General features: G+C 39.6%; 4 protein-coding genes across 8 annotated transcripts in view; 3 read left to right on the forward strand and 1 right to left on the reverse strand.

The window, feature by feature from the left end:
- Positions 1-1295: 1295 nt before the first annotated feature.
- On the forward strand, positions 1296-26152 carry WBP4 (WW domain binding protein 4). Of its 2 annotated transcripts, XM_086771804.1 has the most exons (10): positions 1296-1457; positions 8116-8188; positions 9690-9752; positions 9851-9974; positions 10746-10958; positions 11863-11918; positions 15068-15134; positions 17116-17249; positions 18250-18500; positions 20963-26152. In XM_086771804.1, coding segments are annotated over exons 1-10 (1191 nt in total). In that variant the 5' UTR covers positions 1296-1455; the 3' UTR covers positions 21171-26152. The 2 variants fall into 2 exon arrangements, with proteins under 2 accessions (XP_086627930.1, XP_086627932.1); XM_086771806.1 differs by lacking the exon at positions 9690-9752.
- A 3494-nt stretch (positions 26153-29646) lies between these two features.
- MTRF1 (mitochondrial translation release factor 1) lies at positions 29647-49427 on the reverse strand. 4 transcript variants are annotated; one of them, XM_086771803.1, is made up of 11 exons: positions 49288-49427; positions 42882-42978; positions 41290-41748; positions 37251-37342; positions 36327-36408; positions 35998-36105; positions 35734-35906; positions 34367-34484; positions 33030-33166; positions 31319-31417; positions 29647-29840 (listed from the first exon to the last, which is right to left on the reverse strand). In XM_086771803.1, exons 3-11 carry the CDS (start codon positions 41723-41725, stop codon positions 29721-29723), a joined length of 1365 nt encoding a protein of 454 aa, XP_086627929.1. In that variant the 5' UTR covers positions 41726-41748; positions 42882-42978; positions 49288-49427; the 3' UTR covers positions 29647-29720. The 4 variants fall into 4 exon arrangements, with proteins under 4 accessions (XP_086627929.1, XP_086627928.1, XP_086627927.1 ...); XM_086771802.1 differs by lacking the exon at positions 42882-42978 and having other exon boundaries at positions 49288-49412; XM_086771801.1 differs by lacking the exons at positions 42882-42978; positions 49288-49427 and adding an exon at positions 43985-44012.
- On the forward strand, positions 49128-114846 carry NAA16 (N-alpha-acetyltransferase 16, NatA auxiliary subunit). The gene is made up of 20 exons (XM_086771800.1): positions 49128-49342; positions 62683-62767; positions 65021-65125; positions 67795-67952; positions 69040-69174; positions 75158-75311; positions 76143-76262; positions 78336-78431; positions 82312-82418; positions 101555-101627; positions 101854-102023; positions 102393-102545; positions 104465-104593; positions 105169-105382; positions 107459-107652; positions 108351-108459; positions 108806-108904; positions 109947-110090; positions 112716-112813; positions 113082-114846. The coding sequence occupies exons 1-20, from the start codon at positions 49289-49291 to the stop codon at positions 113280-113282; spliced, it is 2598 nt and encodes an 865-aa protein (XP_086627926.1). The 5' UTR covers positions 49128-49288; the 3' UTR covers positions 113283-114846.
- Positions 114847-129424: 14578 nt separating this feature from the next.
- RGCC (regulator of cell cycle) overlaps positions 129425-141234 on the forward strand; it is a 14971-nt gene continuing 3161 nt past the window's right edge. The window contains exons 1-3 of the mRNA XM_086741729.1: positions 129425-129560; positions 129751-129927; positions 139915-140022. Coding sequence (XP_086597855.1) covers positions 129473-129560; positions 129751-129927; positions 139915-140022 — 373 coding nt within the window. The 5' untranslated portion in view covers positions 129425-129472. The remainder of the gene's footprint in view (positions 129561-129750; positions 129928-139914; positions 140023-141234) is intronic.

Here is a 141234-nt window from a genome sequence, read left to right on the forward strand (position 1 = left end):
ACATAAAAAACTACACTTACAATGGAAATGCTGACAAACGCATAACTGCTGCGGTTAGCTCTGACAGTCTGACCACAAGTCCTCCTTCAGGAAAACGCAACATTTACTTCCCCCCCCCCCCCCCTTCCCTTCCTTTTTAAGGCTGCTCGATGGCAAGCTGGGGCCGGGCTGGAGGGGGGGGAGTACCGCGATATGTGCCTTTGCCTTTTCTGATGAATTTAAGCAACTCCCACGCCACTTATTTCCCACGTGTTGAACGAGCCGCCCCGTTTTTGCCACGAACAACCGGCGGGCCTCGCACACGCGTGACTCACCCCACGGGCTTCTCCTCCACCCTCGTGCGCGACTACAGCAAAAAGGCTGCCAGCTGTAGCCGCTGAATTAACTTTCTTTTTCCTTTTTTTTTTTTTCTTTTTCCCGCGGCACCGTCGGGAAATAAGTCACACGGCGCTGGGCCGGGGCTGGGTGGAACAGAAACCCGGTATGAGTTTTATTGAGGGGGGGGAAGCAGCTGAGGAGGGGTTGGCTCCGGCTCCACCAGCCCCGGCCACCTGCGTGGGGGGGACGGGGACGACACGACACGACACGACACGACCCCCCCCCCCCCCCCCCTCTGGGACCGACGTGTCGGAGGCGCCCGTGTAGGACCGCGTCGTGTGCCATCCCCCTCCCGGTCCTTCGTCCCCCGCCCCGGGGCGGCGCCGGCCCTTGGCCCCGGCCCCCTCCCCCCCCCGCCCCGCCGCCACCGCGGCCGCCTCAGGGGTGCACGCAGGCGCCGCGGCCTCCGCGCCAGCCGTCCGCCAGCGCGGAGCCGCCGCTTGCCCCGCGGCGACAGGGAGGGCGAGGAGGAGGCGAAGTCGCCGGACAGCACCCCGCACCCCCCCCCGCCCCGCCCCGCCGCACACGCGCTGCATGAACTCCTCAGAAAGTTGGCCGGAGCGTCCGACGGGACAGCACCCGCCCGCACGGCACCCGCCACCTCCTCCTCCACAACCCCTTCGTACACACCTCATCCCCCCAAATCCCCAGTCACCTCCCGTCTCCCCGCGGCGGAGCAGGAACAGCCTGGCACGGGGTGTTCCCGGCGGCGGGGCTCGAACCCGCGGCTCCGGGGAGGCTCCCCCCTACCCGGTCCCCCCGAGCGCGCGCCTCGCCGCAACCTGTGGCACTCACCGAGCGGCGGCGGTGGCAGCTCCCTCCCTCCCTCCCTCCCTCTGCGAGCGGCTCCCCGCAGAGCGCTCGCCTCTCCCGGGGGCGGGGGAGGAGGAGCGGGCAAAGGCAGGAGGGTGGGGAAGGGCGGGGGAGGAGGAAAGCGCGGATTGAACCCTCCCGGTTGCCGTCGCCGCTCTCCTTTCCCGCCCGCCCCAGCGGCGCGGCGGCCAGCGGACGGGAGCGGGGTGGTGAGGCGGTGCTGCTGCTGCTGCTGCTGTTGCCGCCGCCGCCGGGGAAGCGGCCATGTGAGTGCGTGGGGGCCGGGGGTGGGGAGCGGGCAGCGCCGGTTGCGCAGCCCCCACGGCCGGCCGGGGCCGGGGCCGGGGTCGGGGTCGGGCAGGGCCGCCAACGCGGCAGGCCGTGGGGAGGCCGGCGACCCCCGCCTCGTCGATCGAGTTATTTCCCTCTCGCTCTCATCCCTCTGTTCCTCTCCCCCCACCCCGTTCTCGGTTGTTTGTTTCTGCTGCGTTTTCGGCCCCTTATCTCTCCCAGACACGCCGGGAACCTTCTCCTCCCGGGGACTTCGCGTCCTGCAGCGGGGGAAGGGGTCTGGCCCTCCGTACCCCCTGCCCCCTCCCCAAACCGCGGCTTCCTTTGGTGCTTCTGGTCCTGGGGGAAGCGTGTGGGAGAAAGGCTCTGTGCCTTGGTTTTGCTGGCCATCGCGACCTCTTTTAAGCGTTTAATACCAAAATTTGTGTTAATACCTGGCTACATTTGCAGGGAGTAAAAACCCAAGCTTTGGTCTTTATTAAATGAGAATGTCGTATGAATGGCATTTGCTTGTTTCTGTTACTTTTCAAAATACCCTAATTTCCCTGCTGGAAAAAAAAATCTTAATCTGATAAAAAGTTTCCCTTCTGTGGGGAAATATTTGATGGTTAGGTTCTGTGAGCCTGTCTTGCAGACTGATACTACATGCAGCAGTTTTCTTAATTTTAGTTCTAGCTAAAATTATACCTGAACAGTTTCTTGACCCAGTTTATGTTGCTGTTTTTTTCCTCTCTCTCTCTCCTAATTCTTATCATCTTCTCCCTGACGTAGCCCATATCCTCCTTCTGCATCTACAGCAGCAGACCTCTGCTCTCAGTAGATATCCCCAACTTCAGATATTTAATTTTTGAAGGCTGGCTCAGGCAGTTCTCTTTAGGTTCCCTGTATAAGGAAAAAACACGCACCTATGGAGTTCAATTTGCTTCTCAGATGTCTATTCAGGATGGAGAGAGTGGTGTCTTGGAGATGTCAGCCGCCATCTGTTGACGTGAAGAACTTAGACAACTTGATATCTCATTTTTTAGACAACTGAAGTTAGGGGAGATGAGGTCTGTTGAAGCTCCGTACATGCAGAAGGCTGCCTGCCCTGATATTCTTGTGCATCCTTGTATATTGTTAAAAATATTTGTGATGTTACCTTTCAAGTTACATAATTTACAATTTAGAAAAGAAATCTGGCAAAGCAATGATCAATGCAAGTGATCTTCAGCACCAGTACAGGTCTGACTGAGCAGCTTCTGCGGACTCTGCTCTCCGCTCAGATTGTCTCGGGGGATATTACGATGTGTGTGTGTGTGTGTGTTGTTCAGAGAGGGCTAGTACATTAATAGCAAGAAGCAGCCACTCAGGTCGTAAATTAAAATGTACAGAAGGACTGACAAAAATATAATGGAACTGAAGGCTGGAAGAACAAAACCCTTCACAGAACTACCCTGTTCAACACAGATGAAACTCCCATCCAGTACGACTCTATAAGAGCCGATTATAGATGTATCTTCTGGGATATATCAGAAGATCAACAAGCTGAGGTTGGGTAGAAGGACAGCCCCATATACTAGGTGTGTCAGGGATGCTTTTTTCTTGAGTCCTTATTTTTAAATACCTTTTTTTTTTTTTTAATGATAATTGAGGGTACGTATCTAAGAAGGGTTTTTTTAGGCTAGGATTAGTACACTATGAATGAATGGAGTTGCTGTGGATTATTATGTGGGTCTACAAGAAAGATGGGGAGAGACTGTTCAGTAGGGCCTGTTGTGATAGGATGAGGGGTAATGGTTTTAAAATAGAGGGAGGTAGATTTAGATTGGATATTAGGAAAAAACTTTTTACACTGAGAGTTGTAGAACACTGGAACAGTTTGCCCAGAGAGGTGGTGGATGCCCCATCCCTGGAAACATTTAAGGCCAGGTTGGATGAGGCTTTAAGCAACCTGATCCGGTTGGAGATGTCCCTGCTCCTTGCAGGGGTGTTGGACTAGATGATCTTTGAAGGTCCTTTCCAACCCTAACCATTCTATGACTTGGGAGCATGGGTCATTACGGCCGTGGCACTGGGACCTACTTCACGATACAAGAAAACCTTTTCCTTTTTGGCCTCCTTCCCCACTGATTTTAGCATTGCATTCTTGGGTCTTACCAGTACTGGGATATGTGAATTAGAATTAGCTGTTCTGGAATGGCTTCCCTGTGGAGGAGGGTCTGTTGTGAAATATATGTGATTTTTTTCTTTCATTCTTTTTACTTTTTTCCATTATGGAACTATTATTTTTCTTCAGAAGTACACAGTATTCCCAAATAGAATTTATTGTTATTTCTGAATACTGTCTGGTTGAGTGACTGTTGTAGAACAGCCACAATAGCTGATCTGAATTCATTTCCTTCTGCAGTCGGGAAGTTGAATCTCTGTATTTCTGACTTTGCACGCCTGTATTCAAGAAGATGATGCACACACAAACAATTCAGTGCTTAAACCTACAGAAAGCTGGAAGATCCTAACTTTGTGTGAAGTTTTCAGAGATTGTAGCTATTCAAACCAAAGAAGATTGCTGAGCCTGTGTAGGATGGTTTTTTTAGACTAAAGGCTTATAATTTGGACAGATAAATTCCTGATACAAAGCCCCCTGCATCCCTGCCAAATTTCAAGTCTGATGTTTTAGAACAGAACTATTCAAAGTAAATGCTTCCAGATTTTTTTTGCATGGACAAATTATTTTTTCCTGTGTTCAGAACCACCTATAACAGTTGTTTCTTTCTTTTTTTTTTTTTTTTTTTTCTCTCCCCTTCCTCTCCCCCTGCCCTGCTCCTGCCTTTTAATTTCAGACAGTATGTAGTATGGACCAAACCTCCCAGCTTAGTCTCAAAGTTAAGCTTGGCAAAGCTGTCTCAGCTGAAGATAGCTTCTTTATAAGGGTTTCTTAAGCTTTCCTATAGAAGGAAGGTTGACTTCTCCACCTGTTAAAACATTAGTAATACTGTAAGTCGTGAGGAGAAGCCGCTCGTTTGTCGACAACTCAGGGCCCTGGACCCCAGTACTGCTGGAGTTACTCTGCAGGTTGCTTTCTGAATGTTGTCAACATAACTTGTCCCCGTTGTGTGCTCCCGAACGTGTGGCTCGTGTGCTGGAGTGCATAACCCGGTTATTGCAGCGTAGGCTGTGTGATTCTCGTGGCTCAATAAGTGAATTATGCAAAGTAAAACTTGAGCTTCAGAGTTTTCTGAGTTTCAGCATTTTCATATCTTTTGAAATGGTGAATGTGGCAAGCACAGTTAATGCAGAGTTGCTCCTTTTTCTCCCTCGTCTTCTTGCTCCCTCTGAAGTTTTAAATTAATTTCAGAAATCTGAAAATGGTTTTAACATTGACATTATTTGCACTCCACCGCTGTTTGTAACAAGAGTTCATCGTTTCATTAAAGTTTCAAGAAAACAGTTTGATGCTCACTCCCTCTTTCTCCATCCTTCCCCTTTAATCCTCTGAACTGTTGTAAATTCTGCCCCAGGTGGTTTGACCAGTAAAGGTTGAAAGAAAATCACTATTCTTTAGGAGACACTAATTTCTTGCAAGTTAGTACAGGAATTCCAACTCTGGCTGAAAGTTTACAACGGTTTCTCCAGAAGTTGCCCAGTCCTCATCTGTCTTAGCACTGCTCTGTTCCCCATAGCAGGGTGCCAAGCTGACTTGCTCAGCCAGCTCTGGAAAATTGGGCTCTGAGCAGACTTTGTCAGAACCCTTCCCAGGAGGTAGGGCTTCGCAGTAAAACTCGCACACCTCTCGAGGTCGGTGTCACCAAGCTCCCCTTTGGATAGACACGCCTGGGTAAATGTGTCCAGTGCTGAAGCCTCAACTCTGCAAACCTGGACAAGGCAGACTTTGTGCACTCTGGACTGTGTCTTCGTTTTAGCGAAAGGAAGAAAGATGGTTGTGGTGGTGGTGGCTAGCCGGTCCTTAGCAGACTGGCCCAGCTGTAAAGCTGAAAACAAGAATCAACCTTATTGCTGATGCAAGTGCAAGCAGAAGATGGGGAGTCTTAAAAGCTGTACTGTTTTGACTGCAATGACTTTTAAAAAAAGATGCGTTTCCCTTGATTTGTACACAGTTATTCAAATATAAAAGACCTCTGTACCTCCTCTCAAGCCTGTATTTGGCAGATTAATAAAATAACCACATACTTAAACATTGTCATTGGTCTGGCTTAATTTTCAAGCTTGTGACCGGAGCCTGTGAAGCACGTGTAGCATCTCACTGAAGTGGAGTCTTGCTTCAGTTGCTGTTCCTTTTCAAACAGTCCTCTTTGGTTTGCTCCTGTTACAGCGCCGTTGGTGCTTTGCAAGCTCCATCGTTGTTACAATGGCAGATCTTTTTTCAGTGGATATTTCAGCTGAGCTTGCTGGTTTTTTGAGCAGTACGAACTCAAGTGGAAAAATCTTTAAGAGAATTACTCAGTGTATAACACTCCCCACGCTCCTAAGTCACAGAACCGGGACCATAATTTACCCAATTAACTCCGTTAATTGTGAAATGCAGGATTTAAGGTTCCCAGGATATCAGGTCTTCTGCACAGAGTATCATTTACATCTATTTTATATGTAACAACGGAGAACCAGCTCCAGTCTTTACGAAAACCAATAGGAGATAAAGGCAAAAGGCTTCTGTCCTCAAGAACTGCATTTATACTTGAGCCCCAGGTGTGCCCTCAGCTTCTCCAGCATGATTGCTCTCTGTGTAGCTACAGTAGTTTGCGACAGATGTGATGTCCAGTAGCGTTTAGGAAAGAAATCAGTGAAAAATATAGCTGTGAAAATACAGCTCGTGACACTCTCAGGTCTTGACTTTTGTTGGGTGCAGCTGTACAGTCTTAATTTTAGCACTTAGACTAGGCTAGCACTAGACTCGACTAGAGCCAGCCCAGGTAGGTAAAGCTTCGAAACAGACGAAGTTCTTGCACTTCCGAAATGTGCAGTAAGGCTCTTTTACAATTTGTGTGTTTTTCTGTCAGAATTCGTCCACTGGCTTTGGTAGGTGAACCCAGCTTTTAGCTGGAAATTTATCTTAGATGATGTTGGAGGATTTGGAGACCATTCAGGAGCTATAGTTCAAACAGGAAAAAGGGCTTTGAGGTATTTCTGAGTTCTGAATTTCTCCCTCCCACTCAGCTGGTTTTCCAGCCAGAGTGTTCGATTTCCTAGGCTTTCGCCCTAGTACATTTTGATACATAAATCTCAAAAGCCTTTTAATTAAATGTGTGACTAAGTAATCACCCAGTTTTAAAGTACACCATGTAGGGATGAGCGGATTTCTGTTTAAATCAAGGGAAGCCCAGCTGCTTCTTTCAAGTCTTCCAGAAAATTACTTGAAAAGCTGTGCATTGCTGACACAGTATTGCTTTATAGCCTGCTATATTTTTTTTGCATATCCTTCCTATTTACACTTTTAAATAATCGTAGCCTCTTAGAAATTTTATTTTTACAATAAGCACTGGGGGAAGAGTGTAATTTGATATCTGCTAAAATTTTGAGAGTTGAGTTGAAGAGTTGAGGTTTAAGGGTGCTATTGTCATGCATGGAAGAAGTTTTGTTTTTATTGAGTAAAAAATTCAGGGATTATTTTCCTTGAACCCTGTACGTTGATCTTCAGATGAAAGGCAAAGATTCATTTTTTGTACTGATCTTTTTTCATGTTCTCACTGTAACCTTGAATTGGTTTTGTTTTCTTTTGCCTCTCATTCTTTTTCATTTTAACTGAAAAACATAGCAGTCTGTTGCTGGAATGTGTTCTGTTGAATCAAAGCACTGCATCTGTTGCTGCAAGCCAACAAGAAATGGAATTATTTCTGCACAAGCCTCATCTGGCATTAGAAAGCAGTTTTTGATGAAGAAACAGCCATTGGAGGGGTTGTTTGTTTTACAGTTAAATATTTCTGTGCTAACTTTTGAGCTCTGCAGAGTTTTCCCTAAGTTTCCTCACACATATGCAACTTATCGAACTTGCGTGGTTCAGAAGTACTCACATTTTTTACACTGAAATGTCCACGCAATTCAATCCTCTGTCTGTGACCCCACAGGTCAGAATGTGTTGTAGGATTCCCCACGGTAGCTCACATTGTCCAGAACTGCACCTTTGTGTTGCAGAACTCACTGTGTGCGGTATCCAAAGTAGACTTTGACATTAAACCAAAGTTTTACACTTAGAAACATTAATAGTATGTATTTTTATGCAAAATAGTGCAAGTAGCACTTTTCTGACAGTTCCGTGTTTAATTGGGGTATCTAGAGCTGCTTGTTTATCTTTGGCTTGCTTTGTCTTGTATTTCTGGTTCTCACGGCATCACCTCCGTTATAAAAATTTTGCAGTCTCCCGGGGTCAGATGGGCACAATCCCAATACTGAACTGTGCTGTATGGGACACAGTAGTCAATATAGTTACTCTTGCTTGCTCCCCATGCTTTGTTTGGGGGGAAATAAAAAAAAAAAAAAAAAAAAGAAAACCTAACTGTTAGTACTTAATCACGCAAAGACAACTAAATTTAGTTTCTGAAATTATATAAATATATATATATATATATATATATATATATAAACCTGTGGCTTTGATTATTGTTTGAGATCACACATTTTTATTTTTTCTTCTCTCCCCAGGGCCGATTACTGGAAATCTCAGCCAAAAAAATTCTGCGATTACTGCAAGTGCTGGATAGCAGACAACAGACCTGTACGATGGTCTACCATACTATGTCAATGATTTTTAAATACTAGAAATTTGAATTACAGGCTATTAACATCACTTTTGATACTAATCTATTGATGCATGAAATTTGTTGTTTAAAAATGCCTTTGTAATACTTGTCATATTTAAAATATATTACGTGAGAGCCAGATACCTGCATACAAGATGCTGTGTGCTGTTATGGCAGTACAGATAAGAACTGAAATATCTGACCCTGCTTTTTCTTTAGGTTCTGTAACTTAACACTTGATCTGTCTTGAAACTCTGGCTGTGCCTGTTCCTGGCCTTCATATGCAAGCAGAAAGCAAAACCTGGCATACGTGCTGTTTATATATGGTAGGCCTGGTACAGCCAGCGCTCAAAGCATTTAAAGCAGGTTTCTTTCATTTCACAGAGTCCACAGAAACGTTACCGGGTTACAGAAAGGTGTTTCTTACTTGCAGATGCCTTTTGCAGGCTACTAGACTCATTGGATTCTCACTTAGAAATAAATTTTGCATTCCTGACTTGATGCCAGGGCTACTCCTGGAGCTGAGCTTCATCTGGCTTACAATTAGATACCTACAGTTCAGAATGACAAGCATGAGCTAACTGGGTTAGGTTTCTTCTTGTAGTCGGTGAAGAGAAATACATGTTAAAGGGGAGGATTTGAGTAACCTGTAAAGTCTGTCTTTAAATGAGATTAATCATCCCCTGGATGTGCATCCTCTGCACATTGGTTCATGCAAAGAAATTTTAGGGTTACTAGGTCAGGCTTAGGCCTAACATTTGAACACCTAAATGAGCTCAGATATTTTTTGTGAGAACCACATGAGGACTTCCACTGTTGTACCTGTAGAGCTTCCGAAATCCTTCTAGTTCCTACTGGCTTCAGTCTTTCTGGCAGCTTTTTGGCTTGCAGACTGTTCTGTTGTCCTCAGTTACCCAGCTCTCCCACCTTGGTTTTTCCTCTCCCTCTCCGATTTGTGGACCTGAAGACTAGTTTAAGTTCATGGGACATTTGTGGAGCATAGCATAATCTAATTAAGGACCTTAGCTAATATTCGGAACTATAAATGAGCCATATGGTTTTTAAAAGTTTGCATGAAAACAGAGAGGGTTTGAAAAAAAAAAATGGGGTGATACTTGTAAGGATAGCATGGAGAGGGAGCCCAGATTCCCTGTTACTTGTCTCTAATCTGTGTGCTGAACAGTAGTATTTGAAACATTTTAAATCTTATAAATACAGATTATGAAATTTTATTATACCATTTTGCAGTGTTACTGATTTTTCATAATTTCTTTGTTGAGTGTTTCTCAGTGTTCCTGAATTCTTCTCGCCATTTTATAGCTCTAGTGTTTGTTGTGTTTTCAGAACAGGACAGAACATTTACATTTAAGCTTGTTCAACTAAGTTTAGTCTAACTAAATTTTAACTAATTAAAATTAACTAAATTAAAATTGTATAATAAATATTATTTTTCTTGGCTTTTTTCTCACTTTTAAGAGCATTGAGTTTCATGAAAGAGGAAAGAATCATAAAGAAAATGTGGCAAAAAGAATTAGTGAGGTAACTCAAATATCTTATTTGGACAAATACTTATTTTTAATCTCTTTCATTATCAGACCTGTTTAATTTATTCTCTTGGGTTTTTTGTTTTGTTCTAGATTAAAAAGAAAAGCTTGGAAAAAGCAAAAGAAGAGGAAAACATGTCAAAAGAATTTGCAGCAATGGAGGAGGCTGCAATGAAAGCCTATCAAGAGGATTTGAAAAGGCTTGGAATTAAGCCAGGTAGTTCATATAGCTGCCAAAGGATTAAAAACAGAATTGAAAGAATATTGAATATATATTTTTTTTTTTCTTAAATTAGATTGTAGGAACATGAGAGGAAACCTCCAGGTTCCTCATTTTAAAAAAACAACAAACAAACAAAAAAACTCCAAGAAGCATCTTCAAATTGCCAGTAGTAGAAGTTGCGGTACAGAATGTTTTTAGCTCCTGTTTGGAGTAGAAAAATTAAACAATGTGATAACAAAAAATAGGCCGTAGTTGGTACTTTGAATCAGCAGCGCTGCCTCTTTTAGTTAATTTTATGTTTCACTTTTGCCAGTTGGAGACAAAAATTCCTCCCGAGTAGGAGAGGTTGAGTTCCCACTGATCTCTTACTCGGCTTGCAGTTCAGCAAGTACCTTTGTTCTGTCCATATGAAGACACATTATCCTTGAAAAAAGTTTGTAGTTTCAAGCTCCTTTACAAGCTATCTTTTTCATAACTCTTAGGTTTTTTGTTGTTGTTGTTTAGTTAGAGCTTATTGATCCTTACTTGTTTTTCTCTTTATGTTACTCATCTTTTGGTATTTATACTTTCTTATGACACTATAGTAATACCACAATCTAAGATTCTTTGAATATAATCTTTTAAGTTTACCTGCTATGAGTGTAATACTAATGAGTGAAAGTACTCATAAGAACAAAATTTCCTGTTTGCTGCTGCTCAAGAGTGACTAATATTTAAGCTGTGATTATTAATCTTTTTTTAAAAGACAGTATTCTTTTCTTTCAGATGATGTAGGTCCCAGTTCAACACAGAGTAAAACACAGAGTAACACAGTGGAAACTAAAGAAAAGAAAGAGAAGAAAGAAAAGAAGGAAAAGAAAGAAAAGAAAAAAAAGACATCTCAGGACACCTCAGTGCCAACAAAAACTGAAACAAAGGAGTGGGTGCAAGGATATTCTCCCGAAGGCTATACATATTACTACAACACAAGAACAGGAGGTAAAAACTAGTGAGGAGCCAATGCAGATATAGTTATTGGGTATAAATGAGAAAAGACGACCTGCATTTCTTTCTGCTCTCTCAGTAGTAAGCTGATTATTAAAATGTGAACAATTAGATGGAGCTTTGATATTTCATACTCAAGGCTTAGGCATCCAGAACTTCAGACTGGTTTTGCTGTTTGTTAATGATGGGAGAATGCAGTAATTCCACAGTTTCTGGAAGTGTTTAGGCTTTCAGAAGTTAAATATACAGAAGATACCTGTGTTCTTCCTAAAGAAGCTTTCTTACTAGGGATGTGAAATTGATTGTGCCCAAGTAAATGAGAGTGATTATGGGTTGCTGTCTGATTGTTTCTTTCCACATTTACAGGATGTATCTAACTTACTTCAGGGAAAAAAATTTTACAGTGAGGGAGGTGGAACACTGGCACAGGTTGCCCAGAGAGGTGGTGGATGCCCCGTCCCTGGAAACATTCAAGACCAGGCTGGATGAGGCTCTGAGCAACCTGATCTGGTTGGAGATGTCCCTGCTTCTTGCAGGGGGATTGGACTAGATGACCTTTGAAGGTCCCTTCCAACCCTAATTAAAAAAAAAAAACCAACCTTTTTTGTACCAACATTCCAGTATCTGTGTATCGGCCATAGTTTAATGAAGTCTAGAAGGTGGTTAGTCCGGGTAAAGCCAACTGTAATTAGGATACTTCGGTTTGTTGTTCATACCACGGGTTGATCAAGGATGATTTACATTCCAGTGAGGTGTGTCTATATTACTTGTTTGTATCTGTGCACACACCAGTGTCATACCCTCTAGATCTTGTTATTTCTAAATATGAAACATGAACAGGATTGAATGATGGATAAAATATATTGTGGTTTTTTTGTCTTTTTTTTTTTTTTTTAAGAATCACAGTGGGAGAAACCTAAAGGATTCAAAGGCAACTCTCAAAACTCAAAAACGGTAATCAAATACTGTTGCATATACTTTTCTTTGTCCTTCTAAACACTTATCAGAAATAAGCTAAGCAATTTGCAAGTCTTCGGATTGCAGAAGATAAATTGTTTGCCCTTGGTAAACTTAGGAAAACATAATTTGAATATATAGAATGTTTTATAGTATACTTGTTTACTGTATGCCAATTTGTTTGTCAAGGGAAGAGAAGTGATAGTGGTGGCTGTGTTTTTACAGAATATGCTTTTTTGATGCTTCAGCTGATAAAATTGAAACGTTTTGGGATATTCTGAATAAATTCTGTTCGACCTGTTGTGAATGAAATATAATTTAAAAAATTAATTTTCACAATTGAAATAGTTAAGACTCCTTTATCTTAGGAGATATTGAGATTGCATTGTCAAATAATCAAGAAAAAATAGACAAGAGTGCCTATTTTTTGTGTTTGCTTTAGGATACAGTTATGTGATAATTTGTCTTTTTCTGGGGTATCTTATGGACATGGCATCTATGTGCAAGGAACCTTTTAGCATATTACTTTATTTTCCTTATTTAAGGCACAGGAAAACTTGCAGAATAGTCCAGAGACAGAAAGATTTATTCTTATTATTAATGGGCTTTCCCCTGATACTTATCACTCCAGGATTTTTGTGCTTCACAACATTAAAAACAGGATTTTTACAAAACTCCTGTGAAGTGATGTTACATTTCCCCATTTTCAAGGTAGATGTCATAGGTACAGTATAATTTAAAGTCAGTGTTGTTTGCTAATGTTGATTTTTATGTTAGAGATGAAAAAAGCCTGGCTTTCTCGGAGTGCTTGATATTCTCTAGCTCTACATTGTCACATCTCAGAAGGCAGCCTGGGCTTGGTACTGGGTCCGAGGAGAAAATGGTTATATGAGTGTATATTTTTAGGCAATTTAATCGATTCACAAAATGTATGTGAAGTCTTCTCTGTATTCTGTCTCTTGTTAAGGCAGTGTTTTATCTCAGAAATGCAGGCTTTTTCCATCCAGTGTTCATTCCCAAGAGACTGCACACTTTGTGTCAGAGCTGCCCATCACATGCTACTCCAGCTTTCCAATTCCTTTATCCTGCAGTTTTGCACAACTTGTTAACCAGCACTTTAACTTTGTTAAGTTTTTCAGTCAGGGCATAACTTTGCAATATTTCTAAGTCAGTCTTACTGTAGCCTTCCACTGGAAGAGGTGGTCCTGTGACTAATTGTGCATGATCCTTGGTGTGTATTTGCCCTGACAGTGAACTAGCTCAGGGAGTGAAGATGTAAGAAGTTAAGGCAGTGCTTTGTAGGCTTATTTCCTTGCATCAGCTCTCTGGTAATCAGACAAACGCCAGTGTGGGGAGAGCAGATGGAGGCAAGAAGGAGCTCCCTTCTTGGCAACAATTTGGAGTTAGCTCATCAGCTATATCATAAACACACACCTTCAGCCTCGGATATCTCTCCAGTGCCACATGGCTGTATTTTGCCATTTCTCCCTCACCCTGCTTGGTGATTTTGTGGTGTCTGGAGTTATTTTTGCTGTTACTAAAAACAAGCATTTGATTGCTCCCTTATTTAGTCTGAGCTAAAGATACTGGGAACATTCCAGATCTCTAACAAGGACTCTCACTGCCCAGAAATTAAAGAGCATGCTTGCAATATGTAGTGCAAGCGAGATTCACAAGCGCTCCTTGTTTTACAGCATGTAAGCTTGCTGCGCTTTGTAAGAGGTAGAGAGAACAGGATAATGAAAATGCATGTTGAAGACTGCCTACAACTTCAGTTAGATTGACATCATGCATGTTAGCGTTTATGTGGTAGGATACTCGGTGTGCTTAATGTCAAATACCTGCTGAAAACCTCTAAGAACCAGGTCTAAAATGTTCAGGATCTGACTCTAACTGAAAGGATAGGTTGTACTTAAGACAAGTCTTTTGTCCTCTTTCTAGTTACCTAAAATAAATTTTCCTTTTGTTTCTTTTGTTGAAACTAGCACACTGAAACTTGTGAGAGCAAAACCTCAAGAAAGCTTGCTCACTGAAGGCTTTCTTGCTTTTTGCCTGCTCTGAACCTAGTGACACAATTTTTCTATTTCATACACAGCTTTCTACAGAGCAGGTGTGAGAACTTCAACTCCTAGTCTTGTTGTGGTTTGTTTTTTTTTTTAAAAAAAAAAAAACAAAGTTTTAATAGATAATTAGGCAAATGCATACGTATGTGTGTGCAGAAGCCTATCTAGAGGTGTCTGTGTATATGTGTACACATAGAGACATTTATTAACGAAAAAATCATGTATGGTGAAGCTGCATAGAAATTCTTCCCAGTACAGGGGAATGGGCAGTATTAGTACCCAGGGCGCAGTGAAGCAGTTTATGTGTAAGTGCTGATGAAAATCAGGTTCTTAGGGAAGATGTTAAGTCTCATGTAAAGCCTGGTTATCTAGCTGTGGCTGATTCTGCAAAACATCTTTAATTTAATTACATTTCCACAAAGACATACCAGCAACTTCTGCTACTTTTCATATATATTTATTAGCTAGTAAGGAAAAACAGTGCCTTGTTGAAATCAATGCTTTACTAAATAAGTAAATTCATGGCATGCTTTCTTGCAAAGTTTGCTTCTTCAGTATTTTTAGTGAAGATCTATTTTGGGATAAATTTTAGAAGTTTTAGTTTTGTTTGCTTATGTTTAACTTGTGATAGTATCTATTGGTACTGTTTTTCTGTAGTTCTCACAAAACCATGAGTCTTCCAGAGAAACTTTTTCTTGGTGTCTACTTAAGACAGTGACAAAATCAGGAAGTGTCAACTTTAGATGTGAATACTTTGGAAAATTAGAAAACATGTAAAATAATGGCCTTTATGGCTTTTATATTAATTTTAACTGTATGGTAACCTTCAGTATACTGCCTCGTACTAATTATCTATCCACTGTATGAAAAAATGGTCTGTGTATTTGCGATACTTTAAGTTAAGCAATTCAATCTCATTTGAGTCAAAGGGAGTACTTTCTAACAACTTCAGGGGTTCTAGCTTTAAAACAATAAAATTATCAGGAGCAAAAAATACTCAAGGGTTGAATAGTCATCACAAAGTGATGCTTTGTCTGTTCCTGAAAACTCTCTTTTTAATGAGCTTCTGTATCTTTTTCTTAGGCAGCAGAGTGGGTAGAAGGTGTCACTGAAGATGGTCATACTTATTACTATAACACACAAACAGGAGGTAAGAAGAGCTTATTTTCCAGTTAAGCTCCGTTTCAGAAGCGAGGGCTTTCAGAGCAGCATTTTATTTTGCAAATAACTGCAATTTAAGGCCATTATTAAGTTTTGTGGTTTTTAAACTGTTACCTTAGTTGAAATATAGTTGTTGCTGAAGTCAATGCTGGCTTTGTAGCTGTATTGTCAGTGTGGATGCATTTGTGCTGCATAGGTTTTTTTAGACATTCGACTTCTAACTCTAAAATATAGGTTCTTCTTTTCTACATATATATTGAAGTTATAGTTTGGAAATCAGAAAGGGGAAGGATTTTGTTTTGACAGGTATGTAGGACTGAATAAGAATCTCCTGAACTTTCCCTCTTGCTGACATAGCGTTGATAAGAGAGTCCAGAATCTTACCTCCTACTTCTTTCCCTCATTTTTTTCCCTACATGGGGAACTTTGTGCTAACTCCCCCAGAGCAGGCATCTGTTTTCTAAATCTGTTTGAATCATTTTAAGGTCAATTATGCCTCTGGAGAGCAAGTGATTTTATGTTGGCTATGAGTTTTCCTTCTGCTGTTGGGTATGAAGTGGCATCCCTGATGATGTCAAGAATAGAAAAAAAGAACTCAAAACCTTTCAGTTTTTCAGCATGCCACTCCCCTGTTCAAATGACTTGCAATTTTTTTTTTTTTTTGAAAGGTCAATGAGATGCTGGTTATTTTTAAACAGTGCCTTCTAAGTTAGATACATTTTATGCCTTTGGTTGTATTGGTTTTTTTAAAGTTCTTCATGAACACATGACACTTGTGAAGAATGTCTTTGTAATCATCGTATTTGGTAAAATTTTGGCTTGTGAGATTTTAAAGCAATCGCTTACCTTTATATAGCTGTAAGTATCTTGGAAATGCTTAAAAATTACTTGCCAGTTCTGTTAACACTAATCCTACCCTCTGAAGGCAAGACAAATTGTTAACCAAGGGAACTGATTGTAGTGTCTTATCTGAAGCATGTAACTTAAGAGGTCAGTATCTCTAGGCTTAGCTCCTGCTACGAGTCGTTCTTTGGGAGGGTGCACCTTACTCCACTGGCTATATGTGACACCTAGGAAAATTAACTTTCTCACTTATTGGTCTAAAGCTAAATGGCAGTAGTATCCTTAAGGGACTGTTTCGCTTGTTCAAAGCCACTAATTGCCTCTTTCTTACACCTTTACTTCTTCAAGATACATCTAGAAGCATACCTATTAAATGCTGCTTTTAGTTAGGGATTCCTTTGGAAATATATAATTGGAAAAACAGTAGTTTTATTACATTTGAAAGGTTAAATAAAATTATAGCTTGAAATTCGGTGTGCTTTTGTATTACTGTTACTAAAAGCAGTTTTAAGATCATTGAGTCAACTTTTATTTAAATATTTCCTGTCAATATATTTGCTGGAATACTACCTTTCTCATTGAAAATGAGGTCATATCCTGTAGATACTTTCAAGTCTTTTCAGAAAAATGTTTGCTTGACAGCTCCTTAATTAGAGACCTAATGTTACTGAGCCAAGTAGCATGGGGAAGGGGTTTATCTGCCCACAGAGCTGAGGCTCGCAGTTAGCGTTCTTTATCTCATCCTGTCTTTGCAATTAATGGACAACTCAAATCAAATAGACACCCCTGGAGGGCAATTTGTCTGTCGTATGTTAGGATGAGAGGGACCACAGTCTTGTGGACCGCAGTTTGCCGTACATGCTATTTTTCTTAAGCGCTGACTAAAACAAGCTTTATCTACAGTCAACTCTGCTGTCATGACTGTATCTCTGCTAGGAAGTGAAATGTTATCTTTCTGATTATGTTTATTAAAACAAACGCACTGAACAAAGGCAAAAGCCTTATCCTAAATTATTCACTGTGCTTTGGCATAAGGCAGCGCTGCTTCTGAAAGGTAATGTTGTCAAAGCAATAACGGATCAGAATTAGAAACGTAAATCATGTGGTTGTTCAAATATTTTGGGCAGTATCCACATGGGAGAAACCGGCTGGTTTCGTTTCATCTTCAAATGAGAAGAGTCAACGTGACAAGCGTTCTAAAGGGCTTGCAGAAACAGATTCCAAAGCGTCTGAATCAGACTCAGAAGATAGTGAAAATGAAGTAAGTTCTCTCTTCAGATTTATTTTATGTCCAGTATTAATTTTCTAGCATAAAATCATTTATCTTTTCTCTCTTGGTTGTACTCATTGTAATTAGTTTAAACCATATGACTGAAAGTAGAAGTTTACACTTGTTTGAATAGCGAAATTAATCTTTATTCAATTATTTGGCCCATTAGTGTCCCTGTTCCAGAATAGAAAGCACGCTCTTTCCTTCAGCCCACCAGAAGCAGATTGAATTCTGCAAGGAAATATGATATTCTCTGAGAAAGGTCACTGTCATCTCTGTGAAATAATCCACAAAATTATGTTGATTTCAGTGGGAGGGTATGACTTCTGTCCTTCATTGGTAAATGTGACTGCCAAGAGACCTTCAGGGAATGCCTTTGACTGAAAATGACATGGTTGTAGTTTCCTTATTAATTGAGAACTTAGGCAGCACATAGTGCAAAACCTCTATCAATTATATATGTTTGTCTTCAGATTTAAAACTTAAGATAAAGGGTGTGATTGTGGCTCTGGTTGGGTGAGATGGTTTTTCTGAACAGGTAGTTCAGAACAGGTAGAGACAGTTTAAATGTAAAATGTATTCATAGACAGGTGTTAATTCTAAAATACGTATTTTTGTGTCACTGTGCATCATTATAAACTACTACTAGGTATGAACTGTAAAATGTGTGTATCTGCATGCACAGAAAGCTGTATGTGAACTTCTGCCTTTTTTTTTATATGCTAAGCTTTGTTTTTAAGTAACTTCAGCCTTGATAGATGGAATTTTCCAACTTTAAGTTTTTGTAACATTTTATTTTTTCAACTCTGTATGTGATGAAAGCTCAAGGAGATAAATTTAAAGATTTGGTTACAGTATGAGTTTGTTGTTTCAAGTTACTTTTGGTTGAAAAGTATGAGTAGTAGATAATAGTAAATAAAAGATGTAAAATAAAGCTACATTGTGTTTTTATTTAGGCATTTTTGCTTAAGGTGGGTTTTTTCCTCTTTAGAGGAAAGGAGATAATGGTGAAGAATCGGAGGAAGGGAAAAAGCGTGCCAAAGCTAAAAAGCTAAGTCCTTATGGGAAATGGCGAGAAGTTAAGCTAGAAGAAACTGTTGATAGAGAGGGGAGTACGTCAGAAACCTCCAGTGATGCACCTAACAAGACCAAACCTTACGGAAAATGGAAAGCAATTACAGAAAAAAGAGACGAAGAAGAAGAACAAGAAGAAGAAGAACAAGAAGAAGAAAAACAACCATGGTAAGGATCTTTTTCCTGTAGTTATTTTTGTAATATTTGTTTACAGAATAATTGTTTTCAGAACTGAAGCTTTTTCTTCTGAATTCTGGCAGAATTAGCACAGTGGTGATTGGAAACGTAGCCCAAATGCAATTATTTCTGCTGTGATTATTTTAAGTAGTAGCTCTTCATTGCGGATAGTGGTGGTGTTTTGGTTTTAGTGTAGAAATTCACCGTGAGTAGAAAGTAAATGAAAGTGATTTAAAGGATCATTGTCATCCATCATTTTTCTCAGAAGCTGAAAATCAATTATTTAAATATAGTTACTTAAAGGAACTTACAATGTTCCTTAACATTGTCTCCTTCAGTAATCTGGTTCAGCTGCCTCAGGAGCTCTTCTGACTGATTTTTCAACTGCTTCCAGCCTTGGAACGACATAGGCAGCTTTCTCAGGGCCTCTAGCTTCCAAGCTAAATTTTCTTTTTTTCTGATGAGTAATTCAGTGAGCTAACTCTGCCTGGAGTTCAAGATCTATCTTGATCTTCTAGGGCCAGCAGCAACCTGATCTTGCTCATATTGGGTTAGCGTTGCTTTGAATTCCTTCCCTGTGGGATCAATAGTTGCTGACATAATGAGTATGCTTTTTTAGACTTCAAGCAGTTTCTACCTAAGCCTGGTTTGGCTGACTTACTTCCACAAGCAGTGAATTATTTCTCACTTTGTGGTGTTGTACTGACACTAACTGTTCACTTGAAGGACGCAGCCTAAAAGACATTTCAAATTTTTTGTCTTACTTTGACCCAGTATTGCAGTAAAAGACTTGTGGTTGAACTATTTTTCTTGTTCCCTAATTTCCCTCATTTCAAAACAAAGTTAAGCAAAACCAAAATCCACTACCACTTTTTCTGCTGTCACTATGGGTAAGTCCTGGAGGCTCTTACAATGTGGTGGGAGACACTTTCTGTAATGATTCAAATAAGGAGATGAAAGACAAAACGTGTAATCTAGTTATGCCAGTTCTAAATCTGGAAGCTGTCTCTCTCTCTCCCATGTCCAGTCGATGTATTGCAGATGTTTTCATGACATGCATCTGATCAGGAGGGCTTTTTTTGTTTTTGTTTTACTGCATAATGCCTGAGATGGCTCATTTTCTTTTGAAGCATGCTGTCTTTTATGGCCAGTTTCTTGTTACGGGGAGTCTGGAAAAATCAGGTTTGGGAGAATTAAATGTCTTTTCCCTTATACTCACCCCATTCTCCAGCATTTTCATTCTAAACTATTCAGCAGATGCAGTTTTGACACTGTTTGAACTAAATTAAGCACTCATACGCTTCCTTGGAGATTACAATGTCACTTGATCATTTCACCTAACACCTCCTGTATTGGACCAGCTAACCGCTCCTTGACTCCAGAGCTGATAAATTCTTTCAGGTTTTTGGAAGGCACTGCCTAATAAAAAGTGCTTCAGCTACTGAGCCTTATGTATCAGTCTCTACATTAACACACAGGCTTGATATGTACACACATGTAAACGAGACAAATGCAGTTGTTCATTACTTTCTTTAAATTGAGACTAGGCACAGTGCCAACCACTTTCAGGAAGTTTACGTTTTGGGGATACTGCAATAGTCACATTTTCTTGACTTGCAGCCACTGGTGGCTCTTTTTTGGGTGCTTGAGCTGATCCGTGTCTCTCCCTTGAAGCGTAGGACCTGAAACTAGGTCAGTACATGAGCTGACATCAGACTAACGCTCAGTAGTACTGAAAGATTTCTTGTATATCTTGGGAAGGAACACAATGTGTATCTTTTTGCAGTAGTGTTTTGCTGGTGTGATTCCTGATGGATCGTTGTGATTTAGATTATTTTCTGCGAATTGCTCGCTTGTTCTCCATTGTATTTTTGTGCCACAGGTTATTCTTGTAGAAGACAATGTTTTGCTGTTGACCTCCTAAAACTGATGGTCATCTTTAGACAATGTCTTTGATTTGTTCAGATCAGTATTAGCTGTGATCCTGTCCTCCAGGCTGCTCCTCCCAACTTGGGGTCACTGGCTGATTTTGTAAGCCTGTTCTCTGTTCTGTCATGCAGGCCCTCAAGGATGGACACCTGCGGAAAACTACTCAATAGCATTTTGGCAGTGAACCGTTGCTAATTACTTGTTGACTACTATCTTTCAACATTCTTAGTTTTACACACATGCAGCCCTGCTGTCTTTTACAGGACTATTTAAATGATGAGTGTTTGGGCCATTGTATAAGCTCTGTAGAGACTGAGGTCTTAGTTTTTTACTTTTCATACCAGGCCACACAGAAGAAACAACGTTTTCTTTCTTGATCCTTGTCATGATGATGATCTTGGCTAGAAGACTGCATGTAGCTCAAAGCTGCTTTGACAATTAAATGTGGATGTTATTGTCTGCAATACACCATGTTGTTTTCTCCATGTAGATTAACCCTTTTATGTTTTCCTCTCTTCTCCCAGTGAAAAAGTGGACCTGGAGCTTCCTAGCACAGAGAGTGACAGTCTACCACCTCCAGTGCTAGAGGTTCCAGAAGATGAACCAGTGATATTTAAAGAGAAGACAGTCACCTCCCTTGGAGACCTGACAGAAGGGGTGCCAACATTTAAAAAGAGGAAATTTGAAAATGGAAAATCTAGAAACTTAAGACAAAGACTAAGTGATCAGTAATACTTAAAAAATAATTTTAGATTCTGTTTAAGCTAGAATGAATCAAAAGTTTAATATTTTAAAAAGGCTTTTATAAAGAAAATGTAGGATAGGAATTAAGGATTTGTAGGTATCAAAACATATGTGAGTTGTAATATTTTAAAATTTTATTTTGATGTGATTGATTTTGGAATTGAAGTTTGTGTTCTATTACTTATGCAATATTGTAAATACATTTATTTTTTATTTTAGCCATGCCATCTAAGTTCGATTTGCTGTGTGTATGCTGTTTTAAATACGTTCTGTAAGGTTTTTTACTCCTTTTCTAAGTATGCGAGAATGTAGTAATCCTTCATCTGGCACAAGTGATGCAGAGCTTTTATTTTTATAGAGAAACTGGATCAATGGCATGTACTAGAGAGTAAAATCATACCCCAAGATTGTTTCTGTGGAGTAGTTTCCCAGCTAATGAGTAAAAATACTGTGCTTACTAACCTTTGGCTGATCACTTGCAAAGAGTAGGTGGTGAGAGTACCAACATTTCAAGTAGATCATCTGAAAGCTGTTTGTAGAGGAGTTAGTCATATCAATGCCACTCATTTCAAATGAGGTACTGAAAGAAATTATTTGTATAAATACATGGTAAATATATTAAACCCCTGCAGAAGATGTAAACCTGTTGAATCTTAACTTTTAATAACAGTATCAGAGCCACCCCTGTTGGAGTAGATATTTCTGTGGTGTCTCCCTGTCGTATTTTGCTTTATTTTTGTCTCTACTTGAATTTTTCTTTCTTTTTACACATAAAGTTTTCTTTTTTTTTGTCATTTTCCTTTTGTTTCTTTCCCTGTAAAAAAAAAAAAAAGAAAAAAAATTGCTTGATTATTTCTTGAAAAAAATATTCCAAAAACCTGGCCCTGCTGCAGCATACAGCACCCTTTTTAAGGCTGATGGGTTTTGTCTGTTGATAAGCGTGGATTGAATAGTTGAGGTGTTCGGTAAGCTGAGAGGGGCTAAGTGTATTGAAGCTTCATCGTTCTCAGTACCATAGGAGAGGAAAACAAAAGATGGATGAGTAGAGCTGATGGCTGCACTGTCCAAGATGTCTTGGACATTTTCGTGAGGATTGTAGATTTGATTTCTTCACTTGGGATTGGGCTGCATTTAGCATCATCAAGATTCATTGGCTGTGTAAGCATACAGCTACGCTCATTGCTTCTCTGGGTATCGAACAGTGGACCTTAAAGGTTCAAATCATGAATCTGTTAAAAAATATGTCTGTATTTCTAAAGCTCACAGTGTCTTGTTCAGGAGCGTCTTGGTCAAAAACAGAGGGTGCAGTGAAGACAGTTGTCAGAGTCTAGCTACAGCAAAATAGTTAGTAACTGCTGAGCTTGAACATCTTTGAGAAAAAGACTGTTAATCTGTCAGATCTGCAGAGAAAGGAATGCAAGACAGGGAATCTGGTTTTATCATATATTACAGAGGAAGTCCTTTTTTCTATTCTGTGACATTTTCTCTGTGTGTAGAAGAGAGTTAATTACTGTATTTAATCCAGTGTGTTTCTTCGGCTTCATCAGGGTTGTTGTATTTCTTCTGATGTTTGTTTTGAGAAATTTGAAAACTTCCTGTAATATCTAGCCCTGGATTGTCATTGAGAGATGCTGGATGCTCTCACAGTCATAGATGCAGGAAGGTACAACAGGTATTCCACATGAAAGACCTCACATGCAAGGCTAGAACAGAAATGTCCTTTCTGCCAAGGAGAAGTTGTCAGGTTTTTCAGATTTTGTTACTCCTCTTTGAACATTACTCCAGCAAGCTAGGAGCCTGCTCTAACTTGAAGCCTCCATGTGTTTGCGACCAGTTTACACTGATTTCCTCCCAATTTACACAAGTGTTGCCCTTCATCTAAGTAGCTTTTCTTCCTCTTGAATCCATCGTGTTTTTTCTCTTCTGAATCACATAAAGCTTCCTTGTGTGACAGGACCTTCAGTGCTCCACCAGCACTTCTCTTCATCCATGCCAGCCTGAGTTTGCCTGGGCTCTATGTTCAAGGAAGATTAAGGCCATGTGTGATGTCACTAATACTTCCTTAGCGTATTGGAAATAATTCTTGATACGTCCCTAAACCACATTTGCCTTTCACATGACTGCATCGTGTGGCTGCCCTGTGATTTACCAGTACAACTAGCTCTTTCTGCTCCTTTGCCATTGCCAACTGCTGAGTTAACAGCTGATCATGCTTTCCTTTCAAGCACTTCCTTTTTTTCTTACAAATTTGTTTTGTAATGCTGTATTCATCCTGCTTCTGTTACTCCAAGCCTAAAGTATATTCATTTATTTATGATCTAAAATTATTTTATTGTTTACTAGTACAGTTTTCTTTTGTAGGCTCCACTTTTAATGTCTTCTGAGGACATTTTTCCTCTTTTAGTGAGTGCATCTTTCCTTAAAAATGTTTTGTCACATTGAATTGGTCATAGGCAGTGATTTAAGATACCTGTAACTAAACGGCTTGAGCAGATGTTTAAAAACATTCTGAAAATAAAAGTGTTCAAAACTTGTTCCCTTGAGGAGCTGCTGTTAGTTGTAATACGAAGCAAAGCTCTTTGTCAAGTATTGCATTTAGCAGACAAACCAAAACAAGTATTTACCGTAGGAAAAAAAGAGTAAATGTTTGCTTTGTTCACCGCTAGTAAAGTTTGTTTAAATGCCATAGGCTTGCTTTTGCCGGTGTGACTTCTAAAGCCTAAATTTCACACAGAAATACAGCACTTTGCTCCCCACTACCTCTGAAAGTCATTTGAAAGAGACAGCAGTTTATTCTTTGTCCTTAAGTATAAATTACAAAAAGGGCGGGTTGAATCAAATTTGGTCTATCCAAGGCCACTGTTTAATTTTGCACCATGCTGTCATTTGATTTCCTTATTTTGCATCTAAACCAAATATTTTCTCTCCTATACAAAAATACTCTGTTGTCTGAGATTTACGGCAGACACTGCTTTTCCAGGACATCTGTTCTGCACAGATCTCTCTCCCTTCAGTGCTATCTCCTTGCAAAATCTTTTGCCTTTGGAATTTGCCGTAGGAATCATCTAGGTATTACCACAGTTACGCTCCTCATGTGCTAATCCTTCCTTGGGCTGCACTGGCTTTCGACAAAGGAATGTTCCTCTTACTGTTTCCAAAGAACAGTGTTTTCAGAAGAAGAGTGTTTTGTTTTCTGACTAATCCCTTTTCTGTCATGTAGCATGTTTTTATCTGCTTGCCTGCTTTTATTGCAAGCTCTTTGAATGAGGACTACATCCTTCGTTTTATAGGCTGTCATAGATATTGTTAGCAGTGTGAGGAGCTGGAAAGAAAGGAGGAGTCATTGCAATTCCTGATGATGATTTCTTTTGTGTGGTTTTGAGCAAATGAGTTCACTGCTCTGTATTTTTGTTTCCTTGCCTCATCTTTCACCTGTCTTGTCTGTTTAGAAGAACAGCTTAGCAGTACAGGACGCTTATCTGTGGCGCACGTGTTTTTACAGTAGGGCCTACCGAAAGCTGGTGATGTTTTTAGAAGCAAACATATTTTATATACTAAAAAAGAAAATTATTTTTTTGAGCATTTGTTATGCCAGGAGCTGTGCAGATACCTGCTAAATTTGACCCAGGTTATAGAATAATCCTTGTTGCTATTTAGGCTAAGCCGTATTTTAACCCTTCACCTGGGAATTTGTAGATTGAAATCCAGACATTCCCAATAGGGTAAAGTTTACTTTTTGTTTGAGCCTTGTAGACAAAATATGTGCTGCAGCATCATCCCATCTCAATATTCACATTTAGAATCTGGGAGGGCTGGTCATGGATCTGAGTTAAATTCACAAACCTGTGCATGTATTAAAACTTTTTTCTTTTCCCCTCCTTGAAAAAGACGTTATTTCAGTGCATATTTTGTCACTTCAGAAAGGGAGTAAATAAACTATTTCATGCTGCTTTGTTCCTTGATTTGCTTTTTGAGTTGTGCTTCCCCTTTTCAGTACTTTTCTTATTATTGGTGTCTTCCTCACGCTGTCTTCCTTCAGTATTTCTGTATATGCAAATCTACATACCACCGCTGTGCCACCTTTCTAGCGTCCACCTTCACCTTGTCCCCGACCCTGCTGAGATTTTCTGAAAGCTTCGCATTGTCCTCTGTAGGCCACCGTGTCTCCAGATCACAGCTTATGCCGAGCGCTTCTGCTGCCTGTTTGCATCATGCCCTGAAGAAGTACAACCTCACCCATTTTCAAACAACATGCAAGCTGTTTCCAGACTGACTACATGTACTCTTTTGATTTTCATTATAATTTGTTTTCCTGAGACAGATTTCATTCCATTCTTCCTGCAGGGTTTGCAGCCCTTAAATCCTTTTGCTTACTGGTAGAAAAGTTGTCTGTGTACCTTCTGCTATGGTTGCAGTGACCCTTTGGTTCTGTTTTGTCAGCCACATCTCTTCAGTATCTCTTGTATCTACCTCTTAAGTCCTCCTACCTTCTACCTGCTAAATTATTTAACTTACTTAGAAATCGTATTAGCTGTTTGTGAGATTAACAAATTTAGCTTTGTGAAATGTTTTGGGATATAGCTTGAATAAAAGTTTCTGTACAAAGCAAAAAGTGTTGCACATAATAACCTGAAAAAGGCTAAATTTGCCCAAGAGGATTCACAGAGAATGTCATTAAAAACAGACTGGGTTTTACCTGTAAAACCAAAAAGTAGCCTCTGTTAAAAACCAGCAGACAGCATTATACAGACCATGGGCTGAAGACAGTGGACTTCAATGGCTTGCTTAACTGAAGATACAATGAAAAACAGTGAGGTGATTGAAAAGCACTTGGTTTAGTTTTTAAGTATTGTCTGCAAAGTTAAAAAGCTGGTTTATCTTTAACAGCTTCTAAGCTGCAATTACAAAATATTGCAAGCTCTTGGAGTTTATATGAAAATACCAAATAAAGCTTTCATTTGAACAATCAATATTATTGTTGTTCATCTATTCAACGGGTTTAGGACAACCTGAGAGGTTTATGGGTACATGTTCTGGTAAAAATGGGGCCTGGGGTAAATATAAACCAAAATGGGTATGTAAATATGGGAATGCTTCTTAAAATAAATATTTTTGTTTTGTGGTCACTACCATAACATCTGGGTGCCTTCCAGTAGCACATGAAGCAGTTACTGGAAATTGTTTTGTTCCGTGGATCAATTGTGAGTAACAAATGACCTGTTAAGAATTTTAAAATGCCTAACAGGGTTCCGGTAAGGTTTGTTGTAGTTACTATTTTGTAACATTCAGAATATAGTTGAATATACGAACCTTCTCATGGTAAGATTGCGATTCAGTAGTCTTCCTATTTGCTGGTCTTAAGAATGATGAGCAATGCCCTGAGAGCTGAAGATACACACTTTGAAAAGGTGGGGAAAGCATGTAAATTATTTCATAACATTTATTTTACCGAAAAAAAATCCTTTTTGTCAACATCATCTTTTGGCAACTTTTTTCACAGAAAGTGAAAAAACTATGCAGCTCTACTAAGCAGCTAGAAAAAAAATAAGTTACGATCTGGGCAAACAGTTCTGCCAGACGAGAAAATATGTTTCATTGCTAACAGCGTATGGTTATTTCTTCATTTTAGCTAAATGAGAACAAGCAGCTTGCTACTTCAAGTGAATAAATACATTTGTACTGCCTGGATTTGTGAGACATTCCCTTGTCCATCCTGTTGATTAAATGAAAGTAATCAAGGTAAGGTGCCAGGGCGGGTCTTCTTATGCAGAGGGTAAGCTGTCATAAAAAAAAAGGCTACTTCAGCTTTTGTCTCGCTTCCTTCTTTGCTGGGTGAGGCGCTCCACTCGAGACCTCAGCAGGGAAATGACAGAGATCCAGGACCTATGTTTCATGTCACCGGGAGCTGAAGAGAGATGAAGTTGATGCCTTGCACCAGCTGCAACGTCCCATCCATGCGTAAAGACCTCAGTTAAGCACATGGATGATCATGAGGGGAAGCCAGGCAGACGGGTGGTATTTTTATTCTGTGTGTTGTAACGCCATTTGACAATGAAACAGGAAACTGCAGGAGAAGGATGTTCCTACCAGATGAACCTGCTCTTGCTCTGCTTGAGCAGACGACTTGTGTTGTTGACCACAACCACTGTGCTGTCCTGAGGGGCTTTGCTGCCTCCCAAGGAGCCGCTTTCCTTTTCCTCCCTGTGCTTTGTTACCGTAATTTTTCCTGCCGGCGATTTCCCTGCTCAAAATCATGGTTGCTTGTAGGAACAGAAAAGCAGAAGTTCAGAGTATTCTATCCTGAAAATGCCTGAGAGATGGCATCGTTATACCCCACATCCCTCCTATGAGGACAAGGGCCAACCCATTGCCAAACCCCATCACAACCTCTCAGCTCTTACATCCCACAGAAAGATGGGTGGAAGAACTTATTTTTAGAATAAAACACGGCTTCAAGTAATATTTTCTAAGGTAGGAGAAAGCGGCTGTAAATAATGTTTTGTTAATGAGGAGAAGCAAATATATCTGGTTTTAGTAAAACAGAGCACTGCAGGCAATGACCTCCAGTAGAACGGGGTCTGCTCTGTATCAGATTCTGAGTCACAACTGAGTATCTGGCGTTCATATGCAGGTATGACCAATTGCAGGGTAAGCCTAATGAGACAAAGTTCCTTCAGAATGTGCTGGACTGGGCTGGGAAAGGGGATTTAGCTGCTAAATTTCAATGCCTGCATTGGGGACATCTAGGACTTCATAGGCATTAACTAAGCCTAGAAGTACAATCTGATTATTTGAAAGGCGTACTTTGTAAGACATTTCTAGGATTGTTCAGGATATATAACTAATAAAATGAATTAGTTTGCATCATGAAAGTGAGCATGGTAAGCATGTTAACTGGATACTCTCCTCTCATACCTGATCATATTAGTTATTGCCAGTCGGTCAGCATTCCCTAAGTATAAGCTGAGTTGCAAATCTTCCTTAGGGTCTTTTTTTTTCTGAACTGCTTACTGCAAGTAGTCAAAGTTCACGTGTGCAAATGACTCTTAGGTCACATGGTAGTATGTTTCCTGATTGACTCACGGAGCTATAAATTTAAAAAACAAAAAAAAACCCACAGGCTTTTGTAATTAAAGTGTTGGAAGCAAGTCAAAAATTGTCAGATAAAGCTCGTTGATAAGAATGTGCAAACACACAAAAGACCTGAAAAAATAATTCCAGAATTGAGAAACTGAGTATCGTTTTCCTGCTTTCTTCCTGGTACAAATTCTGTCGTCCTTAATACAATGGAATAAAGTTTAAATTGTTGTTTGTTATACATACAGTAGTCAAAATGACACCATTTAGAAGAACTCAGTATTGAAATAATTGTTTTTCTTAAAATAACTGACATTCATTATTACAAAACAAATGGGTAAATATAAGTTAACCACAAGTTGTAATTTAAATCGTAACAATGAATTGCTACTTCACATGCCAAAGATTGTGCAGAGCAGCTTTATAGCATAACCTGGGAAGAGCAGGATAAAAAGAGAATGCCCTGATCTAGCAAGTGAATCCAGTTCAGCAGAGCACTTGCATATTTTTGTGTAATATTAGGCACGTGAGCATTCCTGAATCGATGTGTACGACTACTGCCTGCCTACGCACATGTGCCTGCCAGCAAACTGCACAACATGCGCTTAGGTGAAAACATGAACACAAGTCCTATTAAAGCTGAGTGTGCTCCATAGATACCTGGATCGCCCTCAGAGACAGACACGCATTCCCAAAGCCAGCAAAGCAGACAACAAACTGTAGAGCTACATGATTTGCTAAAATGCATCTACACTGTGAACTCGTTTTCTCTGCCAAGAAGCAGAGAGCTGCCTGTTATCACTGCTAAACTCCTTCCAGAATCTCATCAGCTGAGTTTGAAACAAGAACATGTGCTTCTACTCTCCACCACAGCATGTGGTCAGACCCACCCTAAGCTGACCCAAGAAGGGCTGGAAGAAAGCTGCCAGGTTTCTCTCGCAAGATTCTGGCTCCTTGCCCCAAATCGTTCCCTTTGCTTTTGTATATTCACTCTACAAAAATAAAGCATCATAATACAGTCATTTTTAAGGGAGGGACTACATTTAGGAAGCTCACCCGATTGATGGATAAAAATAAGTGGTGAGGCCAGATTCTAGGCTATCTTTGGGCAGCTTAGGTCCTTCCACCTGGAGAAGCACATCTCCCACCCCAAAACAAAACTGGCATGATGTGGTGTTTCTTCCGCTCCATCACCATAATTCTGTATCTTTCCAGCTGCAATATAGTCAAGAGAAGGACCGGCTTAACAAAGCCATGCTACCAAGGCAGAAGGTATGTGCCTGTTCCCTTCTGCTAGGGCTGCTGTCATAAATTCAACCCATTTGCACCACAATATAAAAAAGAGTAGTATCACACACTGAAAAACAGGCATAGATTTTAATCAATCTATCATCTAACAAATGCATCCATTTTATTTTGCTACTGAACATAACATTTCTGCTTTAACTCTACACAAGGTCTTCAGCCTCCTCCTTCTAAAGTCTGCAAACTTTCTAGATATTCGGTGACAGCCTCTATCTCTGCAAACTCCAGTAGTCTGTTGATTAACAGATCCAGTGCTTCTTTCCCACTTAGAATTTCCTATGAAAAAAATAACAACAGACAAAAGCATTACTGACTGTACATCGCTATCATTCCGAAACGCTGACTACTCGGAAGAGGACCTCCTGGAATGCACTTCGCCTGTAGTCTTATCTTAGCGCATCTACTCGCTCATCTTTGCGCCTCCCCGTGCGAAAGCAACACGGCGTGGTGCACTGCAGCAGGACTTCTGCTGGCTGCCTGTAAAAAGCACATTGTTTGTGGCAGCAACAAAAGGAGCTACTGGTGCCTTTTTGCCACGCTTTCATGTAACCCATGCGTTTACATGAAAATCCCCTAGTAAGAACAATCAAGGACTGAAGGATCTAATGCAAATACTGCTGCTGTTCATGCCAAGAAATAGTTTGTTTTGCAAGCAAACCTTAACTAACTTTTGTTGGGCAGTTTACAGTCCCATTTTCACTTAAGAAAAGTAACAAGTTCCCAACACTAAGTAACTGAAAAGCAAGATTAACAAAAGTAATTTTATACAGTCATGGTGCTTCTTTCCATTCTCCTCCACTGTGGTATTTATGTACCAGTTCCCCACTCCAATACCTATGTACCACTCCGTATTCAACATGTCCTGTGTTCTCTGAAGTTACCTAGGACATCTGTGGGTACAGTTCAAAAAGCATTACTTCTTATGCAATAGCACTCAAAGTAAACTGGATACCTAAGAAAAAATATCAAAGGGTCACTCTATATTTTGTCCTAAAATTCAAAACATTTTCCATAAATGTAACACACAAAATCCATTTCCCTGTAAAAAAGCAAGAAATAAATAAGATTCAAGCCATACGTAGAGATTCACTCAGAAATAAAATATCAGGTAATCTTAAAATGAAAGCATTCAGATTCAGTTTCTTTCAACTGTGGTATGCAAAGCAAACATAAATAAAATAAATCTTTCTTCACTCCAGCACTAAAGGGCAGAGAAAGGACTTGGATTAACTAAAAAAAAAGTCCTTGTCATGTTTTTCTTTTGTCTGTATTACGCCTCAAGAATCTCAAATTTCACTAGTCCAGTTTGGCCAAGGGACTCATGGAGTTCACTAACGAGGACTGCATCCTTGCTCATTTTTCATTCATACAGTAGGAGAAAAATAGACAGAGAAGTAGGCCAGCAAGCTATATCCTGTGCCAGTCATCTTTAACACTACTCTACAACAAAGCAGAAAAGAAAGTTTAAGCTTTCTAAATCGATGACATTCTGTCAGAGCACAACTGGCTATCTGATTTTGTCATATATATTAAATTGTTTTCACTAAGTTTATTTTTATAGAATCATAGAATCACAGAATGGCTTGGGTTGGAAGGGACCTTTAAAGGCCATCTAGTCCAACCCCCCTGCAAGGAGCAGGGACATCTCCAACCAGATCAGGTTGCTGAGAGCCCCATCTAACCTGGCCTCAGTTTTTTCTTCTTATGGTACACATAAGTATGTAACTTTAAAAACTCTCATAAGCAACCATTACCTTGATGTTACGTGCATCATATGAGATCCTGTGGTCAGTGACTCTGTCCTGGGTGAAGTTATAAGTACGAATTCTCTCTGACTGGGCTCTTGTTCCCAACTGTAGCAAAGCAGCACAAAACAAATTCTATTATATTGTGTGGTTTTTTTTAAAAAAATCAAATACTATGCTAAAGCAGCACACCTAGAATAAACTTTAACGGGTCAGCTTGTTTCACCTACAAACCTAGTGGTTACCAATTTAGCATATATGGGTTTTTTTTCAATATTGTGGCATTACTAAACTGTATTATTTGTGATTTTGTACCACAGACCAAGTTTTCACATCCTCCAGTATACTTCTGTCCCAGCTCTGTAGCTAGAAGAATTACATAACTCTCAAAAGTCCTGTAAGGCAAGTGAGATGTCTGTATGTGTCCGTAGTTCAAAAATACAAGTGTGTTTTTCTTTTTCAGGGGGTTGTAGCTCCCATAAAATATAATGAGAGTAGGCACCATAATAACATAAGCAGCACAGTCAACGTGTGGCAAAGCAGTTCCACTAACGTTTGGCTGCCAGAAATTAGCATTGAAAGTAGTAAACTGAGACTACAAAGAGTAGTCCTCTAGTGGTAAAGCACAAGAGTGCAAGCAATTCCAAAAGTTAAAACAGAAATCCAAAGGTAGCATTGTTGTCTGATTAAATGCTTCATTAAAATGAGGAATTAAATGCTAAAAACTGCTTAGAGAAATGAGTGTCTGCTTCAATAGGCTTTTTTGAAAATGTCATCTGCACCCACATATACATTTCAAAACAAGGAATTTATTGAATAAATTCTGAAACATCAGGAAAGGTAATTTACTTTTGCCTGATTTTCTGTAGTACTCATATAAATGTACATCTAAGTCCTGTATGCAAGTTTGAAGACTCTCAAGCAAACATTAACAACAAAAGATAAATAGCTCACTGCTTACAATGACTGAGTTAATAATCTGCAGGAACAGTACATTAAATGCAACCTGAAATTAGTGATTAAATAGCTAAGCTGTAAACTCTGGAGTACTGAATAATTCTGTAATTCTTAAGTATTGTTATTAAAGTTGATAACTGTTGAAGTTTGCACCACAAATGGGGAAAATACTCAAAGAATGGGAAAATAATGATAGGACATTTCAAGAGAAAAGCACACTTGGCAGCATAACTTGAGGTAACTCTTATGGAAGCTGTTTCTTTCTTAAAAGATTACCTAAACCATATCAAATAAACTGCTACCTAACTGCAAAGTGGCAGGATTGTTTATATGGTTGTTTCTTCCAAAAGTTCTGTATGATCTTACAAATACTCTGGTTTAGAAACAGGTTAAAAACAACTTTGAGAACCTGAGATTCTAGTTTTCAGGAAAAATAACTTTTTACTGCTGCTCCGTGTAACTGTGGCCCTAATAGGGGGACTCAGAGTGTTGCCTTTTGGATAATTCCAGCTACAGCCTTTTGACTCTTTTCTTTCCAGCTACTGTTGACTTATTTTTTTCATTGCCTGAGAAGTCTACGCTAGCATTGAACTAGCATAAGTAAAAAAAATAGACTTAGCATTTTAAAATACAAGATTCTCCTTGCAAGCACACCTGGTTAGACACACACACTGACTTGCTCTTGTCACTATCACTCAAAAAGAGGAGAAACAAATCTACAACATACCACCCTCTCCAAACCTCAGCAATCACACGCTCTCACCTGCAGTCTTCTGGCACTCTGCTCTTGACTTAGCCGTTTTTCAATGACCTGCTGGTACAGCTTAGCTCGCAGTGTGCGCAGAGCTATTTCCTTGTTCATCTGCTGTGACCGCTCCTGCTGGCACTCAACTGCCAGTCCTTGACAGAGGGATTCAAGAGAGCTCACATCAAAACCTCATAACAAAGAACAAACAAGCTAAATGAATTCTACACATTAGGCAAACGAAACCTTCTAGAGTGCTGGTTTACAGGGCCTTACAGCTGTAGGATAAAAAGTCATTTTAACACACTGGCCAGAACCACTAGTATGTTTTTAAACTCTTCACAGCTGCACCGGGGGCTTTGCTCAGTGCTACAGAAAAGTCAAGGATATTTTAAAACTGCATGAAGCAAATGAGTTTCTGACATTGCCCCCAGAAAATGAGTTCACTCCAATTAGCTATCACATGTGAAAAATGTAATTTGCACAGTATATAGAAGCATCTTTAAAACAGTGTAACACAAGTTTTTAAAGTCTTAGTCTAGATAAGCTCCTGGAGACTGGAAAATTCATTAGTCTAGCAGAGAAGGGTATCTAAACAATATTGGAGAGTCTTGAATTTAATTACGAATAATGAAATAAAGTAAAATAAAGGTCTTCAAAAGAAATTTAGTACCTATTTTTACTTCTCATTGCATTTCTGAAATAAAAAGGCATATAGGAAACAGCTGTTTTCAGGTCACTACTAGAATTTCCTGTGCCTAAAGAGATTCTGCATCTGCACAGATAGAAGCCCACTGAATTTCAATAAAAACAAATCCCTGAGAAAGACAGAGTGGTCCAGTGTATACACTACCTTCCCACCTGTATATGTTTTCATTCCTATTCAACACATGATAGCATTATCTAGTACTGAATGAAAATCTTGAAGCCTCCTCTTTTCTCAGTCTTGTAACTACACAGGTTCCAGCTAGGCAAAGCGCACCCTTGGTTGCCAATGGCCGTTATTCCTGAAGCTACAGAGCACACAGCACAGGTTATTGACATCTTCCATCCCATCCCTGTCAACCTCCATTGGTTCCTTCATCCTTCAAAGACAGCGTATTCATTAAATGCTCCCTCTGAAGACAAAACTGGCGCAATAGCAACACACTAACCATTGTGCCACTGGCACATATCCCTTTTCTCACGCGTTGCCTTGCTAGAAGAGGGGTAGAACAAGAAGGGGCTTCCTCCTCTTTTTGGTATTAGGCCTGATGCTGCAAACTCACTCTAAGAGATAATTTGCAGGGTCACAAGCCTTCTCTTCAAGAAACACATTTAGGGTGATTAGAAGTACGAAATACAGCCAGACTCACCTGTGGGAACGTGTACAATTCTCACAGCACTATCAGTTTTGTTAACATGTTGCCCTCCTGCTCCTTTGGCCCTGAATGTATCTATACGCAAATCTTTGGGATCCACTTTAACATCAACCTAGAATCAAAGAAAATTACTACTTTCTGCTCATTCTAGAAATATTTTGATGATAAAAAAATATTTCCAATGATACTTGGGGGAAAAAAAAAAACAGTTCTCAAAAAACTGCTTCTTTACAACAACTACAATTATACTTTAAAAAAATGCAATGTCAAATATATCTGCAAAACAAATGATGCTTTAAATATTTCACTCTTTTTTTTTCAAACTCTTGCTCCAGGTCCTTCACAAAACAAGGTGTATGTGTGTGAAACAAAACACAATCACCAACTTTTTGTAAAACCACTAGCTTTGGCAAGGAGACTAAGAAATAAGCAAATAATCAAGACCTACTTCTAAACAGCAGGGCAAGGATCTTGTTCATGAGTCAAGCCTGAAATTGTTGCAACAGGGCTCAAAAACATCTAACTGAGGAAAAACTGTGTGTATCCAGATCCAAGTAAGGATTGTACCATTGGAAATACGAGTCCATGATGACCTGGACCATAGTGTGAGCTCAGCGGATGGGAAAGGAACATTCAGATCTGATCAATGTTGCAAGGAAAGCATTACAAGGAAGCAGGGGAACATGCAGGGAAAGCCTACAGGATCTGGTTTTGTTTATTTTGTGTGTAAATTGCTGGTTTCACTGAGAACTCCTGGTATCACTGAGATCTCAGAAAGACTAGCCAACATACTCACTCATTCGAATTCAAAGCAGACTGTCCTTGATTTAACAGCAAAGGACATCAATAATGTAAACGAAACAAAAAAAAATCAAAAGGATCTGCAGAATCACATTACTATGCAATACTGAGTACTTTCTTGGATCTATTCCCTGTCTTAATACATGACATAATTTAAAATGGGCTTACTCATAGCAGCCAGCTTGGTGAGTGTGGGGGCTGGAGTACTCATTGAAATGATCATTGATTTACATGCCATTTCAGGCAAGAGCAAATCTCTGCAAAGTTGCTTCTGATGACACATTTAAACACGTAAGGAACAGAGCCAAGCACTATCACCTTCCAGAGTCAGAGAACTTGTGGTTCACTTGCTGAGATTTGCACAAAACACTTGGGTGTCAATAAAAACCCAAACCAGTAACAATAACATGGTCTTAAATAACACCTACTCCAACACCAAAACAGGTGAGCAGGGATCGCTTAAATGTGACAGAACATTTTTAAGAAAAGGAAAAATGAGTGAAGTGAACATCCTACTTTTCTGCTTACTTCTTTCCCACCCTGATTAACAGTTAGTTTACCTCCTCTGGCTGAGGGAGGACAATAACTGACATTGTCCCAGTGTGAATACGCTGCATTCTTGATGACAGACCCGTCTCAGGGATTCGCTGAACTCGATGAGTCCCTCCTTCATATTTCAGATGCCTGTATACATCATCTCCCGAAATATGAGCAGCGGCATGATGCAACCCACCTAGAGAGACAAATGATGTGTGACAAATACAGCAGAGCAACACAGCCTTTAATTTCATTGTCTTGATGGAATGTCTGAAGAACTACTGTACCTATCTCAGCCGGTGTATAGTTCACAACATCAAAAGTCCAACGTTTATAGTCTGCATAGTTCTGGTACATCTCAAACATTTCTTTAGTGAACTGTTGACAGATGTCTCCTAAAAATATAAAGGCACTACAACATAAATAGCAGTTCACAAAATGGCAGCCACCAGTTTTTAGGTTTAGCTGTCTCATAGTCACTAGACAGACTGATGCTCTCTATAAAGTATTACTTTATACCACTGAAGTATAAAAAGGCATTAAGAATTACTCAAAAGAGGTTTAAGAAAGTTGGATGGAGGTTAGAAGTAAACTTTACTCTGGGGACTTTGCTGACCTCCAGTTGTTCTGCCAGCTGTCACTTCTAATATAACATGACTTCTATCATATTTTTCCTTTGGCACTAGAAGCTGGAAAAGCTAAAAAGGAAAAAGAAAAAAAAAAGAACATCATTATCTCCTTCATGACTCTGTATCTCCTCTTAATCAAATTTACAGGCAGCCTTTACAATTGCCACAGCTTGAGTGCACACAACCACTGATTTTTTTTTCAGCAAACTAGTAAGTAGGACTAAAAATTGTCCAACAGCTGTTGCAACTCAGTGCAGAGTGGAAATGGGATATACTGAGGCATCCACAGTAAAACTAGCTGAATACTTGATCCCGCAAAGTTAAGTGCCAGGTCACCCACTACAGCCCCAAGTACCTATGAACACAAAGTTATTAGCTATAACCCAGCCAATCTTTAATTAATCTTATCTTTCAGAAAGACCCATTCCGTATTATCTCAATCTGAACATAGAAATTAGCCCAAACATATAGCTCTCCACTGAATCGTTTCAGCTTCTCTGCTTATAATTAATTTCCCCACTCACAGGGTGCTGTCAGCTGAAGAGAAAATGAAAGACTGCAAAATCCAATCAGAAATCTTTCAAGAATGCATGCTCCGCTGCCACAAACAGTTACTAGGATGTCATGTCAGGTCTCAATAGCACAGACTCACCATTTTTTTAATCCCCCTTCAACATCTGCAGACAAACAAGCAAGTAAGTAAAAATGACTAAAATAATAAGCTTCTAAGACCCAATTGTCAGTAAGAAGCTTATTAATAATTAACATTGCCACTTCTTTTCAGGGAGAACAGAGAAGCTGGACTTCTGTTTCATTAAATGCAAGTGTCAGAATCTACTGGTAAGATCACAAAGGAGCATTTTTTCTGACAACTTTATTTACAAAGCCATATAATTTTACCTCAGGCTCACCTTTCTGCACAACATGTTCATTTTTTTATCCAGGGTCTCCTTTTCTTCTAAGGCAAGCTCCAGAAGTTGTTTCTCATCTCTGCTGTCTAGCTCTAAATTCCAACAACAGGAATAGATGTTAGTCAATCTCACCTAGCTTAGAGCAAATTGTAATACAGCTGACCAAAGACAGGCACTGCAGCGCATAAAACCTTGCAATTGCATTTTGCCAGCATGAAATATCAAATAAGAGCAACCCAAGCCAGGATGCATGTTGCTAACTAAACGACTGTATTTTTCAGGTGTGCTGGGAGGAGTAGCAGATATCTTACCTCTCAATCTCTACTTTATGGCTCAAAAGTCTGCATCAAATAGATGCCAGTCCCATCTGACAGTTACTCACTGTCAGCTATACTGATGGTTATGTCACACATTGACAATCCAGCAGTAAATCCACAAACAGATTTGACAAAATACATCAAAAAAGTGTTGAAAAAAAACCAGACAAGAAGTGCCTCAGTTTCCCTCATAATTTTTCACCCGAAAAAAATTTTTGTTTCTAGACTTGCCCCGAAAAACCCATATACTCAACAATTTCTAGGCAACTAATTAAGGTGACTGCCACAAATAATGGTATGATGATAATAACGAGGTTTCTAACCTTCTGTCTCCTGCTACTCAAGAGATCACTGAGATGCGGGAGTTACGGATGCAAGTCATCAGGATGTGGGAGACCTCACTTCCACTCTTTCTGTTTCTCAAGGAGATTCCCTTCCCCTCTCTTCAGCCCATGAGACCACAATCCGGAGTACCGTGTCCAGTTTTGAGCTCCTCAGTACAAGAAAAGCATGGAAATACTGGAATATGCCTAGGTGAGAATCACCAAGATGGTCAAGGGCTGGAGCAAAGGACGTATGAGAAGAGGCTGAGAAAACTGTGTGTGTTCAGCCTTAAGAAAAGCAAGGGGAGAGGAGGTTTCATTGTTGTTTACAACTACCTAACAGAAATAAATTGAAAAGATGGAGAGAGACACTGTACATCACGACAAAGGAGACATAAACTTGAATACGGGAAATTCTGATTAGATATTAGGAAAACTATTTTCACCCTAAGTGTGGTCAGACACTGGAACAGGGGCTCAGAAAGGCTGTAGGACCTCTACCTTGGATATATTCCAAACTCAACTGGACAAGGCCCTGGGCAACCTGCTCTCACTAGCCCTGCTTTGAGTATGACATCAGACCAAATGACTTTCAGAGGTCCCCTTCAAATGAAATTATTCAATGATTCTGTGATTAGATCATCCCTTCCCACATTTCAGAGCTTACTACCAAACTAGGCAACTTGCTCAGATAAAGCTAGAAGAAGCTCCAAACCTTTTCTGCTATGGAGGTTCCAGTTCTCAATAATTAAAGATGCTGGTCAGTTATCATTAGGTTACACACCATGTAGAAACTTGGAAGACAGTCAGAGTCAAGTGGAAAACCTGCCAGTGCCAAAATAAGGAGCACTATCTCCTTTTCATCTTTCTTCCCACTGTTCTACCAGCTGAGGAGTGGCTTTGTCACTCGTCTCATCAGAAAATAAACCAACTCACCAACAGAAAAAAAAACCACAAGTCTGGTTAAATAAATGCATGTATTTTACCATGCCAAGTTGAACTAGATTGAATTTACATCCAGACAATTACCAGCGCAAATAGGGGAGTGGGGGAAGACAGCTTTGAATAGCTGGGAGTGAGAGCGAGGGAAGAAAGCAACAAAGAGGAGGAGAAAGTCTTACACCTTCTGGCCAGCATGGAAACCACAGGTTCACCTCAGATGCGGCATAGAACTGGACACTCAATAACTGAATGCATCTCCTCGCCCTGCATGACCAGTCGCCTGAGCTCTGGATTCTGCAGCAGGAATCAGGTATCTCAAAGGCAGGCGTAAGGACCATGGGCTCCACATCTCTGGGCATCTGGAGCCTGGTTCCCATTCACAGCAGGTAACACATAGACACAATTACTGGTGGCCTCAGCAGCATGTCTTAAGATCTAAGTGGGCTGGGATGTTGAACCAGCTTTGTACACCAGGCAAGGACAGCAGCAGCTCCTCCATATCATAGTTTTTAATTTATGCTCTGAGTCTTTTTTTCCTTAAATAAAAGATGTCAAATCAGCTCTCGAACCTGACATCCCCTGTACATAAGGCAAGAACTGTATAAATTTCCCTACCAGTATGTCACAACTTCAACCCAAAGCTCGTACGGAATCAAAGGCTTCTAGGTGGTCCAAAAAGCGTCATTATTGATTAGTTAAACAAGATAGATAAACAACTTTCATATACTGTCAGCAGAGATGAAATAATGGTCTTGGTGGTGACACCAAGGAGCTTGAGGTTCAAAGGATTGGCATCCCATTCCTACCTCCCTGCAAACCTGACCTTTAAGAATTCAGTTAATCTACTCCGCGATTCACATCACCAGGGGCAAACTGGGAAATAATATTTCTCTGTTTCACTGAGTATTGTGAATATGAAATCCTATAGCAACTGTGAGGAATTCAGGTACTACAGAGAAGAGGGTCAGTTAGGGAGCTAAATGGAAAACAAAGAGCTGTCAAATGAAGGGAAGATGTGTGTTTTAATTTGGCCACATAATAAACAGTACAGAGAGAATAATTTGGCTCCATTTAATTAACTTCTTGGCTGTAATTTTCTTTCATTCTTTTCTTTTACCTTCTTTCAGCTAGAACTCACTTCACTCATCCACATCGTAACTTACAGAATTAGAAAAATTTTTCATTATATTTACTTGATCCAAAAATAGCCTTTTTAAGTTGAAGTATGAATTTTCCAGTGTTTTCTTAATACTTTCTAATTCTTCCAAAAACATTTACTTTTTGGTGTTAAATTTTTGCCTCTCCTCACCTTCATTCCTTTTCCTCTCTATCAAGTGAAGAGAACTTGAGAGGGCTCGAGATTAAAACATTTTCCATAATCACCATTCTTTCCAAAAGCACAAGCATCTATTTATTCCTAAAACTAAAGAACACAAATGTTTTCTACCTTTCCAAGCAAGTTATATTTTTACCAGCTTTATTTCAATATGGCTTTTACTGTTTTGTCAACACCCCTTGGTTCTCTCTCTGAAAACCACTATGAACTTTCATCCTCCTCCATTTACACTGCTGGCTACCCATTTCTCCTGTCCTTTGCTTTTCCTTTGCTTCACTTCTTTAGTGTAAGCCCCATCCTGTCCAGGTCAATGTTTCCTTCTCTTGGCTTAATACCTATTGGTGTAGTAGAATGGATGATATTTTTTCTTTTCTACTGTAAGCACCTCGTCACACTTCTAACAATGTGGTTTTTTTCTCAAAATGTCACACCGTTATTTATTTTTAAAATTCTTATACTCCCTATACTTTCTTATTCCTGAATAATATCAAAAACAGCAACAATTTTAAACTCTTTTTTACCCCAGTTTCTACTGTAGCATAGTAATGAAAAGAAGCAGCTTCTTCAACAATACCAATTTTTATTTCTTGAAAGACTCCTCCACTATTTTCAGATAAATACTAGCTTTTGCCATTTAAATTGAAGGTGACAATTCAGGGCCTAATGAAAGTTCATGTAATTTGCTCAGTATCAATGAACCGGATAGATGTAATCCCATTTTAAATAACACGGGTGAAGTCTGCATCTATCAAATGTGTTAGGCTCGCTAATTTTTTTCCTTCAGCTCACACTGCTCTCAGTTCTATCAAAAACCAATCTTAAAACAAGCATTTCCAAACTGTTTCTGCTAGATGGATAGCCCTGAGATTCCAGACCATCCCTACTCTCCCAAGTTGGCTGTATTAAGACCTCAAACTGAAGTGAGGTGAGACAAAAAATGGAAGGACGTGGCTGGATGCAGAAAGCCCTAGCAACACGCAAGCTCCCAGGAGCAAGCAGGACCAGAGGTGTTCCAGGGATGGCTTAACTTGTTTAAATGCTTTCCCCAAAGGCTGGGCAATGTAGTTTATCGCAAGCAAAGGTACTGTTTGGAAACAAGTAAGTAGATGTGTTCTGCTTACCTCTGCACATAGCTTCTAACTCCTGACCTTCCCTTTCAGCCTCTTTGATTTCTTGAAATGCAGCTGCAATGGGGGACAGATCTGCACATCTTCTCTTTAGCGTTCTTTGCTCAAAGTCATTTATTGAATCAGCATTTAACTGATGACTAATCTGCTGGTATTCCTTGCTTAGAGTCTCCAGATACTTCTGCACAGCCTCATGCCTCCACAATGCTCGAGAATCCTGATGATTTTTCCTATGCCGACTGTTAAAAGACAGAGTGAATCTAGCCATGTCCAATAAACATTTTGGCCTCCAAAATCCACAGTTGTGCAGTCTCACTACATAACCTATCTTCTTCGCAACAGGAGGGAGAAGACAGCTGTGAAGTCGACCATGATGGTAGCAATTGGCAAGCAGGCTCCTAAAAAGGCAGACACTTTGGAAAGGTTTCATTTTGTTTCTTACTTTTCCACCACCTGAAATTAAAAGTAGACAGCACATGGACCACTGTTATTATCTAGAAAAAGAGAGCATTCTATTAAAAAAAAAAAAAAATCCAAACAAGCACAAGAACTGTATTAGGCCCAAATCCTGTTCTTGATTACACCAACACAAATGCAACTGTCATGGACAAAACTATTCCTGTTTTAGTCCTGGTTTAAACCAGAAACTTTTATCAGCACCATCAGACACCCACCGACCGTGGGTTGGAAAAGATCTCTTCTCTCACTTTCTCAGTTTATTTAAGCTATGGAAAAGCTACTGTAGATGTGGCTTTACAGACAACAGCTTCATTTTGCCACGCGTCTCATTGGAAAAATCCAACCCTTTCATGCCTTCCCAGCAAAAGAAAAATGTTGCTCAGAGAAGACAAATCTATACTAGAGGTGCAGAATTATACAGAGAGAATGTATGAAATGTGCAGAATTAATATGCAAATTTATACCCACTTCCATAGCAAGACCTAAATTTGGCTGGAGGGCATCGGTAACACCAAGCTGACCTTGTAACAGATTAGTCAATGGGACTACAGTACACTTGCAATAAATTACTCATATATAAGTACTGTGTAAGAAACGGACACAGTGCTTTATGTCCCGTGTACTCCTTCCCATTATATATTTACATATACTCTGCAATACAATCCCTGTATTCCTCTGAGATGCTTGGCCTACAGTTTTGCAGGACACAGGCTCCCCTTAGCATCACTGTTGCTATAAGAAAGATCTTTTCATTTTATATCATCAACATTGCAAACTACGCAATTAATTCTTACTGTGCTCTAAAAATTTATATTGGAGTGCAAGGTTCTACCAAGAGGACTAAATTGAAATAATTTGTATTCTAGGACTACTCACATGGAAAAGGTTTAACAAATAGAGAAGCACTCCTTACTATCTCTGCCAGTGACACAAGCCCATCCATCTACTGATTTAGAGAAAATGAGAGCATGAAACTTTTGCAACAGGATCTCCTTGAAACATACAGTTCAGTTTTCTGACACAATTATTTTTCACTCCTCAGTGACAAGACCTTCTGTGCATCTTCAAGTATTTTATTAACAAATTACTATGACATTCTAACCACTCAACTCACTTGCTATCCTCACCTATTTACTTTCATCCATTGTTCACAATGGAGAAAGAGCAATACGTAGTCAAACCAGAAGTATTGCATCTTGTGCGCCTGGATGTCTGTTTTACTGCCTACAGAAGGAGGGAAGAACGCACAGACTCAAATCCAAAAGGCCAAATTCTGTCGATGGTACTGGAGATGCTCTGGGTCCGCATGGCCCATCATCATTCGGTCAAGTGCTAACCATTATTAAATCATTTGTAAAACACTGATGATGTATTTTATTGTAATTAATTAATTAAATACATTAATCATAACCATCTAATACATTTTTTACTGGTGCAGTTAAGAAGTAATGCACTCAAATAATAACAATTTGTACTGTAGTTCTGCCTGAGAGCTCAAAAATAAAATTATTTGTTTTAAATGCCTAAAGAAACTAAGTAATGGCATGATACAGACCTTCAAGGAAGCCAGAAATGTTAAAATAACTTTGCTAGGTTAAATAAAAAAGTTATCTCCTTTTCAGAGATGTTGTCACATTAAATTTGTGCAGAATTAAGCACACATAAAACTTTTACAGAGCTATGAGCAGTAGATGACCTATTAACTGCTTTCCAAACCAGATTTTAATAACTTTTTAATGTGGCAAAATCAAAACCAGTAAGCAAAATTACAACTGTAATTGTCTTATTACAATATAACTTACTTATATAACAAAAAAAATTATCACTTCCAGACAAGAAACAGTTACCAATGTCGTGACCACTGTAAGAGTTTTTAAAAATAATTTATAACAATCAAAAGTGTTATTAACTGCATGCAAATTAATTCAGACATGTAAGAATATGCAGATACAGAGAAGGAGCATGCATCTCCATGCACGCTGTACCAACAACAGCTCAACGCTGTGCCTCTGAAGTCACCTTTCATAAACCACTGCCTCCCACCACAGCTACCCCGAGCAAGCCCCCCGAAAACTCTGCACGAAGTCCCCCTGGCAGCCCTCCCTCATCGCAAGGGTCACGGGTGGATGGGGAAGGCAAGAGCTGGCGGAGGTCGCATGGCGGCAGAGGGCAGCTGTGAGGGGTGAGGGGGCTTCCGCTCCCCAGCACCCACCGGAGCTTTGGCACTCACCGTCCGAACACATCGGTGCGGGACAGATCCCACCTCAAAACACTAGGCCATGGCAGACGGGAAGTAGAGCGGAAAAACTCCCAGTCCCAGCATGCCTGCTAAAAAAAACCGGACTCCCGGCATGCTTCAGCTCAGGCCTGCGTGGCCGCCCAAGGGGGTACCGTCACCGAAGGTCTGCTCTGCGAGCATCGCTTCGGCAACGCTATCAGCAAAGGCAGACTTTGCTTTGCTTTGTGAAACGCAAGCCCCGAAATAAAAAACGGGGAACACGACCTTAAAAATAGGTCCTCATTTTCAATGCCTGCCTCGCAGCTGCACAGGAACACACTCAGACTTCAGCAACACTTGGGGAGGAACGGCAAGAGTAATAACAAATGGGAACATTCACTTCTGTTTCCGACTTCCAAGCTGTTACATTACATACAGTTTTCCACACATTTTTCCAAAACATGGGCTGAAAATACATGTTGTTTCAAATCTGGTTATTCAAAGGTTAATTTCTGAGAAGCTTGCATAAAACGTTAAGTTATGCTTTCTGTCAAAGCTCACTATTCAATTATATTTAAAATTAATTATTACTATGCTACTAAAGACAAACATCAGTTATAAAATATTAATAGACATCGCTTTTCAGATTATCATTACACTAACAGGCTGCAGCTTCCTAATAAGGTATGTTTTAAAACCATACTATGTATATGCACATTTTAATAGGTAATATTAAACAGATTATACAACTACCTCCCTAATTATACTTGCATTTTAAAAAGACTTAAGTAACATCGGGTTTTTGTACCTATAATCACCCCAAAAGCCAATTTAATTACTTTTTGCTGCGTATGCTATAGAAGGGAAATGTATTCAGACCTAAGATGAAACATTTTGCTGCTTGAAACTGTTTTACATTTCCCTTAGGTGCACCACTTGCACTGAAAAGTCATTCTTTCTTCTGAAGTTTGATTTATTCCAGTAAATTTCCCCACATCTTTGAGCAAATCCAGCTCTGCTGTAAATGCTTTTAAACCCACTGTGTTCTGGGTTTCTTCCTTCCCAGCTACTGTCATTCAACAGCATTAAAAAAAGGTAAACATTTGCTACATGGCACATCAGCGGGGTTTGGTGAGGTAAATATTCCAAAAGACTGAAAATGAGTCTGATGGGGAAGATTTGGATCAAACCTCATCAGCACAGGAATGACGACTAACCGCTTGTTCAGATCTGAGGACTGATTCTGGCTCTGCTCCATCCCCTGGGACAGAAGGCAAGGCAGACAGAGTAAAAGGCTCCTCCAGAGAACAGGACCCACCTCAGAGCTGATCCAGTCTACAAAAGGACCACCGTAAACAGCACCCTAAAATCTCTAGGACACCTCCCTAGGCCTCAGCCTGCTGTGCTGCATGGGGAGAGACGCCATCCCCACCACACCTCACTCGTCTTCCACTATGACTTAGACCTCAATGAAAGGAAATAATAAAATTATCCTTGCACTGGGACTCTAAATATGCAATCTGATACTTAAAAATCTTGGGAAGGTACTCTATGGGAGGATGACTGAGAAGCTAGTAAGACCATGAAAACTCTAAGCAGACCACACACTCAAAAACTGATTTTAAAAGAAGAGGGTAAGCCAAGGAAAATCAAATCAGCTTCTACTCCAGCCAGTAATGGTTTTTACATTAAATCCTCTGATTAAAAACAATCATGGTTCAGTTTTTATCATGCCTTGGTGGCGAGTTCTTTAACTTAACTCTAAGTCTGAAAATAGAGAGTGTAACAAATTCTCAAGCTCCCCTACGGGGCAGCAGACCACGCGGCGAAGACAAGGGCTGGACTCTCTACTGTCAGCAGGGTTGCCAGATACACCATCAACCACAGGACCTGGTCCATGCGTCTCATATTCAAAATATGTAAGATACGCTCTTTCTCCATATTTACTGTATGCTTTTAGAATGCAATACGGGAACTGAGTATGAAGGATGGGAAATCCCATTGCTGTCTGTGCTTCCATCTCCCTCGTGATTTGCTCTGATGCCTTAAAACCTGCATGGCGGAAGCAGCTGCCTATGGAGCCAGTGAGGACCAGGGGTTATGGGATGGAGACTGCTCCAGGCAGGGTGCCACTACCTTCCTCAGCCACCACAGCAGCCCACGGGGACATTGGGTGCAGCGGTAATGAGTGACAGCAGAAGTACAGCGAGGCTTCAGGGCTTTGGGACAAACACGGCGATATGGTACTTTAAAATCTGGCAATCCTAAGATGCCAGTTCCTTTAGAAAGTGGAGGCAAAGAAATGGCCATCAGACAAAAGAGGCTCCAAGCTTTACAATGTGCTTGGCTTGAAGGCAGGTCCATACCCACACAGAGGCCCTTTTTTGCTCAGGGGGCTCTAACCAGGTTTAGGGATCTGCAAGCATCATGCCATGACTTCTCCGGACACCGACTGACATTGACAGGTCATGGCCTAAAGTGAGAAATGTAGTAAAATCACAAGCTTGTTATAATGTATATATCACTTTAATATTGCTCCCCCCATTTGACCCAAATAGTTTGTCAACAGACTTCTGAATTCTTTCTGTTTGAAGGAAAAACTGGTGACAGAATCATACGCATCTTGAATACAGTCCTGTTTATTAACAAAGCCTGCCGAAAGAGCTTTGTTTTGCCCAGCACAGTGGGATTAAATGAGTTTTCTTGACTGTGCTCCCAAACCTCACTTCAACTAGAGCTCTGCCTCCCCTCAAAGCTTGTTTCTTTGTTTATTCTCTCTCACCTCGCCTACAAACATTTCTTTTATTGCCTCCTTGCCTTCCTTTTCTTGCTCCTTTTAACACAGATTTTTAATACAGACACATGTCTAAATGCAAATTGAACCCATGCCTCGTATTTGCAATTTGTCTATTTTCAGATAGCACTCTTTCCAGTATTTGGGCTAGCAGGAAACAGAGACCTTTACCTGTCAAGAATAACCTTATTGCCTCAGATCAAAGGTCCACCTAGCACAGTATTTGCCTGACCATCTTGGAGATGCATCTGTTTATCACTCGACCCAACCAGAAACATAACATGCCTTTTGCTAAGACAGAAAAAGAGAGTTCATAAAGTCAAGGCTTCAGCTAGATATAAAAAGTGCTGAATACATGCAGTGGTACAAACAGGCTCTGAAAATGATGCAGCAGGGCAAAGGCAAGTTGGCCATCCTTGTCAACAGTACTCCTGCTTTGAAAAAATCAGATACCAAATACAGCAGTACTACACCATATAGCAGAAAGAACATGTGGAAAATACACAGACTGCTATCAGTAATCCAGGTGACTGGCATCATTAGAAGCATGCCAGAACAAAAAAAAAAGTGAGAAATAAACACAATCCTTCTACAAACTTATTACAGACCACACATCTAAACAGATTAACAAAACAACACTGAAAACAACCAGCATCCACAAAAACAGTGGCCATAAACTGATGCTCAGCTAAGAAGAACTAGGAAAGCGTACACTTGTACTTCTTTAATATTTTCCTTGTCTTGCTGGTTTTGTCTCAGGAGGCTTCCTAAGCTTATCACATTTTTTTTTCTAATTAGTAGTTCCCAAGTTAGGCCATCATCCAGGTTACTCTCTTCCAAGATACTGTCCACTCTCTTGTTCCCTCCTCTAGCGTGAAAGGAAAGCAGCTATCATGTCCATCAGCTTCACCAAGGTTTGTGACAAGTCAAAGACATTCTGCTTGAGATCCTCACTCACTGTCACATAGTCACCTACTTTATGTGTAACCAAATAAAATATGTTAAGTACACAGCTTTTCTAATTGGCTTTTGTTATATACTGTTTTCCATACACTTGCTTTGCTGTGGGTATCTATCATGATCATCATCTGGGACGGTAGGTGGATAACCGTATTATTACAAAATTAATATCCTTTTAAAACATACCAAAATATAATTTATATTTTCAAGAGTAATTACATAAACAGAGATTCTAATTGATGCTGCCTATTTTTTTTTCCCTGCAAGATGGTCTTTTTAATTGGTTGTAACTGTGACAGTTAACCAGTTTTCCTTCTAAGTAAATGCCCCAGGCCATGCGGTTTTAGTGTTTCTGGTTGGGTTTTTTTTTTTTATTTAATTTTTTTTTTTTGCAAAGATTCATTTAAGAACAATTTCTGGGAATAACAAGAAGTAAAATTTACTTCCAAAAGACCTTAGACCTCCTCTGGCGAAGGAGCCAAGCCATGAATAAATGCTTACTGTTCTAAGCGTGCACGACAGTGCTGGGAAGTTTTACATAACCAACTGCTGAAAAAAAAAAAAATGCATTAATGCAACAGATGACATCCCCGCTCGCTCAAAGTCTGCCTGCTAAGTTTGCTGTTGTTTCCTTAAATACCAGCCAGGGCACACAGCAAGCACGCAGCCTCTCCGCGCTCCGCGGTTTACAGAGACTTCGCTCTCTCCCAACAATGCCTCCCGGGCTTCCAGGCAGCCTGGCTCTCCAAAATACCAGTTTAAGGGAGGCGTTGGGATGGCGGCCACTACAACGAGGGGACAGAGAGGCAGGGCAGCGGGCACACAAAGGAGACTTTCTGCCCTCCCAGCCACGGCCCGGAGAGGCCAAACGCTGCCTAACCCTCCTCACCCCGTTTCCACAGCCCTCTCCGTGGAAACAGCCGCCACTCGGGTCTCGGGCGAGCGAGAATTGTTATTTGTTGCACACCCACCACGGCGGGTGGGAGCCCCTCTTCCCCCTCCTCCCCTCGGGGCGTTGCCGAGGGCTCCCCTCTCGAGGGCCGGCAGCCTCACGGCAGGTAACTCCCCTCAGGGCCGCCGAGTGGGGACAACCACAAACAACGAAGCCGCCGCTCGGGCTGGGATCAAGCGGAGCGGGGGCGCCACGGAAGAGCCCCCCCACTGCCCGAAACAGAGGTGGGGGGGGTTGTCTGTGAGGGTGAAGCAGCGGGGGGCGGGTGGGGGAGTCGCCAAGCGCCGGTGCGCTTGCGCGGAGGGGACCCCGGCTGCCATTTTGCAGCGTCAGCCGGGCGGCCTGGCCTCCCCAGCAGCTGCGCAGAGGGGCCGCGCTCGCGCGCAGCGTCGGAGGGAGCCGGCGGGGAGGGCGGTGCAGGCCAATGAGTTAAAGAGTCGCCGCCGCCGCCGCTCGGGCAAGAGTCGTGCCGCCGCCCCGCCGAGTTTTGGGCTTTTCCTTCCTTCTCCCCTACCCCCGCCCCTCTTCCCCACCGACAGCTGCCCGGCCGCCTCTCCCGGGCCACCCCCTCCCTCCTTCCCGCCGTGCCTGCCCCGGGGCCGCCCGCACCATGCCGTCCGTGCCGCTGCCGCCCAAGGAGAGCAACCTCTTCAAGCGGATCCTGGTGAGCTCACCGGCCCCGCTCCTCTCTCTCTCTTCCTTCCTTCCGCCGCCGCTTCTCCCTTCTCTTTTCCTTTCGCACACCAGCCTTACTCGGTTGCCCTCGGACCCGCCGCCCCGGTGACTTCGCCCGCTGCCGGAGTTGGCTCCGGCTGAGCGAAAAAGGATGCGGCGGCTGCGGGGAGCCTGGGGCTGCCGCCTCCTCCTCGTCCCGGTTCGCCCTCGTTTCCTTCCTTTGTCTGGGCCCCGCCGAGGAGGCCGGGCGAGCCCCCCTGGCTCGTGTGAGGGGGCCGGGAAGGGTTGGTGTCGCCCCCGGCCGGGCGAGGGCGGGAAAGAGGGACGGCGGGAGGGAGGCAGCCAGCCACCCCCCGGGGGCTGCCGTTCCCCGTTCTCCCCTCCGGCGGCGGTAACTCCGGGGCGAGCTCCGGCTGCGGGGCTCGGTACCGCGCCGCCGCCTCGTCCCTCCCCGCCGCAAGCGGGCGGCGGCCCAGCCGGCGGAGGCGGGCCCTTACCCGCGCCCCGGGGTGGCTGGAAACGGCGGCTGGTGTGGGGGGGAGCTGTCATCCCACCCCCGCCTGCCGCACTCCGGCGGTCTGGGGTTGGGGTCGGTGTGCTGCTCGTCGCGGCCGCCTCCTTCCTCTTTCACAGCGCTCGGAAGGGAGGAAAAAGAGCTCAGAGTGCGCTGCCAGGGTAGCAGGGATTTGGCGTTGCTGAGTCGGTCTCCAAGGGTACTTCATTTTCGGTAAGAAGGTCAGTTTTGGTATAGGAACTAGATTAAAGCTAGTTCACTGAGCAGCCTTAAGTGTAGCTGAAGGTGTCTGGTGGATTAAAGTATCCCGACTCTGTACATCCTTTAGAAGACTTCTCTCAACTTTTATGTGCTGGCCTACTTTGACAAAATTCCTGTCTTGGGCTGCTTCAGCTTTTTGAGGCTTAACTTTGCAAGGAACAGTATTTGTGAGGTAACTTTAAAGAAAGCTCACTTTAACTGTAAGTTTCTGCTCAATCACTGTATATTTTACAGTGCTGACTCTATGAAAAGGAAAAAAGCCCCCACCCCTGAATTAAAAAAACACAACCCACAACAAAACACCAGACTCCCCTTTTCATGAACTTTTTAGTGTGATAGTAAATGGAGTTCCAGCCTCAACAAAGCCGAGGCATTTTGTGCCCGTTTACTAGTCTGCAGGCAGAGGAGGCCTGTATAGCACAGTGGTTATCTGTTGGCAGGCACAAGTTTCTTCAGTTGTACTGGAATTTGTTAGGCTAGTTTCAATAAATTTGTAGCTGAGAGGTGAGCATTTTGGCTTCAGAAAGCTGAGCTCAATGTAAACAGCATGTGTAAGCCTTTGTGCTCTGTATGTAGCTGGTGCATTTCAGCAGGTGCTTCAGAGCTGGTTTTTTACCTTCCTTGGGTAATATGCAGATTTTAAGACTTAATGATTCTTAATGGTGATTTGTTGCTTACTGCATGCTTATGGTATGCATCTTAGTAAGTCATTCTAGCACTCCTCTTTCCCTCTGCTAAAAATAAATGACTAATATTAGAACAGTTAAGTGATTATTCTTACTAGTAGCAAGCAAGTTCACAGTAGCAGTCACTTCTGAAGTTTTTTCAACTGAAATATAGAAGAGTTTTTTTGGAGATTGTCTTTTGGACAGCCTGTTTTTTTTTTTCTCTTTGTATTAAGAAAATTTTTTTCTTTGTATTAAGCAGTGGACAAAACAAGTGCTTAGGCAGGGGGAAAAGAGAGATGTGTAAAACTTAGTGAAGCTAATATGGGAATTTACTTGCTTTCTAAAGCCTTCAGAAGGTTTAACTGGTGCTGTGTAGTGGCTAGTCACAGTTCATAAAGCGTTAATCGAACTTGTTGGCTTGTCACTTCATATATCGATACTTCTTGAAACTTAACGTCTTTTTTCTAGCTAGCTTTCACTTTTTCATAGCACACTCTCTTTCTGGAATACTAATGTCTACATAGTACAATTAGAACCCTTTGGTTGCTTGACATGTTTCAGAGTATTTTAGTGTAGTAACACAGCTTGTAGTGCTAAAGACCGTTCTCTAATTGAAGCAGCCTTTGCCTACTTTGGCACTGCCAGAATACTTGAAATTGCTATGGATGCTGCAGGCATTTTAAAAATTGGGAGGGGGGAATTATGTGAGAGGCTATATAATAAGACCTTACAAGCATGTAGTGATTTAATCACTTGTAACAGATGCGAGGAAACTGTACTCATATTAAGACAAACATTCTGTGGAAAATTAGCCGTTATGAAATGGGAAGCCTATTTGGAGATCATGAGAGTTACTTAAGAGTCAGTGACTTGGTGTGTGTATGTAATGTGTGAGACAGGTTGCCAACAGTCTGAACAAGATGCCCACATAACAGCAAACCAAGCTTACAGAGCTGGCCAAACTAGCGTGGGGTCATGGAGTTCAGTGTAAACTGTGAAGTCTGCTCAAGAAGCTGAGTAAATAGTCTTTAAGCCACATCAATTTGTGTGCCTGCATGCTTGGCAGTGCTTGAACAAGCTGACTTCAAACTAGCTGTGGTGTGATTTGGGAAGTAATAGCAATTGCAGAATAGGTAATAGTTCTAGTCTCTCACTACTACTGCACGGTCGTGCTAGAGCTCATTTCTCTCACTGTCCTGACTTGCAGGTCTGTTTGTTTTCTTAAGCCTTACTTCCACTTTTCTTCAGGGGCTTTTTCCTCAGACTTGTGCTCTTCCTCTGGAAGCTCTGATGGTGCCTATAGGTGTGATGTTGTTTGGGAGGGAGGGGCTGAGCAACTTCAGGCTCTTCTCTTTCACTTCTCAGTCTCACAGAAGGCATGGAGGAAGTGTTTGAAAGCTGCCTGGCTCTCCCTTTATGGAAAGAGAAAGGCATCCATAAAAAAGAATGAATACAAGAATACTGGTGTGTTTCTGCCACTTAAAATTGGTCTTCAGCAATCTAAAATAAACATGTACATGAGGTAACTTAAAAATGCTTCTTGTTAACATTGAGATTTGGCAATGTGCATTTGGTGTTTACTTCTAGTAAGCTTAGGCAGATCTTTTATTTTATGTATTTAAAGTAGAGTTGTAAGCTTGCCTTAGTACTATGTTTCAGTTTAAGCAGCTTTGATTTTTTTTTTTCCCTCCCTTCACCTGAGAACCTGGACTATAAACTATGTCTCACTTTAAAATTATTCTTAAACTTTGGCTTTATAAAATGAAATCAGCTATTTCTGGACAGAGCATGGTAGTAGTTCTTATGAGTGCATTAGTGGAAAGTCATGGGGTGGTTGTCATATTTTCATGGCTTACTTGCCAAGTTTTTCTTGTTTTTAAGAAATACTTTGTCTTGTAATAACTATTGGTGTCTGCCCAGTATCACGGTGTAAGGTATTGTCTACTGTTTGTTTCATGCCTAATAAAACTGTGGATAGTATCATGCCTTTAAATAATTAATTCTTTGATTTCTTAGTGAATTCCACTTATTGCTGTGTAAAATAAGGTTTGCTGCTTTAATTGCAAATATATTTCCCTAGAGGAAGGGCTAGCCTGTGAATATTTCATCCTGTTATGAGGGAGCTAAATCCTAGTAGCTCTTCAGATGCAAGGCATTAGTCATACTGAGACCACTTTAACCATTTACTTATGTTTGACTTCAAGTAATTAAACACAAAAAGTGTGCAGGTGTATCCCTTTGTAGCAGTGACTTGTTGCTTAGTTCACTCAGGCATGTGTCTTCCACTATTTTGGGTGAGGAAATATTATCTGAAGTTATCTGAAGTGCCCTATATCTGAGGAGTTGCTCAACTACTTCTGTGTAGTGTCATTTTTTGATTACTGACTTCAACAATAATCTTAAGATATTTCTCCTTTGGTAAAAGAGAAATATACAAGTGTTTCTAGGACTTAATTAAATTAGTTCTTATTCATTAAGTTCTGAAAGGTTTTTTCACTTTATTTAATGAAATAATAATGGATGATAAGCTTGCAAATAGTCTCCTAGTAATGATATTGGAGGAGTTACGGAGCTATTAAACTCAGTAATTGGGAAGGTATGATGCTATGCTAATTAATGCCCCCTGAATGAGATTAGTAATATAGCTGAGGTAGCCATTGTAATCCACTTTTGGAGTAGTTAAAGGTACCTTCTTTTAAAGACAGGAGTGTGGAGCTGTCAGTAAAAATTTTCTGCTGTAACTGGTAAGACTGATTTGTAGTGCAGTTGTTACTTGTGCTGCTAAGGAGGAACAGCATAGGAAGAGGTTGTTTCCTTGATACTGACTTTCAAAAGAGGTGGTGGGGGTGCCTGGCCAGCTGCAGACTGCTAACATGACAGAGTTGCAGAGGATAGATAATAGACTAATGGTAAGAGTCAGGAAGAATTTCATAAGGGAAAATCATGCTTCACATTTGCCAGTGATTGGAGGGAGTTTGATTTGGAGAGGACTTTATCCCAAATAAATATTCCTGTTTTAATTTTTCAAAAGGAGTTTGTAAATATCATGGAAGGTTCATAAAGCAAGTTTCTGTGGAATGATGCTGGTTGTTTGTTCACTCTGGGCTTTTTTAAGGAAAGTTCCTGTATTAATAAATGATAACTTTTCAGAATTAAGTCTCAATGTATTTTGTGCCTAAACTCTTTATTGCCAATGATAAGATCAAACAAAACAAGTGATTAATAACAAGAAGAGGTCAGTTGAAATAAACTACTCAAGGACACAAGGAGTGAAGGCCACCTGAAAACATGCGTGAAGTACTTAATGTTTCTGGAGTAAGCTGAGTGGTAGCAAGTAAAATTGTTTGTAGATGAATGTTAGACTTTGAAATCCAAATTTAATGTTGACCTAGTATGGACTGTGAGCTGGATTGCCCCTAGGATTTGAGGGTTTTAGTAATCTTTGAGGTTCTGTTAAAACAACTACCTGGTACAGTAGTTGAAAGGTGGTGAATCTTGGGAAGAGAAAAATGCTGTTATGCCACTGTTCAAGTACACTGCAAGTCTACATTTGCAGTGCTGTGTGCATTGCTGTTTTCCCAAACCTCATTGGAAGAAGGATGCAAGTATGAAATGACCTTCTTGAAGGAGAAAATGTAATAGAAGATTCTGAAATTATTAACAATCTGGAGAAGTTACAAGGGACTTGCCTGTTCTCAAGCTATCATGCTTAGTTTGCATTTTGGTGGTAATGGTGCCTGCAGAGTAAAAGCTCCAAACAAAAAGTTCTTAAAAAAAAAAAAAGGTAGCTGTACTGTGGAACCCTTTGCTGCAAGATGTAGTAACTATGAAAAGCTTTAGGCACTTTGGGAGGGGGTTTTTGGGGGGAAAGCCCTTTACTTTTTGCATGTGTGTGAAGATACACCCTTTGGCTCAGAGGATTGATAAGGCACAAATAACTAGAGGCTGATAACATTCTGATGAGAACTGTAATTTTGCTTGTCTTAGTCCTAAGCCTCTCCCCATGCATCTAACACTTGTATCTATCTTGCCTCCGGTGGCCTGTACCGGGTGGGTCTGATCTCTCTGGCCTTTTCTGTTATAATTTGTGTGACTTTTTTTTTTGTCTGAATTGCTGTGAAATATTTTATGAAATGTTGAGATTGTTAGTGTTTAAGGCTTGCATTGGTAATTGCCTTGAACTTGCTTTAAGGTATCTCAGTAAAAGTTTAACTTTTTTTTAAAGCCTGAGATTTATACATGTGTGTGTGTATCAGGTCTCGCAGAACAGTGCTGATGTTGATAGTTTCATTTGCTTAACTGCTTACAGATGCAGTTCCACTGGCTGTTGGAGCACCTGCTCAGTCTGAGTTCCTGCTAGGCAAATTGCTGTTTCATCCCAGGAGATGTGGCAGATGGGACTCTTCAGTACTTCTGCACAAAGTGCAGATTAAAAACTAGTTGAAAATGTGTGATGGGGCTATGACTTGTCTAATTCCTAGTGTTGCTGTTATAGCTTCTCCTTAGCAGAGTCATATGTGTGTTCATTAATGGTAGAGAGCTCTACTAACTCAGATTGTGAGGAACTTAGAGATGTTAAGTATTTCCAAGCAAGAGCTCTTTCCACTGCATGTTCCCTTGTTTTCTGCCCCTTCAAAGCAAAGAACGTTCTAGGGGTTGAAGTTGTATTGAGTGTATGCACAGCATGGAATTAGACTAAATCTTTAAGGCAAGCTTTTTAATAATGAACTTCCCTCTTTTAAAGAGGCATAGTTTAAGGGCTGTTAAAGATGTCTCTGACAGCAAATGTTGAAACATTCTCTTATCACACATGTTCTTTCTTATAATAAATACAATATCATTCTTCTGCCAACAATACAGGACACAAACCAGCAGTGATTACAACTGTTACTGTACAGAATGCAGGTGGGAATGTTTTGTGTATTCTGATTCTGTAGATTTGAACTTGAATAATTGGAAAAAGCTAGTTAAGGGGGAAAATGCTGATGTGCACAGAGAATTGTGATAGTGAAAGCTTAGATGTTACTATGACATTAGTACTTTCATCATAATGTTACCACTGCATGTGAGCTGGTAGCTTGTTCTGTTGTACACCACTATCTGTGGTTTAACTCAGCACTGTTCTGCATCACCAGGTCCCCAGGTATGGGGAAAAACTGTGTGGCCAGTCTATTTTGACAATTGAAGCAAGCAAGGCTGGAGCTAGGTTGTCTTTCTACTCTTTTTATTTCAACTGGTGAGGTTAACCACTCTTACCAGCAGAGAGCAGGAATATCCATGCATATATAATACCAGTAGGGCTTGGGGGGAAAGGGTAGAAGAACATATTGATGCTCTGAAAGGGTTGTCCTGAGACCAGAAAACTAGCATGCTGTGAGAGTAGGGAAATGGTAATGAAATTTTTCCTCCGCCTCTGTGACCTGAAGCCCCTTTCAGCTGATACTTTTTTTCTGTTCTCTCAAACATCAGCAAACTGAAATCGGTGTGGAAAGAGGGTTGCTGTTTGGGGAACCTCATCCAGAGGTCCCTAGTCTGTCTCTGAAATTTAATGTTATCATGATGCTTTGTTTTCCTTTATCAGTACTGCAAAGTATCCAAATATTTCATAATCTGAGGAGCATTTCCAACATAGATGTTGAACTCTTGGAACTTAATTGTATGTAATTCAAACAAGATTGTGTCAGACCATGATATCAAACAGGTGAATAATTCAGTAATTATTATTTGTTAGCATAGGAACAGTATAATACTGAGAGTTCTGTCTAAAATCTGACCAAGGTACTTAACTACTTTGAGAAATATAGATTGTCTGTTAGGTGCAGATGGCATTGTTTTATAGATGTGCAACAAAACAAGGCTTTTTAAAAGGTCCAAGCGTTAAATGCCAATTAAGAATAATACTGACAGTATGCTGATGTTCCTGTATTGATTGTGCCTGGTTTTGGTCAGAAATGTGAATTAATAATTTGAACAGCTCCTAAATACTTGTCAGAGAGCTCCCAGGAATATTTGCTGCTTAGAATAACAGTCAGTGATAACTTTGAGGGATTTTTTTATTACTGAACTTGATTATCGTTGTGGCTTGGACAGATTGCCAGCACAACTGACTTCCATTCTTTCCCATGGGGCTGTGTAAGCCTTGTCCTTTTCTCTAGGCTCTCAGGTTCCACATTTAGCTATTATTCCTTACCCAGTCCCCCTGTCAGTGTTACACAGCAGACGCACGGTTTAAAAAAATGGAAGATGTAAGTAAGCATTGAGAACATAAGGTTAAAACTTTGTTTAAATGAATCCTAGGTGTTACCAAACTCCTGATGTTTGTGCCAAAATCTTTACAACAAGAGAGAAGACACTACCTGGCAAGAAGAATGTTGAAACTTTGTCAAGTGCTGAGAGGTCCACAAGCAGGAGTATATGGAAGTACAGTAGCAGGGAAGACTAAAACTTTTACTAGAAGAATGTATTTTTTTTTTAATCTTGAAGCTGTTCTAATCATCCAGCATGTTTCTGGTGAGGCAGTGTATTGATGTGCAGACCTCTATTAATAGAATGTGGACTGCAAAGATTGGATCTGAGAATAGTGTTAAATTGCCAGCAGTGGTTTGGATTTAGTGTTTGACAAGATCTTGCCAAGACATGGCAAAACCAACTTCCAAATTGCAGTATTGTTGTTAAAGAAAATAGCACATGCTCACCATGAGACTGGTCAGTGTCTCTCATTTGGATTTAACTTATCAGCTGCTACTGTTACAGTCACAGATTACCTTAATAGTTGTTTAAATGTTTTAAACAACTTTAACAACTGTTAAACAACTATTAAAGCACTTAAATTGATCAAGGAAGCTTGATTGTTATCTTTAACACTGCTATTTCGTTTGATGTGATACCTGTCCTCTTTTGAATGTAATACTACATTTCATTTGGCTTTCATGTGAAAATGGTTTATGAAATAATCTCATCACTTCAGTACTTTCAGAAGTACTAGGGACATCGCATGAAGACAGGAATTGGCTGCTGCAACTGCAGTCTCTTGAAGTAGCCAGTTGAGATTTCTTTTTTTTTTTTTTCCTTGAATGATTTATCATAAGTGAGTGTTAATGTCTGAGGGTCATAATGAGGTGTTCTTCGTGAAATTGTTGATCTCTGTATTAAACTCTTGGCTTCAGTATGGGGAAAAAAAGTAGCTGTTTTCTCTATACAAGACCTTATTTTTAAATGGCAAATGCTTCATCTAGGGAGGTGTAATCTGTAAAAACCTCCCATTGCTAATCTGATGTTGCCAGGAGTTAAACGTAATTTACATGTAAGTAGCATATGCAGTTAAGTGATACATGAAGTCCTTCTGTTTTGGAAGTGATGTTAGTGAGCCATTTAGATCCCTGATTTTGTTGATGTTTGGTAGTGGAAGTTGGTTTTGTGTGTTTAAAGAGTGGAAAGGTTTTCATCTCAAAGATGGCACAATACAAAAAAAATATAGAACTTGTGAATCCTTTGCTGCTTCTACTTTCTTAAGTAGAAGCAGCAAAGCACTGTAATACAGGACTAAAGTATCCTCCTGCTCTACATTGTTGTATCCTTGTTATAGTATTTCTTACTGTCACAGTTTTTTTCCTAGGTGCTGTGCTGTTTGACCTCTCTGTAGAGGCACTTGGTACTTACCTGAAAGTGCAGAAAATATCTAGCTCAGTTGTATGGTGAAGTCTACAAGTAGATTATATGTTTTAAGTTAGTGTTGAAAAAGGGAGTAAACCAGGATGAGATGTTTGCCAGGAGAGGTAACATCCTTCTGAGAACATCTGGTAGCAGAAGTTCTGGATAATGTTTTGGCCTTGCCGTAATCTCCCTTTGAGGCTTTGGGCATGTAAACGTTTGTGATTTGACTTTAGTTTTAGCAGGAGATTATTGCCATGAAAGGGTGATGGGGAGCCTTGCATTAAGCACAACTGATAAGGCTGTTTAAGAAGTAAAAAACAAACAAAACCAACCAAAGCTAGCATATTAGCTTGAGCTTTTAATATACCAAAGACTTAATACAATGGTACAGCTACTAATGAACATATTTCAGCTGTATTTGCCCTGATTAGTATAAAGCTTGAGAACACGTATGGAGATACCATGTTTCTCAACTATGAAGTTCCTATATGTACTACAAAATGAGATGATATCATATGGCATCAAACTTGAGTCTCCTGTAAACAAGATAGAGGTAGAGCATGATGTGCTCATTCAGTTTTTGGACAGACAGAAGTTTAAAAGGAGTCTGTTCATGAAGTTTGGATGCTTTAAAGCCCCAGGTTTGTCCATGGAACTGAATCTGTAAGCCTTTCAGTATAGCTATACATGTTGATGATGAGAGTAAAATAATTTGTATTGCTGAGCAAAGTCCTTTTCTCTTGTATTGGTATATGTTTAAGCCAATGTGTTGGTATAGATACATAACTTATTTACAAATGCATGTGTGTATGTATTTATTTGGAGGGAGCAGGGCTGGGAAGTAACCTTTTGACTAGCAACAAGCAAGGCTTGTCCCACAGGCAGTGGAATTGCATGAAGTTGCATTTAATACTGTTTCATTATGTTTCTGTACTCAGCCCCTCATTTGTGTAGTATCTAGCAGCTGGGTAAGAAATGCTGTGGTTTGTTTGGTTTTGAGTGAACCTGTTTGTACAAGTATGCTGATTCTCTATCAGCAAGCCAAACAACTATGAGTGTTTAACTTGTGCTTCTCTCTCGGTGGAGAGTGTTAACTTTTTTCTTTTCTATCCATCTCTTGGCTTTTGGAAAGTGTTATGTTGTTTGTCCTCCAAAAATCTCAAATTTTTCTGTAATTATCTAAGTTCAGTTTTTATTCTAGGCCTGAGACTGAACTCTCCAGGATAAAAATGTCAGAACAAGGAGAATAGATATGATTTCCTAATGTAGTTGATGTATTTTAAGCTTGACTCAAATAGCTTCTGTTCTGTGGTTAAGCATTGCTGTGTATTTGGAGTTTCACTCAACATTGCAAGAATTGTAGAATCCTGGATTAATGTTCACTATTCTGTTACTTTTTTAGGTGTACCTGAATAAATTTAGAAGGCATACTTACAGCATTGTTGGCATTCTCTTTGATCCTTTAAAAATGATACTAAGCGTTTTATGTTAAAAAAGGAATAAATAGATGAATGTGAGAATTTGACCTTCCCCTAGAGGAGACTCTAAGTTTTGCAGCAAGCTGGGTTATTTTGGATAAAGATGTGGAAACTGATTCTCAAGTTAAAATTCTCAAAGCTTTTTTTTGCTGCTGTTGTTTTAATGTTAATTGTCATACTATAGCTGTTTGCCTCTGATGGGAAATCCCTGGCCATCCTGCCAGAAGTCAGTCAGGCAGAGCAACCTGATCTAATATCAAGGTTAGCTCTCCTTTGTTTTGAGGGATGGTTTAGGTGACCTCCAAAGGTTCCTACTGGCCTAAATTATTCTATGACTTAGTCTTGTTCTGGTTTTGTTAGTGAGGAGGGGCCTAAGGTGGTAGCTTCTGTAGGAAACTGCTAGAAGTCGCTCCCCTTTGTTCAGTGGACTCGGCCGGGCCTAGGGCGGACCCGCTGCTGGCCAAGGCCGAGCCAATTGGTAGCAGAATGTCCCATGATAATGCCTCTGTGATAACGTATTTAAGTAGGGGAAAACAGGAAAAAGAGGAGGAGAAGATGTGAAGCAGCTGAGCGGGGGGCAGAGAGGGGGAGGCGCAAGCCTCGTGGGCCTTGCAGGCCTCACCCTCTGGCCTCCCGCTGGGCAGCCGACTGGGCCCAACTCGGCCCGGCCCGGCTGCAAGAAGTGGAAAGGAGATGAGAAGTGAATAAGATGTAAAAAGGATCCTGAGAGACGTCTGCCAGCCTGTTGTGAGGAATGGCTGCAGATGCCAAGGTCAGTGAAGAAGGAGGGGGAGGAGTAATATGGCTCCTGGCCAAGATTCCCCTGCAGCCTGTGGTGAAGACCATGGTGGAGCAGGTTGTCCCCCTGCAGCCCATGGAGGTCCACGGAGGGGCAGAGATCCACCTGCAGCCTGTGGAGGACCCCACACTGGGGCAGGTGGAGGCCTGAAGGAGGCTGTGGCCCATGGAGGGCCCGCTGGGACAGCTGTTCTAGAGGGACTGCACCCTGTGGAAGAGATGACCCACGCCGGAGCAGTTTCAGGAAGGACTGTGGCCCATGGGAGGGACCCCATGCTGGAGCAGAGGAGGAATGCGAGGAGTTCTTCCCCTGACGATGATACAGCGGCGTAAAACAACGCGTGGTGAACTGACTGCGACCCCCATTTCCTTTCCCGCCCCCCCGTGCTGCTCGGGAGGGGAAGGTAGTAGAGATAATGTTAAGCCCGGGAAGAGGGAGGGGTGGGGGGAGGTTATCTTGTTCCCTGTCTCATTCTCCTGCTAGTTTTAGAAATAAATGAATAGTTTTCCCCAAGTCGAGTCTGTTTTGCCCGTGATGGTAACTTTAAGGATTTCTCCCCGTCCTTATCTCAAACCTTGAGCTGTTTTTTTTCTTATATCATCTCCTCCTATTCTCTCGGAGGGTGGGGGGAGCGAGAGACAGACTGCGTAGTCTGGTCCTGATCGGGGCTGAACTACGACAGTCTTCACTTAATTATGGTTAACTGCAAGTGTCTTGAGTTTCAGGGAGCAAAAACTTAAAAACTGCAGTTAAGCCCTTTCCCACAGACTGGGGGAGGACTCTTGTTTTGACACTTCAAGCAATTACCTAAAAGTGAGCATGGGTATGTTTCTGGATTGCTTGTACTCTGGAAAGCAGTGCAATGATGTATTATGACTGCAAAGGAGTTACCACACTCTGCATTAATTTAACATAGATTTTACCTCTGTACTGGAAGATTGATGGAGTGGCAGTGATCTATGAGAGTCAGTTCAAGTACTGAAGCACCTAACTGAAATTACATAATTTCTCCTGAGAATAACTGTCTCAATTACAGCAGGACAATATACCGCGTTAACTGAAAATGATGCCAAGTTAAACCTGGTTTGTGGGTTTTTTTCCTTCAAGTTCAGAAGCTTAAATGATGTTAAATCATTTTCATGCTTACTGATATAAGCATGCCTTTAACTGGCTTAAGTAAATTTGTTTTCAAGTCATCTAGTAATGGATTTAAATTGCTAAGACCTTACTGACTTGATAACATCAGGTAATACCTTCCAGAAGAGCAAATCACACACTTTGATTTTTTTCCCTTCTGTTTCCACAGTTGAACCACGTTGTTTGCCAGTTTACGGTAATGGTACCCTAAATGTAAAAGTAGCCCTTAGCTGTACTATTCCAGATAGAAATTAATTTTTTTTTTTAGGTATCCAAGTAAATTCTCACTCCCCAGACATCTATCTATAGATTTTTGAGGTTACAGTAGATCTATCTTACTTCATGGTTTCTCTGTTCCTCCCAAAAGTCTACATTGGCAACAAGAAAAGTCTTCCATCTGAGATGTCACTAGGCCAGGGAAGTGGAATGTTTAAAGGAGTGTCTAGACTCTTTTAAGGCTAACTCCACTCAAAAGTTTTGTGGAGTTGAGATTTCTAACTGGGATCTCTATTTTAAGAATTTCTGAATTGAAGTAGACATTCCTACTTGCCTTTCCTATTTCTGTTGAAAAGAAGTTACTAACTTTTTATAAAAAGGAGACTGTGAGATTGAGCGTTGGCTGCATGTAAATGAAAGCAGATACTGTTCTGAATGCTGAAAAAAAAGACAGTGTAATATGAATAATCATAGTCAAGTAGAGCTTGTTTAGTGATTTCATTACCATACCTTACTGAAAGAACTACTGCATTTGTAATAGTATGTTAAGGTACTCCATTTAAATGCATTTCAGTGACTGTATTCCTCCTCTTTTTTTTCCAGAAATGTTACGAACAAAAACAGTACAAAAATGGACTCAAGTTCTGCAAGATGATCCTCTCTAACCCAAAATTTGCTGAACATGGAGGTAACTGCAGACTCAAAAGATTTTTTTTTTTTCATTTTTCCTCCTAGCTTAAGTGTATAATCAGTCGATTCCATACTATTGAGAAAGGAAGGAGCCTGTTGCTGAGTATGACTCTGTCCTTATGACTGAATAATTACTCTGGATTTGCAGTCTTTGTGTGTTCACACCAAGCTTCCACCCTAGTTCAGCCAATAATCCTGTGCGGTGGGCTGATAAAGATCAAAATATATGGTGGAAGTACACTTCAGTGAAGCTTCTAAGTAAGTTGTCTTTCTGGATTTCTGGATCAGAATGCTAGTATGGTGTTTTCTGACATTCCTATTTAATAGCAGGGCTAGCTTTGTTTTTAGTATAACATGAAGGTATTCTGCCAGTGAATTAAAATTTTTTTTCAAGTTTATACTGTTAAATTTTCTGTACTACACACCAAACTCCTACTTATAAGGAGCAAAGTTAGGTATAATACTGTTGCTGCTAAGATTGAAGCTAAAGACTGAATCTGGAGATTCTGTTCTGATAAATATTGCAGGAAACGGTACAGCAAAATGTTGCTTCTATTTACATCTGTCCAAACTTAATCCTCAATAAGATACTCTAGTCTTACTGTATGACAGGGTTTCTGTTGCATGGTCCAGCCAATCTTTCCTTCTGATGCAGTACATTTTTCATGTTTGTCTACTGTTGAAGAAACCTCACACTGAGTGTGCATGTACTGTGTCAGTAAAATTATTTTCCTGTTTGACATTGTCAAATCTTGGCAAAATGTTCTACTAATCGTTTTCATGCTTTCATCAGTCTGCTGGTTCTTTGTCTTCATTACTTCCCTAGAGATAGAAGTCCAGCTTTCTTGTTGCTTGAAAGCTAGAATGGCTTGTCCAGCTCTGACCTAATGCATTTGTCTCTGCTAGCATTTGTGTTTTTTATAACGTCTTGGCATGCATCTGTCTTTTCTGCTCTTGCTGTGTCTGAAACCTTTTCCAGGACAACTAGCAGCCTTGACAGTCCACATACTACTTGGGCTCTAAGCCACTAATGGCTTTGAAGCTTGGGAGCAAAGCCTGGAATGAACAGCTGAAGCAGAACTAAGCCAATGAAATGATCTGATGGGAAGCTGCACTGTTGTCGCACTTAGCTTCAGAGACAAGGAATTTGAAAAATTTAGTGAGAAGGTGACAAACAGATGGATTGCTGTGCCTGGACAGTTATCTCCCTGGTGTGGGAAGGTAGGAGTAGCTTGCCCTCCTTCCCACAGTGGGGATAATCTTTTTCAAGCTTCCTGATATTATTGGGAGTGTATCATTCTAGCTTTCTCTGTTCTTACAGTGTAGATGTAGGACAGTTTAGAAAAAAAAAAAAACAACAAAAACCTTGGGTCATTATTCCCTTTATGTGAACTCCTACAGAACTTGGTGTTAAACAGATCCATCAATGAAACTTCAAATGGCTGTTGTGGTTGACCTTGAGATGGGCTGTTACCATTAATACTGGGGAAGAGGTTGCAATTGGAGGAAAATCAGAGTACTGTGATGAAAATGTGACTAATAATCTTCTGGCAAGGGGAGACTGAACCTAGATAGTCTCTTATTTATAAAAAAAAAAACAAACAGAACTAAGAAATATGAATCTGGAACAGGTTTCAGGCATAGTGTGTGCATTACATGCAACTTGCTTCCCTTGGTATTACTTGCAGAATGGGGGAAGTGGCAGAGCAATAGTAATACCAATGTATTTGCAATCTTGTGCCTCTCAGAATGTTGATTAAAATGCTACTACTTTGAGAAGGTCTTTTACCTCCAAAATACTGTAGTAGGAACTAATGCTCCTCTTACAGGTTGCTTACAGTTGATAGTAGTAGCCGACTGTGACAGAAATCTGGTTCTCATGGTGTGACACAACCTAATGGATTTTTTTCTTGTTCTGCCTAGCTGGAGTTTTAACAGACATTGAGAAGCTCTCTAAAACTGTTTCAGTTTACTCCCCTAAAGCCAGTTTAATGTTTGTGGCTTTTTTTATGAAGTTTGTGTTGTCTGTGTTTGTCACATCTGTGTGATGTTCTACAGTGGTCTTTTTAAGACCAATTCCAAGAAAGGAAATGCTTCCATATAACAGTTTTCAGCTGTGCTAGGCTGCTATCCTGATCTAAATTTATCATTTAATGGGGAACTTCACTGTTTCAACAACTTCAAAGGATATCTGTGCTGTGAAACTGGCATATGGGAAGTCAGAAACATAAGTATATGATATTTCTTACAGAGACGCTGGCAATGAAAGGATTGACCTTGAACTGCTTAGGGAAGAAGGAAGAAGCATACGAATTTGTTCGTAAAGGACTTCGTAATGATGTGAAGAGTCATGTCTGTATCCTTTGTAACACAAAACCTGATCTTTTTGCTATGAGTTATCACTTCTGCATGTATGATTTTGTTGCTACATCAGTACATACTTTTAAAGTACATAGTGTGGTCTGTATAACTGAAGTCTAAAAGTATGTACAGTGAATATTATTTGGTAATCAAATATTTGAAACAAGGTTTTCTACAGTTCTGCAGGATCTTTAAGAAAAATGTGTTTCACTTTTTCTCACTTAGGAAAAGATCATTTACAATGATTACTTTCTGCAGAGAATAGGTACAGCTTGTAAAATCTGGCCTTTTCTAAAGTTTTTTTTCTCTCTTAAAAAGGTTTAGGAAATACAACCTAGAGGTGCTCTGAAAGTATCTTTTTGCCACTAAATTTTAGATAATGATTTGGGTCTACTGACTTGACAGCTACTACTGTGTTCTAAGCTTATTTTCCAAAAGTTTATGCCTGTGAAATACTTAACAGCTACGCAAGAGCTTTGAGAGTAGCTGTCATCCGTTTAAGCCACAGGTAGGAGGTTACTTCAGGCTTGCACGGAATGCCTTACTTGTTCTGTATGTATTTGAGTTGCACATTAAGGGGCAAATTTCCTATTCAATATTTAAGTTTTTAACATTAAAAAAAAAATCTTCCTTTACTATGACAGTTGAAAGAAACAGTTCCTGATGACCATCTAGTTAAGATGAAGAGGTGGCTGTTTACATCATCCCTATACTAAACATCCAGGGAGCTTGTGTCTGGGGGAAACCTCTAAGTGTATGGAGGTTATCAGAGTTACTAGAGGTATGCCATAGAACAATCAAAGATACTTTGTACCTTTTTGGTCTTAACAACTGAACAGCCAAGGAATGCCAGAGCAACTTTGATGTACCTGTAAGAAGTCTTGCACCTTAAATCAGGGAGCAAAAGAATATAGGCAAGTTAGTGGAGAGTTTGGGGATTCTGATTTATGAACAAAATTCCATAGTGGGATTTATCGGCATCCCTAATTATTATCTGCAGTTCATGCTGACTCAGACTGTCTAGAAGACTTCCTTACAAATGCTAGAGGGATCTGTGCTTTTTCAGATCTAATTTAGGGAATGATGTGATGAAAGGGACCCTCTTCCTGGATGAGGTTTTTAACTGAAAAAAGGTGGTTTTTTATGAGTTTTAGTGGATTTTATCACTGTTTTACTGACTTGTTAAACTTACCTTTCCTTAAGAAGACTTAAAGGATTTTTGTCTTCTGAATTGAGAGGAAGTGTAAACTCATCTAAATCCTATTAGGCACAAATGTCTGGTTTTTTTTAAGCTGCATCCATAGAACTAGCTCTGACAAAGCAAGAAGCTCCAACTTTTTGCATTCAAGTGTATTGTTACAGCTCTACAGAGAATCCCCTTGAGATAATCTGTCTCTGCAGAATTACTTCTCTAGTAAGCACGAGCCAACTGATACTGAATTAATTCTACAGTGGACATCAGGTTTGTCACAGTACTTTCAATTGTCACTTCTTGCTAAGTTCTAAAGAAATAGCAAATCTGTTTTATTATTACCACAGTTTAAGAGCACCTGATGTGCTGTCATAATATCAGTACCCAAATATCTGAATCTTTCCTGATGGTGGGGCTTCAGTACATAGGGGGAGTCAAGGCTAGGAGAATATATATTTTACCACTTGAGAAACTGAGATTTGAGGCTGAGCTTTTTAATAGAGGTTCCTTCTACATTCTTTCTATTTCAATTCAATAGTGTAAGAACTCTTAAATATTTTGACTATTAGCAATATGTGTTATTTGTATCATCTTAATTGAAAGCAGGTGAAGGATGCATATACCTCTTCCCAAGATTTGCTGTGTTTTGCTCGTTCAGGGTCTCATGGGAGAGTACTTTTGAGCCAATTCTAATTTGAAAAATCAAATTTAGTTCAGATTTACTACTGTGGAAGATGTTGCCTCCATGAGCTACTAGTAATTGGGAGTGGCAAAAGGTAGATCATGTCAAGTAATCTTTTTCCTTTAATATGACTCTTGGAGCCTGATGTAAACACACAGTGTTATGTGTTGCTATGACATGTTGATTTCCTGCTTTGAATTCTGAATCTTTCCAGGATAAAAAAAAAGGATGTTTGTGAGGTAAAAGCCTGTTGAAATGATGCGCTGCTGATGGAAATCTGAGATGCTGAGAATGTGACAGACTTCTGACACACAGAAATGCTAAGATTTCCTTTTGTCACTATATAAGTGTAGCTCTGTGTTTATCCCTTACTGTAAGATCTGGAGACTGAGGTTGCAGATAAGCAAGTGAGAAAAAGTAAAACTTGTACACCAATTGTATTGCTACAATGAGACAGTCCTACTGTAATTACAGTAGTATGTTTTAAACAATATGTCTCTAAGAATAACTCTTCTGTGTCTTGTGGAGTTCGGTTCATTCAGTTTGTATAACAATGTTGGGGGGGCATTATAAGTGTGACTTAACAGAAGACTTTTAAATTACACTTTGTTACTTATTTGGAAGCATTTAATATTTTAAAATGTGTCGATAAAGTCTGGCTGCAATAATCAAGCTTAATTTATAAGAGTGCTGATCTTCAAGGAAAATGTCAAGTTGTTTGGTCTGTAACACAAATGCACTGCAGTTGCTTTGTGAAAATTGTGAATGTATCTTCCTTAACATGTGTTAGGTTGGCATGTCTATGGTCTTTTACAACGTTCTGATAAGAAATACGATGAAGCCATCAAGTGTTACCGGAATGCACTCAAACTAGATAAAGATAATCTACAGATCTTGAGAGATCTCTCTCTATTGCAGATTCAGATGAGGGATTTAGAAGGATATAGAGTAAGTATTCTGTTTGAATTCCCATTTATTGTTGTTAACGTTCTTTTGTTGTTCTCTTCCATTATTAAGTCTGTTATTGGTAGTAATTCTATTGCTACTTATCTTTGCCATTTCAAAAGTATTTTAAGCACTTTTTTAGGAAAGCATAAAAACACTGCAGCAGAGCTCCATATAATATTGAGAACAGAACTAGAATTACAGTTATTCTATACAATTTGATTTATGGGTCACCTTGTAAAACTAGTTCTCAACTCATTTTTCACTAAAATAACGAAAATAAAACTGATAAGATTTGCTAAGTGGGAGTACTTACTGTGCTATTTTGACATACTGCAAATAGTGTTTTGGGTGTGTATACTGAAGGTGGTTTTTGTGAGAAATAAACTATTGTGTTTCTTTGAGTAAATGGGAAACTTATCCCATGATGACAGATTTCTTTAATCCCAGGACTGACTTTATCATAAATAAAACCTTAAAATTTGTCTAAAAACAGAGTTAGTCCTGAAATGGCTGAACCAATTTGGCTGTGAAAGGAAAGTCCTGCTTTTCTTCCATCTTCTATTTCATGTGAAATAAGACTGGATTGTGAGCTTCAGCACTAGTTGGTCTCCTTCATGGACCATGTTGAATTTGCTGATGAAAAAGAAGGGAATGACTGACTTAATGTAGTTTGAATCAGGAAGAAGATGTCAGAAGTACTGCAGCAGTGTAAGTGGTTTGTGCCTGGCCATGAAGAAAGTAGGACGGCTCTTTCAGTGGCAGTGAACTCACGCTTTCTAATGGGAACTTCTCTTTGGGTTTTCAAAGCTCTGTCTTTGGAAATAATTTACGCACTTAAGAGATACTCTTGACAGTGACACCCTTCGTGCACCAGCAAAAATTTTATGCTTTGTGCCATGGCTCATCTATTTAGAATGTAGCCCTCGGATTTCTGTGAGGGAAACATATTACTTTTCCCGATGCTGTTAGAATTTCAAAAATTACGTAGGGCTTTTAAAATGTTAATTACAGTGATGGTAAATATTGATAAAGATAAGTAACTATTTTTTTAGTATCTCTGTTCTTAAATTGCTTTTTTCTATTGAAGGAGACAAGATACCAGCTACTCCAGCTGCGCCCCACACAACGGGCTTCCTGGATTGGATATGCCATTGCATACCACTTACTAAAAGATTATGATATGGCCTTAAAACTGCTTGAAGAGTTTAGGAAAACGCAACAGGTAAGACTTCCTGTTCTAGAAAGAACACTTTCTGTAGAAGAGACAGAATCTGAGGAATTAGTTCTTCGTAATTAGGAAGAACTAATTAAGAACTAGTGAAGAATTTATTTGCAGAGCTTTCCACTTTGAGTGGGAAGACCTCCAGGAGTTGAGCAGCCGATGCTAATTGTACAGGAATAATTTTTTTTCCCCTTGCATTAGGCTGTTAGGGTTGAGTATATAAGGGTAGACTGATGTGGAATAACTGAGAACTTAATGCTTGTGAGTCTTGTAGCTAAAGAAAACCTGCAATGATCCTATACCTTTACAGTAGGTAAAACTTCAGAAGATACTGTTTAGTGTTGGATGTACTCATTTGCCCTTATCTCCTGCTGTAGCCTGGATGCCATTACATCTCTACAAAGAATGTTAAGACACTATTTCATTGCACTTCATGCATCTGTATATTATGCACTTAAAAGCAGTGTTTGGTGTCAAAGTAACATGAAAGCATAGTTGAAAATTTTTTGAAAAGATTTTGTATTACTGAAGTTTGGAGTAAATCAAATGGGAGGATGCTAAAATCAGAGTATAACCTTGTTTGAGAGACCTTTCCCTTGTTCTGTTATGAGTAACTCAGAACTATAATGTCTGAATTAACAGAACAGAGCGGATGTGTTGATTGTTCTGTAGCATGGAAAGAAAAACTGTTTATAGATGAATTCACCTTGGGAGGTGTGCTGGAAATACCATGTGCGGGAACCAAGATATTGCTTGACCTATAGACTGTGGGGTTTTTAAAGAAAAATCTCACATCCTTTTTGAGAGAGCTGCATTTGAGTTCTTATACAGCCAGAATGCGGCTAACTGTAAAAAAAGAAAATTAATAATTGCTAGGAGGGACTAGTGTTTGTGTCTTAATCGTGTATCATGGTCAAACAAAGGATGTTGCGAGCCAGGGGTATATAGCTTGATTTTTTCAAAAGAGCTCTAACTTCAGTGTTGAATAAGAACTGAAAACAGTAAGTTTTAATGAAAAAAGGGGTCATCTTTTATGAGTGTTTGACAGCCGAAAAGTCATGGCTCTTGACTGACTCAGCAGAGCCCAATCTGAGTTCAGTGTCTAAATGACTGTTGGAATGAGAGAGAATATATAATAGACAGAAAAACTGCAGATTAATTTGGGCTCTTTTAAGGACTAGGAGGGCTTTACAGTGGTATTGACCCCCTGGAGAGAATGGAAGTGATGCTGTTAATGTTGTCTTTTCTAAAAGGTTTTGTGTAAATATGCTTGTTTGAGGGCAGTCCTGGTGATAAACTCTTCACTCTGGTAACTAAGCCAGATTTAAATACTGTCTGCCATAGATGAACATACTAAATCAGTGGAGTGCAAGTTACCATGATCTTAAATCTCACGTTAAAACAAAGAAATCATTAAAAGGTCTCGAGCTCTGATGCCGTTTTCTGTCAAACTGGAAATATTTGGGAGATTTCCATAAATAGGAAAATGTTTTATACTTGAACAATAAGCTGTTCGACTGTTGCTGAAGTATAGTATGTTACAGGCAAATGGTGGAAAAGCTGGTTAAGCATTAAAGGACAGAAATACGCTAGAAATGTTGGACAGCATGAGTTTATAGGAAATTAGTCATGTCAGGCTTTTCCTCTTTTTTGAAATTGGTAGAGACAGTTAGGTGGTATAATGTGTTTTCTCCCTCAAAACACTGAAAATAAGGATGACCACATTAGTTTCATTTCTCTTGGAAGTAGTGTCTTATGCTTTGCTATGCTAGCTCCCTGAGGGGTGCAGGCCCTTGTTAGAGCCCCAGCCACTGGAAGACAGAATCAATGTGTTGGGTCCAGAGCAGTCAGGAGAGGCCAAGAAAACTCACAGCTCACTTTTGCCACCCTTGGACTCCTTCACAGCAGTCCCCAGATGTACTGTTCATGTGGTCTCTGGATATTTTACAGTCCTGCACTTAAAATGCTTGAGTTCAGGATACTCCTTTGATATTTGAGGATGTACACTTCTTGCTTACTTTACTTTCCAAATTTCCTCTCTTGCCCTGTACTTTGTATTCACTACAACTCAATAGGTGAGCTTTTGTGGCTGACTTGATAGAATACTTCATGTGACTGTGATAAAAGGGTGGTGGTGTTCAAGGTTTAAAAGGAGAATTGAAACACTGAAGGATTTCCAAGTCACTAGTAAACGGGAGTCTTCAATAAACTAATGTTTTCAAGAAACTTTAGGGCAGTCTGTATTAGGCCTGATACTGTTTACCATTATTGCTAATGAATAAAGTAGTAAATGTAACATGTCATGTAAAATGCTGCTGTTGTAATAGTCAGTAAATAATAGTGATGTAGGGTGATCATATTCATTTACTTGGATTGTTCGGACAGCTCGACCAATTCAGATGTGAATTAACGTAGCCAAAACCGAGCAGTAAAACTAAGAGAGAGATCAAGGAACTGTCATTTTAGTGATTGTAGGTGAGTATCTGAAGATGCAGTATTACAAAATAATGGAGCTAATCTTAACTACAAGGTGTTGCCAAAACCAGAAGTCTGACTTTCCTGTGTGCTCCCACTACTTCCTTGTGCAGCACTGGTTGACTCGTGGAGGGCTGGTTCAGGAAGCCAAAATGACAGAAAAATAATCACTATTTTGAAGGATTGATTGGCTGAACTGAACAACTGTGAGGTGAGAGGGGAAAGAGGAAGGGGAATAATAGAGGGAACTGCTTTTGTTGATCCAGGCTACAGTTACATTGACTTAGTTTATTATAAAATTGTCCCTCAGGGCAGGCTTATGGGTGAAAAGTAAAAAAACACTCTTCTTTCTGAGAAGCAGCAGCGATTTTTCTCTATAGAGCACTGATTACTGAGAGATCAAGACTTACTGATGACCCTGTTATTAGAAAGTTAGAAAATGAAAAGAGGTATTATTTGTTTACTCTCAGAAAAAAAACTTAGGTGTTTCTAGTGCAGTTTATATACTGGTTTGGGGAAGAATGATAGCTAGGAAGACTGCTTAGTTGGGAAAGTAAAGGAACAAGTACTAGCAGGGAGTTGAGCACCAAGTTAAAGTGATAAATCACTTTTTATCACTGACAGTTTTATTCTAATGGCTAAGTCATCATTTGAAATCGTGAGTTTTCTGTCTTGTAGTGTATCCAGGTCAATGCTGCCTGTCATCTGAAAGCTGTAAATTAGCCACATGCACAATATTCAGTCAAACCAAGTTACAACGTTGAATGCAGACATCACTGCAGGAAAGACGGCAGCCTACGCTGTCCAAGTTAAAACAAATGATTTGTCACTTTAGAATTTAAATTTTGGGAACCAACATGCAAAATAACTATGCGTTTTGTTTTACTGCTGTGTGTCCCATTTTTCCTTTCTTCTTTTCCAGAAAAAAAAAAATTTCTTAATTTTTATTTTATTCCTAATTCCTACATCAGGCCCACAATTACAGATATGGAGAGAGAACCTCTGGAGTTTTGGGGTCTGCTCTTAGGTATGTTTTGGCTGCATCTTGTCACATTCTTTCAGTGACAGTTATGTTAGGGCATCTTCAGTTGTAAAGTTGATTCTTTTATTGGTCCAGGAGAGCAAGACGTTTATTCTGAAACAGCAAAATTGAGTTCAAGAGAAAGTTGGACATCTCATGTGCAAGAACCATAACTCTTCAGGAGGGAGGGAGCAGTAAATATTTATTATGTAGCAATAACAGTGGCATGGAAAAAACTTTTTATAGACTATCTTTTTCTTTATATGACAATCTGATTTTTCAGATGAAGTACGGAGGTCATAAGCTGCTTGCCTTCTGATGAATTGCATGTTTAAATCATCATTAACGTGATGAGACTTCACAATCTTTCTAAAACTGAACTTTTATTAAAACTACTTTTAAAATGGCTCTGGGAGTGGCAGTAAGCACAGTCTTTCTGGTGGATCTTCCCTATATGTAAGAGCTCATTTTATTTTTTTTTTTTTGGCCTTTTGTAATTTCTTTTGTTAGTTCTGCCAAGCCAGAAGAGCTATGAGAAGGTTAATTGATATGTTTCTTGTCTCTTATATTTTCTTAAGGTTTGTTGGAGAAACCTTTTTTTTGAAGGCCTAAAACCATTTCATGATGTACCAAAAAGCTGTGCTACTTGTGAAATGTAGATGTGTGTCTTGTGTTGAAGGGGGGGATACTTTTATGGGTGAAGTGAAGGAGAAAGAATTAAATAGGTGCTCTGCAGTTTCAGTTCTGTGGTGCTGCAGTAAGGATAAGCAGGAAGATGTGCTTGAATGGTTAACCCTTGTTGCAGGTGTTGATTCTGTGAAACAGTTAAAAATGTCTTCCAGGTAACAATGTGTTTTTTATTAGTGACTTCCAGTGTTTAATATGGATTAAAAACTGAGCAAAGATGGAAACAAAATGGAGCTGCAGATAGAGGAAATAAGCTTTAAGAAATGGGTAGGATTTCATGCTACCTCCTGCCTCTACTATGTGTTCTAGTCTTGTTCCATTAGCCATCATTTGCCATAATACTTTAACAGATACTAAAAAATACTTGAATACTGTTATTTTTATCCTTAAAACTGATGATCATTGTCAAATATAAACTTCTTAACAATACTGTTAGTTCTGCTGTCTTTCAGAACATTTCTATGTAAAAGGAATCTTCCTTCTAACAATACACAGTGCTGTAAAACCTGCCTCTAAAAATTCAAAGAACGTATAAACAGAAATGTTGAATTGTGTAAAATTGATCTGTACCTAGGGAAGGGTTGGAAGTAGTGGTTTAGGACAAGATTCTTTTAATATGAATGTTCATTTCAACCAGTTTAATGTTTTGGGATTTTTTTCTTGTTTATTGAACTACTTGGTTCTTTAAAGAATACAGAGGAAAAGCTTTACTCAGGGAACAGAAAAGTAATATTAAGTCATTTGGTGACCAGTGTGACTTCAAAGTGTTGCTTAGGAAGAAACAAAGTATGTAATGTCAGGGGAAAGAATCATTAACATTTATCAAGCTCAACTGCTTCATATCTATTTTTATTGTTTAAAAAAATCATGTAGACTGTAACTCTCTTATGATTTAGGCAGTATATTTCACATAGTAAACTGTTGTATAGATCTGCTGGGCATTGTCTGCAGTCTTCTGCATTTGGTCCCAGGAGTTCTTGCAATTTACTTGTAATTGAAGTACTTCTGTCTGTATTAGTGAAGAGCATTTAGTATGAAATAATTATGGCAAGTCTCTGGCAAGACCTCTCGTTGCCTAAATACATGTTGGAGTTATCCCTAGAAAGGAATGCTTTTGAATGTTATCCTTTTTCAGTGGCTGATGCGTCACTAGGTGATCCACTAGTTGTACTATATCCTGTAGACAAAGCCCTAAGTATGCAACTTGCAGCAGACCTCAAGTAATTGTGTTGCTTGAAAACACTCCTTGAATGCTTGTGGACTGTGCTTTCCTGGAGATTGAAGTGTAGTACAGAGAACACTTGGTCAGAGAGAAATAGTGTGAGTTTCCTGTCTGAAAAGTTCTAATTGTCAAGGTATGGCCAGTATTTGGGTGATTCATTGCTCTTGGAAATAGTTTGATCCAGAATTTTTGGATGCTGAAAATGAGTATTGTGATATCCCAGCAATCTCCTATGGAGCTTATGTACAACGACTTTGACCCAAGTCCTTCAGAAAAAAAAGATTAGAGTTCTTTGCAAATTGTATTGAATTGTATGAGAAGGCAAGGATTCTGTTTTTAATTAGCTCGCCACATTGGTAGAGAAAAGAGAAATACAGAAGTTCTTTTGAACTGTTCTCTAATGAAAGTTATTCACAGTCAAATTACATTCATTCAGTATAATGGGAGTTATAAATTTTTAATGTTTGGGTATATAAATAGACCTGATATGCTGTAGCCTGAATCTTGTGTTCTGTAATATTACATACAGTTGAGGTACAGGTAAATGTTAACTAACCTATTGCTTTTTTTCCCCCCAGATTCCTCCTAATAAAATAGATTATGAATATAGTGAACTGATTTTATATCAAAATCAAGTGATGAGAGAGGCAGATCTATTTCAGGAGTCTTTAGAACATATAGAGACATATGAAAAGCAAATATGTGATAAATTAATAGTAGAAGAAATCAAAGGTAAGTAATTCTTCCTTCAGCCAATTTTGTTCTAAACTTTTGCTACTGGCTTTCAGATATGATAAAGCAATAAAAGAAAAAAAAAGTGGAAACTTTGAATTGATTTGAAACAGTTACAACAGGGAAACTGCTAACACCAGATGTACAATTCTGTGCTCACATAACTTTCCCAAATAATTTGGGTCAGCTGTCTAAGAGGTTGTGTTGCCTCCCAACTTACTGTCTACCCTGGCCTGCTTGCTGGGTGACAGTCAGAGTAAAAAAGAAAAAGCCTTAATGCTTTATAAGTACTGTTTAGCAGTAGTAAAAACATTGGTATGTTAGCCATGTTTAGTCGCAAATCTGGAAACGCAGCACCATATAGGCTGCTGTGAAAAAAATTAACTGCACACAAGCCAAACCCAGCAGAACAGTTTACTTAGTAGCAAATCAGTGTAGTTTAACTGTAAAAAAAAAAAGGTTACCTAGTGTGAAAAATACAGGTGTAGTTAAGTAAGCAGCCTGGTAAGAAGTGATGTGTGGGAGTCCTGGAAGCAAGAGTTACTTGTTTCGGTGATAATTCCAGTAGCTATTTTAAATATTCCAATACAGACATCCAAATAATATTTGTTTTCAGAGGTGCTGAGTGCTCCAAATTGTGTTAAGTTCTATGTGTGGTAGCTTCAAGTAGCACTTGTGATGGACAGTAAATGCCTTTGGAAAAATAAGGCCTCTTTTTAAGTTTCTATGAAACTATATGCATAAAATTGGTCTTCATCATATGTAAACTTTGCTCTCAAACTATTAGTGTTTTCTCTTGTAATTCACAGTTCTTTACTATGTTGTTTTTAGGAGAGATGTTACTGAAGTTGGGAAGACTAAAAGAAGCTGGTGAAGTATACAAAGAGTTAATTGAGCGCAATGCAGAAAACTGGTATTATTATGAAGGCTTGGAAAAGGCCCTACAACCTAGTAAGTTAAGATACACAGAAACATTGAAAATACGTATGATATAGGATATACATAAAACTTTGACATGTTACTGTTTTATATTAAAAAGCTTTACTCATCAGAAAACTATACTTTCTAATCTTGAATATGATGTAGTTGTGTTTATCTATTTTAAATGTTCACTGAAAAGCTTGTATGCATGAAAATAGCAACAGCAAGTCTTTGTCTCCTTGGAGCTAAAGGTGGCGTTTGTTATTGTGCTTACACAAAGAACACTTCCTTGCCATTCGTGAACTTGGAAACAAAACTGCAATTTGTGTCTAGTAGTTGATTGTCAAATCACTGTGATGCATCACAACATAAAATTTCTATTCTGAAACTTGTTTAGATGTTACCTCTTTCTACAGGCATGTAGAGAAATACTGTACCTGTTTTGGATGGCCTTTTAAAGATACGCCATTTGGAAAAAAAAAAGGCTGACTGTTCTTTGGAGGATCACTTTGGAGTGATAAATGTGATAAATCTTAGTTATTCCAATGCTACTGCACACTACTGCTGTTCTGTCCTTTCCAGGGAAATAGCTAATTGCTTTTTAAAAAAAATTACAATATTGCAACAATTTATGCTACAGTGTTTTGCACTATTAACTTTTCCAAGTGTTTACCTTTACACAGGAAAGGTTTCCTTGTATTTAACTGTTCACTAATTAGTGGAATTTTGAGTTATTCTGATGACATCATAAATCATAAGCCCTCAAGGATGTTATTTTTAGGTAGATCTGCATTATATTTCTTAACCAGCTTCCTTCTAGAACGTTGTACAATTGAGTTCCATAAGGTCTGGGAGTATGGCTTGTGATTGCATTTGTTACATTTACAGTGTTGCCTTTTGAATGATTTTCCTAGTGTATCCATTGAGTTAAACATCATGATTATTGTCTCAATATAAATTACCCAAGAACTTGGTTTTTCTGTTTGATGCAATAAATATGTTGATGAACATGTGTAGGTGTAGTTCTTAAGAAAGAACCAATCCAGTAGTTTATTTGACATATTAAAATTTTAAGTAGATTAAAACTGTACTAATTTATAAAACTAATAACGCTACTTTATTTTTTAGGTGGTCTTAGGACTATTTCCTCCCCCATGGTAAGTTCTGGAGCTCCAACTTGTGACTTCAATTAGGGCTTTTATATGCTTTAGTTCCACTCCAAACATTTTAGTGTAATTCTTTGAACTGTACCTCTTAGAGCCACTGGGTAACATATTCCCCCCCCTTCCCCAACATCTGAGCTCAGTGACAAGATAAATTGTTTTTCTTGTGAAAGGAAAACAGATGTATTTGTTAATATATTGTGTCATAATCTTGATCTGTATATTCAGTTTTGTTTAAATTGCTTGATGAATTAAAAATATTTAAGCAAAATTCATCTTAATTATGTGAAAATGACATTTCAGAGCAACAGATTAGTTTTATTAAAGTTCTAACCACATTGGAGCTCCAAAGCATATTATGGGGGAAAGGGGAGGAGTGGGAAGAAAGTCTTTAGCAAAAGTAAAGTTAAATAAACATTAAGGAATAAAGAGCTCTGATGCTCAGTACTTACACTGGCAGTGTTGTGCCCTGTTTTCCTGCCACCAGAGGACCTGTAATAAAGGCATGCTTTTATAATGTGCTATTTGTATACCTATGATTTAAAAACGGAATATATACTTAAAGCATTCAGAGAAATGTCTGAAACAGTTAATTGAAGCTATGGATGTCAAACAGTGTGAAGAGTCTGCACAGCATGATACTGAAAGAAACCAAACTAGTGCTGTATGATTGAACGTGCAAGGTGATTGTTCTGTTCGCATTTTATCCTTACAGCGATTAATGCTAGTAGTCGTGTGTTATACATACAGTGTATTTTAAGTACAGTTTCTCACACTAATGTTTCTGATTAACTGGAAAAAAATAGCTTGAAATGTTTAAATTGTTCCAAAACCAAACTGTATAACAAGTCTAGCTAAATTAATTCTCAACATTGAAAAACATTTAGAAGAACAGATTTTTATCTCTGTTTCTTATATCTATTATATTTACTGATAATAGGCACTTTACAAGAGAGGCTTCAGATTTATGAAGAAGTTAGTAAAAGACATCCCAGAGCAGTTTCACCTAGAAGATTACCTTTAAACTTTGTTTCAGGTAACAAGTTGCATATCTGTTCTATAGTAGTTTTTTTCTTAAGTTTTCATCAGGCTATTGAATATGCATTTAATACCTATTTGTACATGTACACAGATCAGATGTATGTGTTTCTCTTGGAATAGACAAAATTATTTCTTATGTTTTAGGAGTTAATAGAAAAAGTTAATGACCTCTAATATGAGGATACAAACTATATAATGTTTGTATTGATAAAACTACAGTATGGAATGATATATAGATTGTAGGAATTCTTGTACGTAACTTTTCTGCATTGTGCAAGTTAAGTTAGGAGATACAGTACATGTGTATACACACCCCCCCTTATATCTTTATATATGTAAAAGCAACTTATATTATAAGTTATTAAACACAGACAACAAGTGTAAATGATGTATGTAACAATCATAATAGCGTAGGACTGATGAATTTCTAGTTTTTGTACTGGTGATGTACCAGAAAACACTGGATCTTTTTTATGAATCCAGATGTCTTATTGGGTATACAACACTCTTGTAGAACCTTTAGAGCTGAAATCTACAACATTAACTTTGTGCTGATAATTTAATAAGAATAGGAACAAAAAGCGGATCTGCAGTGTTATGTAGGACAAATTATTTTGTTTAATTTTATAGCTAAATTCTCTCAGTGACTCTGTCCTTCCAAAAGTTGTATTGAAAAACAGCACACAGATATACACATTTCCTCCAGAACTGAGAATGTACTTTTTAAAACAGAAAGCTATGATCTTAAAAAATAGAAGGAAGGAGGCTAAGGGAAATGGTAAATTCCATAAAACTTGCACTTGGTATGTAGCTGTCTAACTACTGTAACTCTAGTAGAAAACTTTTGCAAAGAAATACAAAGTACCTAAGTTAGATCTCAAGTGTCATGAAATTAAGTTCATCTGCAAATTCACTAATCTGCTCATGCTTTTAATTTAGAGTAGTTAGTTGTTGGTTTATCTACTTTACTGAGCACCACATATATTATACTTTAAAATGCTACGCAGCATAACTAGTCTACTTTTCTGTTGTTACTCAGGAGTCTGAATGTGCATACACCTTTCCTGTGTAAAATCACAAGGTTTTAACTGCTTCCTAAGAGATTTAGCCGTGAAGTTAACGCTTGTGCTTTACTTAATCCCAGGTATTTTAAAATAGATAGAGGTAGATTCAAATTAGATATTAAGAGAACATTTTGTACAATGAGGGTGGTGGAACACTGGCATGGGTTGCCCGGAGAGGTGGTGGATGCCCTATCCCTGGAAACGTTCAAGGCCGGTTTGATGAGGCTTTGAGCAACCTGATCTGGTTGGAGATGTCCCTGCTCCTTGCAGGGGGGTTGGACTAGATGACCTTTCGAAGGTCCCTTCCAACCCTAACTGTTCTATGATTCCATATTTCGGTTTCTTTGAAGATACAAAAGCAAATTCCAAGGCAGTTCAGCTAGATTTGGCAAGCTGAGTGACAAGTAATTTTTCTTGTCATGTAATAAAATTATAATGGTAATACATAGCAAACAGGGAAATAACCTGCAAAATGCTTTTCCATATCTTTATTAATAGTGTTTTGTTGTTTACTTAGTGCAAAACATACAATGAAATTAAGTTACCTTTTATCTGACAGTCTAGTTTCACAGCTAATGTTCATCTAAATAGAAATGTGCTTGGTAATAATGATTAGTTGTTCCTGCTGTAGTAATACTCTTAAAAGCAAAATTCATTATTCAAGCAGTTGAAAAAAATCTATCAGTTGGCTACTTTTCTGCAGTGTTTGTAATTCAGGAAAATTCTTATTTGTTAAGTTTTTTCTGTTAATCTATTAAGCTTGCATCAGTCATGAATGTATAAGGCCGATACTCTAGAAATTTGTCTGTTTACTGAATGATTTATTGTTTATAAGTACATTAGATAAGAAATCTTGTTGATGAAAGTTGAGTCAGAATGGGAAACATTTTTTTTTTGCATAAATGTATTTGCAGATTTCAAGAGTGTTAATTTTTGATTGAATGAGATTACTGTTCCAGTGTGACTGCTGACCAGTTGCTTGCAACTAACAGTGGTTGATTCCAAATTGGCTTAAAATACTCTGAAGTGCAGGCTTGTATTAAAAGGACAGCCTTTCCCAGACTTGCCATACATTGCATCTTACTTAAGCTTGTATTTGAAACAAATCAACACCTTGGTCCAACTGGAAACCACCTTTATGGAGAAAGGCTGTTACAATTGTTTTTCAGACTCATCAAGGGTGGGAGAGTTGGTGTCTGCCCATCTAGTTTTAGATCTGTTTATGCTGCAGTGGATTCACTGTTCCTTTGGTCAGGTCTTTTCTGTGATTCAGAGAGTAAATCTTGAGCTTGACTTCATGTCATAGGTGCCTACCTGTATGTTTTCCATTTTCCAGACTTTGTTTTAAAGCTATTCTGCTTTTTTTTTAATAATTACATACTTAATGGATACTTGAATCTTGCTTTCCTAAATAATGAATTACAATTCTTCCATCAAGAATATAAATCAGAATAATTCAACAGAAGAAACTGAGAAACTAAGATGGATTTTTGTCTTCCAGGGGAGCTACTTGAGTGTGACAAAACAGGTTTTAATTAGGCTGCCTGTAATAAAGCATGTCCTTATAGTCCAGTTATGGATCCCCATCCATAAGTAGTAGGAGTTTCTATATACAGCAGTTTGTTTTAGTACAGTGAGATGGGAACATGAGTTACTTTTATTAGTCTTGGCAACAGTGCTGATAACAGTAAGTGTAGGACAACTAAGAACTGGTGGAAGTACGTAAGGAAGAATGTTACATACAAAGCAGTAGTATCTTAGTTCTAAATATCTGTAAAACAATCTGTTAATCAAGTTTGTTAATATGTTCTTAATGAATTCAAGTTTATTTCAAGTTTTCTGTGTGTGTGTTAGCATTATGTGAAGTACAGTAAAGACTTTGAGAAGTGAACAAGAGGAGGCAGTGAAGTGTAGCAACTTCATCCCTATGCAAAACAAACCAAACCAATACGAATTTATATTAAAAAACCCCACCAAAACCCCCCAAAAATTGAAACAACTGAAAACAACCACTTTCCATCATAAGAGTAAGAGCATGAAAGCCAGCTATGTTTTCCCGACTGGATATCTTCTCTCTGAAGTCCTGCTTTTTTTTGGAAACAAGATTTATCAGAAAGGTGGCATACTGCAAGTACTGTAATTTTTACCTGAAAACATAATTAAATCAGGTTTTTAGCTTTCTGCCAGTATATCTTGACAAAGATGATTCTGATATGGTGCTTATGTTTCTGAAACCCAATCTTCTATTCTGTTTCTGATTCCAGAAACAATCATATTATCATCGGAAGTCATGTCCTACTCATAAAAAATAGGACTAGAAGAGAGGTAGAGGGTTCATTTCATCCATCCTTCTTCCTCAAAGCAGGATAACTTATATCTGCACTATTCCTAATACACATTTGTCTAACTTAATCATAAAAACTTCCAATGATGGAGCTTTTACAAGATCTCCAAGGTAATCCATTCCAGTGCTTAGTTATTCTTACCATTATATTTTTTTCCAGTGTTTGTTTAAATAGCTGTTGCTACATCCTCCGTAGACAATGCTTAATACTTTTTTTAATAGCTTTTACAGGTTTGAGGACTGTTACCATGTTTTTATCAGTGGTCTCCTAAACACTAGTAACTTAAGCATTTTGCTCTGATCTTTTTTTACCCAGAGCGTATTATTCTTAAATAACAGGAAAGATGAAAACTCTTAATTGCAGTTTCTCAGTTACTCTATTATCCAGAGTTGCACAACAATTAGTGGTTATATTTATACAACACTTGCAATCACTGACATATAACCAAATACACTTTTGTTTCTAGGTGAAAAATTTAGAGAACTAATGGATAAGTTCCTGAGGGTTAACTTCAGTAAAGGCTGCCCACCCTTGTTTACCACTTTGAAATCTTTATATTACAATCCAGAAAAGGTAAAATTTAGTATTTACTTGGTTTTAATGAAGCCTTCTGTATTGAACTTCTAACAGAATATTTAACTGTTTTTATATAGATTCTCCTGTAACTTATCAGTAACTGTTGCTGAAAATTTTTCTCCTTAATGTGCTACTCTGTCATCTGTGAATCGTCATGGATGATGCTTAATATGAAACTTCACTTCTGTAGACTGTTGATGTCAAAATGCTTGAAGTCAGATTGGTGTAGAATGCACTATGATTCTGGAAAAATCAGAGATAACCAATAACTTTACTTTTGTGTACTTTGAGTGCAAGTGGGTTGGGATTCTTTCAGCTTATGGTTTATGATGTCACCAGAAGTCATGATTTTAAAATATAACACAGATGGCTGTTGTTCTATGTACACTTCTGAATTGCATGAGTATGTTATTTACCACAAAGGCTTGTTTCTCATTTCAGTCTTTGGCTAAAATCGTAGTGTTTAATTTTTGCACTTCTGAACTCTCAGTTTTGGCAAAATTGTGTAATATCAGAACTATTGTTTCAAATGTAGTTCTTTGTTCTAAACTTGTCAGTAAGGTACAGTAAAAATAAATTTTCCAAGTAAAGCATGTTACTAAAATGTGTAGAAAATAAAATAAAGGTCAGTTTATTTGAATGTTGCTATCCTTGCTACGAGCAGTAAAGCTCTGGGTATTCTAATCCATTCCTGACTAGGTAAGAAGAGTTTTTGTAGCTGAAAAAACCCTAAATACATGATGCAGCTTTTAAACCAGCAGTGAATATTCTTTTAATTGGACTAAAATTCTTTGAAGTCTTTTTACTAGTTGTCCTAACATGAAATTTTTTAACACACTTTTGGTTGGAGGATGTAAACCGTACTGTGTCTCCATGGTTGACATAACTTCAGTAAATTCTGGCATGAGGTATAGTGCAGGGTCTTCTACAGTGCCTGATGCTAATGCATACTTTTCAATATAAACTTTTGAAACTGGGTTGCAGTTTTCTGAATGATACGCTAACACTCTAGGCAGAAGGACAGTCAGTGTTGTGGAAGTTTTACCTTTGCTATTTGAACTGTGAAATTGTGTAAGTTATGACACAAACACATTTGGCTTGCAAAAATATTTTAGCACTTAATTGTTTTTGACATGATAGGTTAAAAAAAAAAAGATGGACTGCCGTGTTTTGGGACAGACCTATCCCTTATCTGGAGAGGTGCCTCGCTGCTCATTACCTTTGTATCAAATCAGTGCTCCTCAGAACTGCCAGCTTAATCCTAAAAAATAAATAGAATCGAAATCAAGAGCCTCACCATTTCCAAATATGCTTGTATTTGTGCTGCTAACTCTGCAAAGCTTTTTCTTCTTCTTTCTTATCCTTCTCTTCCCAACAGAGGGTTTCTTTTGTGTTTACTTGGTTGGTTTTTGTGTAACTGTAGTGTAACAGGAAGATCTTTGGAAACGGAGAGAAACTTTAATTTTAGTCTCTGACAGTTAATTGTAGAATTGCTGAAGTTTAGGAGGCAGAAAATTGTGGCGAAGTATGCTACATGTTTCAGGAGAATGTTGTACTTGGGTATCTAATTTGTCTAACTCGGTGCTTAATGCTAGATTATCACATAAATTACTGGTACACTTTGAAAATAGAATTGTAGTCAGGATCATGTTATGCATTTAAAAAATACTTAGGAAATTACTGAATTCTCTACAAATGAGGAATTTAACACTTCTGCACTTATTTCTTTGGTAACAAGTGTGACTTGGTGTCACACATCCAACTTGTCAACTGCAGTTGGATTTTGAAGTGGCGTAGATATGAGGATTTTGAGAGTTGATATTTAAGCCTAGAAGGCTCTTACGAGAACTCCAGGATGGTCCAGAATCTTTCATAAATCATGGTTTTGTGAAAAAGGTGAAATAGAAAAATTCTATTAATATACATAACTCTTATTTGCATGTACTTAACTCAGACAAAAAAATGTGCTGCAATATTTTGTATGTGGGAAAGGAAAATGTAAATTACTGAATTCAATACCTGCAGCAATGCAGAAGGATAGTGGCAGGGCTGGAGGGGGTGGAAATGTAACTTTACTTGCTCAGCGAAGATGAAGATAAAATTTCTCAGTATGTATCATAACGTTTTGATGTTAAGAATACTTTTACACCTGAGTGGGGATAATAAAAGTTAATGTAAAGGGGAGCTGATTCAAGGAAAAACATTGATGCCTCCCCTCTGCTTGGAGAGGGCAAGGGAGGAAAACAAGATGGTTGTATAGAAAGCAAGTGTTTGTCAAGTGTTCAGCAAAATGTTGTTTGTTATCTAATTGCTGTAAGTTGGTACTTCATATTGAATGTTTTAAATAAAAAATGCTGGTGTATTTTTATTTAAAACCAGATTCTAGTCTACTAACATTAGTTAAATTTTGAGTGAGATCTTGCTTCAGGTACACAAAACTGCAAAGCTCTAGGACTTGCCTAGATCAAAGCGAAGACTGCTCAAGGAGGTTTTAGAAACTCTTCAGTACTTACACTGCTTAGAAAGACTCCAGATACCAAGGTTATTGGTTTGAAGTTATGCTTTGTATTCCAGTAGAGACATTGTTGTGATAAAGATCAAAACCAGATTTGCTGTACTTGTAGAAGTTGTGGAAGTAGCATCAGAAAATAAGGTTGGAAAAATTCTGGTTTTTTCATCTGTGTAGGGAGTTCAAGTACAGCTGTATTTGATGATGATCAGCTAGCAGGGTTTAGTAAGTTAGCATTGACTTGGTGAGAGCTCCCTTAAGCAATTAAGGAGTTTACTAATTTGTTGAGCAATTTATGTTTTAATCAGATCCACCAAGAGTACACTGGAGTATTTTTTAATGTACAAATTGGCCAAACATTACATTAACTTTTTTCTTTCACTACACTCATTTTTGTTCTGAGAACTGTTTGACAAAATCCTTCTCTAGTGCTATTTTTACGTATTTGCTGTACTCTGAGATGTTTTAGGGAGACTAGAAGTGTGTCTGATAATTGACTGAATTTCTTGTTTTCTTGTTTGAAACCTTATCTGAGATGTCATTGGAGATCAGTAAGCTGTGTCTAAATAAAGGATCCTGAAGTCAGTCTTTTGGGGTTTAACACTTCCAGGAATAGGAAAAAACCTATAGAATTATCTTTGCATAGCTTATAAAGGGTATGTTGTGCCTCTGTACATTCCTGCATTCAAATAATTTTCAGAGTATTTGGTTAAATCAGAACAGTACAGTTCTTGTATACTAAGCATAAATTCTGTTTCTTTTACTTAAGGACACTATTTAAACAATGTACTCAGTATACTACCTTTGGAGACTTAACTTGATTTTCTTGATTCTGATCAATTCATAAGCATGCTGCAGAGGTAACTTGCATTTTAAACTGAATTTGTTGTCTTTGTTGCTTTTAACCATGGGCTAAGTAGTAAGAATCTTCTGTAGGTGACTAATTAAACTGAGTTAATACGAAGCAAGTGAGATGTACGGGAGAATAGCATGGAAGGCTGTAATAAAAAGGCTGCTTCATCCTACGTAAAGAAACTCTTGGTTTTGTGTTTTGAGTGTCTTAACTAACAAGGTATTCTACTTTCCTCTAGAACTCTGAAATGTTATCTAAACAAAATATGGCATAAAAATATTTTAGTGGAGTTCTTTACTTACAGCTGATGCTTCTAAAATAGTATGAAAAGTTTCATTTCCATGACTTGTGGAGCCTTTTGGAATAGCTACTTAAAGTACTTTGCTATATGAATGAGATTTTGAAATACAAATGTATATATGTTCTATATACATGGTAAGACACATGGAGCGTTTACAAGGAAAATGTCTCAGCACAGTACAGTCTGTGTATACATGAAATACTTTGATATGAGCATCTTAATCCTTTTCTCTCGTATAGGAGACTTACTGTTAGCTACTGGGCTCTTCTTTTAGTCTACAAGTAATTTTATAGTTTTTATTCTTTGCTTAGTGCTCTAGTTTCTGAAGTTTGTTATTCTTGAAAAATTAGTATCAGCAAAGTAGCCATTCTCTGAGTATTCAACAATGCTATTTTAACTTCAAAACTCTACTATGTAGCACAGACTTATTAATTTTTTTTTAAATCAGGCCGCTTTTAGTTTCTAAATAGCAAGTATACTTGGCTATTTAAACTACACTTATGTTGATATCTCTGTACTCGAATACAATTCACACAGTTGGCACAACACCTCTTCTATTGGGACAAAGCTGTAGTCTTTCTGGCGTATTCAAGAAGCAAAAACTTGTGTTTAGAGGTGCCACTGCGTAATTATGAGTTCCCCTGTTCATGCAAAGTTACTGTTCAGGGTGAATGTAGTTGTGGCTCTTGGCAGAATGTTTCTGCTGGAAGCTAGTAATGTGCAGTATAACCAGTTGCATGGGATATTGTGATCTTCACATTCTGTAAGTGGCTGTCCAGATGTATTAGAAATAACTGTTAACAGCCTTATTTATTATTGTTCCTCATAAGAGAGGGATCTTGAAATGCTACCCCCACCTACCTTCAAAAATTCTCTTTGTACTTGAGCAATATTCAGAAATACTTTGTTTCCCTGTACATGCTGGTCTCTATATCAAAGAGATAAAAATCCAAAGAGTGAAGACCTTCAATTAGTCAGCAGCAAGGTTTGCATTGCTTGTGTTGCAGGTGTGTTGGTTGATTCCATGGAAGCTTGACATTAGTGGTCATGTGCCCATGAGTAACCAAAAACATGGAGACTGTAAGGAAATACTGGATGAGAGGAGATGTCTTGGTGGAAGAAACATCATAAACAGTATCAAAAAAAGGTGTAAGGCTGTCTACACAGGAAGGTAGGCTGTCTCCAGTGAAGATCTGTTTTAACCCTTTCAGGAAAGAATGCAGTTTCCTCCTTGATGTGGAAAACTAAAGGAATTTAAAGCAAGTTGCAACTGTTTCTGTAGTTAGAGGCCCTCTGTGAAGTACTGGCGAATTACTTGAGGAACTGAAAAACATGAGTTCCACTCTGAATCTCTCTACATTTTATTAAGAAAGAGCTCTAAGATCAACCAAGGATAACCTTTTGCTCATACTGACCCTGTCAGTTCAGTTTTGGGAAGTAGTGTCTCCGAGTTAAGATTCCAGCAGGGGAAGTCTGATAAGTAGACTTGCTCAGGATCTGGTTAACAGTTGGTACATTCATAGCAAAAGATAGCATTTCTGCTATATAACTGTATCTTCAGGAGGAGTAAGAAAACTTTAAAATTACTGAAGAAAGAAGGGTGACAAACTTAATTGTGTAGGTACTGTCAGGGTAGGATGCTTCCATTCTCATTACAGAGTGGGTAGTGTAAAACATGTTGATGGTTGATTTGGGTCTCTGAGTTAACATGTAAGCCAGGAGTTGACAGCTGACTTACGAACTACTTTATCAAGAGAACTTTTATAGTTTGAGTAGTCTGCGTTGGGAATAACAGCACTAAGTACCCATGTGAAGATGAGAAATGCTCTCAACATCTCTGCTCATAGTTACTCCTACTGATGTTCTACTCATATGAAATTATTGGCTGGCTTTTGTACAGTCCCCAGACTTGTCCAAAAGTTTCCAGAAAACCAGTTGCTCATGAAACTAGTTGTGTCGTGACAACAGTGATGTCTTAAAGCATTGGTTTGCCCTGAGTTTGTATTTTTACAAGTGTCTTAAAACTTTCAGTACAGCCTTTTATTGGTGGTGTTAACTTATTCTGCACTGTCAACAGTTTTATGACTGGATCATGAGGAGTAACAGTACAACTGGAAAGTCAAGTGCTCTAAAAAGAAGAATTTTTCTGAATGTGTCTACCTGTTGTGGTATAATCCAAATTTTTTTATTTGACAGTTTTCTCATATGCTGTAGCTTATATCAAGTCTCAAAAGTTACTAGTCTTGGCACAGTAAAGAGAGGAAGTATTATCCATGTCACACACTTAAAACAGGCAGTAAGATGTCAAGACCAAATTATGCAGACATTGATCATGTAGCACAGGAGTTATGGTTTCAGGGATGTTTATCTTCAGAAATGTTCACTAACCTCAGTTGATGTGGAATGCTCAGAGCAATAAGTCTGAGCTAGCCAGTCATCTCTGAATTTTAGTATTGTTTTTCTCCTGTACTACACTCGCCTCAAATGTCAGTTGTTTTTCACTGATCTGATATTTGCAGTTCACTGCTAAGTGTAGGTTAATTTGGGGTGTAGTGTGAATTTAAAAAAAAACAGGTAAACTTCAGATCCTCAGTCACTCATACGAAATGCTCTTCTAGCTCAACTTTCTGATTTATGACTGACTGTAAGAGTCTGTTCCATAAGGCTCTGTCATGTCTGTAACAGTATGTCGGGGGGAGGGGGGGGAATAGTATCCCATTTATAGTTTGTTTATCTTTTTGGGCTAATTCCTAGATGAAAGGTGTCTAATACATTTAAGCAATGTGGTTTTTCTAGAGATCTCTTTGTTTAACTGGAAATAGCAGATAAATCAATAGGCTTCTCTAAATGATATGCAGACTTCAGTAGTATACTGCCATGCTAAATTTCTGTAGCTTATTTTGAAAATGAAGTGGAAGATCATTGTTTGGAAGTATAAAATCAGAAAAGGAACTTAAAAAGCAAGCCTTATTAGCCTTCTGTGCAGTCTCTAGGTTTTTATGGTAATTTTGTGTTGTACATTTTACAGCTTGGCCACTGTGAGGGAGTTCCTGGGACAATGAATCTGTTCTGACTGTGGTGTTGCTGTCCTACTGAACTCTAGATTCCTGCGCGGAAGTTTTCTAAATTGTGTAGCTTCTCCTTGACAGTTTACAAAACTGCCAATCTGTGTTAGCTTTCACTTCCAAAAAAGATAACCTATGTAGAAGTCTGATATGATCATTATAGTCAAATTAGTATTTATGATACAGCTGAACACCGATGTTCATACTTTGAAGTGTTGTGTAGCTTTACTATAGGCAGTGTATTTGCTGTACTTACAGCCAATATACATTTTGATCCAAGTTTCCTTCAATTTTTAAGGAAGGTTAAACTTTATATTATGGCCACAAAATAGCTAGATGTGTAGTTGAATTTGAAAAACTATTTAATTACTCCAGTCACACTTTTATTATTTTCTGAGTGGAAAGATGCTACACTTTATAGAAGGGACTTGAGCAGTTCTGACAGTTCCCAGCAGTCTCAAAGTTAAGACCTTGTTTCCAAGTCTGGCTGAATCCTACACTTTTCCATCCCAAATAGATGTCCTAGCAGTTTGTTTATAAATATATTCAAGGAGTATTGCTTTTAAAATAACTTCTGAGGAGTCATTTTAATGTTCAGCTCTTTGCATTTGAAGCACTTAAAATTCATGGCTGGTTTTTGTATTTAGTCATCTTAGTTTGTTTTGTTTAACATGAGACTGATCTTTTACTTCTAATGCTGTTGCACAGCTCTGAAGGAGCTTGTGCAGTTTTACTTCCAATATGTAAACATACATGTACTAGACCTTTCCAAAGCAGCAGTAAATTGTTTAATGAGGAATGTTCTTCTTGTGACTTGTTTGCTGTTCTGCTTGAGTAGTCTGCTCTCTGCAAAGCTGGTGTACTGAGCAGCTTTCTCCTAGCTGAGAGTTCTCTAAGAATTACTCAGAAGTGTAAAGCCTTTTACATATGGGACAGAATGTTTCCAGTGCAGATGTTTGAGGCAAAAACTGGTTAATGCAGTCATAAATGTTGCATGGTTCAATCAAAATTACAAAACTGCAATGTTTATCAAGTGCTACTTTACTATAAACTTTCCAATTCATTACGCTTGTACAAGCATACTCTAAAAAGGAAATAATGCTGTTTAAGCAGAGTAGGTGTACATAATACAATTTTACGAGTCACTTTTTGAATACCAAATACAAACTAAACTGCTTTAGACAACTACAGGAAGCTTTTTCTTGAGTTTAGTATTTCAAATAGCAGGTGTATTCATTGGTGGTATTAAAGTATCACTTGTTTTATTTCAAGAGTAGCTGTTATTAGTGCTAGCAGTAATGAACAGCAGCAGCAGTCTTCACTTACATAGCAAGTTAGCATCATCTTGAGATGCTAAGTCAGAGTAGGATTTGATGGTGTATGTAGTCAAGCTTGTACAAATTACACAGAAACTTGTTGCAATGCAGCTGTAATGTTTGGGAAGATACGCAGTTTACTAGCAGTGATGTGTATCATAAGGCATACCTCCAAACCAAATCCAGTGCAAAAGGGAGCTCTAGGTGTGCTTGATTTTCAGCAGACTTTAAATTCTGAGTGTATCTGACACTGCATTGGTTGCATTTCATGTTTGAAATGATTACAAGTCATTAATGGAGATGTTTAGTTGTAAGGAACTAAGTATAAGGGAAAAAAAACTTAAAGCTAATAAAGTGCTTGTATCTTATTATTTCTGTAAAATATACTATAAATCAAGATGTGTACGTTCTTAGAGTGTATGTGGGCGCTAAAGAAACATATGTAATAGAAGGCTACTTTCTCTGCTACTTACAAAAGATGTAACTCATTCCTTAGATGGTCAGGGAACAAAGACAATGTATAACTTTCTACGGTTGTGGCGTGGGTCAGTTTTTTGCTTTTTATTCTATTTTAAATATGGTACTGCAGAGTTAAGTCTTTGTGGCTAGCCAGTCCTTGTAAGCTGGTAGCTCTGTAGTGAAATTCCTGATAATTATGTCTGCTTAGCCACCACATGCTGAGAAATGCTGAAGTGACTAACTGTGATACTGTAGAATTAGCTTTATAGAAGAATAAATAATAACTTTCTATTAGCTAGGTCAAGATGGCTAGTTGCAAGCTGACTGGAAAGGTGTTTTTACAGGTAGTTGAAGTTAATTTTAGAATACCTAAGTTTCCACGGAAAGGGAGTGCAAGATTCTGTTGCAGCTGCCTAGCAAACCAGATCCAGGAAGCAGATCTGAATGAAAACCCGCTGATTTTTTTTGACAGTTGACTCTCATTTAGGTCAATTTAAAATGGCTGTGGAACTTCCCTTTAGATGTGTGTTTTACTGCAAGAGGTAGATTCTTGTGTTGCCCTGTGTATGCACATGCATATGCATATGTTTGACAGTGCTTTTGTTAGGGAAGCAGGAATAAGTATTGATGACTGAGTTAAATTAAAAAGTACAGATGCACCCACAACTGAACTGCTATTTGTTTCAAAGCAACACTTTCACTGAATGTCATACGAAATAGTAAAGCTTCTTACAGAAACAAGCTTGGCATCTGTATATGTCAAAGATACATAAGACACTTAAGGAGACTTGTGTTAATTAGAAGGCTGCTTGTCATGTTTTCCTGTTTCTCCTTTCATGGCATGAGGTGGTAAAATAACTTTTAATTGTAGTTTTTATTGCATTCAGATGTTAGCCATATATTAAAATGTAAGCAATGGAAATTCTCTGAGGTTGAATAGCCTTTCACAATTGGAGTAATTTGTTTGAATGGTATCTCTGGGCTTGTTCCTTGTTGGGTGGGGTAAAAATCTGTATTGGTTATATAACAAGTTGTGGTGCAGGAACTTTTCAAGTGAGACTAAGGAAGTTGTTGCAAATAAATTATTGTATAGCTGCCTTGAGTGAAAATGGAAATATTCAGTCATTTGCATACCCTACACATTTTCCTTTTTGCACTGATAAATCTGAGTGTAAAAATCTTCATGTTTCAAAGTAGCTGGTGGTACAGTTTTTAAATAATGGAGGAACATTGCTTTAAAAAAACCCCTGAAATTAACCAGTGTGAGCTGAAAACCACTTGTTACACTGTTCTGTGAACAGTGTAAGCTTATAAATGTTGTGATCTTAGATATTCTTTTAGTTTAAATTTGTAGTAACTTCTAGGAAATTGAACTTCTTTAGATGGCTACCCGTATACACCTTCCTGTGTGGATTCACTGGAAGAGCTTGAACTCAACCTTTTTGTGCAGTGCAAGTGTGCCAGCTGGCTCATGTGTTTGGCATGCTCTGTTCTTTGCTGCCTTGATAAAAAGCACATCTCAATTCATGCCAATCACCTCTTGGCTAGAGATGAAGATGCTGTTGTCTTCATTAGGGTGTAGTAAAACCTTTCCTAATGTGTAGCTGCCCTCCCCCCACAGATTTTCCTGGTTAATTGAATTTATGAGCCTTTTTCTTTGAGTCTATTGACAGCTTCTTTATTTGAAACTTCCTTCCCATCAGTATTTCTATCTGGAAAGGTATGGTCACAGTGCCCTGAATTGAAATACTGTTAATCGTGTGATGGGGCTGTGCTAGATGCAATAGAATATCAGAAGTGTGCCTCTGCTACCAGTCATATGTGTGAACTTTCAGACGTGAGAAATATTTGAGTGTCGGCATTTGTAGAGATCGGGACTTCAGGTTGAGCTTAACTGGCTCTGAACCCAGGATCCTCCTTTATAGTGTTTCTAGGAACCTAGAGGAGGGGGTACGAGTTCCTTGCTAAGCTGTATGTCTGTCTCATCTGTCATGAGTAATGAAGTAACCCTTTTCAGGGAGGCTGAAAGAAGGTGCCTCTGTGAGCAAAGGGAGTTTTGAAACAGAATTATTCAAGAAATACTACTTTAGAATATGTTCTTGTTTGTGCCATTATTGTGTCGGAGCTTTTTCAATGCCAAGCTATTTCTGGGGAAAGTTTTGTTTAGAAGGGTGTGGAGAGCATAGCATCAAAAGAAAAGCAAGAAACCAACTCTTTACAGTATTCCTCTCCATTATTTTGTGAGTTCAGCTCCCCAGCTTTCAGCTCTGTGTTGGCTGGTTTTGTGTGCGTGTGCAAATGATTACCACTGTCTCAGAAGTGGACTGGTAATGGAGACAACTCAAGAAAGAGGAATTATCTAGTGCTGTTCCTGTGTGCCACAGGTCAGCCGCAAGCCCTGTTCAAAATGTTGTCATCAAAGGCCTTCTCCAGAACTCTGAGCCAGGATTGCTTTCTGTCTTAACTTATTTAATACTGAATTCATAAATATTTTTCGGGGCCATTGATACCATTTCTGCACATTGTGAGCACCTTCTTATCTCTGAGATAACATCTCATTGTAGCGAAGACTTCAAATATTGGCGTAGTATTCTTACGGACTGTTTTTATTGTTTCTTCTCCATTTCCCATGAGGTATTTAGAGTATTACTTCAGGGTACGTACTAGATACTTTCTGTCTTGTGAAAGATACTCCTAATAACTTGACCATGAGGACTTTCTGTCAATCATGGTTTTCTTCTGGCCCAAGGAAAATACTTTGCAAGGGCTGCTGTTGAAAAGCTCAGTTTGTTATTCAGTCTTTAGGTATCCCATGTTTTCTAGACTGAGGACTGTTTTGAAGTTGCACAGTAGCAATTTCCTTGGGGTACTCTGTACAAAACAATTTGCAAATAGTTTCTAGGTGTTTTGAAAAACAGAACTAGTTCAGTTTCTCCCATGGACATAAGGATTCTTACCAAGTCTAGCGGCTGTCTCTTCTCTGCTGAAAAAGTCGTGTCACGAACTCAGCTACATCCCATTCTCTGAATAAAGAATACTATTTTCACTTAGAACTTGAAAGCTTTGTTCAAGTACCACTACTTTACAATACCGATGAGAGGAAATACTGTCAAAACTCAATTGTACTTTGAGATGAAAACAGATTGATTTGTTCACCTCCGAGACATACTTTTCTGCTATTGAAGTGAGTTCTCTTTGTCTTTAGGAGTTGTTTTTTCAAATAAGTTCTCACATTATTCAGAGGTGTTTGATTTGTTGATGGCAAATTATGTGGTGCTGTGGGGTTGGTTTCTGTGACCTGCAAGGCCACTATTCTAAGCACAGTGCACAATACGTGCAAGAAACAAGTTTTCTGCAGGAAATAAACTACTATGAATAGTTCTCTTTAAGAAGAAAGATTGTTCTGTTCCGAGTTTCAAGGACAGATAGCATGTGTTCTTGCCCTTCAAAGAAAGGTTGTGCTCTTTTTTCATGTGTGCATCCTTTCACGTTAAGTGAAAAGGCAACATGCAGAAATATTGCCTCTGCAGGTTGGTTTCTGCTGGCCTTCTCCCACTTTAGGTTTTCAGAACCAACTGAAAAATCAGACTTCCCAGTGGTGAAGACCACTCATGTTGACACTTTGAATCGTAAGAAAATGCAGCTGTCTGACATCTGAGCCAAATCGTCAGATTCCAGAATTGAGAACATCTGTCTTGGGAAACATCCGATTTCATTTCCAGCACAGAAGACCTTCATCCTCTGGAAGATGAGCAAGTTCATGAAGGGTATCCCCCTTCTGCCTGCTGTTTTCCCTCTCCTTTTCAGGCCCTTCTGCATAGACTTTTTTTTGCTAGAACAGAAGTGTTTTATCAATATAAGATAATGTTTCTGTGAAATCACTCCCATATTTTGAAGGAGGGAGAAAAGTTTGGCAGCAACCCATCCCCTTCCTTGAGAAGGGTTACAATTGTCTTTAAAACTGTCTGCAAACTGAAGTTCAGAAAGATAATGCTCCATGTGTAACAACTGCCTCTGAAATGGAGAATGCCTGTACAGGATACATGATACTTGTGCCGAAATACAGTTAGTGTTTGGACTTTCAGGTTGCTATCTATTTGGAAGATACCTGCTTGGTAATACCAAAGCAGTTCTGATTCCTAGATATTACGGATCTTTTTCCTGCAACTGAAGGTTTTAGGTACTGCTTCAGGATTGGGTGTCTCAAAGGAAGTGTGTGTGCAAGCCTGTGTTTGTGTAGGTGGGGAGTAAGAAGCACCCACACTTGCAGCTCTGTTTTTTTTCTTGTCTGAGTACTAATACTAGATGGTTTTTGGATAGAGAATGATCGTTCTGCGTCATCTTTCTCTTACAGTTTAATTCAAGGACTTTGGGACAAGTGAACCCGAGTAGGTGAGATTCTTGTGAAATATCTATTTTTCTTTTTTAGACCTGTCTGCTCTAATTACTGAGAAGATAATACCCAGAAGTTTGAGAAGCCTCATTGGGTCACCTACTGGAAGGTGAAGAACTGTTGGCTAATTTTTATCCTCTAGCCCTTTGTGGAAGGTTATGGAAGGGATTAGCCAGAGTGTTTCCACATGAAGTCTCCAGCAGTCATGGGCGTCTCAAACTTGTAGCATTGGTTGAATTCTGTTTGAAGAACAAGGTACAATTTGGGACACTGAAATATCAGAAGCTTGTAGGTCTGACACTGAGGCAAGGTTGGACTGTTTCTGAGACAGCAGCATCCTCTTCTTTAAGACACCAGCTACTGTTTTGGAATGAGTTGCCATGGACTGTGCAGCTACTTGAAGGCGAAGAAAAAGTTACTATCATTGAAATAACTGAATAATTAAAATTATTCTGGATGTAGTATGGAGCTGTTAATAGCTAGTCTTCAAAAAGTTTCAGTTCTCCTAAAAAAAAAAAAGACATGCTAATACTTAGCCTCTAATACGTATGATTATTAGACATTCCATGAGGAAACAGTGGTTTTCTAAAGTGTCAGTTTCCTACTGTGTGGTCATTCCTAGAAGTGATCCATTTGATGCATGATGGGCTATTTTAGTGATTTAAATGTCACGTTGCGCATATTTGTGCCAAGTAATGTGTGATCTTGTTTCTGTCTGTCTTCTTACCATTCCCCACTGTTTTGTATCGTATTCATTGCTGATTGTGTTCAAGGCAAGATAACGTACCCCTTGCCTTTGTCTCAGTGGTGTAAATAAGTATGAATTCTGTAACAGTTTAATTTTTCTATAAAAAGCACATACTAGAGCACGTCTTTCTGAAGTATTTCTGGGATTTGTCTGAAGATTCTTCTGCACTAATGCACAACTAAATTTTCTTAAGACCATTTTGTCTATATTTACAGGTTAGTAGTATATCTTGCTTGAGCAGCTTTATAGATGCACCTTGAAATTTTGTATCTCGGCAGCAGTATTCAAACTTTCCCTTTTGGTTGTTTGCCTTTGAGAACAGTGCAGATGATATTAAACATTTTCCCAGGAATTCAAAAGGCAGGGGCTCAAACCTGTGCCAAATGCTAAACATATGGATTACTTCTGAAACAGCCTACAGTAGACTTTAATCTGTTTGTGACTGGAAGTGCTGGTAAACAAAACACCTTAAATGTAGTGATCGTGACTGATAAATTAACAAACTGAATCTTTTTTTTAAAAAAAGCTATTAACACGTAAAATGTACCACTTTATGGTACACTACAATATTTCTATATGATATTGATATTTTGGTTCATTTTCTTGCAGTTGTGTAATTGAAGAGGGAAATATGGTATTTGTGTTTTGACAGTTGTCATGGAAACAGAAATGTTATAAAATATTTTACCCAACTGCTGTAACAATAGGCATGTACAAAATCATTTTAGTAATTTAACATTCGTAGTAATGAACCAGAGTTTGAGCCTTTTATTTGAAAAATTTCCATCCCTACTTCTTGCTAGTGGACTGACTTTCATCTTCCATTAAGTCTTCTACCTAATCTTTGTTACATATGTTCCTTAAAAACCTTTCCATATTAGTTTTCTCTTTACTTTCATTCCTTTGTCATTCTATTAAACTTAACCTCCTGCATGGAGTATAGGAAAAAAGTCAAACTAGGATTTAGGCTGCTGTAGCTGTGACATTTTGGATCCCTGTATTATTATTCTTATCTTCAGTAGTCCTGGTTTTGCTCTCTGTCTGAAACATTTCTGTGGCAAGAGTCACTTGGTATATGGCATAACATGGAGCACAGATCTCCACTTAATGACTGGCCCATAGGTGTCATGGTAAGAACTGTAAGTGCTGATAGAATTCTAGCCATCAGCTGTTTCTTTCCTTTAGATTGTCCCTTATGAAAGAGGACACACAATATTTCTTGATACAATCGGATAAGTAAAAAGTAATGCTCACAGGAAAAAGTAATTTAAGAATTGGAGTTGAAGTGAGTTGTGTTCCTGTTGCTTACAGTTTAAAAAGAAATTAAGATGTGTGTGCATGATATTTATTCCAGTCTTGGTTTGTATTTCTCAAATACTCATTTGAAGACATTTACTCAAATTTTACTTATGAAAATATCCTTTCCAATTGAAATAAACTGCACAAGAATGAAAAAAAAAAGACCATTCTGGCCTTTGTGGAGTCTTTACTTCAAGTATTATAGAGTATGGAAGATGCTTTCTTAACTTTCATTACACTTGGCAAGAATCTGTACTGGTTTGTGAGCACATGCAATTTTAATGCATTTTTCCCCTTCTTGGATTCATGCCTCTTAGCTCATTGTTCTTTCATAATGAAATTAAAGTTGTAGGTAGTAACCTGTGAGAAGGTTTGAGCTTTGAATTTTGGTTATTTTAAGAGGCTTCTGCAACTGGTTACCCCAGTTCTGGAATTTGCTTGATTCTTGTTAAAACAAAACCTGAGATTTGTTGATGATTTCAGTTATGCTTTTGTGGTACCTTAAGGTTTTTTCAGATCCATGGCAAGGGAATAACTGAAACTTTTTTTCCTAGAATAATACAGTTTGAAATTAACTCATGGTCATTATCGTAGTATTTGCAAATACCTCAGCCTGATTTTTAGAAACTGTAAAATGATCTTTCTAAATGCTACAGCATTCTTCATAAATAGTAAAATATTATTGCTTTTAACATGGCAGCGACGACTCTACAATACAGATAATAGGTGGCAGTAAATCCAAGAGACACATTTTACTACTGAAATTGTGGTTAATGTGGACACAAATTAGGGTTCATATTTCCAGATCATTTATTCTGTGAAGAAGCACATGAGCCTGAAATTACTTTCCTAAATTTCTAGTAAGAGACTGAAGTATAAGCATAAAAGGGAGGAAAAAGATTGAGTAGTCATGAGAACCAAAGAGACTGTCATTTACATCAACAATGTCTTCAGTAACCTAACTACCTGATCTGCATTGTTTTTGTAGCTGTTGCTTTCACTGAATACTTGTTCCCAAATGTGTTCAAAGCAGTTTTCAGAATGGCAATTCCAGTATAGTTTCTTGGAACTGTAGAAGCCAAAACCACTGCAGAATTCTGAATTTGGAATAACTTAACATGTTTTAAAACATGTTTGGTATTCTCTGTCACCTCAAGGTCAGAGGATTTCATTTCATTGTTGCTGTAAGCTGATTGAAGACCCTCCTGCTAGGAAGAGAGGCATTCTTGCTGCCTCACTGCCCCAGGTCTGTTCCCTTGATGATGGAACTGTATGCTGAGGTTAAGTATGGAGTAAATTACTTGTAATCCTGGGTACAGCAACTAGCACTGACTCAAAGCAGAGACCAGGCACATGTACCTGGCTCAGAAGTGATGGCACGATTCTTTTTGGTGGTAGTGTGGTCTTTGTTCTGCTGTGAAGCCATACTCCAAAGTGTGGAGTAGGCGGAAAGAATTATATGTAGAGTTTGGTGGTGATGGAGTGTGTTTATTAAATAAGTAAAGAGTCTTTCTGGCTTCACATGCAATCTTGTCACTTGCAGTCTAGCAAAGCTAGCTAGTCTCAAGAGAATTTGGGTTTACTAACAGTGAGATGAGATAACTTTGGGAATACTTTGTTGCGGTGAAAAGCAACAGGGAAATAACACTGTTGTGCATATACACTGCAAGCCTGCTACCTGAGGCAGATGTCTACTTCTGCATTCAAACTTGTTTTAGAGAAGAGAATCTTCAAAGGTTTTATGAGGTTGTTGAAGGTTTTTGGTTTTTTTTCAGTAAATAGATGTCTGAGGCCAGATAACAGCTTAATCCATTTACTTACCTTTGTCTGTTTACTTCTGGCTTCTTTACATTCCTTTATAATTTTGTAGTTATTTGAAGTCTAGTAACACTTTATATTTGTGTTTTTGGTACCAGAAACCATTTCTTATGAGATTTGTTTAGAGCTTTTCAGAATGTGTGTTTGTGTTTATACATTTTATTATACTTTTGAGACACTTACACTGCCTGCATGTGACTTGGGCGTGTTACCTTCTCTGCTCCCTTTGAAATGAAATGTTTGGCATTTCTTGCATGTTGTGCTGAATTAGTTTAAATAAAGTAGTATCCTGCAACTTGTTTACTTTGATTTTCTAGAACAAGACTTATTCCCTTCCACTCCTCTCCCAAAATGTATCTTGAAGTGAATGTGTGCTTTGTCAAATCCTGCTTTTTAAAATTTTGCTGTCTCTCCACAATATTTTTTTATTTTACTCTTGCAGCCAAGTTTTTTTAAATGTAGGATCATCTTACTTTTAACTGTTGAAGTTTTAGGTTTTTACCATCTATAAGTTTTGTTTAATTGGTGAATTTAGACATTTTCCTGCTATGCTTAGAGACAGATCTTATTTTTTAAGACCCTTCTGTGTTTTGAGTATATGTACATAGATCATCTTTTGGATTGTTCTTTTTTCCCTTAGAGGCTGGTTACTTGCTGACTCTGGCAGGCACATTTAGAATGTAGCTACAAAAAGCTCAACCTGAGCTTTTCATAAAATGATTAGAAATGCTATGTGGCACTTGTAAGCCATGGACTTAGTATTGGAATATGTCGTAGCTAAGTCTCAATTGGGACCAGACTACGCAGTCTCTCTCTCACTCCCTCCACCCTCCGAGAGAATAGGGGGAGATGATATAAGGAAAAACAGCTCGAGGTTTGAGATAAGGACAGGGAGAAAATCCTTAAAGTTACAGTTACGGGCAAGACAGACTCGACTTGGGGGAAACTATGCATTTATTACTAAAATGAGCAGGATAATGAGACAGAACAAGATAACCTCTCCCCCCCAAGTCTTTTCAGAACGGCTGCCCCAGCAGGCCCTCCACGGGCCACAGCCACCTTCAGGCATCCACCTCCCCTGGTGTGGGGTCCTTCATGGGCTGCAGGTGGATCTCTGCCCCTCTGTGGACCTCCATGGGCTGCAGGGGGACAACCTGCTCCACCATGGTCGTCACCACAGGCTGCAGGGGAATCTTGGCCAGGAGCCGCATTACTCCTCCCCCTTCTTCACTGACCTTGGCATCCGCAGCTATTTCTCTCACAAGAAAAGTTCTTCACAACAGGCTGGCAGATGCCTCTCAATCTCTTCACATCATCCAGCTCATCTCCTCTCCACTTCTTGCAGCCGGGCCGGGCCAAGTTGGGCCCAGTCGGCTGCCTGGTGGGAGGCCAGAGGGTGAGGCCTGCAAGGCCCATGAGGCCTGCACCTCCCCCTCTGTGCCTCTGCCCCCGCTCAGCTTCTTCACATCTTCTCTTCTCTTCCCTTCCCCCCCTCCCCCCCTTTCTCCTTCTTAAGTTTGTTATTGCAGAGGCGTTATCACAGAACATTCTGCTACCAGTTGGCTCAGCCTCAGCCAGCAGTGGGTCCACCCTAGGCCCGGCCGAGTCCACTGAACAAAGGGGAGCGACTTCTAGCAGTTTCCTACAGAAGCTACCACCTTAGGCCCCCTCTTACTAAACAAAACCACAACAGAATAGTTCATTGTCATGAAATGTAGGAATACTAACATTATGTGTTGTAAATGTCAAACTCGTATAGTGTGAGTTCAAAATTGTGTCAATTTTGAGTCTTCAACCTTGGAATGAACAGTATTGTTGATGAGGTCTGATTTCAGAAAGTATTAGCCTTAAATCAATCAATAAATCTGTCAGTAGATTTTTGTGTTAAAAGATGCAGCCTGTATTCTGGGCAACAATACCTCTTTAACAATGAAATCTTCACTGGTACATTTCAGCCTGTCAGAAAACCACTGAAGTCTCTTTTGTATCTTCATTGTTATGGGAAGTTCTTGCAAAGTCTTTTCCAAAGCACCTTTTTTCATTTGACTTAGTTCAGATGCTTAAAAACTAATGGCATAAATAAAGAATCCAAACTATAATTTAAAAAGGATACTAGTCAAATATACTTGATTACTTTCTGCTGTAAGCTGCCGAAGATTACACCTGTTTCCCTGCCATATCACCAGTTAAATTGAGTGATCAAAGGTAGCTTGTGAAAGGTGAAGTAAACTATATCAGGATACATCCAATCTTTTTTCCAAATTAAGTGATTGCTTTAGTTTATCTAATTTTGCCTAAGTGTTTTTTCAGTGTGTTAATTTATGTAAGCATGGTAGGTAAAGCATGACTTAAGTTGGTATTTTTATATGCAGGTTTCTACAATCCAAGAACTTGTTACTGGTTATGAAGCTGCTTTGAAAACTTGTGACCTTTTTAGTACATGTGGTAAGTTTCTATGGTCTTATATTAATTACGCTGTAACTACTAACACTGTTTATGGCTGTTGTCAAGAAGTGCTGATACTTCTTGCAAGAAAACAGTTGTAATAGCTGCTACTAAATGAATGCATTACAAGAAATATTTCCTTAATTTGCCAAGCTTTGTTTTTGTGGTTTTTTCAAATGCAGTCTTCAGTCTTACTGGTTACTTTAACTTTTCCATTTTGTTGCAGAAAATGGAGAGAAAGAGCCCCCGACAACACTGCTTTGGGTTCAATATTTCCTGGCACAGCACTTTGACAAACTTGGCCAGTGTTCTTTGGCCTTGGATTACATCAATGCTGCAATTGCAAGCACTCCAACATTAATAGAACTATTCTATTTAAAAGCAAAAATTTACAAGGTAAAAAGTGAATTTGGACCTGTAGAGTACATAGTTTGTAGAAAAAAAAACCAACCCATCAAACTGATGCGAGCGTGTGGATAGTATTTCAGTTAGTAGTGGTTGTGGGCATTAGTTTCCGTGTGGGTTTCTTTGTGGATGGTTCTGTCAAGAAGAAAATGAAAACCCCTTTGTTTTGTTTAGGCTTTGCAAAGCAAATCACAATATACAGCCAATTTTCATTCTGAAAAAATCTGGGAGCAGAGGAGAGTGAACCATAATACTGCCTTTTGTTATTTCTGAGGGAGAAATACCAGTAACTATAAATTTCAAGAGTTGGTCAGTATTAGGCCTATACTGAATGTTAACTACTTAATTTATTCCTAACAGCATGTAGGTAACCTCAAGGAAGCTGCCAAATGGATGGATGAAGCACAGTCTTTGGATACTGCAGACAGATTTATAAATTCTAAGTGTGCTAAATATATGCTGCGAGCAAATATGGTGAAGGATGCAGAGGAGATGTGCTCTAAATTCACGAGGGTAGGTATATTGCTTTAATGAAGAGAGATTTTTGCCTCTGGCATTTTGTTTTTTACTCATGTAACTTTTCACCAAAGTTAAAACAAATAATTTTGGTTTTTGTGTGTCTATGTTTAAGATAATGCTTTCACAGTTAGTGGTAGATAACTATATAGGCTCATATAATGGTTTGAGTTGGAAGGGACCTTTAAAGGTCATCTATTCCAACCCCCCTGGAAAAAGAGCAGGGACATTTTCCACTAGATCAGGTTGCTCAAAGCCACATCCAACCTGACCTTGAACACTTCCAGTGATGGGGCAACCTGTGCCAGTATATCACTGCCCTCATCACAAAAAAAAGTTCTTATGTCCAATCTAAACCTACCCTCTTTAAGTTTGTCTATTGCACCTTGTCCTGTCACTACAGGCCATGGTGGAAAGTTTCTCCCAGTCTTTTTTATAGGCCCCCTTTAAGTACTGAAAGGCTGCAGTAAGGTCTCCCTGGTGCCTTCTCCTCTCCAGGCTGAACAATTCCAACTCTCTCAGCCTTACTTCACAGGAGAGGTGCTCCAACCCTCTAACTTTTTTCGTGGCCCTCCTCTGGAGCTGCTCTAATGGGTCCATGTCTCTTATGCTGGTAGCCCCAGATCTAGACGTAGTACTCCAACTAAATTCTGGGGAATTCTGGGGGAAAAAAAGTTTTTTCAAAGGTAATTGTCTGGAATCTTTTTTATTTCTGTACTTCTAAGTACCTCTCTGAAATGCATCTGATGGATAACTTGTTTACAGAACCTGTTTTTCCACTAATACCATCTGAGCTAACTGCACAGGAACGTGCATTATATTCATTATGATTTAGCACCAGCATAAGTGTAATTTGAACTTGAATATTTCATTCCTTTAAGCTAGTACCACAGACAAAAACTTTGTTAGCACAGTCCTCTCCTTAAGGATGGGGTAAACACTTCAAATTCTGTGGTTTTGACATTCAACAAAATCTAGATCCATAAAGACTGGATTTCCATATTAATGTAAGTAAATATGAAGACAGCCACTTGGTAGGATTTCCCAGAGCACATAAATGAAGTAGGTTTCTTATTCTTAATTTTAAGTGTGAAAGCACTTGAAAGTTGTTCTGAGCTCCCTAGATATTTCTAGGAACTATTGAAAACTTGATTACTAAAACTCAGCCCATATGCTTCTCAAAAGTGTTAGAGCAAGAAATACAGAACTCTAGGAGAGATACCTGTGGTAAGATAGGATAAATCTTTATCCTATTTATCCTAAATAATTAAATGTTAGAGTTGAACTGGATTTTCTAGTATAAAGACTGTTCCGGAAATTTGGTGGATAGCATTTCTTATATTCTGAACGTGTTTCCAGTTTGATTATTATTTTATTTAAAGCATTGAAACTGTAAAGAATAAGTCCTAGAATTTTTTTCTTCTAAAAGTATGAATTATACATCTAACTTCATCTTTTAGGCTAACAAGTTCTAAGAAACTTATTTATTCATATAAGCAGAATATATTGGTGGATTTTTAGACTAGTAGATGCCATTTACCTGACAGAGGGGGAAAAAACAAACAAGCTATTTTCTGAACTTGGAGAGTTTTACAAGTAGTGTTTTCTGCCCCCAGTTATAAATCATTGAAGTAAGACTGTGTATACAAGCATGAGCTAATCTTAAAAATCTGTTGAGACACTAATCTTTTTCAGTTTATTTTTCAAAAATAATTTAAATCTATTTGTTTCTATATTGGGGAGCATAGGATAACACAGGTATTGTTCTCAGTTACTGGGTGGTTATATGCATTTTCTGTTCTATTCCAAGTAGTTGAAGAATTGATTGTTTCCCACTAATGGCCTGAAAGTAGCCATAGTTGAGAGCAGTTGCTGGTAATTGTAATAGCAAAAAGTGACAATGGCACTTATTTCAGGAAGGAACTTCTGCTATGGAAAACCTGAACGAGATGCAGTGTATGTGGTTCCAGACTGAATGTGCTGCAGCTTATCAAAGGCTAGGGAAGTATGGTGATGCCTTGAAAAAGTGCCACGAAGTAGAAAGGGTAAGTAGGTACAAACACCATCAATTTCTTTCCCAGCATTTCTCATACACTAGTGAAGATATTTGCTGATGTAATCAGGGTGATTTTCTTTGTACTAGAAACTTTGTTTACAAAGATTTTTAAAAACAGGTTAATACTTGATGGTTTGTTGCAGTAGTTAAGATGCCATTCCTAGCTATCATGGGCAAAACAATTATTTGAGGAGAAAAGAATTCAATATAAAATACCATGTCTCCTAACTATACAACTTTTTGTACGCTAACATTAGTACACTAATTTTATGCTGTCTTTTGCCAATTGTTGTTTTAATTAGAGCAATCACATTTCAGTTGGCTTTTAAAGAGTGCTGAAGTCTTTGAACAATCACATTTTTGTTAACAAAATGAGGTGTTCCTGGGTGGGTTTTTCCCCCTCCTGACTGGTTATCTTGAACAATCAGTATTGTAAGGATGGTGCTATGATTGTTAAATATTGCCTGTAAATAATATCAGTTTTAACTTTACTTTTTTAATTAAATTAAAATAATAGGCTAAGCAAGGGAAGTGTATAAGACTTTTTTTCTTTTTTAATTTAAGCATTTTTTTGAGATAACGGATGATCAATTTGACTTCCACACATACTGCATGAGAAAGATGACTCTTCGTGCCTATGTAGACCTTCTGAGATTAGAAGATGTGCTCAGGAAACATGCCTTCTACTTCAAGGCTGCTCGATCAGCAATTGAAATCTACTTGAAGCTCCATGATAATCCTCTTACCAATGAAAGCAAAGAACAAGAAGTGAATTCAGGTATCTAGACCATTATGGAGGCTCATATATGTATGACACATGTAAAAAAAGCTTATTAAGCTAAGTGCTATAGAATAGATATGAGTTGTAACATACATGAGTTTTTCCTCTTCTCTGTCGTGATTTGGTAACTGAAAAGAGATCATAGATAACATGCTACAGCTTTCTTCCTCTGTTCTCCTCTGATCATATTGTAAAACTAGTACATGAATGAGCCTAGCTATAGTTGGAGTACATACGGATGAGTGGCATTCCAGAATATTAAGAGGAAGAATAAAATTCAATTCAACCATTTATCCATTTAAACAAAAGATAAATGTAATTAACCGATTTTGGGAGAAAACAATCTGTTGTTTCTTAATTCATCTGAATTGTAAGAATTTATTTTTGATCTATGTATTTATAACCTAGTAATACTAGTTAACACTGCATTACACTTTATCATTTTCACATAACTTCAGGACCAAAGAATACATGAGTAAGTTTGTATTAGCAAAATCAATACATTTAAGAGACTATTTAAAATCAGTGTTAAGTGGAAAGCAGACTTTCTTAGGAAACCAGTGGGGTGTGATTTGGAAATCTGATTCAATGACAAATGAGTTGTGAGGTTTTTTTTCTATAAGTTAAACAGTTGCTTCTCCTCTTGTGGAATCACAGCTACTGTCAGCACTGCAATGGCTGTTGACTGAAGGGGTGAAATTAATGTCTAGCTCTTTGCAAAGGAAAGAATATTTGTGGAGGGAAATGTTAAACTAAACCAAAAATGCCACTCGGTATTGCTAATACAATCTTACCTTTAATTCAGAGGTGAATAATAAGTTTTTCCATATCTGACTATGTATAATGAACTTCATATAAAAAAGGCAGATTTCACAGCATGGTTCAAATTGCATAGTTTTAGTCTCCAATTTCAATTTGTTTCTCTATGCAGTGTAAGATAGGTGTGTGACAGAGGATCTTGATAGCAGAAATGTTATCGACATTAAGGTGGAGAAGAGTCTAAGTCATGTTAGTTCATTTGCCTGCTGTGCATTGGGATTAAGTAGACTCATCCACAGGGGAAGACGGTGCTGTATGAATGGAGTAAAAAGAACGCTTGCTTTTCATTGCTTCCCTGTCTCAGGATGGTAACTGGCCCCAGTAGAGGGGTCATGGTGCCCTGGCCACAAAAAAGATATCAGTCTCCTCACGATGTTATTAGCACAGATCCTGTTCTTAGTGAAACATCACAGTAGACAGTGGAAACTACAATATTATTCTGGCTAAACTAGTCAGGTCAGTGGGACAGCAGGGAAGTAAGTGGGGTGAATGGAAAGGCTGAATGCTCTTCACTTCTGTATGAACCCGTAGGAAACCATGTTTTTTGTGTTCTGTTTTTCATGCAACTGTTAAAATTCCTTGGTTTATCTAAAAGCTAGTCTGCTCTCAAAATCTGAATGCAGCAAGCAGCCTGAAGATTCATATGATGATCCTGCTAAAACACACCAGAGTATTTTACTTCTCACCCCAAACAATACCAGTTCTTGCTTGCATTTGTTTAGCTATCCCATGGCATTTGCAGAAAATCAGTGCAATTATTATGGCTGTGTATTGTTCAGACACTTTAATGAAAGATAACAAGCTGGTTTAAGATAGAGTGTAAATCTGCCTGGATATTTCTAGCATTAGAAGGAAGCTGAGCTACACTCAATATGGGAGTTTAGTATTACCCTTGAAAACCATTGAGGATTTCCTAAGGTAAAACTTGTCATAGATGCAACAACTTACTTATTTAACACTAGTTAAGAGTGTTGAGATAACATAGTTGAGATTTCTGTAACAACTGTGACAGAAAATATGCAAGATCAAGTGTTGTGTTATGCTGTAAATAGTAATCCAGTAGTTATGTTGGACTTACATAGTGATGGTAGCCTGGCAAGTGCTGATATTTATGGAAATCTCTGTAGAAGTATACCATTTTTTATATAGGTGAAGAGCATAGTGGTGTGTCTGAGCATTTTCTTGAGAGAAACAAGATTTTAACTTATATTAACAGAGTATTTACTTTTATCTGTTTGTTTTCTTAATCTGTAGAAAATCTCTCAGCCAAAGAATTGAAGAAAATGCTTAGCAAGCAAAGAAGAGCACAGAAGAAAGCAAAACTTGAAGAGGAAAGAAAACATGCAGAAAGAGAGCGACAACAGAAGAATCAAAAGAAAAAGCGAGATGAAGAGGAGGAGGAAACTAGTGGACCCAGGGAAGAGCTAGTTCCTGAAAAACTGGAAAGGGTTAGCATGGTATTTTCATGTTAAATTTGTGATTATCATAAAAAGCCTACAATATGAGACTACTATCAAGTTCTCCTAAAAGAATCCAGCATTTTTATAAAATCACTTCTGCATGCAAAGATACCTTTTTGTAGTCCGTCTCTACTTAACACTAAAGTAATATTTTCCTCTAATAAATCCTAGTTCTATATTGATAATATTGTTACTCTCCTTAAATTTGGGGTTTTCAGAACTGTAGGCCATGCTTCATTAAAATAGATACTGAGTAAAAAGATAGTTCTTGCCTGAAGGACTCGTTTTCATACAGTGAATAGAGAAAAACTAACAGAAATGCAATTGCAGTTCACAAAATTTGGAGACATGAGCCAGTATTTCTCCAAGCACAAGGAATTACTTTGTTTATCGGAGTACCTTCAGAAGTTTAAGCTCCTTGTCTAAGGTGATTGTTTCCTAAATGCTAAATTAAAACACTGACTACGTTACATAAGCAGTGCCAGAGTTGTCTTATCAACATGAAATCATGATTAAACACTTTCAAATCTTGCTGTTCTTGTAGTTCAGTTTAAGCCAGAAAGTTGTCTACAGTTCACCTTTGGCCTCTGATTATTTAAATGCTCTGAATAGCAAACTGTCCTTAGTGGTTTTTTTTATTTGACATTTATTTTAAGCTTTAAATTTCACTGTGTTTCTTAAACCAGGTAGAAAATCCATTAGAAGAAGCCATTAAGTTCCTTATACCACTTAAGAATCTTATTGGAGATGACATAGAAACACATTTATTAGCATTTGAAATATACTTTAGAAAAGGTAAAGTACTACATAATTTTTTTCTTTACAAAATTGTAGCCCTTCACTGTGACTTGTGGTATCTGAATGTAGCCTAAAATGGACTGGAAAATAGGTATTTACTTGACAAAAAAAAATAAGAGCAAAGTTAGTTGTAGTATATATTAGTAAATGCTGTAGAAAGATATTTGCAATGTGTTCTTTAATTATCTGGGGGGGCATGCATTTCTATGTTATTAAGCAATTTGGATGGGAAAAATCTTTCTAATGTTTGTATTAGATTTACTAAAGAAAACAGTTGATACAAAGAGGAAAAAATTATATTTTCTTAATCTTGGTATGTTTTTGTTTTTTCTTCTTCCCACAGGAAAGTTTCTCTTAATGTTACAGTCTGTCAAAAGAGCTTTTGCTATCAACAATAATAACCCATGGCTACATGAATGCTTGATTAGATTCTCTAAAGCTGGTATGTGTGTAGGAAGTATGTATAAAGATACAGGAAGTTGTATTTGTGCAAGGACGTAACTATGTATTTTTGTAATGTGTAAATACTCTTGAAACACAAACTAATATGAAGAAAAAGAAAAATAGTTTGTTTTCCTTGGTAATACTTAAGACAGGTTGTGCTATGCGAGGTACTGTGTATGTATCCTATTATACTCCTTTCTCCATTAATCCACCAGGTGGACACAGTAACTCATTTCGGCTCAGTTTCACAGAGGAGTAGGTGTTCCCAAGATCCCTGAAATTCTAGAGTTTTTTAAGAAAATAAGTGGTATATATGAGAGCTTCTGACTGAAGCACAACTATGCATTGTCACCTTAGTCTCAGACAGCAGAAGGTTTACACGACAGAGCACTTTTTCTTCTCTAAATGCATTGTTAATGCTTTTATAGAGCTGCAGATCAAATTGTGTACATGCTTGTTTTCCTACATTTTAAGTACAACTAAGTTGACTTTTAGAAGTCTGGTAATAGATGACATCAAGAATAAATTTAAAATACGGGGAAACTGAACAAGCACTCTAGAGCTTATAATTACTTAAATGTATATAATGTTTGCTCTGAAGAAACACTACCTGACCTGGTGCTTTATTTTGTCATGTGAACCAGCTTAGATAAAGTCAAAGATTTCTTAATATAATAACAGAAACTGTATATAAGACAGCATTAAAAGGAGCTGATTGAGTGTATCTTGCTGGCTTAATTCACAATTAGGCGACTTAAATAAAATCACTTTGACTAGTCATGTGTTTTTTTTTTTTCTGTGCAGTATGTATTTATGTTGAAAAATACTAATTTTGCATACTTAATCATAATCTGACAGATTTGTTTTCCAAATACCAGAGCTTGTGTTGACCTGTAGTACTGTTTTGAAGTGGAATTTGTTTCTGTGCTCAAATTTTTTAAAAAGGCAGTTTTAGCACTAATGTTTATGGTTTCATACTGTTTTCTACAGTTGTTTAAATTACTTCTTTGTGTCTTTCCCTCTTACCTTCCCCCTTCTAGTATCTGACCATAGTAACCTCCCAGAAATTGTGAGCAAGGTCCTAACTCAAGAAATGCAGAAAATCTTCATTAATAAAAACTTGGAAAGTTTTAATGAAGAATTTCTGAAACACAATGCTACCTCCATTCAGCACCAACTGTCAGGTTTGTTTAACTATTTAATGCTCTTGAGAATTAGATGAAGTCATTTAAATCCAGAATATTTATATGCCGTCCATAAATCATACATAAATTCCAATGAGCTAGAAATTCAGATGTTTACTTTGGGTTTTTTGTCTCCTTTTATCATGTTAAAAAAAAAAACACAGCCCTTATTCACTTTATTTAGATGCATAAGGAACCTGCTTCGTACCTTGAAAAAGTACAGTCAGACCACTACAGACATGAAAGCAGGGAAGCACTGCCATCCCTTCTGTTGCAGCTTCTAGTTTTGAAATAATGATAAAATATAAAAAAAAATCCTACATGTTGGAAGCACTGCTTTTCCCTGTTTTCTTGCCAACTGCAATGTCTCTGTTCCTTCTCATAGCTTTGTCAAGTAGCAACAGCATCAATAAAAATATGCAAAACTTGCTACTTTTCTGCTCTGTGGTCAACAATGAAAATGAAGTATGACACTCTTTCACTATTTATGAAGAAGAGATACGAGTAGCTGCTAGAGTTAGGTCAGAGGGAGTTGAAATTGAAATTTGTCATGTCTACTGAGTACAGAAGGTTTTGGAACAAAAATTCATGTCACCAGAGAACCTAGTGGAGGGGAAAACTAAACACCTCTCCAGCAGTTAGGAAGCAAAAAAAAGTATAAATTTGTTCAGGCACTTAAGTACTTAGAACAATACTAATTTTACCTAGTTTATATAAGTTACCCAGGATCTGTCCAGAATCACTGGAGAAGGTTAGCTGTAGAGGATCGTTCACCTCACTTAAAGGATGATTAGGTAGTCCATTAAAAAATCCCAAGATGCACTTCTAAAACAGGGACAAATACTTGTAACTCTTTCCTGTTGAGCAAGTTCAAGACTTGGGAAGTCAAGTACAGATATCCCAGCAGGTGATTGCTCTTGAGTCTTACAGGTGGGTTCTTTCACTCTTGTCATCTATTAGCCATCTGAGTGTTTTCCAAGTTCTACTTTCAGGTCCTCCATTAACATAGAAAATAGTAGTTACTTTGTCATAGTAATTGTCATACTTAGAATTTGGCTTCACACTGTCTACATCTTTAGCGTGTTGACAGTGGTGGCACCCATGTTAGAAAGATGTCAGGGACCCCTTTGAAGAAGGATGAGTCTATTCACATTCAGTGGAGGTGAGAGGCTTAAATGTGTAAAAGCTCCTTTGGGTCCATTGATCATTGTGATCCAGCAATGTATCAATTTACAGGCAGTGGAAACAACTGTGGGAACAGGATTTTAAAGTGTGGGAAAAGGATTTTCAAGAGTGAACTTACCATAGACCTGTCCTTGGTAGCTTTGGGACTTCACCTGTATGTCAGTATTCTGTTTATGCTAAAACAGGTTTGAAGCAATTGACTTATCTACAGTAAAAAACTTCTTAAACCGTCATCTTTAATCCAAGTTTGAAAATATAAAGGTCTGAAAGACCTAAACCTGAAGTCAGAGTACAAATCAGTGTTTTCTTAGCTTAAAATGATTACTAGTAAAAAAATAAGCAGAATCCTAATCGCTTCTTGGTTTCTGTACCATAGCCTCCCTGATTTTAAACAAGTGTAAGTAGGTTAAGTTTAATAAGTTGGTTTGGGTTTTTTTTTATACTATGGTGACTCAAGCCCAAGTATATTCAGTCTAGCAATTTTTTGAAACCTTCTGGATACAAAAAGCAGTAAGAACTAGCGAACTTTAACTAGGAAAACAAACTTAATTGGAGAAATGAGTTGAGCAAGAGGAGACAATACACTCAATCTGTTTGTTTTTTTTTTTTTTTTACTTTTTCAGTAAAACAGTTTCTTAAGCTTCTTGCTCTTCATAGTAGGTTACGTAGTGCAGCGTTTCTGGACTTTGTATTTGATAAAAGGAAAGTGTATGAAATGCTTACATGTTCATTAAGATGAGATTTTAAATTAAAGCAGCTGTAATACTGAAGAGCAACACAGTATTTTGCAGAGATGCCCAGACCAGTTTTGCTGAACTGTGGTCCAAGAAGCTGCATAGTTACATTAATGCAGTGTCTTCTCACCAGTGTAGTCTAGGCAAAATACTGAATGTGGATTACACTGCCCTTGTATCAAAGCTGTTTCACTTAGCTCCAGATTAGTAGCCCAGCTTCGCCTTACTTTCTGCAATATGGACATACGCTGGTCTGAATGTCTTCTGTGTTCCACAATTGTTCAGTAACTGAATTGTTCACCTCCAGTACTTTTCAAAAGAATTCAGAGTATCTCTGAGAAAATTTATTTTGCTCACTCTTACCTTGGTAGGAGGGGTTCCATTTAGCCTCGGGATTTGAAGGCCTTAGTCATCAATGGACTCCTTATGTGTATTTCTTGACTGACAGGTCTCCAGTGAAGTGAGGCATTTCACTTTTGCAGAGGCAGATCTCTTGTATTACTTAATCCTTATGCTTCTAATATGTCTCAAAATAGCTTTTGTTTTGTTCAAGTTAGAAACAATAGAAGAAAGTGTCATTTATCCAGACTTGTAAAAAGTCCTAATACACATTGATTTATAAGTTTTTAGGTCTTGTGTGTCTGTATATACAGCATTGCATTTAGGAATGCTATAATCTAAATGTTGTGTTCTTTCTTGTGATAAGGTGCGAAGATGATGTATTTCCTGGACAAATCAAGACAAGAAAAAGCAATTGCTGTTGCTACTAGATTGGATAAAAACATGAGAGACAAAAATGTGAAGGTAAAAGATACAGTATTTAAAACCAAAAAAAAAAGTGTGGGATCTTAAGTAATGTGTACTTAACTGCAAGATAATGTACATGTTTCATATGTCATGATAATATTATTTGAAAGAACAAAGTTTCACATTTTTTTCCCTTAAGTACTTATGGGATATCTGAATACCAACAGACTCTGGGTTTGCTCACACTAGTGTTGTTTAACAGTACTTTTTTATTACTAAAACAGTTGTAAGTCACATTTATTAACTGTTACTTTTGTTTCTTCAGACATTAACAAAGGTTTTTGAGGCACTGCTTGATGGCAGTTTTGGAAGCTGCCACACTCAATGTGAAGAATATCAAGCAGCATGTCATAAACTGTTTCCTTTTACGTCTGCCTTTATGCCTGCCACAAATGAGGACGATAGCAGCATTGCATCTGTGAATCATACAGCCATTAACCATGATTTGCTGTCTAATGAAATCTGAAATAGTGTCTGCAAGCCCGCGTGTGTGTGTATACCTACATGCACACATGTATACAAAACTCTGATTCTCATTACATGCTGGCTGGATACAGATCAGGGTTACTTTTCCAGGTTGTATTTTAGTATCTTTAAAAGGTATAAAACAAAATATTTGGATAGTTAAATGAAATGGAGTATGCTATTAGTTATTTTTTTCTCCCAACAAAAACTGCCAATATTTATGTAAACATTATCCTTAATAAGCATTTTTCATGTTTATACTTGTACAGTTTTAAGTCTTTTAATAATCCATCAGCCCTCTCTCACAAAAAATATGGATATTAAAGACTGCTTTCACATAAGTGTCATTACATATACAGATAAATGAGATCATATCTTGTTAATAAATTATCATTTGAGTGTTTTTAGCAGATTAAGACTGAAGTGCTGCTTGAATTGCCCTCTTTGTCTTTTACTGTTCTTTAGGTTTTTTCTGGGTTTGGTTTTTTTGGTGGTGTTTTTTTTTAAATTTAATTTTTATCTTTGGTCAGTTTGGTTTCTTTTGAAGCACATTGACAATGAGAGCATTGACGGTTTGCATGTTTTTGTCAGATGTGTCTTATATGGAACCAGTGTTGATGGATATGAAGATGAGGTTTGTGGGGGGAAAAAAAGGCTTTGTGAGAACTATTCTATCTATCTTGTGTTCCATAGCTATTGTTTCCTTAAGTTTATGGTCAGTTTAACATTCTTGAGTATCCTGAAGCAATTTCCTTTGAAAACAAGAATTTGATACTGTTGTTTGTCCTCTCTTCCATCTTCTTCCTTCTGGTTTCTCCCCATCTGTTCACCTATTGACACTTAAGCTGAAAAATCTGCTCCAATTTTGAGCAAATGCAGAAGGTGTAATGGGGAATACAGTTCTTTTCTACATCATAAAAATTCACTGGTAAGTTTACGGTATTGCCTCCATTAAAAGTCTTAGTTGTTCACGTACGGCCAATACTCCATAAATACTCCTAAATACTATTGCTTTGGGTGCTACAAGGCAAATAGTGTGTGAGGAGTACGTTTTACAGTTAAAACCTGATTAAGGGAGCACAGAGAGGCTGACTACAAATCACAATGAACCTTTTTCTTACTTTGTATTCTGATGCATTAACTATTAAATATACAGCACATCAAAATGGAAGTCTGAATCTAATAAACCTATTTAAAAGCATAGTATTGCTGGACAAAATGGCTAATATGACAGCTTTACATTCTATAAGAACTGCTATCAAAACATAGCTATACTGTGGCTTGTACAGAAAACCTGTTTTCTGGAAACTGTAATGGAATCATTCAGTCTTGGTTTGTTTTTATTTCACTGCAATGTAAATAATTTCAGTAATATTAACTAGCCCCTCAAAGGCAAATATAAGTTCATGAAGAGGGGATTTTACTAAGACAAATAAACTGTTCTAATTAAAATTCTCCTTTCTGTGTCATCTGTTTAGATTCAAAATTGTTGAATGGAAAACTCACTGTAAAAATACTGCCAACATATATGTTATGCTGTAATAAATTATTTTGTACACACTTGCCTTTGGTTTGGAATTTGTGCATATTTGTGGACATCAAACTTAAGCCCATCACATTCATTGTTTTTTTCCATTCAGTTGCAACATTCACTGGTTTAATGTGAACTCTGTAAGTAGTTAAAGAAAAAAAAAAATCACACTTCAGTACATTGAGGCATGTATCTCTCTATTTGGTAACATACTACCATGAGAAATATGGCAAGATGGTTTTTTCTTTTTTTTCACCGTGTGCCATTTGCTGTGGAACAACTTGCTCAAAGATGTCTGAAGCAGGGAGAGAGGTAGTTGACCACAATGGGATTGTTTTGGCTCAGCAATACCCTAGAAGCACTTTCATCAACTTGTGTGAGGTGAAGACATGAAGTGGTACAGTGGTCTTCTGTCTTTTCTAGCGATGACACTTACATTGCTGGAGATTTAATTCAGGCCTTCAAAAGAAGGCTGTGGCGCTATGGGTAAGAGTGCTAATCCAGTCTTCCGGTATCTGTTTAGCTTGGCACTTTAAATCAGACTTGAAAAAATACCTGGGATATATTTTTCAGCAGTTTATTTCTTGACAAAGTAGATTCGCAGTTTTGATTTCTAGACTAAAAATTGCAGGAACTCTTGAGAATTCGGAAAATACAGAAAGTGAGTCTTCAGTCACCCAGTGTGCAGTGTGTTTCTCTTAGAACCACTGGAGGCATAAGCTGCTGAGTTTTCTTCAGGGCTGTCATCACAGACGTGAACAACTTGGCATAATAGATGCTTGGCAATCCTGTAGACTACTGCAAAGACAGAGTAGGGTGAGTGGTACAGGAAGGATAACAAAAATAACGGAGAAGAACAGAAAGGTCTTGTTCTTGAAACTGTTCTGAAAAGATTTGGTGTCTTTTCAGTGACTTGAATTAGAAAAGGCATCAAACTTAACAAGCCTTTTAAGTTGTCTCAGAGGAAGTGTGCTATAATATATCAATGCTGACAGTGTTTACATGTCATGGAATCACTGCTTCATGTCTCAATGTTTCAACTTTAAAATATATCAGCTGGCTTAGCTCTCCTTTCCTTCATTTGGGCTTTTTCACTTTTGTTTTCTTCATCACTTTTTCTCCCCTCTGTGCAATTTGACATCTCAAAAATAATTTAATCCACTTTAACAGTCAATTATAGTAATTCTTGTTCCACTCTCCCTTCCCTTAACTTCTTTCCTCTTCTAGTAAATGTGACATCCCAGGAAGCAGCTTCTCTTCCTGTCAGTCCATTGGCATCAGAATAACTGCTTGGATGCATCAAGAGTTTGTGGACAATTCAGATCAAGTCAGCTTGTGGGAGTGACTCTGAGCTTGAAGAGTCTCCCATCTCCTCTGCCCCAGCACAGTTGCACCCTATACTTGATCTCAGGTCTCAAATCTGAGACTGGCTATCTTGTCTCAAATGAGAGAACCTGTTCCATTGATCCACAGGGAGGTGAAGGAGGAACTTATGCTATGGATCTCCTTCTGTAATTCTTGCTTTCCCTCAATGAAGAGCAAGGCAGCAACTTCATCAGGCCCTAGGTGAGTTGCTTTATAGGTGCTTCTGTGGCCACCTGCGTGCAGACCCATGTCAGTAAAGCTACTGATCTATAGCATGTTTCAAATGGAGGCAGTCTCTGTGGTAAGGACTGGTGAAGTTTTGTTTGATTGTAGCAGTGATTCTACTGAGAAAAACTGACTGGTGTAGGAAGTGAAGCTGTGATTATCTATGACTAGAGCTGTAGCCAAGTCTTAAACTTGTTCCTAACCACCTGCAGGTAGGTACCAAGATGGGATTTGCTGTCTGGGCAGAAGGAAAATATTGAGATGCAGCGAATCTAGCAAAAGGCTGCCTGCAGAATGCAGAACTTCACTTACCTCAACATGCCTGGCAGTATCTGATAGTTCAGAGCATCGCTTAGTGAAGAGCTAATTCAGCTTGCTGAGCTGAAATATTTCATTTCATCTTTTGATTGGTCTAATTTCTGGTGATTAATAAAATTAATTTATCAGACAATTGCCAGAACTAGTGCAGGAGAAGCAGCAGGAAAAGGAGCAATCTGAGGCAGGCGAGCTCATCTTCAATTGTAACGCAGGCGTATCACTGGGCAGCATATGTGTCTTTTCTCTTCTTGGGATTCAGTGCCAGTTGATTTATCCATGCTGACTGGCTGGCTATCAAAAAAAGCTACACCTTCTTTGGTGCAAGAACCTGCCTCTATGGCTGGCCATCTCAGTCCAGATCTGCTGTGCCTGTGCCCTTCCTTGAGGCCTGTGAAACGGTGTTAAGAGGAGCTGAAAGCGATGGTAGTAACAGCAGTGCTTCTCCAGTATATAACTCTACAAGAGCATGCATACAACCAAGAGGCGCAGGCACAATTCTGACTTGAACTTGGGTTAGGTGCAGTTGCTGCTGTCCACAGCAGATGTTCTGCAGCTTTTGCACTCCTGTAGCACCTGTGTGATTACATTAATTGTTCTACTATGATGTGTGTGTGTGTGTGTATATAGGTTGGTTAGGCTTCCTTTGCAAAACCTTCAAAATGGTTTATATAGTCTGGATCCTGCAGCACTACTGCCCTCTCTCTTATCTTTCCTGCAGGCAGGCAAGCATATCCTAAGGCTGACAAAACTTATCATAGGGAATAAGCTTGTTCCAAAAAGCACAGGGCCTACTGAAAAATCCTACACTTGGTATTTGTAGAGATAACAAAAGTTTAGTCCAGAATTTAGCAGTGATGGTGGAAGGGGCAGTTTCTTAAATCTCTTCAGCTCTAGCATCTCCGTACTTCCCAAATAATGAATCCTTCAGCTAGGAAGAGGCCAAGCTTTAAGTGTGAATCAAGAATCAAGCCTAATCATGTCTTTACACGTGAATGAACTTGCCACTTAATGTTTTCAACAACAACATTAGGGGAAAAACTCTTTAGTAGGACCTATTATAATAAGATGAGGGGTAATGGCTTCAAAATAGAGGGAGGTAGATTTAGGTTAGATATTCTGAAAAAAAATTTTTATAATGAGGGTGGTGGAACACAGGAACAGGTTGCCCAGGGAGATGGTGGATGCCCCATCCCTGGAAACGTTCAAGGCCAGGTTGGATGAGGCTCTGAGCAACCTGATCTGGTTGGAGATATCCCTGCTTGTTGCAGGGGGGTTGGACTGGATGACCTTTAAAGGTCCCTTCCAATCCAAACTATTCTATGGTTCTATGTACTTTTGGCATTTGTTTTTCATATCTGAATGCCAGTGTTAATGGAAAGTGGTCAGTTCATGGACTTTCCACTAGAGGGAAGCGTTGCATCTGGAATATTTTCATAGTAATGAAAGGCTGCAGTCTTGTTTATTTTCAGGTGTTTTCTGGTTTTGTAGTAAAAGCATGGGAAAATACCGATCTTCTTTTTCCTTGTAGGCAGTGGAGAGAGGTTATCAGTGTTTTCTGTGTGCTTAAATGGCTGAATTACACTCGTATTTCCAGCTGTCTGTAGGCAGTGATCTGGGGCTCTGAAGTTGAGAGTGTAGTTGCTTGGGCTTATTTCATAGCACCTGAGAAGAACAGAGACACTGGAAGAGGATATCTGAGCCTACAGATGGTCAGATTGGCCTTTTGGTCATACGTGGAAAGCATCGATCAACCCAGTTCCTGCTTTACTTTTCTCAGACTTAAAGAGAGGCAGAATGTATTGGCCTTGAAGATTAGCTTTTGCTCTGGTTAATCTATCATGGATTAAATATGCTGTCTGTTCACCGCTCAGACTTCCCTGCTTAAACATATTTCAAGTCTAGACAAAGTCTTTGAGAACTTGCTGCTAAAGCTTAAGAGGAGGTTTGAGTTTTAAGAGGTTGCTAGAGCTATTTTAGGTATGCAGTGTGGTGGGAGAAGGAACTAATTTCATACGTTAAATGGTCAAACGTAAAACAACCCAGGAAGCAAAGAGCAGAGCAGGAGCTGTCTTCCTCTTCCCTGTGCAGAGTGCCTAGCACAGAGCAGTCCTAGTTCCAGACAAGGGTTTATACCACAAGTAATAAACTGCCATAAAATCTTTCTACAAATGTAAGCAAATAATACCTGCTTGAGACCTGGCTCTGTAAATAGCAGTGCAAAAGATATCCAGGGATCCACAAAAGGTGTCAGGCACCAAAGGAGTCTGTTAAATGTCACTGGAGATGTTTAATCAAATTTTATCTAATCGATGCACTTGATTTTTGAAACCAGCTCTGAGTGTACCTGAAGTTGGAGGAACTTTTATTTCTATTAATAACATTCCCTGCATGTCTAAATGTCTTTCGGGGGAAGTTCAAACTAATGGACTGAAGCAGTTAGACTTGCTGTGGATGAATTTATTATTTTGGGATCCACAGGAGAGACCATGATGCATTTGTTTGGGGGTTAGGGTGCTAACCCAGGTGGTGAGGACATGTACTCAGGAGGTTAGCTCAGGCATTGCAGAGCATCCAAATGTGAACTGATATAGAAATGTCTGCAGGTACCTTACTCTTACTGCGCTTTTCGGGACTCCGGCACTCAGCTGTGTGATTTGTGAACGCTGATGTATCTGCAAAGTGCTTCTCTGGGACATAGGGGCCAGGAAAACCAAACAGGTCTGTAGTGACATCAGTAGGTGTAAATCTTCTCCTTGGCCCTACAGCTTCACTAGAGACTTTATTTTTCAGTAAGCAGGAAATTCTGCAAAAATCAGAAGGCTAGATAACTCTGCTGTCAGGGAATCCCTATATCCACTTCAAAGCTACGGGCACCTCAGGATGCTGAACATCCAAAAATAGTTACTGCAATACTGAGATCCGCAAGGCTGATATCCTTTTTGCTTCTGATGTGCCACCTAGACTGTAACACGTTGTGCTGAAAGATGCAGATCTGCAGGATTTCTTGAGCTTATCTGACAATTTGTTACAAAAAAACCTGTTTTCTCCCTGCTGTACTTCTCCTCCAGCCTCTCTCCCTGCTTCAGCACTTGCTGTTCGCTTCTATGAACAGATTCAAATCACCAGCTTAGCAGGAACCTACCCCGGCAAATGTAGGTTGGTTTATCTACCAATTATATGTAGGTAGACTGTGAAAAGACAGCGATGTCTAATCAAATATTTGAGGAGCAGACCACACATAATTGTACCAGGCTGTGAATATTTTGTTCGTAGCCTTCTGTTCATAGAACATACAAATTCCTCTCAGTTGCTTCCCAGAATAGGAAGTATGTTTTTCTGGAGAAAACTGTGCTCCTTCTGGGTTTGCTCAAATGGAGCCTGGCTATGGCTGTGTATGGTTCTTCAACCATGTTTTACAGACAATCTCACAATACTGGCCATCTCTGAGGGACAGAAGAGGCGGTGGGGGGGGAAATGGCAACAACAAAAACAAATGGATCAAAAGAAAGTTGCCTCTGTATTTGGCTGTTTACTGTTAGACAACCTCTCATCGGCATTGCCCATCTTGACAGAAGCCCTGGCCTTCCTGAGGAATGAGGACCACAGTAGTTGGTGGCCATATTAGCCTGACCAGGTACATGACCTTCCATGACACAAATTGCCCACAGAGATGTGACTACCTTTTTTTTCTTCAAAAACATAAGCTATTTCTACCTGCTGACCACCTCCTTCACTCTGTTGTCTCCTCCTACTTGCTGAGGGCCTGTTGTGACAGGACAAAGGGCAATGGTTTTAAAATAGACGGCAGTAGATTTAGGCTGGATATTAGGAAATTTTTTTTTTACACTGAGGGTGGTGGATGCCCCATCCCTGGAAACGTTCAAGGCCAGGTTGGATGAAGCTCTGAGCAACCTGATCTAGTCAGGGATGTCCCTGCTCCTTGCAGAGGGGTTGGATTAGATGACCTTTGAAGGTCCTTTCCAACCCTAACCATTCTATGATTCTATGACTGACTATGTCACTGCATCCCTTTAGCAAGAAGGCACATAATGTGCCCAAAATGAGCAAAAATTTTTTTAACTGCTGACATCTTGTGTAAACTCTCTAACTGTAGTTTTGCATGCAAATCCTCTGCTGTAGAAACACAACTAGTAAATCAGTGCTGGGCAGTGTGGAGTGGGCAATTCTGAAAGCCTGTTACTTACAAAATAAAAGCTGGAAATAGAAAATGAGCATATGGAAGAAGTTGCTGTTGCAGATCCTCCCTCTGGCTTGGGGAGTTAGAGCATGGTTTATTTAACTTTCATTTGTGAGGAAGACAGGATGCTGCTATGGCTTGTCACAAAAATTATTCAAGGCTGAGAAAAATGGAAAAAAAATCAGGGCTTTTAATAATTAGTCTTACATTGAAATGCAGTTGTCTCAGAGGGAAGAGCTGGATGCCGTACGTGGTCACTGACTGTAACACTGATTCTTTTCTTCCCATTTACACAACCCCCTGTGCACTCCTAACAAGAGAGGCTCCAATGGACTAAAGCGTGGTTATTTCCCAACCATAAATATGCAAATCCCCATCCCTTAAAGGAGAGTGATTTACTGGCTAACCAAAGCTCAGGGATTACTGCTTTTGTTCCACGTTTGTATGGTGACTGACTCAATGGGGTCCCGGTCCATGATTGGCACTACTGCAAGACAAATAAATGAAGAGCTCCACTTCTGTTCTAACATACGCAACCACATGCGTTCAGCAAACAAGCGGTCTTGGCTTCTCCTTTTGCCTCCTACTGCCTTAAAGCCAACAGAGCATGGGAGGGAGAGTAAGACTTGATTTTTTTTCAGCCTGCTTTGGTAGCTTGCTTCAGTAGGGTGGATGGGAATTACATCCTGCACCCCCCTGCCATTCCTGACTTCCCCTGTTCTTGTGGCTGTACTGGTCTGAGTTACCTTGAGACTGGTGCAATACAAGAGAAAGATGCTTCTGGACCATGGAAAAAACAAAGATTGGTTTAGTCACACAAGGGCAAGTAAAACAGACAAAATGGAAACCCATGTATATTTCTAAAAAGGAAAAAAAAAACCACCACCAAACCCAGAGAATATTTAGTGTTCTCTGGAAAATCTAATAAGAGTTCTTCTTGGCCAAGGAACGTTTTTCTTTCTTTGGATGTACTTAGTATCTTTTTGGCCACAAGTATATTTTATTATCAGTGTAATTATTAATTACATCAGTTTAGAATCTATATTTCTTGGCCAGGCTTAAGGCTCTGGAAACACACAGTCCCCAGACAGTGCTGGATATGAATGAAGTACAAGATGACTGAGCCAAACAGGCTACACGTATGTGACTGCGTGAAATATCATAACGGAAACAGTACAAAATGTGTAATTTTTGGTCAGAGCAAATAGCATTGATGTGAAATACTCCTGGCTGAAAATTTCACTGCCTTTTATTTTACTTACGGAGGAGATGAATTAGGAGAGATGTCTTATTATTTTAATCCATAAGAGCTCCCTTATATGTTTCACTTCACAATGCTTAAAATTTGTTTCCGCTGTGGTTTGTGTGTCAGATATTTTTCATTAAATACAAGCCTCCTAAGCCTTAAATTCCCATTTGTTTCTGGTATGTAGCCACCCACTGTTGAGTCAATATTCCTTCTCCTCTTTACAAAATTACTGGGTTTTGGACAAAATTACAATTTTTTTTTGAAGTAGCACAGTATCCAGCCATCTTAACTCTCTCGATTTATCAACAATTCAGAGCAAAATCAGTGGAAAACAACAACTGTTTCTCATTTTCATTTAAAATGGTACAAGTTTCTTGATGGACTGGTAGTCATGAAAGGTTTTGAAGCAAAACTGGCAGAAAAGTAAAGAACTTAGCCTTTCCAGTTCATGATCCAGCACGTTAATTGACACCAACCCCGCTATGGTGGCAGTAGCATCAGGTAGAGGTGGAAACAGTGGTTTGCCCTGAGCGAGGGCCCACAACCTAATGACACAGAAAAAAAAAGTTGTTACATTGCAGTCACATGTATGGTTTTTTTTCCTTTTTTTCCTCGCATTACCCTTTTAAAATGATATTTGCTGCGACTGGACTCTTGGATGACTTTTGGTGGGGAAGAACTTAATGGAAGAAGCAAAAAACTCTTTCCTTCACTCAGTCTTGTGCAGACTCTGGTGTGCAATCTGCCCATGCAGAGGATACGTGCACACAGCCTTGTTCTGAAAACGGAGTCAAAAGGAGGCAATTTCTTCACTGACAGTTGCCACACAGCGCTCCAGCCGCTGGGCTCTTTCCCCCGCCTGGCTTACTGCCATGGTCCCTTTGCTTACATTTCTCTTGCTGTCTTCTTGGCTTTTTGACCACTTCTCTCTGCTTGTTCTCTGGTGGCTCCTTTGCGTTGCAGGGGAAAAACTACCAGGCAACATCCATTTCCTTGCATTAAGATCCAGAAACGCTAGTACAGCTTTCAAGAGGTGTTTTGGTTGGTTTCTCCTACATCTGAAGTAATCTCACTCTAAAAAGGAGCTTCTTGCGTCTCTCCACTGGCACTATAGCATTATCTACTGCCTATATGCTCTATGGCCAGTGCAGGCTCTGTTGGATTTTGAAGATTTTCTGATGGACATGAACTTTTGCCGTGACTTTTAGCAAAGTCAAGATTGAAGGTTCCTCAAAACCTGGCTGTAATATGTATTACTGAATAGCAAAACAAACATATGCATCATTGGAAAAGCCTGGTGACCGATGAGGAAAAGAAGAAAAGGACTTGTCATGCAGCTTGTTATCAGAAATGTTTCTGCAAATGTGACCAGGAATTAGGTTGTCACCAGTTGTCTCTTTTGACCCAAACAGATAAAACTTAGGTCAAGTTACACCAGTGTGAAGAAGAGATGGAGGTGGTACAAGAACATGCAGGGAGTACTTTCCCAAGTACAGAAGAATCAAACAATCACAAACCGTCTTCATGTTTTCAGGTCCAAGCCTTTGGTTGGGACCTATGTTGGGGTACATTTGGGCTGGTCTTCCAGTTAAATTTTCTCTGAAAGAGAAGTCAGCTCATGCACAAGAAAAATGCTTAGAAACTGAAACCACCAGAAGGCAGCTGGAGACGACAGCAGATCTGTATCAAAATTACTGTTGCCCCAAGTCAGATGGATAATATGACCATACCTTTCATTAAGTGACACTGTTCCTTTCATCTTCTCTCAAAAAAGCACCAAAGAGAATCTGATGGAGTTATTTTGAAACTTCCATGTCTCTTATTTACTCCCTACAATCCCTCTCCATACCTGAACTCCTCTCCCTTTCCCCTCCAATGCTCAGCCAAAGTCCCTTGAACCAGAACTTTCAAATTCTTGAGTGGTTTTGCATCTCTCTCTGCTGTGGACAGCAGCTCACACTAAACTGTCCCTTCCAGAGATGTCAATATAGGTTACAATTACACCTATCAGTTTCAATGACTTTTAATCCAGCTGCGACAATAGTGATTACACCTAAATAGCCATAAACTTAGAATCATAGAATCATGGAATGGTTTGGGTTGGAAGGGACCTTTAAAGGTCATCTAGTCCAACCCCCCCTGCAAGGAGCAGGGATATCTCCAACCAGATCAGGTTGCTCAGAGTCCCATCCAACCTGCCTTTGAATGTTTCCAGGGATGGGGCATCCACCGCCTCTCTTGGCAACCTGTGCCAGTGTTCCACCATCCTCACTGTAAAAATTTTTTTCCTAATATCCAATCTAAATCTACCTCCCTCTATTTTGAAACCATTACCCCTTGTCCTGTCACAACAGGCCCTACTGAAGGGTTTCTCCCCATCTTTCCTGTAGGCCGCCTTGAGATACTGGAAGGCTGCTATTAGATCTCCCTGGAGCCTCCTCTTCTCCAGAGCCCCAACTCTCTCAGCCTGTCCTCACAGGAGAGGTGCTCCAGCCCTTTGATCATCTTGGTGGCTCTCCTCTGGACCCTCTCCAACTGCTCCACGTCCTTCTTATGTTGGGGGCTCAACATGTTTCAGAGTAGATAACTTAGTTAAATATATCCCTTCAAAACTGCAAGAGCTTCTGGCTCATGTTACTGAGCAGTTTTTCAAGATTAATTATATTGCTGTAAGTCACTCGCTCTTTCCACTGGTGTCATGGATTGAGCTACAGGTCACAGGCTTGTATTTAGCCCGGCTGGCAGCCAATGCGGGTTGTTACGCCTCTGACAGTAGTTAGGTAGCCTATGTAAAACGCATGGCTCATCTCAGCCAAGTTTTAATTAGGCAGCTGTCCTCATTACAGAACAAGTTTAGCAGTTCACTCACATAGGCAATTCCACTTGCAGCGTGAAGGATAAAATGGGCTGGAGTGTTAACCACTGTCTCACACCTCAGAAGAGCATCCCGAGGGCAGGGCTGTGATGAACTGAGCAGGGAAACAAGTTGTACCAATGATGTTTGGTCTATTCCTGCTCTGTGGCTGAAGGAGTTGGGTTTCCCCACGTGGCAGCCTGGCTGGCACCTGTACTTTTTCATCCTCCAGCAGTTTTCATTTTTCTCTCCCACCGTTGTCTAAATTTTGGGTTCTCTTGCTTTGCTTCAGCTGGAAGTTTGGAGAAGATGGGCTTCTGTTTGTCATTCCCAGGTTTTAAATAAAGTATCTACTTTAACCACTTGGTAGTGTTACTTTTGTGAAGAATTAGTATTTTCATAGACTGAAAAATATCAGAAGACTCATAGAAATTATATGTTCAAAACTCCAGGTTGCTTCCATGGGCAGGGGTCTGTCACTCTGGCTTTTGTCTAGCACCAATACCAGTGAGAAGATGGGATGAGATTTCACATAACACCTGCTCTTACCTGTGGGAACGTGGTGCTTACTCAACAGGATTGATATTTTGGGGTACTCTTCCTCTTTGAAGTGGTGACAATAAATGATTGATTAGACCAGAGCTTTTCAACCATTTCTGACTTGCAAATTCCCCTCTTCTGCAGCTCCAGTTTCTGCATATGTGCATATGGGGCTGCGTATGTACCGTGAATTTTAACCTACTTAACCAGTCCTAGGATTCTCTCTGGTGTAGCAACACAAGGTTTTGTGTCCCAAATTACTCCATGTTTCACTTCTTAGAAAACTGGCACCTTGTGAGCCTTGTAACTTGGCTGTATCAGAATACCTGCTAGTGTTTCGTAAGTCTTCCCCTGAAGCATATTTACAGGCAGGATTGGTTGGTTTAAATAGCTATGTGGCCCACAAGTTTGTGAGGTTAAAAACGCAGTAGGAAACCATTGTAAACATTACATCACCAGCTGAGGAGGATCTGGAGACACTCTGTCGAATGGTGAAGAAGAAATTCACTTTAAATACCCCTTGGACAGCTGCCTAGGAGAAGGGAGGGATTCAGTAGCCGAGGTTGACATGACAAGTTGCATTGGATGTTTGCACCGATAAACAAGAGCAGTCAGATGCGTCAGTCTGCAGTGTTTCAGGGCACAGCACTTAAAATTGACCTCTTAATTTTGCCAGATGTGGGCTGCTCCTGTTGGCATCAATGGCAAAAATGCATCTAATTCCCTGGAATCCATGTTGGGGTCCTTCAAGAATATTTATGGAGATGCATGGCTATATGGTCTATAACATAGAACCGATAGGCATAAAAGTCAGTCTTTATTCCCTCATGTATAAGCTTATGCAGAAGGTTAAAATTCACCAGCTGAATCTCAGCTGCCTTCAATGGAAGCCCAGGCTGCTTAGGAGAAAGAAGGAGCTGCGGTAGAAAACATGAGTATTTACTGGAAGAAATGTTAAGAGACTTGTCTATGGAGCAGTAACCATGACCAAGGATTTTTAAGCCCAGAGTTTGTTAAGGAAGGAAGATTCCCAAGCACATGGCTGTAAAGAAGGGAAGTTTATGAAATAATTTCCTCAGTATGCATAGAAATGATTATGAAAATGGTAAATTTGAGTGTAAAATAATAATTTAAAGAGAAGGCCAGGGATAAACTCTTGTAACACTACAGAGAAGCAGTTGTCCTCTTCCCCTACCCATGTCCCCATCCGCTCTCTCCTTTTGTCAGCTCTGGAGCTCACCGACCTAAGCTGAGCCCATTCAACTCAGTCCAACAGAAAATTGCTCACTTTCTCGCTCGATTAGTTTTCTGCTGTTCTAATGTGTTGAACTGGCTCAGCAGAAGATGAGACAAACCTGCAACAAAAGACATGCAGCAGGTCTAGGCCAGGAGAACAAGAAGGAAGAAGTAGGGCAGGCCGTTCCCCTTTTTTTGGCAGCAAGGCCCTTGAGCAACTCAAGCCTTACTGTACAGCGTCACCCCCCTACATGTGTGCTCTTTATTTGCAATGTGACCCAAGACCCCATCTCAGGCAGCTGTGAGATTGCTTGACCATCTTCAGGAGAAATAATAGGAAGGGCACAGGAGAACCTTTAGCCGTTGGTTATTTTGTCCGTATTCCTCACAAAACAGACAGAATCAAGCCTCATCTAAAACATCTTTTGCCGCTGAGTCCTGTCTTGCTGTACAACCAAGCACGGGACCAAATAACCAGTGCTTGGTGGGAATGTGTGCAGACAGTAGGGTTGATCATATGTGTAGGTGCTTGGGCAAAAGAGAATGTATGTCAGCTGCAGGGTCAGGTCCTTGTCTTTTTGGGCTGTGAGTTCCACCTAGTCATGTACTCGACCGTTGTCCTTTCTGCCTCCTTTCTTTGTGTTTGTTGTCTTTTGTCCTGCTCGTGCTCTGAACATCATGTCCTTGTATCTCCTTGTTCCCTGGTTTTTAACCTCGCTTTCCATCTGTGTCACTATGGTCTTCAAAAAGGATTGTTTGTAGCCACTTTTATTAGCAGAAAGAAAAACAGAGGAAGACCACAAGAAAGGAGGAAGCTGCAGAATAAATAACGATTGAACTTCATCATGAGAACTTCTTTTGATCCACTGCAAAAATAAATAAATGCCTCCGTATCAGCCGGTAAGGAGAAGTGAACAAATCAGTTAGACACAGATGGTTTATTGTCTAGAATATTGTTTTTCTCATTTTGTATCTTGCAGGAGCGATGACAACATGTCTGAAAACGTTGAGAAGTTTTGGAGGGACTTTTTTCTTCCCTCTCTGTGTCCTCGACTCTGCTATTTTAGTTCTAGATACTCTCATCAACACACAAACACAACCATAGCCCCTGACGTTGGGGGGGACCCATGGAATAGCACCTGCTGTCTGTTTTCAGTGTTACTGGCCGTAACTAAATGGGACTGAGTCTTCCCCAGTGGGTATTTAACAGAACCAGTATTTTAGCTGCTCAGACAGCTTTTATTTAAAATGAGTGAGAGAGAGCGCAAGAGCAATATTCGGTAGCTATGGAATGTATAAACATCAGATCAACCTGACTTCAGGACAAGTGCTAATACATCTCTCCTAAGACAAAGGAAGGCTCTCCACTGGAGAATGCCCTGACCGACACAGCTGGGGCTACAGCTCTGCGTGCCTGAGCAGCTCCCTGCGTCACCCCCGCCATCTCCTCCGGTCACTCCCTGTACCAAACCGGCCCAGCTGCTCCCCTGGCCGCATTCACAGCTGGCTAATGGATGGAGCTGAGCAATAACCACAGATGTGTGTTAGCACAATGTGGGGTGGCAAGTAGGCGGCAATGACGGTTGGGAGGGGGGTCCCAGCAGTGGCTGAATCATAGAATCATAGAATGGTTAGCGTTGGAAGGGACCTTTAAAGGTCATCTAGTCCAACCCCCCTGCAAGGAGCAGGGACATCTCCAACCAGATCAGGTTGCTCAGTCCCGTCCAACCTGCCTTTGAGTGTTTCCAGGGATGGGGCATCCACCACCTCTCTGGGAAACCTGTTCCTGTTTTCTGCCACTCTCATTGAAAAAAAAATTTGCCTAATATCTAATCTGAATCTACCTCCCTCTATTTTGAGACCCTTATCCTATCATAACAGGCTCTCCTGAAGAGTTTCTCCCTGTCTTTCCTGTAGGCCCTCCTTAGGTACTGGAAGGCCGCTATAAGGTCTCCCCAGAGCCTCCTCTTCTCCAGGCTGAACAGCCCCAACTCTGTCAGCCTGTCCTCGTAGGAGAGGTGGTCCGCAGTACTCCAGGTGAGGTCTCACGAGAGCGGAGCAGAGGGGGAGAATCACCTCCCTCGACCTGCTGGCCGCACTGCTTTTGATGCAGCCCAGGATGCGGTTGGCTTTCTGGGCTGCGAGCGCACAGGCCGCATGCGAAGCTGCGGGCTCGCTGCAAGTGCAAGGCCGGCTGCTGCCTCTTCCTCTGCTCTGCGCCCGCGGCGACCGGGTGAGGACGATCCAGTCCTGTGTTTTCGTGATCCCCTCCTTGCAGCCGGCCCCGATGCTTCTTGTCCCCTCCACCAGCAGCCCGGCATAAAGCCGGTGCAGGCACCCCCTCCCGAACCCCAAATAACTGGGATTTAAAAAAGTGAAATCAGCCAGAGTAAGACACCGTCACGCTGTCGGGGGTGACATTCCTCACTCGTGGTGGTGGTAAACTGTGAGAGGGACTCAGGTTGTCAGGAAAGCCCAGCCTCCGGCCAAGCCCCCGTGCCGGTTTGCGGGCCGTGGGGCTGTCCCCGGACCCCAGCGCGATGCACCTGCACCGCGGGCAGGGCAGGGCCGGGCCGGGCCGCTCCGCTGTGCCACCTCCCCTTCCCGCCCCCTCCGCCTCAGCCCCCCGCCCGGACTGGCTATAAGAGGCGGCGGCGGCAGGGGCCGGGCTGCCCATGCTGGCGGCGGGAGGTAGGGGCGACAGCCGGGCACCTCCGCCCGCCGCCATGAAGTCGCCTCAGGCCCAGCGGCCGGCGGGTCAAGGTGGGAGAGGCGGGCTAAGCTGAGGTGGGGGGGGGGGGGGACGGGACGGCGGGACCCTTCCCCTCTTCTCCGCCGGGGTGGGGGGGCTCGGGGCGGTGTTGGGGGGCGGGCGGTGGGCTTCCCCTCTCACCGGGCGGGGGCGAGCAGCGCCCTGCGGGTCCTCACGCTGCTGCCGCCGCCGCCCTGACAGGGCTGGGGGAGGACGGCGGGGGCCTGGCAGAGGCGCTGGGCGAGTTCGACGCGGTGCTGGCCGAGCTCTCCTGCCCCGCCGGCCGGCGCCGCTTCCACTGCGGCCAGCACCTGGAGCTCATGAAGCGGCGGAGCAGCGCCGGCGCCAGCGACGGCAGCGGCCTCAGCGACTCGGAGAGTGAGTGTCCGTCGGTCCGTCCTGGGACCCGGGACCCGTTCCTGGGGGGGGGGTGTGTGGGGGAGGGCTGGATCGAAAAAGCGGGTATTCAACCAGCGCGTCCCCCTCCTTCAGAAAGGCTGGGATCCCCAAAAGAGAAACCTGCCTTTTTCTTTCTTTCTTTTTTTTTTTTTTTTTAATTCCCTCGTTTTTCATTTACTCTTTGGGTTGGAAGTGGCGGGGATGCAAAGTCTGCTCCCCCTGGTTTTATTCTGCGGGTGTTGAAGAGCAGAGGAGGGAGGGTTCCGCTGGACGGAAACCACGGCAAGGTGGGCTCCGGAACAAGTAAAGCCAAAAAACTCGCTGCAGGAAAAGGTCAAGGTGCCAGCCGGCCGCTGAAACAGCGAGACATCCCAGTGCCTTAAAAAAATAAAATAAAAAAATAAATAAATAAATTAAAAAGTCTCTTAGGTTAACAAGAACGGTCCGTAGTATCTCAGTAGCTGCAGTATCAGTTGAAAGAGGTTGAACTAAAGTTGTCTTTCCAGAAGAGATTGGAACTCCCCCAGGTTTCTGGTTTAGTGTTGCCACTGTTTTGCAGGTGATAATTCAGACAAATGTTGAACATAATGCAAGAAGGGTGGGAAGCAGGTACTGATTTATGACCTGCTTTAAGCAAAAAAAACATAGGATTGGAACTAAGTTTTTTTTTTTCTAGTGGACTTGGAAAAAAGTTTTGCCCCCCTTATTTTTTTGCTAGTCAGGGAGAGAAAACATCTTTCCCCTTCCAGACAGTGAGGCTGGAAACTGCTGTTCTCCTCAGGAGCAGTAGACTCAAGGGCTAATTTGTCAGAAGTTTTGCTAAAAACAGGCTATACTCAGGGCTTTTTTAGTTCCTAAACTGTACAGGCAGTCATAAGAAGCTTATCTGTTTTTCAGTTACTTAAAATAAAATTCCTCTTTAATTTCTGTTGTGCATTTTTATTGGTTCAGCAATTTACCACGCAGTTTTGTTGACATAGTGCTGAAACATTAATGTCATCTTCCTAGTGCTTAATCTGTGAGAGCATAGTTTCTCCATATTATCAGAGCCCTTTATTTCATCATCATGGGTAGGATTCTTTTCATTTCATTGACAGCTAGTATTTTCCCTGCCCTGAACTTGGATACCTTGCCCAGCAGTGTCTTTAATTTTTCTTTTTCTGTAGTCACTGGAGGTATGTGGATCCAGATGCTTCTCTGTTATTTCATAATGTAGTGGGTGAACCACTCCTTGCAAGTACCCCTTTCCCTCTAAGGGAGGTTTAGAAACGCACGCATGATTTAGGCTGGATGCTCACCTTTTGGATGGCTGAGGGCACGTAAGGTGAGGTCTGCCTTTACTGAGTCAAGCTGATGAAATCTGGGAGCCCTGTTGTAAATCTAAGTCTATTATTAACTGCAGTAATACAACCCTAGCGTTACTGTTTCTTGTTCAGTATTGTAATATATTAACCTCTCACATACTTTTACCACAAATGAGACACTTAAATTGACAGAGTGAAGATTCTTTATCTAGCGAAATAATGTACTTATGAGAAAACAAGAGAAAAAACCCAAAATAGTATCAAGAACTTGCATGGATAAAGATGTCTGTAGTTGCTTAGCATATCTGCTGCTGTGGTTCAGAAAACCTAAATCTTGAACAGTGCTTAAAATAGCTGTTTTAAGATGGACAGGAAGGACCTTTTGAGGAAGACGGTGTTTTCTGACAGGGCAGGTGGTCTGGTTTTGTTCATGCAAATTGACAGACCAGATCTTCAGGAAGATCTGGGAAGTAAAAATGGATGTCGGACGTCTGCACTGATTTAGGCTGAAGACATTAACAGGATAGCAGGCTAGACAGGGTTTGGTGTTTCTGTACAAAGTCCGCAAGGATCTTCTATGAGGAACTTGTCAAGCTCTCAAATCCCATCCTGTGCTGGGGTAGCTCCCTTGGTGATGCATCACATGGAAAGTGGCTCTGGAGAAATCTGAAGTCACTGTCTTCTGGAAACTGGAGTATATTGGACCAGGAGGTGCACGACAAGTGACCTGTTGGCATCCAACAGTGTCAAGTGTATGAGGGTACGTTTAAGGGAAGGGAAACAGAATTAGCGGACTCTCCTCATTTCTCAGAACAGGCCCAGTAAAACTCTAATTCCTAAAGGCATCATTCAGCGTGGACAACTTGTTTTGAAGTTATAGTAGGATTGGAGAGGAGTTGCAGATCTGTAAAGAGCTCCTTTTATAAGACAGGCTCCAGTGTCTGATGTAATACAGCTACACTCCCTACATCTATTTTAAGAATTGAGTACTTACCCAGGCTCTTCCTGTTCAAACTCAAGTTTTTCCCCCCTAGGTTCACATTTCCTTTGGTCTCTATCATTTAGTGCACCTGTTGAATTCATGACCTTGCTTTTCCCCTGGTAATGCTTAGGTTAAACATCGCTGCAGGATCAAGGAGAAACTGGGCTGAAAAAGCAAGTTTGGACAACATGAGTCTGTAGCAATGCAAAATAAATTCTGATGATATTATCCGCAGATAGTTTGAATGATCCTCTTGTTCGTGAAGACTCTTTACATCTTTGCGAAATCTGGTTATCCAGTGCCAAGACTATTCCGAGTACACTTTGTCACATATGTACGGAACAGTTCAGACTGTTGTATTTTAGTGCTTTCTCTTGTTCCTCGGTTAATCTCATCCTCTGAACCAATGTGGTGTGGCTGAAGGCTGGGCATATGTATCTTTCGGCTACTCCTGCAGTGATATCTTTTGAGTCTAGGATGGGACTGTAACAGGAGGTAACATTTTAAACTGTTGCAACTGTTTGTTTCAGGGCCCCTGAATCAATGTTAAATTCAACGCTATGAGAAGCTGGTATCACGTGGTTGTACTAAAACAATACTTTTTGTAATAGGGTAAGGAAAGCCTTTCCTTTCCTGGAGCTTCTGCCATGAGGATGAACCCATTTAATTTAGCGGAGGTATTTACACAAGATTTTTATCAGTATAGTTAATCTTGCAAATATTGCTTTTAGTCTCAAAGTCTCCCTTGAGGGATCTAGCTCTAAAAGTACTAACTGAAATTCTTACATTAGGTATTTCAGGCTCTTAAGAAAAAAACCAAGAATTTGAAGACACTACTGTGGAAAACGGGCATGATAGTACTTGGCTCTCCCTCATCTTGTCTGTTACTTGACTAAACGATCTTTGGACAAGGTCTGTCTTGGCTGTGGTTAAGTGTTGTACATAGCACAATGGACTCTAGACCTTACAGTAATGGAAAGGCTCACGTGTGCAGATGTTCATTGTGATCTTAGTACTTGGCCCACAAGTATTACATTAACCACAACGGCTGATTGGGCCGGTGCTGGGAATCGTGATGCAACTGCTGAGTTAGTCCAGCAGACATTCTTGAGTTGCTGGACTGTGAGTGAGTACCCATTCTGTTTCACCTTGATGTATTCAACCGAATCGAAGTAGAACAGCTTCGTACTTCAGGTATCAGTGAGCTGAAACCTGGCAGCTGAGGGACACCTTAACTCTTTGCTGTTTACAGCATGTGCTGGTTGTGATAAAATAGGATTTGTGTTAGTGCTGTGCTTGGCAAAAGCCATGAGTGTAGATGCAGCTGTACTGACAAGACTCTTACAGATATAATGTGCTTCTTGTGTGTTGGAATAAGCTTGCAAAGAAAAGTGCAGGCTTGCCTGTGGAAATAGCATGTCCACTCTGTGTATGGCAATGTCAGGACTGTCTTCCAAGTTTAGACTTAGGATAATGACTAGGAAGTTGGCCTTTATGAGAGGTTGTGAAGGGAGGCACTTTAATGTTTCTTGTGCCAAAGCTATGACAACACTGAGAAGCTAAACAATAATCTGTTGTTGTGTGCTCAGAAATGTTTCACACTTCCAGCTCCAGATGTGTTTTCTTGAGACAGGTTCAGCTTCCAGCCTCTCTGTTAAAAGCATTGCAAAATAAATGTATTGGTTCAGTTTTTGCACTCATACAGCCTGCAGTGTATCTTCATAGTTATTTTTAGAGGTGTGTAAATGCTTTCTGACAAATACCTCCTGGCTTTTAAACACAACAAAGCACCCTGAGTTCATCTAGAACTCTTAATTTTGTAATTTCAAAATCAAGCAAGTGGAGATTTACCAAGGGGTTGCACAATATCTGGTAGCACCCTGATGTGGTGCAGCCATTCATGGTTACACGCCATGGATGTCTCAGTGTGGTTGTGTTAATGCCACCACTATCTAGAGGTGAAGCATCAACCACTGCTAATACTGCAGCACTCATCCTGAGAAGCCTATTTATGTTTGCAGTTGTGCAATATGTGATTGTAGAGAAAAAGGCAACAGAAATGACTGAAGACGTAAAATAGTTTCCAAATGACTAAATAGGTTGGGACTGTCAGCCCAAAGGAGAGATGACTTGGGTGGGGACAAGCTAGTCTTCCAGAAAGTCCTAAGTGACCTTAGGAAAGTGACTGCTACCTCACCCAGTATGAGGAAATCAAATTAAACCAGCATGTCTCAAAGAAATAAGAGGAGCTATTTCTTCTCATGGTGTATTGTTAAACTGTAATATATGTTGCCTCAAGGTATGGTGGGTGTTAAAAGTTTACATTCTCAAAAAATAACTAGGTAAAATCACGGCGGGAGGGACGGGGCCATCGGGGGCTGCTGTAGGTTAAGATGCTGCTGCTGTCTTGGGAAATACACTGATCTATGCCTGGCTAGGACTTGGGAGAGTTTATCTTGAAGCTATTAGTGTGTGGCTGTGCCACTCTTAAACTCTCCTGTAGGCATCAGCTGTGAGAGACAGAACATGGAGTAGGTGAGCCTTTGGTCTTAGCAGCAAATCCCAGTCCTATATGATGAAAAGGAAAGCGTTTTAAGGAGGTAAATTGTTTCTGTGAACTTGTAATGTCCTATCTCTAACAAGAAGGCAAAACAACATTTATAATGAAAAAATGAAGCAAGACTCTCATGGAGAAATAACCTTTTATTAAATCATCTGAGAAATGATGATTAAACTACTGATACATTCAGGGGGAAGAAAACCTATAAGTTTCGGGTACACAGACTTCTCTCCAGATATTTCAATTTAATGAGAAATATGCTTTTAGGTAAGTTTACCTGTTCTTGCCTCTTGGAGTGGAGTGAAAGGTAAGCTTTGTACATGATGGGAAAGCACGCTTGTATGTGCACACTTGAATTTCAGGCTTTCTAGATCACTTCCTTGTAAGTATGCGATTTGAAATCCTTTAAATTGTGAAGCCTGGACAAGTCCATAGTGAAAAAGTGTGATTTTTGTGTCAGTGTTGGAACAGATGTTTGTAGCTAGGCAAAAAACCCACCAAAAATAAACAGTGCAGCCAAGTGTAACAGTGATTATGATCAAAACAAACACTGTCCCTGAGGGCTGCAACATACATATTGTGAAACAAGCTCTCTGCATCATGAATATTTCTCACTTCTACTGGTGGCATTAGAAATTCCCGATTTTTCTCTCTCTCTCTCTTTTTTTTTTTTTTTTTTTAAGCAAGTAGGCTATGTTCTGACTAGGAATGAGTTGTGCAGTCTATTCATTAAATGCTGAACTGTTGTTCTATAGTAAATTCATGGCTGGTAGACTCTTAAATGGAATTTTAAAACTCCTCTCTGAAAACTTCAGGTATGTGATTTACTTTTTTCCCCTAAAACTTTCCCTACTGAAAATTGCAGTAAAATTTTACTGACTCCAGTGTTCTTTAAAATCTGTCCTGACCTATGGTACTGGAAAGAGCATAATATTAAAGAATCGGACAGCTGAACTCTTCCGTTGTCTGTTTTAAAATGAAAAGTTTGAGGATTTCCTCCTTCAGTTAATTGCTGCCCAGAACCTTTCAATTGCTTATTTCATGCGGACATTCTATATTTGCATGGTATTGACATGGTTTTCTGTGGCTTAACTATATACTGGAGCAGCAAAGGCTGGTACTAACTACAGATTACCTTGCCAAAGTAAAGCACACCCATAGTTATTCCAACCCCCTAATTTTGCAGCTTTTGGCTTAGTTTGGCTCCTGTAAATCAACTCAGTAGCTTAACTTTCAGATTTGAAGGCCTTTCTTTTTAAAAAAAAAAAACCACTTTGAGTGTTGTTTTTTTGTTTGGTTCTTTTTTTTAGAAAAAGAAAACCAAACAACAGCCAAAGGGGCATAGTTTATGTATGTGCACAGGCAGTACAATCAAAATACAAAGTGGAAAATAAGTAATGAATGATGGATAAACTTGCATCACAGTGGGAGAGAAGGGGCTGGATGAGGCAGGAGAGCAGCACTGAGACATCATTGGCATCAGCCTCTGGTTACTGGCTTGCAGGGGATGATGTATTTGTGTGGCTGTGGGAAGTCTTCCAACAGCCATTATTGGAGGTGAATGAGCAGATACTGGCTGTGGCAGCTTGTAGAGAGCAAGGACTGAAGTGTCCTTTTCCCAGAGGCTTCTGCCCTACAGCCGCACTTTGCCAAAGCGGATGTTTTTGTGTGATGGATATCACAAGTATTTTTTTTAACAGTACATTGTTTTCAGTGGTTATAATGACCTTGATGGTAGAGTCAATACAGTCCTCCTTCCATTGCCAGGCTTTCTGCTGCTTGGTGGCACGTGCAAGCCACAGCCAGTAGCTAAAGTGTGTTCTTGCTTTTTGAGAAGGGTAAATGTTGGTATTTTCCTGAAACTATGAATATTACAACCCATCAGAAGATAACAGTGTTTTGTGGAAACATTTCACCTTTTGAAACTGGAAGAAAAGCATTCAGGTATTTAAGGCAACAGTTCTGCCTTATTTTCTGTTTGCCCAGTTGGAACTATTTCCCAGCATAAGGTTTGTGGAAGCCAGTATGAAATAACATTTTCTGGTTTCAGTACACTGCAAGGTGAGCAGTCAGTACTTTCAACTGCTTATAGAAGGAATATAGAGAGAAAACCACAAAAAAAATCAAAGGTGACTGCTAGCTGAGATGTGTTCATGGGTATAAAAAATAGAATTGTGTGAATAGTTTGCAGCCAGTTTAAATGGCTTACTAAACCTTTCATAATTTGAGGTGCCCTCACAAGCATTCACAAAAAGAACATTTTATTCCAGCTATGTGTAAGAGCAACTGGAGCTTTGGATTTGGTGTATGAGGAGGATTGGTTTGTAATATAAATTCCCAGCATCGCTACATTTGGTGTCTGGATGCTGGTAGCATAGACTCCACAGTAAAAGTACACTCAGTTTTGTAGCTGTTGTTCTCTGGATTATTTTTTAATTAATTCAACTAGCTCTAAAACCTTTTAAAATATGAAATCATTTGGAAGCTCTTGTTCTGCTCTTTTCAAATACATTGCATGGGAAGTGTTTTATCTTCAATGGTCTGTTCTGTCAGCCTCTTGGCTACAGGATTGTTTGTCTGAGGTCAAGGAGAAATGGCCTCAAGTTGTGGCAGGCGGGGGCGGGGGGTTAGGTTGGATATTGGGAAACACTTTTTTACTGAAAGAGTGGTCAGGCACTGGAACAGGCTGCCCAAGGAGGTGGTGGAGTTACCATCCCTGGGCGTGTTAAAAAAATGTGTAGATGTGGCACTTCAGGACATGGTTTAGTGGACATGGTGGTGTTAGGTTGATGGTTGGACTTTTGATGATCTTGGAGGTATCTTCCAACCGTAATGATTCTATGATTATCGCTCACCTTTGCACAGTGCTGCAGGTAGCATGTGCATTTGCTGGAACAGGATGCCAGATGCTTGCAGAGCAAACAGAAGGATATGGTATTGTGGTGGGTCATGATGCTTGTGAAAGAGGAAAATGTTCTCAGGTGAAGTTTCTGTCACAAGCTGCTTCAGTGTGTATTGCAACAGAGGTAGACTTGGAAGCTAGCACAGAAGAAACAAACAATCAGCTTATGGCTGAGGAAACATCTGACAGGCTTAGTGGATGCGGTTGTCCTTCTGGTCTGATTTGTCACTGTACCTGTATACTCCTATGGAAGGTAGATTTTTGGTGGTAAGCACTTGTGGTTTAGCCCTTGTCACCACACAGGTTCTTGCTCACACTTTCCTTCCCCAGTGCGATGGGGGAGAGAACTGGGAAGAAAGGAAAAATCATGAGTTGAGATGAAGACAGTTCACTAGAATAGCAAAGGAAAACTACAATAATAACAAAATAGAAGGATACTAAAGTATACAAAATGAACAATACATAATTTCTCACCAGTCAATGTCCCAATGACTTGTACAGCCTGTCCTGAGCAGTGATCACGGAAGTGAAACTGAGCAGCAAGTAAAGGAGCAAGAAGTCATGCCCCTCAGCCCTGGCCACCTCCCACTTATATACTCAGCATGATGTTTATGGCATGGAATACTCTCTTTGGCCAGTTTGGGTCAGTTATTCTGGCTGTATTGCTCCCAGCTTCCTGCATCCGCACATTAGCGAGACCTGGAAAGCCAGACAGTGTCCTTGGTCTCATTAGCAACAACTCATATCATCAGGGTGTTTATCAACATTCTTCACACATGAAATGCAAAACACACCAGCTACTGAGAGGAAAATTAACTCCATCCCTGCCAAAACCAGGACAGGACTGCAGGCTAGAGGAGATGGAGTGTGGACATGCTCTTCCCAAAGACAGAGAACCTATGGTAGAGCAGTAGTCAACTGGAGGATGGTCTTTACATTTAATATCTGCAAACATTGTGGCAGTGTTCAGTGAAGGTGTAGCTGTGCAGATCTTGGCAAGGCATGCTGTGGTCCTTCCTCTTTTTGCTAATTCAGCAAGACACCCATAATTTAACTGAGGCAGTCATCTCCTGGCATAGCAAATGGGACAGGTGGCCAAGGAAGTGTGACAGTTCTGACTTGGATGGACTTAACACTGCAGTGTAACCACCTCCTAGGCTGGGGCTCCAAGGACAGATGCTCTGTGTGCCGCAGGGAGGCAAAATTGCTGGCCAGAATGGCAAGCAGTGGTCGTCACCACTCCATATAATGAGACATGCATTTATTTCTTAGGAAATGTGCCAAATAAATGGAGACGTTGCCATGTTCATGTTACAATGGTTTCTTTTTGTAGAACTAGAGTTTTCAGGTCACTGGCTCAAATCTGCAGGAAGCAGCAGTTTTAGTGTCTCTAACACAATGACAATTCTGCCTTCCAGTGGAGCCATCACTAATACTTTGTGTGCACTGTGCTTCATGAAACTCTTTTTGTGAAAAGTGACAAGATAATTTTTTTAAATACTTTTGAAACTTAAGGCCTTGTCTAAAATCCAAGAACATCTGAATGATATTGGAACCTTTCCCATTGCTTTCCATAGCATATAAAAGCTTTCTTTGGAAGACTATGTAAAATAAGATTGCAGAATATCTTGTGTACAGATTTACTTCTTTGTGAACTCCAGAGAGTTACAGAATAAAAGAAAATTTAAAAATACTGGACAATTTATCTAGGATGCCAGACCTAAAGATGCAGGGTATGGAGAAATGGGTGTGTTTGCTTCAGGGATGAGGACAAAGCTGAATGAATTCTCCATTCTAGGGGGCTGTCCTTGTCCTGGAGCTCTTTATTCAGCTTTTCTAATAGCTTTTGAAAAATTCAGGTAACCAGGATTTCCCAGAATATTGTGAATCAGGCAGGTCACACCAGGCCTAATTTAGTGGATGTAGGATAACTGCCATTCCTGTAATATTTTCCAAGTGATGCTGACTGCAGGGAAATCTGACACTTTCCTTACTGGGAGTGAGGATTGGACCTAGGACTACTTTTTTTAAATAGTAGGTGTGTGAACAACAGCCTTCACACAATAGATGAATTATTTATCTGTCTGGTTTTGAAGTCTGTAAATTTGAGTTCAACAGACTTTGAAGCCCATATAGGAAAGGCTGCATTTCTGTTTTTAATTCTATTGCCAAATTAGAAAAGATGTTAATTTTAATTTATAATGTAACTTTTTTACAGGTGCAGATTCACTTTACAGAAATAGTTTCAGCCTCAGTGATGAAAAGCTTAACTCTCCAACTGCATCTATTCCAAGTTTGCCATCTCCATCAGTAACTCCATGTAAAGGTAAATTTACCTTTAACTGTTGACATGTCTTCCTAATTCTCAACCATAGAGGCTTCTTTCTGTGAGCCACATGCATGTGTTGACTCTTTTTTTTTTTTTTTTTTTTAAGCCATAACCAACACAAATGATAACAAAACTAAGGATTATTGTTAAGCCCACTGCAGATGCAAGTATTATTGTGTTGATCATAAACAGCACTGGCACAGTGCATTAGGTGACCAAGCAACTCTTATGGTTTTGAAACACCAGGCTAAAGAAAATTAGAGGTTTTTTTTTTTTGATCAGGAGTTGTGGTGCTCTTACAGAATACTTCACTTTAGAAATAACACAAGTTAATTCTGATTTAAGCAGCTAAGTAGCTTAAGTGTCCCATCTGCATACAGAAATACTTAGCCTGAGTGCAGGGGTGCAGCAGGTGACTCCTCAGAAGCCATGTCCTGCCATTCAAGGTAACACAATTAGTCAGATCCATGTAGACCTTGCACTGCTGATACAAGCATGTACTAGTAACTACTTCCCCCTGAAGTGGCTTCTGTCTTACATCTGATCGAACTCCTCCCCAGGAACTTGTTTCGTTCAGGTTCACTTTGATTTCTGGAACAGACATTTCAATAAATGAACAGACATACGTACTACATTGTGCTTTCATTACAACTAGTGTTCTCAGATGGATGCTCAAGAGCTTTTCACACTTCCATGTCTTTTCCACATTGATCGGTCACAAAAAAAAGTAAAATACCTTCCCCCCCTAATTAGCATGCTACTAGGGAGAATAATGAGTAATAGTTAATAAGAAGCAGCAAAAAAAAAAAAAAAGTTCAGTTAAACTGTCAGGAAATACTGGTCAAAGAATTGCACTGAAGGTCAAGATGCTCTTCCTGATGAGAAGACAGAGTTGGAACAGGTTGGAATTAGACCATAGCAATGAAATAAGGAAGCCACCTGCAGTAAAACCTGATTGAATGGAACCAGTGGTGTTCTCAGGAGTGGAAATTTAGGTGGATGTTTGGATCCAAATTTACAGAATATAGACCAAGATCCAAGGATCTGACATCATGAAGTTCAACCAAGCCAAGTGCAAGGTCCTGCACCTGGGTCATGGCAATCCCAGGCACAAATACAGGCTGGGCGGGGAATGGATTGAGAGCAGCCCTGAGGAGAAGGACTTGGGAGTGCTGCTGGATGAGAAGCTTAACATGAGCAGGCAATGCG

This window comes from Chlamydotis macqueenii, chromosome 1 (genome assembly GCF_036417535.1).
Source record: "Chlamydotis macqueenii isolate bChlMac1 chromosome 1, bChlMac1.mat, whole genome shotgun sequence".
NCBI classification, from domain to species: Eukaryota; Metazoa; Chordata; class Aves; order Otidiformes; family Otididae; genus Chlamydotis; species Chlamydotis macqueenii.

Bases quoted from the DNA above. Each gene is read 5' to 3' on its own strand.
- NAA16 (XM_086771800.1), top strand. From the start codon at position 49,289: ATGCCGTCCGTGCCGCTGCCGCCCAAGGAGAGCAACCTCTTCAAGCGG. The intron at 62,768-65,020 runs GTAACTGCAGAC...TATTTCTTACAG, and splicing joins AAAATTTGCTGAACATGGAG to AGACGCTGGCAATGAAAGGA. The intron at 65,126-67,794 runs GTATCCTTTGTA...AACATGTGTTAG, and splicing joins TGATGTGAAGAGTCATGTCT to GTTGGCATGTCTATGGTCTT.
- MTRF1 (XM_010122742.2), bottom strand. From the start codon at position 41,773: ATGTGCTGTCTACTTTTAATTTCAGGTGGTGGAAAAGTAAGAAACAAA. The intron at 36,106-36,326 runs GTCAGCAAAGTC...TTATATTTTTAG, and splicing joins AGCTGGCAGAACAACTGGAG to GAGACATCTGTCAACAGTTC. The intron at 29,841-31,318 runs GTAATGGTTGCT...TTTTTTTCATAG, and splicing joins ATGATGCACGTAACATCAAG to GAAATTCTAAGTGGGAAAGA.
- WBP4 (XM_086771804.1), top strand. The intron at 9,753-9,850 runs GTAACTCAAATA...GTTTTGTTCTAG, and splicing joins TGGCAAAAAGAATTAGTGAG to ATTAAAAAGAAAAGCTTGGA. The intron at 18,501-20,962 runs GTAAGGATCTTT...CTCTTCTCCCAG, and splicing joins GAAGAAGAAAAACAACCATG to TGAAAAAGTGGACCTGGAGC.